Below are 117457 nucleotides of genomic sequence, written 5' to 3'. Positions count from 1 at the left end.
GAACTTGTTTCAATGCCTAAATGGCAGCTGAGAGCTCTTGAAAATTGTGGCCTTGAGTCCTTCGGAGCTCGTGGTAAAAGTTCCTGCTTTTTAACGTCCCGCGTTCCAGTCCTGCTGGTAGCCCAGCTTACATTTACACTACATGCTATTCGCGGTGGTCCTCAAGTCAGAGTTGAGGCCGTCCGAATCATTTCACCAGTGGTTCACCCCTCACCCCCCGAGGCCGGCAGCTCTGACCCTGCGGCTTATCAGCCCCTGGAAGCAGCCAGCCTGTGCACGTAAAGGCTATTTCAACTTAACTCTGACAATAAAATTTATCATTAAAAATAAATTTATCTTGGCTTCATGCGGCCTGGAAATCTACTGAGGAATGATTCAATGGGCTTGTCATACCTCAGCGTTAGGCACGCTGAGCTGAACAACTGGATAGTCTCCAAGTCCAGCAACTCATTTGCTGCAGCTGGAGCCAGGAATGTACAGTGGCTCTGACATTTAATTTAGAATCCAACATACCTTGACATAAACCCATAATACAATAGCAGGGGTGGGGGGCTATTGGGGGGGGGGGGCAAGGCCAATTGACAGAATGGATTTTTTTCAGTTGTTCTTTGTCACCAGTTACTGTGTGTGACAGGCTGAAGGCTGCAATATAAGGGGGGATGGGCAAGGGACAATGTGGGGGTGGGGGGGCGTGCACATGCACACTTAGCTTTGCAGGTGGGTGTGCGGGGCTGCTCGGGGCGTGCATTTGTGCCCTGTGAAGCTTGAGAGCCGTGTCTGTGCCCGGCGTGCTGGCTTGCACTGTGTGGTTCATTTGGGGATTGTGCAGTTGTGATCGTGGAGGGGTGGCTGTGACTGGGGGAAGTGGGGAGGGGCAGGTGTACGATTGTGTGTGTTTGCAGAAAAGACTCCCCGAGTCAAGCTGTTTTGTCTGCAAGTGACATTTATCGGTGTAAATGGAGGTTATCTGTGCTTTGAGTTGAATGTTTGTGGTTTGTGTTGGGAATATTTTTCTATACATAATATACTTTTTATATGTATGTACAAAATATGTTTGTATATATATATATATATATACACACACACACACACTCTCTCTTTTGGCCTATATTTGTATTTTTCTGTGTTTTTTGTTGTGCTGTGTGTCTTGTTTCGTGGTAGTGTGTGTGTTTATGAAAGCATCCTTATGTTTTGTTTGTAAGCAATGTTCACTGGTGCAAGGGTCTTGTGTGTCCTATGTGGTGTGTGCCTGGTGCTGTGCATATGCTGTTGTGATGCTGTATGCACGGCCTGTCTCCTTCCATCATGCGTTTTTGCACAGGGGTCCTGGGTGATTTGGCTCTAACTCTGTTGGAGTGAGTGCAGACATTGCTGTGTACGGCAATGAGGAGAGGGCGGTTATGGGGCCCAAAAGCTCATCCCAAACTCAGACCAGATCTTTCCTTGGGCTTCAAAGAGGTCTGGATGCTCTTACCCGTCCCCCCATCACGTTCTTTGTAAATTGCCCTCGGTGCATCGCTGAACTACCCCAAGGCAGGCTTAGTCCAGCACACCAGATATCTCATGTACACACACTCTTTAAACGATAGCTTGCAAATCCAGCACAGTCCTCCGTACACCACAGCTTCTTGTCTCATTCTTCGATTGCAAGGTCTTCTGGGCAGGGACCATCTCATCATTAATTGTTTGTGCAGTGCCTGGCGTCTCAGCCACCTCCTACCACAGACCAATCCGCCAGCCCACGCGCAAGGAAAGGCCCCTCACAGCCCACACCACAGCGCTAAGCCTCAGGAGGGTTGGGCTGCTAGCAATCTTCTCCTATCCATTTAAACAACCAGCCCCTTTTACACAGCACTGGTTGAAATGCCTGTTAGTCTTGGCTGCTGCCTGGGTACCGCATTGGGGTCAGATTACCCCACCCCCTGTCTTCGCAGCAGCCTCTGAAACTCGCCGCACTAAGCCGGCTATTAAACAGATTCACGGGGAGGCAGAAGGGTGAGGTTAATTGCCGGAAACCCCATTGTCATTGGCCGGGCTGCTTGACCCAGCTAATAAATACACAGCTATGGCAGGGCGCTTGCTGTAGGAGATCTACCTGCTGGGGCCAGGCTGTGTAACTGTTTCAATTCCCGTTCCCCGGAGTAGCCAGCGAGAAAGCTCGCAACATGCTCCAGACATGAGACGGGATCGCCCAGCTTGGCGACAATGCTTAATGGATAATTTATCAATGCGCCCACACTCGCGCACAGAGTTTTATTCCAGCTGCAGTTTTATTCCAGGCAGGGTAAGGCTGTGTTAAAGGAACCCACTGGTGGAGGAGGGAGTTGGAATCCTTCCCCCAGCTGTCTGCCTCTCCCTGCTTATCTTTCCTTGTCCAACGTCATGTAGCTCCGCCAATGATCCCAGCCTTGCCAGCTTGTTTCTCAGCTTCCCCAATGCCCTCTGTGCCTCCTGCCATGCTGGGTCCAGCCTCCCTGAGCCCCTCCTTGTATCTCCTGCCCTGGCCACGTTCAGTCCCACTCTGTCACGCTGCTTGCATTGGATCAGGATGGCATATAGGAATGGTCTAGCTCCTCAGCTGTTTGTCCCTTGATTGGGAGCTCCTCCGGGCCACCCCTGAGTGTCTGGAAAGTGCTTGGCACAGAGCGGGCCCTACCGTAAACACATCTGACATAATAGCAATCAAAGGCTAGTGCTCTGTGACCAGAGCCCCACAGACCTGCACTTCCCACAGCAAAGTCCTGGCTTGGCGACCCTACGTTGGCAGAATCTGGCTCCTCAACTGTTAGCAACAGGGCATGCTGCCCTGGAGTAACCCACAGAGCGCAGCAATCAGGGCCCCTGCCACTCCGGGGGTAGCTGTGGGTACATGGCCCCTAGCCATGCGAAGGGTCGACCCTGCCCTGGCTGCTGACTCTATTCTTGTCTACTCAGATTCATTAGCAACTCACAGTGAGGCTGGAGTTGCTCTAATGACTGACTCATCCTGGCTGGCTGGGAAGGGAGCTTGTGGCACGTCATGTCATGTTAGACCTCACAGGCCCAGCCTGCGCAGAGCCACTGGAGTCCGGGTGGGAAATGTGGGCAGCTTGCTTTGCACGGCTCTCTGTTAGCTTTGGCAAAGGGCACAGGCCTTTGTGAGGAGAGGCAGGGTGAAGGTGGCCCTAGTTGGAAGAAGGAAGGATCCTCAGAGTGGCCAGAGCCTGTGCTCCTTCCTTAGCCCCAGAGACTTGGCCGAGAGTTTGGCAAGAGAAAGGACTGGCCGACGTCTGATTTTTTCAGAGGTGCAGAGCGACCACGAACCCCACTGAGGTCAGCAGGAGCAGCAGGCGCTCAGCTCAGGAGTTAGCCCCAGAAGTGGGACGGGCTTGACTTGCTCAGACTCCATCCAGACGTGTGTGTGGAAATGTGCATTGAACAGCCGTCCTGAGGGGCCAGACGCTTGCAGCTGGGCGCTCCAGCCCAGCCAGCTCTGTTGGAATCCTGCTCGCTGCACGAGTAGCCGCCAGACAGCAGCACGTAACGCCCCGGCTGCCATGAAGCTGGAAGCAGGCGACTTGGGCGGGGGGGGGGAAGTTCACCCAGCCAGCGCTCCTGGCCATTGGGTTATTTCTTCGGGGCAGCTGTTATGAGTAGGCTGGATCCCGAGCAGGAACGGGCACACAGGACCTTCCCCACTGTCTCCTTGTATTTGATGGGCCAAGGTCTCTGAGGTCTCGGGGGCGGGAGGGCTTAGTGAGTGATTCCAAGGGGGCTAGTTGGGGGACTTGGGGGAAAGGGAAGACAATAAACAAATGATCTGGACAAAGGCTGAAGCGGGAGAAGCTTGCCAGCCCATCCTCCTATGGGGTCAGATTGAGCGTGGGATTCCCCCACCTGCCAGTCACTGGCGCAAGGGGGGCAAACAGCCAACGGGGGTATTGTGGCCCAGCAGGGGGTGCCAAGGTCTCCTAGGGGGTTGCATCCCTTCCCTCCTCCTGCAAAGGAGGGGAGAGACTGGAATCCCAAAAGCCCCAGGGCTGGCCCTGTTCCATCGCTGTCACTCAGGGCTGAGTCCAGCCCCTGCTCGGACTTGTGCTCCGGGGCGGTGGGGAGCGGCTCAGAAGCGATCAGCGAATGTGCCCCGCCAGCTCGCTGTCACAAGAGGCACCTACCGCTCTCGCCCGCTTCTCATCTCTGCATTCTCACTGCAGCTATCTGTACAGAGTCTCATCTCCTCTTAGAAAGCACCCAGAGGCAAAGAAGGCAGCCGGCCCTGTTCATATTATTAGACCCTGGGAAAGTATTGCCAAAGAGAGAGAATTCAGCCTTAGCTGTTTGCCTCTCGGCTGTGCAGAAGCCAGCCCTGAGTCCCGGATTACACTGCACCACTCAGGGAGCGTCGTGGCGAGGGGTTCGTTAGCAGGGCCCAAGCAAGCTGGATGTTGGGGGGATGGTTCCATTTGCAGGGATTACTTGCACCCCAGCGGCCCAAGCATTGGCCACGCGCCCAGGGAGTCCTCTCGCCTCCCCATTAGCATCTCCTCTGCTCTCTGGAAAGAGGGTGGAGGCTGCTTGATTCATTCCTACTGAGCTCGTAGTGTTAGCTCCGTGCTCAGCACTGCAAAGCCGGGGCCTCTATTGTCTCTGCGGTCTGTAATTGTCCGCCAGGGATTTGAGCCTGGAGCCTTTGAGGAAAAAGCCCAGCAGAAGGGGTTGATTTTATTTTTTTTATCTCCTGCTCAGTCTGGTCAGCTCTTCCCGGCTCTTCTCCTCTCGCGAGGAAAATCCCAGTAAAGCCACAGGAAAGGTCAGGCAAACAGCCAGCGAAGCCCAGTAAGCAGAGAGGATTCAGTGGTACCCAGGCCGGAAGGGGGAATCTGACTCAGGCCCAGCGTAAGAGGCACATCCCAACCCCACTACCAAGTTAGGAGCCCCCCCACTCGCAGGATGGCCTCTTCTCCCCCAACCTGCCCAGCTCCTCCACCATGCTGGCTGTGGGAGGGCGGATTCCGCACCCCAGGCGTGTGTGCGTGTGGGGGGACTTAGGGATGGAGTGGGGGAAGACGAGGGTGGGGTATCCTAGTTCCCCATTGGGGGCTGAGGTTTATTCTGAGCCCAGAGCCAGCACAAAACAACTTGTGGCACCGGAGCGCAGGTAACACCCAGCTCTGGCACTGCTGGGGAGCAGACCCCATGGCGTCAGGCGCTCCCTTCAGCGGTGGTTTGGCACAGAGCATATCATGACACCACATCTCTTGAACCTGGGTCTGCAGGGTTCCCACTCAACTGGCACCACCCTCAGCCCTGCTCCCACCCAGCAGCTGGTTGCTAATCCCTGAGCAGGAGAGACCGTGAGACCTGAATTTACATCAGGGCTGGTTTCCTGGGCCTGATTGGAGAAACACCATGAGCTCTGATTGGTCAAGGCTTCCTATTTAAACCCAAAGAGGGGGGCACACAATCAGCTGCGTAAGTGGGCCCTACCTGGCTGCTACATAGGACCCTGGTTTCCTGCATTGTTGCTTGACTCTGACCCTTGCTTGACTCCCAACTGCAACTCCTGCTCCAACCACTAGACCCAGCTGTCTGCGTCTTGGCTCCAACAATTAGGAGTCTAAGTATCTTTGAAGATCTGAGCCAAAGTGCCTAGTTACCTGCCCAGGTGTCTGCTCTAACATGGGCCAAGAGAAGTTAGCTTTTCTTTAAGACACTGACTAAACCAGCAAATCAGTGTGTTAAATCAAGGCCTTTCTTTTTAGTTATTGATTTTAGATCATGATTAAAATCAGTGACGTGGATCATCTTGATTGAAATGGACCCCTTGCGGCTGGGAGTCAGGTGAGTGGGTTTCTCTGCGTGCTGGCAGAGCTTTGTACGGGTGGGGGAGCCCTGCCCAGGGGAGTCAAAGAGGGCACGAGGAAGTGTGGCTGTTTCAGTCTTTATTGCAGTAAAGTTCTGTTCAGCTTCCTAAGCGCTTACATCTGGCCTGTATGTCCCACCTGTTCAGTTCAATACACTCACAGGCACAGATCAACTCAGGCATCACCCTTTGACATGGGGAGGGGGGTGTCAGCCGAGTGACACCAGTCATGGATTTGGCTCTGGTTCCAGTGACTTTAGTGCCGTGAACTCAGGTCCGGATTTGGCCCAGTCATTTTTCAGCGGAGCGGTTCCCTGCCTCCTCCCTGGGCTCCATGAGGGTTTCTTGCTGGCAGGCATCCTCGCACCGCAGCGAGTTGCTGATCGAGATGCTAAGTGAGGGTGGGTTGGGGAAGGGGGGAGAATAGACTTGTCTGCACTAGCCCCCTGTGTAGCAGAGCGCACGTTTCTTGGGAAGCCGCCATTAGCGCTGGCAAGCAGTTGCTGCACACACACCTCATCAGCCATCATAATCATATTAATAATGAAAGGGCAGCGCCTTCAAAGATCTTCGACCCTTCCGCTCTTCAGCTGGCAGGAGTGCAGAATGCAAAGGAGATGCGTGCGCCTCATTCCAAACAGACACTGGGGAAAGCACCAAAGGAACCCCCTTCAATCGGTGGCAGAGAGATTACATGGAGCCAGGGTTTTTTGTGGTTTTTTTTGAACCCTGCGTCTCTTTCTCTTCCCCGGCCGGGAGGGCCTCTTGCGCTGTCCTGGCTGCAGAGAGAGAAAAGAAACGTACCTGGCTCCTCGGGGCAGGAAGAAAAGACTCCTCGCTCCGCGGTGAGGGGAGGAGAAGGCAGAAAGGAAAGTGGCTCTAATAGGATCCCGAATCTGTGCCTTGACCGTGGCCTGTCAGCTCTTGTCGCCTGTAAGTGCAGAGTGACCGGAGCAGGCTGTCGCCCTGCTCCCGGGGAAGGGAAGGGACGGGCATAGGCTGCTCTGGCTCCCTTTGAGGTGAAGTCATCCCCGTGTGCTCCTGGCCTGCTGGAGGGGGCCGCAGCCATGTCCTGTGTGAAGGCTTGGCCAGTGCCGGAGCCTCGTAACTGCGGAGGGTCAGGGAGGAGAGAGGACATCAGTGTGTGCCTGTTGCTGTCGGGCCCTCTCCACCAGGCGCAGTGGGAGTTGTTCCACAGAGGCTTGTCAGCAGGAGATTCCCCCAAGCCCCCGCGATGCCCCCCCTCTCTTAGGGCTTCACTGCAAAATTAACTCGGGCTCTTCCTCGCATGGTGGCCTGAGCCTGACTCCTGGCCACACGCAAAACCCTCAAGCCTCAGCGTGGTGCTGCTTGACACCCAGGCAGCTGCCCCTCGGGAGGGGGGAGGGATGGGCTAAAGCCGGAGAGCTGCCAACACTCGAGCTGCCAACAGGACCACTCGGCGGTGTGCTCTCAGGCGAAGCCTCTCAGGTGCCACCAGTCCTCCAATGCCTTCCCACCATTCCTCCTGGCCAGTATTTCCTTGCCATCTCCCTGCTCCTGCACAGCAAGTCTAGAATGTAGCAGGCAAGAGCCTTTCCCATCCTCTTTGTGCTCCCTAAAGGAGCCACAAAGGGCACGAGCCCAGGGTTTGAAAAAACCTTCTTTGCAGTGACCAGGACTGGCCACACTTGTTGCAGCTCCCTCCTGGCCCCTGGGCCTAAGGCACTGCCAGGAGCAAGGCCTGCAATCGGCGTCAGGTCTCCTCAGCGCAGACTGCATCAGCTTTAAATCCTAATGAGGCTTTTCGTACCGAGGGCTTCACGCAGCTCCCCCGTAGCGGGAGGGCAGGTTCTTCTGAAGGCAGAGAGCTCAGGCAATTGTTGTGTGTGTTATCTAGGTCAGGGTCTTTGCTCTGCACAATAGGGATCAACAGCCAAGGCCACAAAACAAATAGACTTCTCAGGCTGGACCCAAAGCCCAGGGAGGTCAGTGGGCTCTGGATCCAGCCCCTACAGCACAGGTGACGTAATGATGAACCCACATGCCGGAGAGGACTTAGAGTTGATGTGTTCTCGTTCTATCCCTCTGTGGCAATCAGCTCCCAGCTCCCTCACCCTTCGTCCCTCGGTCCCTTCGTCCCGCTGGTTTGGGGGTGACAGTAGGCGATTCTCTGGAGAGGGAAAACAAAGGCACTTGCCCAGTTATCAAATGGAAACCAAACCTCTGGTATGGGCGAGGCTGCAGAATACAGCGAGGGCACGGAGGAAAGATGTTCTGGCAAGAGCCGTTGAGATCAGAGGCAGCGTTTTGGCCCTGGAGCCTTCATTGGTCGGGGGAAAGGAAGAGAGGAATAAGCCTCAGGAGATTGCGCCAGCGTTACAGGGACAGATCAAGAGAGAGGCAACAGTTTGGGGGAGCAGATCGTTTGGCTGAGACTCCTGGGTTGGAGAGAGTCCAACAGGCAGCCAGGAGGTCAAAGGCTGAGACCATCCTGCTCCATGCGGCCCAGAGGAGAATAGCGGCCTTGGGAGCCCATAGAGGGCAGAGTTTGAGTCCTGCCTGGGACACCAAGTGACCTGGTCGAGTCCCTTTGCCGCTCTGACATGGGGATGATGGTGCCCTCGCAGCAGGGCATCCATCCATGCATGTGCCTAACGCCATCCGAGAGGGAAGGCACTAGAGAAATGCACAACAGTGGACCCCACTGGCATGGAGAGCATGCCCCAGCTGCCGAACTTCCCAGAGGGTCACCGGGATAGTGATCAGAGTTCCCCACATCTGTCCCAGCCAGGGAGCCGCAACCCAGGCTCCGCCCCCAACCTTTACCTTCTACAAACAAGATTGGCCGCGTGGACATTCGCAGCCTGCGCGCATGCTGCTCTGGGGACTGGCCTGCAGAAGGGGACGCAGGCTTCAGAGACAAACAACGTGGGATCCATTCAGGTTTTTGCAGCGAACGGAAGGAAACAATCTTTCTGAAAAGGCCTGTTCTCTCCTTGCCTCCCATTAGGGCTGGTGGGAGGCAGGAACATAGGGGCTGAGCTGGCCTGGGGAATCCTGGCTGGTTTAGGTTTCTGCCACCAGCAGGGGCTAGCAGCTGTTGCGGTGGAAGAAGGAAATAACCCTGTGCCACCTAGGCAGTACTAGGCTCCAGGGCAGGGCCTGCCCTTCTTGACTGCCCAGGTGATCAGCTTAAACCCTGAAGCATGAGGTGAGACTGGTTTGACCTGACCATGCCCCGCTACGGCATAAACATCATCACCGGTCGTAAAATGAGCCAGCCCCTTTTTCAAAGCAGTCAGAGGGGCCTTATTCTCCAGTCTCTTATGCCAGTGTAAATCAGGCGTAACCTCACTGAAATCCCTGGTGTGGCTGAGAGGAGAACTGGGCCCGTATATTTATCTGATGCACCAACCTCCTGTCCCACTGTGCCTAAGGGAGAACTGGGCACAGACGGGTAGGAACAATGGCACCGGTTGATTGATTTCCACTGTAAGTAAAATGGGCCAGATCCTCAGCTGATTTACAGCAAGGTTGATCCATGGACTTCAGTGGAGCTAGGCTGATTTATGCCAGCTGGGGATCCAGCCCCATGTATTTAATTTTGTACTTATAAATGCTTCAGCATCAGGGCCAGAGGCTGGATCTGGAGACCGAAAAACAAATGCAATACAAAAGCTGCCCCGGTAAAGGAAGTGGAACCGTGGTTGGCAGCTGGGGGCTGGTCGTCAGCACAAGCGCCCGTGCTTTTGGGTCCAGAGAGCCAGGTTCAGAGGCATCTTTCCCGGCTGCTCGGTCTCCAGGCTAGTGGAGATCAGGTGTGTGGAACAAGTGTGCCATGGGTCTCCCAGGGAAAGGCATTGCCTTCATGTTTCACAGCACTCCCATTCCCGCCTGATACATTAGTCAATGTCGGGAGTCCTTTCCCATCAGGGAGAGGGATGACCATGTCTCCCCTGAAGATGACGTGCTATGACCATCTTGCTAGTGAGGGAGGGAACAGGGTGTGGTGTGGGGAGGCATAATAGCTGAGTTGGGCTCCATGATGAAGGGGGAGCACATTGGACAGCTGAGTTTCTGCACGTCCCCTCCATGAGGAAGGGGCCCAGATCATTCTCTGGATGTAGTTAGCAGCTCCTCGTTCTCTGAAGGGGCCCTCAGCTCTGGTCTCTTCCATCACTGATAGGAATTTAGCACAGTGCATAAGAAACATTTAGCACAGCAATAGAGGCAGGAGAGAGCTGGCCAGGGGCAGGATGATAACTGTTGGTATGTCCCACGTCCTTCGCAGGGGCAGCAATCTGAGTGCAAAGAGCATCTGTGCAAGCACAGCCCAGGTCCTCAGCACCTCCGTGTTCTGCTACCAGCTGAAGCTTCAAGAGGCTGCAGAGAGCTTGGGTAGAGCCGTTGTCCCACAGAGGGGACAGTGGGGTCCACCCTGTTGAACTGAGTCTGGTCATGTGGTTGTAAGGGAGAGTCACTGTGCAATGTGGCCCCTGCATTTCTCTAGCGTTGTGCCTGATCTGCTATTCTGCAGCGTCGCACCATGGCACGGTCCGGTACTTGGCATGGAATAGACGGATCCTCTGCTACGAGGCTTCTCTGAATGGCAGCGCCATTTTTGGGGATGTCAATATTTCCATTGCCGTGGCATGGTGCTGCGCAGATCGGTCCCCCGAGCTGTTTCGATGAAGTCAATTCCAGTGAATGTCCAGCAGGTGTATTTAGATGCTATCAATAAACTAGGTGCCTTGGGGGAGGAGGAATCCGGGATGGGAATCTATTGCACAGGTACTCATATGTTCCACAGCAGTTTTATTTCTTTGACTTTTTGGATCCCCTATTGAAACCTGCCAGAGCTCCTTGGCTTAGGGCCCCTTCGCTCCCGGTAAAATCCCCTGGCCTGCTTGCCCCTTTGCAAAACCTATGAGTCCTTTGAAGAAACATTCTTAACCCTCCACACCCCCTAGGGAACCTGATCGGATCCCAAGGGATCCCCAGCTCCAATTGCCTTTAATGGCAGCTGAGGGCGCTCAGAGCGTCACGTTGCAGGTTCGGGCCCTTAGTCCTGTGTCCAGAAATCCCTCAACCTCTTTTTCCCTCACTGAACACCCCCCCCCACCCCGAAAGCTTAAACACCTCCAGCTTCTTGGTGCTCCGAGTCCATGCAGGGGGGCTCTCTCCCACCCTAATGTGCTGGTGCAGCTGCTGGGGATCCCCTGCTACTGAAGCACTAATTAGTCTGGAGAAATGTTGGCGCCGAAGCCCAGGGTGGGGAGGGGGAGGTTAAATAAATACCTGAGAAAGGAATACGTTGGGACCGAGGAGCTCGCCCCAGTATTGCATATGTTCCACTGAATTCCAATTAGCAATGGACTCCTGCTTCCTCCAGTGGGAGAAGCTAAGCCAGCGGTGGAAGATTGAGCGCCTGCTGCCCAGAAACCACAGGGGCCTTTGTGTACATTGCTTTATTTTTATTTTTTGCACACAAACAAAAGAAAAAACCAACCTCAACAGTCATGACAAATATTTCCTGTTCTCTCTTCCTCTCGCTTTTTCCCCTTTCTCCGTCTCTTTTTTTTCCTCTGCCTCTCTCTACCGCAGCAGCATATTGATTGAACTGTCTTGTTGTAATCCATTGTTTCTATGAAAATTTGGCTTTGAACAGTCCCAGGTGGGAGCAGGAGTATCTGCATGCTTTTGCGGCTTGCTCGCGCTGCCATGTTCACGCGCTGGCGGGGCGGGGGGGGGGGGGCAGTGTGGTGGGAAGGTGAGGGGGGGGTCGCTCTCAGGCTGCTCAGCACTGAGATAATGTTGTTATAACACTCACCCCCAACCCCTTTGGTGTACAGGGCCCGATCCTGTTCCCATCAAAGCCCATGAGAAAGCTTTCGTCAGCATCAGTGCGAGCAGGATCGAGCATGTGGCGGAGCGGGGGGGTGAGGCAGAGATGCTGGTTCAGAGGAGAACTCACTGCACGCTCATGGCTCAAACCACCTATTTCGGCTACCCCAGAGCTTGAGGGGCTCCGTGAGAGGATTTGAGTCAGTCCATTATAAAGAGGGGGCTTATTTGCTTTCCACTGGGGTCTGGATTTTGAACCTTCCCACGTTTCACAGGGGTTTGGAGTTGGATTTTGGTTTGAAAACTGTGGATCCAGGTTCTAATTTTAACCCCTTACCTTCCTCCCTCTTTAATATTCTGGGGGGCTTGGATCCAGGGCTTTAATTCCGGCCCATCTCTAGTTCTGAGTTGATTGTTTGGCTACCCAGAGTGCTTTGCAGGGGATCAATCCAAGCGAGCGCGCTTTAGCCTTTCTTGCTCAGAGCAGAGAGCTAGCGACAAGGCTGCTGGCTGGAAGCTGATTATATGGCTATCCAAAGGGCTTTGCAGGGGGCAGTACCGAAAAGAGCACTTTAGCCACTCTCTAGCGGAGGTGGGAGCAAGGAGGGGAGCAGCTGACCATGGGCTGAAAGGAGCTCATTATCTGGCTACCCAGAAGTCTCTGCAGGACAATGGCACAAAAGAGCAGAGGAGGGCCCACCAGGAACTAGGAGAGAGGATATAAAGTAGGAACCCCTGCTGGAGATGCTCACCGTTAACGAGGATTTTCATTTCCAGCCGTGATCTCCCTCGCTGCAGTATTACTCCATCTATAGTTAATGATGGCAAATGGGCTATCGTTAAAAAAACACAGGAAAGATTTTAATGTAAGCCATCTACTGCATGGAAAACAGCATCCCTAGGCCATTTGGAGGAGCATATGCAGGTAAATGGAGGCGAGGGAGCCACTCCCAGGCTCCACCACTGACAGCTGAACCTGGGGATGGGATGGTGGGGGTTTCCACTGGTGGGGAACTAAACTCCAGGAGCAGCGGTGTCCCCTGATCACAGGCAAAACCTGCCAGAGCTTCCAGCTTCCCCATGTAAGTTTGCTAGATGCCTCCATTTAATTGCTACGTTTGCATTAAAAGTCATTAGGAATCCCACTGCCAGTTAGAGTAACAGCCGAGTTTATTTGGAAGTTTATCTGAAACTGCAAGCGCAGAGGAGGAAAGAGCCGTCTCCAGGTTGGAGACAGGCAGCCCCGATCTCCTCCGGAAGGTCCCCAGCTACCCCCTCACCATGCAGGATCGCAAGTCAATACACTCAGTCAATGATGAAACACAAACTGGAACCATGATGTTGCCAGCACACGCTCCCATTGGCTGATCCCATCCTAAGGGGCAAGGCGCTGTTACCTAGCAACTTCTGGGAGATGCGGCTTTCACCAATTAACCCTTGCCTGAGTATCTCATACTCCACCGGAAGAAACCAACCATTAAGGAAAATCTCCCGCATCTGGGTAGAAGCCTTTGGTGTGAACCTTTGGGACTGAAGTAGATGACAGGAACATGGACAGCAAGGACCACGCCCTGTGGCCTCCCTGCCTGTGAGTCCAGACTTCAAAGAGAAACTGCTGAGCTTCAGTTCATTTGCAAATTTGACACCATCAGCTCAGGATTAAACAAAGACTGTGACTGGCTAGCCAACCACAAAAGCAGTTTCTCCTCCCTTGGTGTTCACACCTCAACTGCTAGAAGAGGGCCTCATCCTCCCTGATTGAACTAACCTCGTTATCTCTAGACTGATTCTTGCCTGCATATTTATACCTGCCTCTGGAAATTTCCACTACAGGCATCTGATGAAGTGAGTATTCACCCACGAAAGCTTATGCTCCAAAACATCTGTTAGTCTATAAGGTGCCACAGGACTCTTTGTCGCTTTTTACAGATCCAGACTAACGCGGCTACCCCTCTGATACCTGGCAGGAGTGTTACTGTCTGAAACAGAAAGAAGTTGGGGTGTTGGCAGACACAAACTGATGGGCTTCTCTAAACACGTATTCCGTGATTGCAGTGGTAAAGTAGCAGATTGCAGGTAACATGCCCTGTGACACATTAGCTGCAACCTACATGAACCCTGGCAGTCGGGGCATCGATCCCTAGACTGTACTGCTAGATGTTCCCTGCAGCTGCTATGGTGCTTATAGGACAGGCTCCCTGTGTCTGCAATGTGCCAACCTAACGGAACAGTCATGATTCAGTGACAGGCATGTTCAGGAGCCTAATTTGACCGGTACCTGGATCCCAGAGGCTGGTGATGGAGGGATATGAACTACCAGCAGGGAAAGAGCATGGGAGAAATGGGACTAGGAGGCTGGGTAGGTTGCATCTCTCATGTCTTTCCTTTGACAGGGTGGGCTGGTGAAAACCCTTACCTATGCCAAAGGAGTCCTTGGCAGGTGACACAAGAATTTGGACTTGTGCTCAGACTGCCCCACTTTGGCCCTTGACATGATGAGCCCAGAGGGTGCATTCCTCTCACAGTACACCATCCACCACCTCGATGGCTCCCATCACTTGGCTTGAACTCCTATGGCAACTTGTCCAGCTAGACACCGATGAGCTGGTGATCAGCCGGCCTCCACGAAATCTGAACACTGAAGAAATGACTCGGAGTTAACTCTTTGTGCTCGGGAAGACCAACTGGCAGGTATCCGGATGGGTGTGCCTACTTTATTGTGCCTGGCCAAAACCTTCATGCTCCGTCCATCAGCTCATTTAGGCAACAGAAGATGTCAAGAAGACCCACTGGGTGAATGAATTATGGAAGGTGTTAGCGAGGGCAGCACTGCTGTAGCATTAGCCGTTTACGCTGCAATGCAAGAAGTTGAGAGAATTCACCGGCCGAACGGTTATAAAGTTCACCACCTCCAAAGGACCTGGCGCAGGCTTGCAGGCCTGTCTTTGCTGCTGGGACCTGCTGGCCGTGTTTGAAACCGTGAAGCTGGAAGCTGGCCTGCAGCAGAGCCATCATCTGATTCATCATGCTGAATTGCTAACTGGTCACTTTCCCTGAACTTTGAAAGCATTTGCTCGTGGGTGTCTTGTGTCCTGTCACTCACGCAACACAAAACAGTCTCTGCTTTGCTGGTAGCTGCTTCCAACCTATAACTTGTGAAGCGGGGAAGGGGAAGAGATTCTGACTGATGCTGCTATGTGATTTGTAGATACTAAAAAAAATACCTGAAGGGGTGTTCATGCTGACACAGTCAGTCTGGGTAATCAAGTCTTGTTGATTATTCAAGGCTTCATGTTTTCTCTGGGGGGAAAGAAAAATCCTCAGGTTTATGTTTCAGTGACAGATGTTTGGTTTCTAACTGTCGCAGTCATTTTGAAGGCTTCATTCTCTATGCAGCCAGCACTTCAGAAGGCAGAACACGCCGTGGTTCCGAATCGACCGGTGTAAAACCACATGTCGTGCATTTGTCATCGCATTTCCACTTTTTTCTTCTTGGCTGTCATTGGAACAACATGCCACTGTCCTCTCCTTAAAATGATCCATCTCTCTGAAAGTCCCGTCAGCCTGCACTGAACGACTTGGGATCTGCGCTGGCCTGGTCAGATCTGCTTTGATTTCCTTACAATTCATTACATTTCAACCTAGAAGTTTATTTGGGGAGAACCATTTAGAAGAGCCAAAATCCTCTCCCCCACATTCTATTTTGAGTTGAGATTTCCATCTAACCTATCTATCTTTAGCTATTTAACTACTGACTTTCCCTGTGATTGGTTCTGTGAGCCCCAATGCACCAATGAAGATCTGCTAATTCCATGCCTCTGCTATAGAAATCAAGATAGAAAAGACTCACTTAGGCCGCCTAATGTGAGTGCAGGGCTGGCTGTTCCCTACAGGGTATTATCGAGTGCTTTATCAAGTCATTGTAATAAATGTCTCAAATTATAGCACTTCCCTCGGGAGACTATTTTGCAGACTAAGAGATCTCACTGTCAGAAGTTTTCACGAGAATCAGCTTCACTTTTTCTTTTCTTTTTTAATTTCGCCCCATTACATCTGCTTCTGCCCTGTTGCGTCACCCTCAATCATTCACCTCCCACCAGGGTCTTCACACCCGTCTTAAATGTGGTCTTCATACTTCTCCACTGGCCACTGTAGGACCTGGCCCTGCTGAAGTCAATAGGAGATTTGCCCTGGTCTGACCATTAGCCAGGATGGGCAGGGATGGTGTCCCTAGCCTCTGTTTGCCAGAAGCTGGGAATGGGTGACAGGGGATGGATGGATCACTTGATGATCACCTGTTCTGTTCATTCCCTCTGAAGCACTGGCATTGGCTACTGTTGGGAGACTGGAGACTGGACTAGATGGACCTTTGGTCTGACCCAGTATGGCCGTTCTTATGACCAGCCACTAAATAAACATTGTCAGTGTTCCGCAGAGCACATGCGAGACACAGGGCCTGATCCAGCTCCCACTGATATCACTGGCGGGACTCCCATTGGCTTAAGGAGGAACTGGATTGGCCACGTAATCTCTGCCCCAATGATCTTACTGTCTAAAGAGAAGAGCGATAAAATCCAGACACACCAAGTACTGGGTTTGTCCCCGGCTCTCTCTCTTGCGCTTAATAATAAATAAATTACAGCCTTCCTTGGGAGGTGCATTAACAGTACTAAACTAGCTCCACTCCTAACCTCCTATACAAATAAAAATGTCCTTGAGCGAGAAAAATCACAGGCGGATCAAGTGTGCCACCCCAACCTTACTGTTTGTACAGCGCTTGGAAGATGTAAAGCTGCTATGTATTTTTATTACTATTATTATTACATCTTGGATCAGCTATGGTTTCCTGTTGTGTTTAGAGTCTGGGGGAACTAGAAACAGTTTTCTCTCTAAGAGGAGCTGGAAAAAAATGATTTTCTTGGTTAAAAATAACATTTGATGTTTGAATAATCTGAGGTTTTTCTGTTTTGATATTTACAGGCTGAAAATGTATCCAAAGATCAGAGGCAACTGAACAATTTACTTTTAAAAAAAGTTTAATGTGTTGTGCTCAAGATAAAATGTACTATAAAATGACTGAATGGAAATTTTAAATGGGGGAAAAATATCTTCAGGGTTTGCTGCTTCTTATATTTTATTATTGCCAAATAAAATACCAGTATACAATTAAAGAAACATTTTATGCGCCAACTGACACAGATAATATTAGTCTTCTGACTGCACTTTTTGTGTCAGCCAACGAAAATAAATGACACAGGATATCTAGCAACCATCCAGAGCGATTGGCTTGAAGGTGGCTTCACAGCAGCAATCAGAGAGCAAAACAGAGTGATTTTAGTCCTGTTTCAAATGGAAATCTCAGTGCAGCCGTGACTGTGGATGCATCACCAGTGCCTCCATAATGAAGTTCAGTCTTTATAATGTAAGAGCTCCCCAACGGGATCGATTTGAAAACAGAGACTATTTAAGCAATAATACTTAGCATTTCCATGGCCCCTTTCATCCAAGGATCTCAAAGCCCCTTGCAAACATTATTTAACAAAGACTAACCGCACCTCCAGGAAGTAGATGAACATTCGCATTATAATACTGATTAGGCAGCTGGATAAAACAAGGTGCATGGAGGTTAAAATAGGCCTGAATTGCAGAGCAGCTAAATGGATTGTGTTGGCTCCCACCGCAGCAGCATGGGATATTAGGGAGGGTTGTCACCCCCTCGCTCTCCCGCCTGATCTTTTCCCTACATGCCAGCTCAGGGAGATGACTCAAGCCATCTCCACACACTGAATACTTGTGACCCCCACCCCAGTCATTTTTGGGGGGAGGAAGATGACAGAGAGAGCCCCCCCCCACCCCCCCCGTGGGCTGCCCTGAAACGTCTGGAGCTTTTGCCTGAGCCCTCATTTGCCATTCTCTGTGTCTGGGGCAGCGCAGCGCGTCCCGGCTGGCTGGTGGCAGGAGGCGGGGACCTGTCTCTGTGCAGTCAGGCTGGGTTTTCAGCCTGACACTTGACTCAAAGATTCAGCCGTTGGTGGAGGATTTGAGTCTGAAGGGCTCCTGGCTTGGTCTGAATCTAATGCACCGGCCCCCACTCCTCTCACAGACCATCTCACCCAGCCCCTGTTACGCTCCCCTCCACAACCAGGCCTCAATTAGCTGGGTCCTGGGCGGTGTCTGCCTGCCCCCTCCCAGCCCCAGACACCCCGGGAGGGACAAAAGGGGCAGAGCTGCTCTGCCCCTCTGTGTCATTAGTGCTGCTCTCAAAGCCGGAGCCCAGCCCACACAGGAGGGTAGAAGGTGATGGCAGTGGGTGCTGGGCAGTGAATGACGCCTCCTCCAGCGCGCCCATTGCTCAGCACAAAAGCCCCATTCAGTACCCCTTGTACCTCTCTCTCTCACACACACACACACACACACACTCTCTCTCGCTCTCTCGCTCTCACACACACACACTCTCTCTCACACACACACACACACACACACACACACTCTCGCTCTCGCTCTCACACACACACACACTCTCTCTCTCACACACACACACACACTCTCTCTCTCTCTCACACGCACACACTCTCTCTCTCTCTCTCACACACACACACACACACACACACACACACTCTCTCTCTCTCTCTCTCTCTCACACGCACACACACTCTCTCTCTCTCTCTCTCTCTCTCTCACACACACACACACACTCTCTCTCTCTCTCTCTCTCACAAAATCACTCACAAGCAGCTCAGTGGTGTTAATAAAATCCATTCCATGCTCTTCTCACTACATTCGGTTGCACACCAGAAGCAGCTACACCAGTACGCTGCCATCATCAGGAGGGCACCCTCTGCTCATTGGGAAGGGAACTGCAGCCCTCTGCTCGTTGGGAAGGGCGCTCTGTACACGGCAGTCCAGTATGGCTGGGGTTGGTTAATTTCGGCTGAGCCTCCCTCCCTTGCCGCCTGGGTTTGAGCCGACAGGTGAGTGAAAGGGAGAGGCCAGAGCCAGGGGGAAGAGGGCATTCACCTGACCTGAGCTCGGCGCTGCAGGGAGCCAAGAAGGTAGATTTAAAAACAAAAATCTGCTAGTCGGACCCCTCCCCCCCGCTGCCAGGGTTTGAATTCTGAAAACAGCTGGGCAGGTAACCCCAGGCCAAGCCAGGGGAAGGAGTAAAGGGGAATTGAAATCAAACTAGCTCCACCTTTGATCCTGTAGTAAGGGGTTCATCCCTGGAGGCACGGTGCCCCCCTGCCCTCCTGCACATGGCCCTTTCTCCTCCCACCCCACCTTCCATCCGTGCAGCTCTCCTCGCTGGCTAACCTGCCTCCCCCGCCCAGCCAGCTTCATTAGCCGGCTTTCCCTGCATCACAGGGTGTGCTACCTACTATGGAGCGGCGAGAAAGAACATTTGGGTAAAAACAAGCCCTGGCTAATGTGCTGCTCTTTCCAAAGTGCGCCTGGCTTTAGCAAAGTATTTAATTAGCCTCCACAAACTTCTTTTCCTCACCTGCAGAGTAGAGGGATCTCAGCCCAAGAAGCTCTGGAATGTGATTCCTTCTGAGGACGTGCTCAGTTGAGACGTAATGACATTGACGTGGTGTGCAACAGAACATAGTGAGAAGAGCATGGAATGGCTTTTATGAACACTACTGAGCTGCTTGTGAATGATTTCGTGACTATGGATATTGGTGACTCTGAATGTCACTGTAATTGGCAGTGAAAGTCGCTAGATTTGTCACTTTGACACTTATTTTCTCACTAGGGAAACCAAAAAAGTCCCGAAATCTAGTGACAAAGTCGCTACATTGGCAACACAGTTCTGCTATTCATGGAGCTGAATAAGCTGGAGTAAAAGTGAGCCCCTGAGTGCTGGAGGTCAGTAGCTCTTGGCACTGGAAATGGGCTGGTGTGGGGCCAGGGCTCTGGCTAAGGCCCAGCTGGGAAGTTACATTCCACCTGCTCAACATTTTAAAAATTAAAAACTCTCCTTGTAGTTTCCACTCGAGACAGGGGTGAAAGTAACTTACAGGACTTACCGGTACTGCCGGAGTCCTGAGCGGGGCATGGCCTCATCCGGAAAAAGTGTGGCCTCAACTGAAAGAGGCGGGGCCTCTCGGAATTTAAAGGCCCTGGGGCACCGGCTGTGGCTGGGAGCCCCAGGGCCTTTAAATCAACCCGGGGCTCCCAGCTGCAGAGGTGGCTGGGAGCCCCCGGGGCTCATGGGCAAATTAAAGGGCCTGGGGCTCCGGCCGCCGCGGAGCTCCAGGCCCTTTAAATCCCCACCGCAGCTCCAGCTGGGATTTAAAGGGCTTGGGGCTCCCGCGGCTGCGGGGAGCTCCGAGCCCTTTAAATCCTGGCCCCAGCCCTGCCGCCGGAGCTGCGGGTGGGATTTAAAGGGCTCGGGACTCTCCGCAGAGGCAGGGAGCTCCGAGCCCTTTAAATCCCGGCCCCAGCCCTGCCACTGGAGCTGCAGGCGGGATTTAAAGGGCTCGGAGCTCCCCACCGCTGTGGGGAGTCCAGAGCCCTTTTAATCCCGGCCGCGGAAGCCGGTGCGGTCCAGCGTGGCGTACTGGCTCTTGCCAGTACTGGACCAGACCGGACCGGCTTACTTTCACCTGTGACTGGAGATGATGTGGGTCCTCGTGCCCTGCCCCCAGCTGAGAAGCAGCATGGTCTAGAGCACAGGGCACTGGATCAGGGGGTCTGCGTGGTAGTCCTGGCTCTGCGGCTATCTGCGGCAAGGACAGTCTCTTACTGCGTGTTTGAATGGTGCCCGGCACAATGGGGCATGGATCTCAGTTGGGGCCCAATAGTGATTCAGATGGTGTGGCCCTCTTCAGCCCTGGAGTCATCTGAGTGTTAGTAGCAGATGAAGGAGCGAGAGAGAGAGCGTATGTGTGTCAGGCTCTATACCTCATTATTCCCTGATCCCTAGCACATAGGTCCCTCTGCTCCCCACGTTGCAGAGGGGAAGAAAAGTCAGTAGTTCCTATCCCTCCATGCTGTATGGTGCCCACTGCTGGGGTCTGAGACCCCAGGTGCTGGCCGCTGGCTTGCCATTGTCGGTGTCAGTAGGAGCATGCAGTATCGGTGTACCCGCGTTAGTCCCGGGATATCAGAGAGACACGGTGGGGGAGGTAATATCTTTTATTGGACCAACTTCTGTGGTGAGAACGATGAGCTTTTGAGCCATACAGAGCTCTTCTTCGGGGCCTGAGCTGGTCTCTCTCACCAACAAAAGTTGGGCCGATACAAGCTCTTACCTCAGCCACCTTGTCTCTCTCAGTAGATGCATGTCCATCTTGGCCCAGAGCCCACAAGCATTCCCTGCAGCTGTTCCTGACCCCATCCCTGCCCGGATCCTGTGGTGCAGGCAGGAGCATGGGAGTGCCAGGCGGCTCAGGGAATGTGTGCAGGCGGGGAACGCGTGGCCCCGTGTTTGTCAGCTTTGCTGAGCGCTTTGGGGATCCAGGCAGCAGTGATTTCCCCCTGCAGGCTGGGCGGGACGCTAGCTCCCTTTGAGAAGGCTGAGAAGCCCTCCTGCACCCACCTCCCTCGCTGAGCGACGGCACTTCTATTCCCCCCTCTGCCCCTCAGCTGTGGGCACTGCCTCTGCTGCCCTCTCTTCCCCAGCTGCCTGTGAGGAAGAAGGCAGCGAGCATCGAACCCCATTTCCCTGCGGGGCAGCGCAGGAATTACTGGCCTCTCCCCACTTGATTACTGCTTCCAGGCCATTGTTTGGATGTGTGGCTCTTTCCTCCCAGCCATGCAGGACCTAGCCGCTGCTGAGCAGTAGCAAGGGGGCAATGGGGACTCAGGTCACCTATATATCCCTTGTCTGAGGATGGCAGCAGGGGACAATGTGGTCAGAGACTCCCTGGGCTGCCACTTTCAGTGACCCTGGCCTGACCTGCCTGGGATTAGTTCCTCCTCAGGGAGCAAAGGTAATTCAGTCTCTGCGCTTTACTTCTCCGGCCAGGGCCTCTTCCATCCTGCATCGCGACTGCTGACTGAACCAAAATCCCAGTGGTAATTGGATCAGGGGCACTCTTTTCCATGAGAATATTAAATCAGGCTCACAGCCCAAGTCTGGAGCGACACACTTTGGAATATAAAGGCCTGGAAGATCACATTACCAGGGTTATTTCTTTTGCTTCAAACCTGAAGCTATCACAACAGCTTCTTATTTGGTGCAAAGTAAATTTGGTCTTTTTTTATTGGAAAGCAGACAAAGGGGGTGATGGAGACTGATATTACGGACAGGCAGAATCTGAGTTGCCTGAGGTGTTGAGCACTTACAACTCATCACAGCCAATGGGACCCCAGGGGCTTGGCACTTCTGAAAACCAGCCCCTTAAAGAATCTCAGCAGGGAAAAGACCTAGCGACTACATGATGATGATGATGATAAACAAATAATTCTGTGCCCAGTCTGGCTGGCATGGTGAAACAACAGCACTGGGGCCTAACTGTCCTGTGTTTCCTCAGCTATTTTCAAGCTTCTGGGAGGAGAGGGGTACAGTGGTGGTGCCTTAAATTCCTGCTTTTATTAAAGGGAGAAGCTCATTTTCAGGAGCTCAGTGTTGTTCAATGGAGTGCGCCCCACAGAGCAGGAATTCACCATTGCAGACGGGTGGAATTTTAAGTTCCAGGGAACGTGACTTGCATTGCAGGTGATGCCTCGTGAAAGGGTTAAAACCCTGCTGGTGACAGCTTCAGCCTCAGGTTGTAATCAGCCAATCAGAATGTGCTCAGATGACCACGTGAGTGACTCTCACTTAAAATCCTGCTGGGGCAGCGCAGTCCATTGAGTTTTTGTAGACCTTGATGGAGCAGGTATTGTCTCTGGCCAGCTCAGATACCATGGTGGTGGGCACTGTATAAGGAATAGACTGGGGTAGACAAGAAGAGCTTGTCCAGTTTGGCTTAAGCTCAGTTGAATTCATCTCTGATTCTTAATAAGTTAAGTTGTTTTACTCATTTGCCTCTAGACTCTTCATAACAATCACTCCAACCGCACCGGTAACTTAACAGGTGTGTGGGGAGTTATTTAATAGGGGGGAGCAGAGGCTAATTGAATAGAGGCTGAGAAGGTAATTTAACAAATGACCTGTAACGGGATACAGAGCCTTTCACCTCTAGGTTATTGGTTTAGCTCCTTTTCAGGTTGGCGGTAACCATCTGTTACCATCTGATGGCTGCTTAGCAGCCTATAAATGAAATGAATGGGTCCCAGCCCACTGCCTGGTGCCCACATCACTGAGTATTCCATGTGCAAGGAATTCTGGCTGGCCCCTTTTTGTTGGGAAGAAAGACCAAGGGTTTGAATCGGCCACGGAGTCTGGAATCACCCCTAGAAATGCTCTCTCCGGCTGAGGGATGTTAGTAGGATCTGCTGCACCCGTGCTGGCCCTAGGCTTCAGGTAAACCGAGATCTTCAATCTTGGGGGCCACCTGTCCTGGGTTCTTGGGTGTGGGAGTTAAAAAATGGGAGTATTGGGGGAGGGGGGTCTAATGTAAGCTTTTGTGGGTATTGCAGAGAGAGTCCGGACGAGCTGGTATTAATGGAATAAAACCACCACAGGATAGGAACATAGTGCTCTCTCTTTGCAGACCTTGTCTGAGATGCAGTTCAGGTCCCTTTAATGTCTTGTGGCTTCAGTCCTCACACACCCCACGTTAAAAAAATAAAATACACCAATATAAAGAGTCAAGACATCCCATTTCCTGACTGAGCCTATGACCCTGCACTGGGCACATCAGTCACTTCTGGTACATTACGTAATAGAAGCGAACCTTATTCCAGTTTATATGGGATGGGCTCCTGCCTGTGGGTTACATGGACAGATGTGGAGCAGGTGAAGGGGATGGGATCTGAGTTTGAACTAAACAGCCAAGGTGAACTGGAGTAAGGAGAAAAGACATCCACTCCAAACAAGTGGCCAGACCCTATGAGTGATGAGAGGGATGTTTCTTGGGAGGGACACCACCCTCTCTCTATAGGATGCAGGGATAAGCTCCAGAGACAGAAGGTACTGGGATGTGCACAGCCCTCCCCGCTGTAGCAGCCCAGTGCCAGGCTTGGGCAAAGCAGGTTCCTATCACAGCAATTCTGAGGACAGCTTTGGCCGATCCCTCTCCAGACTGTCTGGATCGAAGAAGAGCCAGATGAGCCTTGTTAACAAATGAGGTAGCCTCGGGTTATGCTAACAAGCCCATTAAGGGGGCTTATAAAGGGAGTATGGCTGGACAACAAGGGGTGAATAAGGAAGAGTGGCGGCTTTGTCCGGGAGGCTGTTATGGAGGTGCAAGGCTAAGCTGCTGGCTAATTTATTAGAAAGGTTTTCTAGTGGTGTTATGCTGTTTGGGCCTTGCTTGTGAGCTAATACTATACGGCTGGTGATTGTGGACTCTGAGATTTTTTAGCTTGACTCATTAGGTTACTGATAAGCCCAAACCCAATGAAAGGGCATTTCTGGCTTTATCCAAATCCACAAGAAAGGTCTGTTCCGCTCAGCTGATCCCAGCCAATGCCCATCATTGTCAAGTCCCCCATTTTCCTCAGCCACCTGGACATGGTCTTAGAAGCGTAAAGACCCCTTTCCTCCTTTCCTGGGTCTGAGCCAAAGCCCACAGAAGTCAATGGAAAGACTTGCAGAGACTTCAATGGGCTTTGGCTTAGCCTCTCACCGATGGTAGAAGCTTCGTTCTGGTGTGGGTCTGGCAAACCTTGTGGGTAAGAACTTTCTCAAGACAAGATTTCTTCCCGGTGAATATTTTTGCCCTGAGGAACAGAGAGAGTAACCGTGAATGTGGAACTATAGGGTGTATCTGTCTTCCAAAAGAAACCAGCCACTTGAGAATGACCAATGGATTTATACTACACCACGAGAAGATCTCTGTGATTTACCTATCCCAATGGTCACTAGGATTTTCCTGATGGCCCTAAGCCATCTTGGGTCCCGAGTCCATCCGTTCCTCAATATGGTATTTCCATGTGTTGTCTCCTCCCCTTCATTGTTAATAGTTTAAATGAAAACTGGAAATGGAGGATGTGGGATTTTTGCCCTTTCAATTTTCAGTTCTATACAAGATATTTAAAAAAGGTTGCTCCCCCTACCCCAAAAATGAGTTTCTTGGTTTTCTTTTTCCCTTTCTTTAGGTTACATTAGAACTCTGGCCCCAGCTTCCTTGGAAGATTCTCTGCACAGGATTAGGACATTATGAAACTTGAGTAATTGAGAAGGGAGGGCACCCTGATTACCCTACAGCTTCCACCACTGCTACCACTTTCAGAGCTGCACCAGAGGTGAATTACATATCCAATTTTTTTTCCACGTGTTAAAGCACCCTAGGTAACGGGGTTTAACCAAGGTGGAATCCTCATCACACAGGTAATTCTGGCCTCTGATTCTTTAGGGACAGGTCACCGAGGGCTGGAGCAACAGAGCCACTTCCCCATTCCTATTCCTAGTACAAGGACCTGGGTTCCATTTCCAGCTCCGCTGTAGTCTTCCTGTGTGAGCTTGGGCAAGTCACTTAGTCGCTCTGTGCCTCAGTTTCCCATCTGTAAAGTGGGGATAACAGCACATTGGTGTGGTGCGGATAAATACGTTTAAGATAGTGAGTAGTTCAGGTGCTATGGTAACAGGGGTATGTAAGTACCTAAGATAAATAGATTCTTCTCTCTGATCCCACCATAAATTTCTCCTGCTATTCGAGCCTACGTTTCCCTTGGCTAAATTTCCTTCCGTTACTCCTGGCTCTCTCCCCTTTGTGCCACCCTCCCCATCCCACCTTGGCATGGTTCAGCTTGGCATCATTAGAGTTTTATTTATGACAATGTTAATTAAATACCCCCTTCATTCAGCGCTGTGCACAATTCCCTCTGCCTTAGTAGGGATTAGCCCTAACATGCTATTACCAAGCTAGAATATGATTGTTGTTAACACAGGGAATTCTAATAGTGATTTAGTTATTCCTGGGCCTCACATTTAGCTATTCCCTGACATTTATAAAGTTCAGGTTTAGAAAATAAATCCAGATGAAGAGAGAGCAACTCCAGCCATTATTTACACTTCCCTTGCCATTTTCTGTTTGGTTGGCCCTTTGTCCCAAATCTTAAAGGGCCTGTATGTTGTAGTAAGACCTAAAGGATTTTCATTTCAATTTCTTCATGTGTGCATTTAGTCCTGGCGAAAGGCGCTCGAATGACCTGGCTGGAGATCACAGAGCAGGTTCAGCATGAGCAACAGCAGTGCTGGTGAGTGTCTCCCAGGGATGGGAGTCCATTACAGGCCCAGCTAGGAAGCCTTGGCTCTTTAGCTCAAGCTGGTCATGCTTTTAGCACGGGCAGGCCTTGGTTCAGTCCCCAGGGTTTTGACCAGGACAGGTATCGGTACATAGTCTTCCATTAGACTGCCTTGGAGAGAGCAGCTACATGAGTGAGAGGGGAATTTAGCTTCCATGGCCCATTTGATCCTTATCTGCTGAAATGGCCAGCAAGGGGGCAAATCGGAAGTGACAGTTATAAATGGTGGAACTGGACGGAGATCATGCAGCTCCTTTCACACAGGCCGCTGAGTGGCCCAAGATGATAACTTTCCAATGCTATTGGCCTGGGCTAGACTTGAACTGGCAACCTAGAAGTGAAAGTTCTCTGTCCTATTCCCAATCCCCTGCATGACCCGTTCTGCATGCACAAAGAGAGGCCGTGTGCGGTTGCTTTGCTCGCATGGGGCCAGGGCTGGATCTGTGGTGAAAGCTGCTCCCTATTCTGGTTTAGGCACCTATGTGGAGGGTGTCCACTATTGCAGGAAAGACACAGATCTCCAAGGGCAGGACTTGGGAGATAGAGTAGGGGAGGGAGAATTGATGCAGAAGAATGTAGAAAACCTTCCCCCACCCCAGCATTTGAATTAATGTCTAAAATTAAACTGATTGCTAAAGGGCTGAGTGCTCACATCAGGGAGTTTTTACTTCAAGGTCCCAGCTGGGAAGCTAAAGCTTTGTGGGAGAGAGAGGCTCCGTGGGAGGTATTTCCGCCCATGGCTGGAAGTTGTACAACTTGGAAATCTCACCCTGGAGCCTGGGTCTTAGATGCTCAGGAGTTCCAGATTGTTCTCAGCAGCCTGTTGGGAAGCTTCCCGGAACCAAACCTTGCTCAGGTCAGGGTGAGGTGAGGGAGCTCTGTGTGTGTGTGTGGGGGGGAACTGGGTAGGGGCCCCCTTAAATGGAATTGGGCCCAGCTCTTCAGTTCTGGTCCAAGGGTGCTCTACTTTGGTGTAATAAGGAGGGCAGGGCTGTCCCCGGGTGTTACAAATGAGAGACAGCCCAAAGGCAAAAGGGAGTTGAGAACCCAGAGTGTGTGTGCAGAGTCCAGAGCCTGGAGAGCAAAGCTGGCCCCAGAACTTCAGGGAGGGGATGCCCTGAAGGTGGGAGTGATGCGAGTTCTCTAGCAAGCAGTGGCACCAGATCACAAGGCAATGCCAGGGGCGGGCAGGTCATCCACAAACCGCCACAGCCCGCGGAGGCTGAAGGCTGACGCTGATGTCTGGGGACAAGAGCCGGAGTCGTATCTGAGAAGGAAACAGGGCAGAGAAGGACCCCAGCTAGAGGGGCTGGGGGGAGGCGTGGTGAGAGATGCTGCGGATTTACCTGAGGACTGGCGCCTGGTAAGAGACGCCAGAGCTGTATTTGGTGTTGAAGGACTGTTGGGATTCAAAAGATTGTAGGGTTTGGATCCTACTGGGGAATTCTGGGCTGCGGTTATGGGACTTTTGTAATAAATTAATCCCTCAAAGGGCTATTGATATTTGGAGAGCTTGTCTGGCATTAGTGGGAACCCCAGAAGAAAGGGGGAAACTGAGGCAGGTGTGCCGGTTTTGCTGCAGCCTGCTGCTGGAGGGCACTTCAGGCAGGGTCACCCAGGAAAGGATGAGGTACCAAGTGAGACATGATGGCACCCACGTGGGGAGCCAGGGTTCCCCAGAAATTCTAGAGCTGAGCACCCAGGAACAGGTCAAGGTGGGTTTCCCACATTCTTGTTCTCTCTGTATCTTTCTGTTCTCTCCCTTCCTATTCACCTGTAATGCCTCCCTCACCATTCGACTTTTAAGCCATTGACTCTGTTTCCCTTCCGACTGATCGTCATATTCTTGATTTGTGTACATCTCCGGGATGCCCCAAGCACCTTATTATTGTTGCTGCTTGTGTTTGTGCAGACTGCAGATCACCCTCCTTCCAGGTAACACACATGGAGTCATGGATTCCCTCACTTCAAGGCACATGCTGCTGCCTCTCTTGGCTGGAAATGTCTGAATGTGACAGAGAAGAAAGGGGACTTTTCCCCCTGTTTAAATGCATATGGAGACTCCTGGTTAGAACCTGCCTCTAATCCCATCCCATTGGCGGGACCCTCACAGGGTAAGCTTGGAATTGCAGCTGCAGTCAGGGGGAAAAGAGAGGAGAAACAAACTCACCAGTGCAAGAGAGAGAGTGAGAGAATTTTTACCCTCTCGCCCAGAACATGTGGCAGCAAAAGGGTGTGATGTGGTGGAAGGAGATTAGGGCCGATTCTGCCAGGGATGCTAGATGCTGATGATTAAGAAATAGAATTGGGGGATCCCTCTAGCTGCAGCTAAAACTAAATGGGGGATAAAAGCAGAACCTACTATAGAGCAATCTGCTTATATGCTGAATGCCTGGCCCAGGAAGGATGGAGAGTGTTAGCAGAATCCTGTTAGTGCCTGGCAGTCTCTGGATCTCAGCTAGGGCAGAAAAGCCCATTTTAATAAGTAGCTCACGGAGGAAGCATCCTGATCCTTGAATATGAGGTAAAGCACGTGCATCGAAATATCATGCCGGGTGTTGGTAATTGTGGGAGGGGAGAGGGGGGGGAGGGGAGGGGAGAGGCTTCCACTGTCACGGACTGTTGGCCAAGACGACAGTAATGCTAGCGACTGGCAGTTAGGCAGGGCTTTTCAGCCAAGGATCCCAAAGTGCCTTACAAATTACACACGGGGATCGCTGCTCCAGGGACTGAAATGCAGCCACTTCTGGGCTGGGACCTGGCAGCTGCTTAACAGCGCACAGCAGTGCTTCTCAGCAATTTAAGGTCCGGATCCTGTTTCCTGTTCCCATTGAAGTCAGTTGCAAAACTCCCGTTGACTTCAATGGTACAAGACGGGGCCGGGCCTGAGGACAGGAATGGAAGGAGAATGCCACGTCCAGCTGAACTATATTAACCCCTTAGCAGCGGAGGGACAGTTCTGTGGTGGATCCAGAACGCAGCTACCATAGTCCTGTAGCTGCCTTCAGTTCCCTGGCCCAGCAGTTGCAGCTTCCCCTCCCCTGAAGGCCTTGCCCACCTCCCCTCCACACCCAGCCATCTCTGCCCCTGCCTGTCAGTCACTAGGAGTGGAGGATGAATGGCACCTGCTAGCACAGGGCCCCTAGAGGACAGCTGAAAATTGCTCCAAAGACCTTCGCTGAAGAGCTCTTTCCTAGTCCCTCCCCAAGGGCTGCCATGCTGGGAAGAGCAGTCCCTCAGAGCTCTGAAAGCTGCAGGTCCCGGTGCATGGATTGGGCCAGGCCATCCAGGCAACAGGTCTGGTAGCAGCGTGTGGTGGTGAAAACCATCCCAGCTCTAACCGAAGGCTGGATCTGAGTTTGATCAAAGTTGGGAAATTTGGGGGAGGGCCAGTTTAGTGGCTGCGGGGGTGGGGGGGGAGAGATTGTCCCAGCTGTGTCCTGGCGGACGGTCGCCACTGAACTAGCACCCAAAATCCCAGCTCCTCCTATGTAAATAGCTTTGCCTGGCTCTGATTTCCTGAGGGCAAGGTGGCACTGGCACCCCATAGGCCAGATTTGTAGCTGCAAGGCCAGAGTCTCCCAGATGCACGCAGAAATTTAAGCCCACTTCTCCTCCTCCCCAGGGAGTGAATTGAGAGAGGGAGACCTCTTCTCACTAGCTGCTATGGGACATGCAGCTTCCAGGAGAGAACTTTATTTACAGGATTTCTTTCCTTGCAATGGTTAAAGGTAGGGAAGGGCCCAACCCGAAACTCTGCTCCCAAGCATCTCAAAGCTGGCCATGTCTGGCTCCAGCTCCAGACAGTGCCTGGCTCAGGTGTGCCCACCTTTAAGGGCTGTGAATTCCTTCCCCCAGCTACGGATTGCACGCTACCCATTTTTTAAAGACGGGGCCAGTGACCGAAGGGATGGGGCGTGGGGAAAGCAGGCAGAGCTGGAGAAGATAGATGGCTCCTCTGCAATAAAAAACTCCGGCTTGAGGAAAGGAGCCTATAGTTGCCCAGGTGAGTGATCTGCCTTGGAACAGAGTCGGGTTCCTCTTATTCCTGTTCACCCCTCTCTGCACCTTGGGGCTCGGGTGTGACTGCGGGAATACAGGTGCTCAGCGTAACTGTCCCCACTCCGATTCTCAGCACAGCACAGCTCCGGCCTCCCCTGTCCAGACAGAGACCAGAGAGGCAGGTCAGTGGGGTTGTTGGTAGCAAACAGGATCCCCCTTCCCCTCAAACTACGGAGAGCTACACTGCATGCAAAGCGATTCCGCCCCCGCACCTGAGTGCCCCTTCAAAAGCCAGACTAAGCTCCATGCCGGCTGCACTCCTTGCTTTGAACTGGGGGACGGGGGAGGAAGGGGGATTTTCTGCTCTCGCACACACCTCGCCTCTGCTGGTGCCGGCATTGTCAAGTCTGATCAGAAGGAGGATCAGTCGGCCCTGCTCCCTCTCTCTCCAGATTTAATTAACGAGCCTTTCATCTCTACCCTGAAGGAATCTGCTATCTTCTGTCTTCTTAATTAACGTTCATTAGGCAAATCAGAGGAACGTTTTCTCCCAGCCGCCTGGAAGGTTCTTAACCCTTGTGAGGCACCCGGTTTGGGTTGGCTGGAGCTGGGTGGCGAAATGTTCTGGGAAGGATCCTGGCTCTGGGGCCTCGTGGCTGTGTGACCCAGTGGCAGCGTATCCATCGTGTGAGAGTCAAACCCATGCAGTCTTCCTCCGTCATGCTTGGAGCAACTGGGCCAGAGCAGATGGGCCAAAGGCTCCTTAGCCCGGCCGTGCAGGTACCAGGCTGTGGATCAGTTCCATGCCGTTGGCATCTCAATCTGACAGAGGGAACAAGGACAATTCCTGAGCTGCCCTTTGGGTGCCCTCCACCATTCTTGTCCCGCCGCTTCCCCTGCCTTGAGAAGGGTGGAGTCCATTGGCTTCTCCCCTGTGGCAGTGGGAATTTCCCATAATTCTTTGAGGTGGCTTGGGGTCTCCCACGGAAGAACACGGCTTAGAATGAGAGGGGGGAATCCTGTAACTATATTCAAGACCCCTCCCCTGCAAGAGGACGTTTTCTTTCCAGGCTCTGGCCACGTGAAATGAAAGGAAGGTTCCTCTGACTATCTTGCTCTCAAAGGAGATGAGATGGAGTTGGGAGGAGGAGCGGGGGCAAGCCCAAAATAATTTTGAATTCAGTCACGAGGCTTATTGACCTGGAAAGACGTATTGATTAGAGATGGACTTGGACCAACCCCCCCGGCTCAAGCTTGTTTCTCCAATCAGCCAAGTCGAAGCTGAAGCCAGCCGTTGTCGTTTGAAGGGGCTGTAAGTGTGATTACTGACTGAAAACAGGACCACGCGCTCCAGGGAGTTTACTCCTAGGCATGACATGAATAGCCCTGAGGAAAGCAGGCAAACAATTTTGCCATGGTTCATAGCGCGGCCCCTGCTGCAGTAAACCAGCACAGACCTATAATAGGGTTCAAAAAAGAACTAGATAAATTCATGGAAGATAGGTCCATCAATGGCTATTAGCCAGGATGGGCAGGGATGGTGGCCCTAGCCTCTGTTTGCCAGAAGCTGGAAATGGGCAGCAGGGGATGGATCACTTGATGATTACCTGTTCTGTTCATTCCCTCTGGGGCACCTGGCATTGGCCGCTGTCGGAAGACAGGATACTGGGCTAGATGGACCTTTGGTCTGACCCAGTCTATCCGTTCTTATGTTCTTATGACTTCTCAGTTGGCATCCAAAGTGGAGTTGGCTGGCAGGAACTGCTCTTGCAGCAGGGCAAACTGCTCTGCTGGTTACCAAGCTGTGTGCCAGCTCCGCTGCTTTTTCTGTGACCTATAACTGCAGCAGGATCCTGGCAAAAGGGGTCTCTGGAGATGCTCTTTCTCTCCAAGTGTCTGCCGGATACCTGACAAACGGTGGAGTTCTCTCTGGGACATGTAAAAGATTCTGCCTCTTGCCAGCATGCCAATCAATCAGCCCGTGCCTGACAAAGCCCATTCTGGGAACATGTTAACAGTTCTCTGCCAGGGTGCCAACCGGAGTGTGTCTGACGAGCCATGAAGCACGTTCCAGGACACTTCCATGGTCCCTTGCCAGGCTGCCAGTCAGCAGTGGCATGATAAATCATCACGCACTTTCAGCCATGTCAAAGTTTTCCTTTCTCTTGGCCAGCTGTGACAACCCATTGCTGCAAATCGCTCAGACCCGCTGCTGGTAGAACTTCCAGTCACTTCCAGTGTAAGTCGAGTCCAGCCATACTTATCATCCAGTAATAGTAGAGTGGGCCTTAATAAAGGGCTTTATGTTCTGCTCCCTTGGATCTGCGCGGGTGAACGACACTGCCTTTTGCACTCAGTGCTGTTATGCCGTTGGGCAGATGCATCCTTCACCACCGTCATTGTGAACAGCCCTGGCACTTGCCTCTTTGTCTACCTGCATTGCAATGGTTTCTCATTCAGATTCTCATCTAGCACCTTACCTGGATAAAGAAAAACAGATCTCCACACACACGTTGGCCTGACTCACTGGTTCTTTCATCTGTGTATCCCCATAAAACTAAACCAATAATGTCGTCTTCGCCTGAGTCCACGAACGGCCATCGCCACCAGCCACTGATCCATGGTTAGCAACAACTCTCACTGCCCAGCTGTCATACTGGCGGGTAGCACAAAAATGTCCTTCTCCTGCTATTGTATGTATTATGGTAGTACCTAGAGGGCCCAACCAAGATCCCTGCCCCATTGCTTAGACTCTGTACAAATACACAGTAAAACAGCCCCTGCTCCAAAGAGCTTACGATCAAGCTAAGCACCACAGACGAATGGTGGAAGAGAGGAAGGATTGTCACCTCCAATTTTCGGCAGGGGAACAGACGCAGAGACTTGCCCAAGGTTACACAGCGGGTCTGTAGCAGAGCTGGGAATTGAACCCAAATTTCCTGAATCCCAGTCCAGTACCGTCACCAGGAGCTGCTCTTTCGGTCTCCCTAGTGCTTTTGCAGAAGACAAAGTGGGTAAAGGGCTGGATGTTTTGTAAAGGAGGACCAGGCCCGCTGATCACAGAGGGTTTGTGCGCACTTCCAGCTGGGCCTGAAGCAGCTGCAGGGGCAAGGAAGAGAGCAGCTCGACAGCCTGTGCCCATCACTGCTGGACAGCATTGGACACAGGGCTGGGTGCTCATCTTCAGCAGCTCTGCCTTGTTCCAGCCAAGGGGCAGCTCTCTGGCTGCTACCGCTGCAGCCTCCAGGGGCTCTGGGCCGAGCTATCCTTCCGAAGTGCCCAGGGTGTCAGTGACTCCCTGGCAGAGGCCCCTTCTTGCTGCCGCAGCTGCTTGACTGACAGTTTGCATTTCTCTTCCCTGCTTTTTTTTTTCCATTTGGGGGAGCCTTCCCCATCCCCTCCTGGACCCAGACAGCTCAGTTCGGCAATGACGTGCCAGCCTGAGAGAGCACGGAGCACACCCAGAGGCCCTGACAAACTGCAACATTTGTTCCCAAATATCCGGAGTCATACAAAACACACTGCGAAGAAGATAGAGAAGTCGTTCTTCCCTGCCCCTCCCCTTCATCTCAGATCCTCTTCCCTCAGGGCACCCGGCAGCAATCTATCCACCGCCCCAGGGCTCTTGCAGTGCCCACTCCTAGCTGGCCAGCGTTTCTATTTCGTGTCATTTCTCCCAGGTCCTGCCTGGGCTGGGTGGCGTTGATAATAAGCAGTGGGTGGGTAAAGTGTCAGATTCTCTTCAACTCAATTCTTATGCTCTGGTTTCCTCACCATCCTCCCTCCCTGAGCATGGCTGTCCAGCTCGGAGCCCCTCTCCTGCTGTCTGTGTGCAGGCCGGTCGATGCCACGGCCTGGCTGAAGGGCTGGGTGCCGTGGAGCTGGGTGGAGAGGGGAGGAGCGAGGTGGAGAGGGGAGGCAGACGCCCGTGTTGGGGCTTCGTGCGCACAGCAGAGAGTGCAGGTTGACCAAGGCTGTGCTCCATGGAGGATGGGTCTCTGCTGAGTCTGGGAGAGTGTAGGGTGTGCTCATTCTGGGGGGCTGGAAATAGGACAGCCCCCAGCTCCGCTCTTAGGGCGCGCTGTGCCAGTCAGTTAGTGGGGGTCAGAAGGCCCATCCCGGCACTGGCCGCGAGAGAAGAAGCTGTTGGAATGGGAATGTGGTAGAGAGAGAGGGTAGGAGAAACCCCCCTGCCTGTTCAGCCTCCTTCCCCCAAACCACTGGCCCTGGCTCTCTGCTCTGCTACCCCCAGCTCAACTCACCCACCCCTTCACCCCACATCACTGTATTCAGCTTATCCCACACTCTCCCACCCCACCTCATTCTCACCCCAAACCCTCTTCCTTCCCCCCCATGATCCTATCTCCTCCCATCCCACTGCACCATGCTCCCCACACACCCCAGCTTCCCTCGTCCTCCCCTGCCCTCCCTTTCCCTCAGCTTCAACCCCGCCCCATCTGGCCGCCTAGCGGTCCCCTTGTCTCAATTCCCTGGGGCCAGAAGCCCCCTAGCAATGTACTTTGAACAGCTCCAGCCCCGAAGGAAATGGTTCCTTCCACCGGCACAGCCTCCTTTCTGTGGAGAATTCATGCTCACCAACAATCCCATTCTCCCCCTCCCCTCCTCAAAAAAAAAAAAAAAAAAAATCCATGGGAGGAAAATGACTTTTTATTTAAAGGGGGAAAAAATGGAGCAAAGGGAAACATCAGCTGCTTTGCTACAGGCCATTTCGCCATGAGCAGCTGATGTGAAGTTTCTCAGCACTGGGAACTCTCCCTTCCTTGAGGATTCAGTTGCAGCTGTCAGAACTTGGGTCGATACATGTTAATGAGGCTTTGAAACTGCAGTGCTGTGGGAACCGCTTTTGGACTCCCTAAGACCTTGGTAATTCACGGCTAGTCTCCAGTGCTTTCTCCCCAGCGCTGAGAGCGAAGCTGTGAGACCAAAATAAATAAATAAGAACAAAAGCGAAGGCGAGGGAGGGAGTTTAAATTATAAATAAGGGCTAAGTTTCAAGAACCTTTCCAGAGTGCTTCTAAGGGCGAGTTAGTCTAACCAGGGAGCACTGCTGTGGGTAACTGAAACAGATTCTAGAAAAGCAAGAAGAGCTTGTCCAGAAGGGACAGTCTGTTCTCTGTCCTACTCCTTGGCTTGGCCATTGGCTTCTATTTATTTCTGAGTGCACTGATGGGTTTTCTTCTGCTCTGGTGCTTCAGGGAACGCATGGGTGAAGAGATGAATCTTGCAGCGAGGCCTGAAGATGGAAAAAGCTGGACACTTCCTGATCTCCTCTGGGAGAGTGCCTGGCCCCATGCTCTTGAAGGGGCTAGCAGCAGCTCCATCAAGTGTATGCTCTTTCAGCCAGCATCCAGTTCCCTTCCCTCCCCCGACCCTATTCTTGAAGGTTGAGACCGAGGTGTATTGGCAGAACTGAGTGGAGGGGGGTCGAGGCCTGGCATAGCAAGGCGTGTTGAAAGTCAAGGTTGAGCTGCAAGGGACAAGCTGGAGGTGAGGGGCTGTAATAGCTGGATGTTGTAGGATGGGACTGAGATGTCTTGGCAAAGCAGCGTGGAGGCCCAGGGCTAGACTAGCTGGGGGTGCTCCGGGGCTGGAATGAGGCGCATGGACAGAGCTGCGTGGTGATGCTGGGATGGACTAAGTGGGGTTGAGCAGGTCTGGGGTGAGGTGCATTGGCAGAACTGTGCAACCTCAGCATAGAAGGTGGGTGCTGGATGGGACGGAGGTGCATTAGTAGAACTGTGTCTGGGCCTAGGATACCTTTAGAGGTAAACATTGAGCTGTGTGTACTCCAGGGTACAAGATACAACGAATGTGCTGCAAAGCTAAAAAACATTTGGGGACACTGGCAGCTGGGGTGGGAGGGTTGTTCAGGATGGAATCGCAGCCACAGCCTCACACCTGCCTGGGAGTAGGGAGCGTTATGTACTGGAGTCAGGCGCTGGGAAGTGGTTGGCATTGGGAGTGAAGTTCTCTTAGCAGGACTGAGTTGATGCTGTCATTTCCCCATGGTGAGGCTTACGCTGTCCAATAGCAGTTCAGATGCATGAGCCAAACCAAGTGTCTGTGGCCATCAAAGTGTCCGTGTCCTCAGCTACTCTGTGTCTCAGCACCCACTTCTCCACCAGCACCCTTATGGCAAGCCATATCGAATTGAACAGCCAGGAGGTTCTATAGAAATTGCTCTTAAAAACACATAGAATGCAACAGAAAATGCAGACTTTTTCCATATTTTGTGACCCATCCTATTGAATCCCAGCGTGGGCCACAAAGACTTATATAAAATAACTGTTCTCTGGTAACTTCTGTAGGACACTTCCACAAAAAACCTGAAACCTGGAGGAATGTCCAGAGGCTTCCTGTGGTGGATTATGAAATGACATCTGCGTGGGGGAAGCCTAGCCAAGCTCCTAGCAAATCAGCCAGAGGCCAGCATCTCCTTTCAGTCAGTGGCTGGGGACCATTGGGTTCTGGAGGTAAGTCTCGGGCCTCGTCTCCACTGGGGATTTAGCCACAGGAGAAGCTGAACCGCGGTAGGTGCCCGTGCCCCAGTTCAACCCCCCAGCGGACACGCAGTGCACCAGAATGAACCATGACTTGCAAACCAAAAGAAGCTGTTCCAGTGCAAGGACTGGGTTACGTGAGTGCTGCTTCTCTATGGTAGGCATTGGCATGACTGTTGCTCCAGCGGTGTAACTACGTGGGTGACCAAGTACCTCATTACAGACAAGACCTCAGCTGCTATGGGATGCAGGACTCTCACCTAGCCTGTGCAGCCCGGGGATGATGTGGGTGCTTCCCCCATCGGCTGAGTCTGCTCTCAGTGCTGGCTCACTGGCTGACGGACACCATGCTTCTTCTGGTCTCAGTCGGAACCTCCCAAGTCCCATGCCCACGCAGCGTGTGCTGAGTAGCAACTGTTTGGCCAGGATGATACCATTCTGATTCACCCCGGGGCCGGTGCTCTGGGGTTGAGACCCCTCACACGCTGCAGCATTTTCGTCTCTTGGTTTTAAATCCTCGACTGGTCTCCGGGGTGAGGAACTCATCAGAAATGTGTAGGACAAAGGCAGGTAAAGCAAAATGTTCTTTTTGTCTGAGAAGCTGCTCAGGGAATCACGGCCTGGCGCTCCTTGTGACTCCCCTGGGCTCCTGCTCCCCAGTTCTGGTGACCTATTGTTCCTCTGAGCACCTCCATCCCACCCCAGTAGCATTTCCCTGCTAGCAGCTAGACAGGGATTAATGATGGTCCGTCTCTGCCACCTACTGGAGACACTTTTCAAGTCTGAGCCTCCCTAGAAGAAGAAGAAGCTACCTCAACTCTTCAGAGCCTGGAGGCTTCCTTAAGTGTTTGGGGAAAGGGGCCTTGGAGCCCTCTGACTGCTCTGCTCAGTCTCACAAGAGGGAATGGGGATCCTGGAGTCCTGCACCCCAAACTTGCCTTCCTGCGGGGAACCAGAGAGGAGGAGTTTGGGCATCTCAGCCCTAGGGTGACCAGACAGCAAGTGTGAAAAATCGGGACGGGGGTGGGGGGTAATAGGAGCCTATATAAGAAAAAGACCCAAAAATCGGGACTGTCCCTATAAAATCAGGACATCTGGTCACCCTACTCAGCCCAGTCCCCGGTGGGAGAGAGTGTGGCCACCACAAAACACAGTTCAGCACGGTTGAATAACAAGGGTGCCGGAGGTTAGGGCAAAGGTGGTGTCTGAGTGAGGGGGTCCCTGTAAGCAAAGCTATGCGGGAAGCCTCAAGCTGGAACAGCAGGGATGCCCCCGGTCAGGATTGGGGAGCGCTGACGGCGCTGGGGGTGTGAGAGCCGAGGCAGAGCTAGGCATTGGGCTCAGTGACACCCAAAGTCTCCCCCGCAACAAGAAATAGAGGGAGACTCCGTTTTCATGTAAAAAAAAAGAAAAGGTTCTTTCTAGCCCTTTTCCTTGCAAAGAGCCTGGAAAATGTGAGGGATGTGAAACATTACACAGCCATTGCTGGGCTGAGGGGAACAAACTGCCGGGCCCTATTCCCACAGCGGGGCCCATACGCCCTTTATGTAAAATGATTTGGGTTTGGGGGTCCCTCCCAGAGAATCCTTCCCAGAATTCTCTGGCTGGCCCTGTGCTTTGTCACAAAGGCCCACAGTGGGGAGACCAGGACGGGGGTGGCAAGGGGTGTCAGGACAGGGGCTTCCAAGGATGTGCTGATGCTCTAGGTGCACCCCAACCGCAGCCAGGCCCAGGCACTTTTTGGGTATCTCTTGGCATCTCTAGGCCCCTGAGAGAAGAGGGGCTGTGGCCTCTTTCCGTCACTCCACGTCCAGTGAAGCCTCCATAGACCCTGGCGTGAACCTTGGGCCTACAGAAGGTAAATACGTTGTCTTGGATTTAAAAATAAGCCCATTTTTTGGCATTTCCATCAGCATCCACAAGATGGAACCTGGAGCGAGTGGATCTGAGAGCGGGGCTGCTCCGGCAAAGGAGGAGGGACCTGCCAGAGTCTCCAGAGGCTGTGACTGAGAGAAGGAAGCTCAGTGTCCTCTGAGGCTCGCCATGGCACAGGTTCCTTGTCTGTGTGTCCTGGCCTTGCTGTGCCTCGGGCTGCGCCCTGCCGCAGGGGGCATGGACTCCTGCTACGACCCGCAGGGGCGGGCGCAGCGCTGCACGCCCGCCTTCGAGAACGCAGCGTTCGGCAGGGAGGTGCGGGCGACCAACACGTGCGGCTCCCCATCCGAGGATTACTGCCTCCAGATGGGAGCCCGGGACGCCACCAAGCTGTGCCACCGCTGCGACACGGGAGACCCCTTGCTCCACCACAACGCCACCTACCTGACTGACTTCCACAGCCAGGAGGAGAGTACCTGGTGGCAGAGCCAGTCCATGGCCTTCGGGATACAGCACCCCAACTCTGTCAACATCACCCTGCACCTGGGTAAGTGTGACCAGAACCACCCCTCCCCAGGGAACCTTCTGCTGCCAAGGGGCCTGGCCCAGAGTGGCAGGGGCTGCTGGAAAGAGAAGGCCCTTGAAGTGAAGAGGGAGGTTGGCTGGTCTGATCATCTAGGATTGTCCCCCCTGCCCCGAGAGAGAGTGAAATTATACACATGTATAGATGAGATTAAAAATGTGAGCTGGACCTGGGGGAGGAAGGATGGCCCAGTTGTTGGGGCATTAGCCTGAAACTCAGGAGAGCCAGGCTGAGTCCCCCACTCCACCATTCCCCATGTGATCTGCATCTTGGCAGGGGGTTGGACTAGATGACCCTGGCGGTCCCTTCTAACCCTGCGTTTCTATGATTCTATGACGTTGGCCCATGCCATCAGAGGGGTGACTGCAGTTCACGTAGGCATTCCCACGCCGGCTTCACACTAGTTAGCGTGGATAAAAGGAGCGGTGAAGATGCCCCAGCCTGGGCCAACCATGCAAGTATGTACCCAGGGTCCCGGTCAGGCTTGTACAGCCTGTGCGCCCTCGTCTTCACTGCTATTTTTAGCCATGCAGCTAGATTAAAGCTAGTGCATGTATGCATGTTGCAGTCACCCCTCGGATTGCAATGTAGACGTACCCTTAGCCTCTGCGTGCCTCAGTTCCCCACCTATACAATGGGGATAACAGCACTTCCCTGCCTCTCAGGTGCTGTGAGGATAAATGCGTTAAAGACTGTGAGTTTCTCTGGCGCGGTGGTGATGGGAACCAGATAAGAACCTATCTAGAAAGAGCTGAGCCCATAGTGAAGTGGGGCAGGGCACTGGAAAGCCGGGTTTGTTTCTGGCGGTGAGGAGGGGGCAGATTGCATAGGGCCCTGCCGACTGAATGGGCTAATGTGATCCAGAAGGCGTGTGAATCCCGAATTGGCAAAGACGCCTTTGCCATACTGCCATTTGCCAGCCGCATTTGTCCAGCCTCCAAACAACCGTGGAAGGATCATAGGCTGTATCCTAAGTCTTTGCACGTCTTTAGCACTTTCCATCCGTGATCTCATAGCACTTTACGAAGAGTAACTAGTGGAGTGGCATTCAGCCCCTGTGCCAACCATCAGTATTATGAGCTCCAGCTCACAGATGAGGAAACCGAGGCACAGAAAAGTGAAGCAACTCGCCCAAGGCCACACAGTCAATCAGTGGCAGAGCAGAGAGTAGGTCACAAGGATTTTGACTCCCAGTCCAATGTGGTAACAACGAGCCCTTTTTTTTCTCATAGGGAAAAATCACCATTTTCCACAGAGTTATATGTTGAATTAAATGTATTGCACAGGTGTGTAAAGACAGATGGGTTCTATATAGGCACTAACACTCGGGTATTCAAAGTAGTCACCAACGGTTGAAGGGGTATGATAGCTTGTGCTTCTTATTTAAAGCTGTGTATTATGGGCCTGGTTCACCAATGTTCTCCTTCAGTTTTACAGTAGCGTTCATCTCCATTGACTTCAATGCAGCTCCAAGGGTGTAAAACTAGACTAACATGGTGGTGAATCAATTCCTAGGGATAGGTCTTCAACTGGTGTAAAGGAGCATAGCTGTGATTTCAATGGAGCTACGCCAGTTTCCACCAACTGAAGATCTGGCCCATGTATTTCAGATATTCTAAAACTGTCCCACTTTGTCAACAGTTAAAATGTAAGAGCTCGTGCCTTCTATTATAAATAAAACTTTAATGGTTTCCCTGCTATATAAACTCTCCTGGCAATTAGCCAGCTCTGCAAATATTTTCATTCTTTCATATCCTGCCATCCACATTCTGAATACAAGAGATTACAGAGCGTCATTGTCGGAGCTAAACAAATAATAAATAGTAATAATAACAGCCAAAAGCCGTCACTGTGTGTCTCTGTTTAGCTTGGGCTACTCTTCAGGGACACGCAGTGGTGCATTTCCCAATGGAAGCAGTCGATAGCACCGCTTCTGCAAAGCCATCAGGGTGGCAGGTTCGTGCTGTGGCCACTGATTCCTAAGGGAACAGTGGGGGTTAAGGGCGGAGGGAGACAGGAGCAGCTTGTTTCCAAGAGAGGTCACTCCTTTCCCAGCCCCCCGTGAACAGGCAGGCAGACATCTGTTCTGAATCGCCGGGAAGTTAGGACTGGGCTTCCTGCCTGGGATGAAAGGTGACGCTGGAGGAGCCGAGAAGCGCTCATTCCACGTTCCACCTCCATAAAACCCAGTTTTTCCTTTTACAGCTTCATAGATTGTAAGGCCATAAGGGATCACTGTGATCATCTAGTCTGATGTCCTGTGTAAGACAGACCTGAGACTTCCCGGAACTAATTCCTGCTGGAACTAGAGCAAATCTTTTAGAAAAATATCCAATCTTGCTTTGAAAAAATTCCAGTGATGAGAAATCCACCACAGCCATTGTTAAGTTGTCCCAACAGTTCACTACCCTCACTGTTAAAAAAAACGTCTGCGCCTTATTTCTCCTGTGAATGTGCCTCGCTTCAACTTCCAGCCAGTGGATCTTGTGATAGCTTTGTCTGCTAGACTGAACAGCCCTCTGTTATCAACAGGGCCGGTGCAAGGAAGTTTCGCGCCCTAGGCGAAACTTCCACCTTGCGCCCCCCCCTCACCCAGCTAACCCCCCCCCCCCGCGGCAGCTAACCCAGCCCCCCACCCGGGGAGCCCGCCACCCCGCCCGCCCGGGACCCCCCCGCCACCGCAGCAGCTACCCCCCCTCTGCGGCAGCTAACCCCACCCGGGGAGACTTCCCCCTCCCCCCCACGGAAGCTAACCCCGCCCAGGGAGACTCCCCCCCCCCCCCCCGCGGAAGCTAACCCCGCCCGGGAAGCCCCCTCCTCTGCGGAAGCTAACCCCGCCTGGGGAGCCCGCCCCAGCTCACCTCGGCTCCGCCTCCTCCGCTGAGCACGCCGGTGCCGCTCTAAGTCTCCTCCCCTCGCAGGCTTGCGGCGCCGATTGGAGGAGACTTAGAGCGGGGGCTGTGTGCTCAGCGGAGGAGGCAGAGTGGAGGTGAACTGGGGCGGGGAGCGGTTCCCCTGTGTGCCCCCCCCGTTACTGCAGGCAGCCCTCCCCGTGCCCCCCCCTCCCCAGCTCACCTCCACCTCCTAGCCTGAGCGGGCTTTTAGGCGCCCCCAACCACTAGGCGCCCTAGGCAGCCGCCTAGTTTGCCTAAATGGTTGCACCAGCCCTGGTTATCAAATGTGTCTTCCCCACGTAGGTATTTAATAGACTGTGACCAAGGCATCCCTTAACCTCTTTGTTAAATGTAATAGATTGAAGTTTTTCAATATAAGGCATGTTTCCCAATCCCTTAATTATTCTTGTGGTTCTTCTCTGAATTCTCTCCAAGTTTCCACCCCCCCCAACATCCTTCTTGAACTATTGACATCAGAACTGGACAGTATTCCAGCAGTGGTCACGCCAGTGCTACATAGAGGTAAAATAACCTCTGTACTCCTACTCGATACTCCCCTGATTATACATCCGAGGATCATATTAGCCCTTTGGCCACAGCATCAAACTGGAAGCACATGTTCAGCTGATTATCCCCTCAAATCCTTTTCAGAATCATTGCATCCCAAGACAGAGTTCCCCATCCTGTAAGTATCTCCTATGTTCTTTGTTCCTAGATGTGACTTTACATTTGATCTTATTAATATGCATAATTGCTTGCACCCAGCTTTCCAAGTTATCTGGATTGCTCTGTGTCAGTGACCTGTCTGCTTCGTTATTTACCTCTCCCCCAATCTTTATCTGCCAACTTTAGGTTTTCTAGGTAATTGATAAATTACCTTGTTAAATAGCATAGGACCCCACTAGAAACATACCTGATGATTCCCTGTTTACATTTATATTTTGTGACCTATCCTTTAATCCATTTAATTGTGCCATGTTTTTGTATTGTTTTAGATCCTTAATCAAAATGGTGTGTTGTACCAAGTCAAATGCCTTACAGAAATCTAAGGGTACGTCTATACTTACCTCCGGGTCCGGCGGTAAGCAATCGATTTTCTGGGATCGATTTATCGCGTCTTGTCTAGACGCGATAAATCGATCCCGGATCGATCCCAGAAGTGCTCGCCGTCGACGCCAGTACTCCTGCTCCGCGAGAGGAGTACGCGGAGTCGACGGGGGAGCCTGCCTGCCGTGTCTGGACCCGCGGTAAGTTCGAACTAAGGTACTTCGACTTCAGCTACGTTATTAACGTAGCTGAAGTTGCGTATCTTAGTTCGAAGTGGGGGGTTAGTGTGGACCAGGCCTAAGTATATTACATTGCTGTTATTACCTGTATCAACCAAACTTGTAATCTCATCAGAAAAGATGATGACTTAGTTTGAGATTTGTTTTCCATAAACCCATGTTAATTAGCATTATTTATATTACCCGCCTTTTTGACTGGCTCATCCTGTTTACCCTTTTAAATATTGACACAACAGCAGCTTTGTTTTAATCCCCTGATATTTCGTTAGTGTTCCAAGAATTATTGAAAATCAACATTAATGGGCCAGAGTGCTCCTCGGCCAGCTCTTTTAAAACTCCTGGATGAAAGTTAACTGGACCTGTTGATTTAAAAATGTCTAGCTTCAGTAGCTACTTTTTAACACCCTCCTTATAATCTATGAAACATCTCCCTGTGCCTAAGAGGGGGAAGGAGGAGCCAATTTGACTCCTAGGGATGGATCCTTGTGTAGCAACTATTCATGCCATTGAGGACTAATGTGTGGCTTCTCCATCTGAGGGCACTGCTGAGAGTGTAGGTGGATAATACTTAGCCCATCTATAGTCCTTTTCATCCAGAGACCTCAAATAGTTTTACTGACTTAAACAATTTAGCCTCCCAGCCCGGTGGATCTTTTTCATTTTACAGATAAGCAAACTAAGGCCCAAAGAGTAAGCAGCAGAGCTGGGAATAGAACCAGGAGACCTGTCTCCCATTCTCTTCCTCTAACCGCCACATCGTGCAGCGTGCGGTGCTCATTTTCTTCCTCTGTGCACACAAAGTTTGCTGCATGTCAGTTCTTTCACTCTTTCCCTCCCCTCCGCCCCTGCTGGGCTACTAAAGGAAAATCCTTATGTGCCAGAATTTTTGTTGGTGCTAGCCACGTCTGTAGTCAAACAAATGATCACAGATTCTCATGAGAGTAATGAGAACACAGTCCGGCCCATTAATTTTATCCTAGTGTCTTGGACCAAGAGCAAACTCCAAAACCTTCTCTGATGTGCAGTCTTTTATTAATCCGATAGCCTGGAGATTGAACCTGGGATCTCCAATTCCCGCTGCTACTGCCATCTCCTACTTAGCTGGAATCCAGGCTGATTTTGTGAGGGTCATTCAATGGTTGTTTATTGACACAGTGCAGAGACCAGTTCCTCTCCCAGAGGAAATTGTTCTGCGCATTGACTGCTTTGATCCCCTGCTGTTTTGGTAGACGCCCCCAAGGAATTTCCTGTCTGGGAATAAACCCACCCAGGGTGTCTGGAATTCCACCCCAAAGACCTTCAGGAGTCCTACATGGAATCGGGGTGTGAGTCTTTCCCAGAATAGGCAGAACATGAGCATCATCAAGGCAAACTTCACCAGCGCTGCCTGTCCAGTGTTCCTCTGCCAGGGTGGATTGATTTAAATCACCAATTTTAATCATGATTTAAACAGCATGGAGGAAACTTTGATTTAAATCATCAATTTTTAATCTTGATTTGCACTTGTACTTAGTTGGGGTTTTTTTCCTAAAGAAGACTTGATTCTCATTGGTTGGTAACCACTGAATCAGGGGCGGCTCTATGTTTTTTGCCGCCCCAAGCACGGCAGTCAGGCGGCTTTCGGCGGCGGTCACGCAGATTCGGCGGCATGCCTGCGGGAGGTCCACCGGTGCTGCGCCTTCGGCGTCCCCGCCGCTGAATTGCCGCCGAAACCGCAGCACCGGCAGACCTCCTTCAGGCATGCTGCCAAAGGTAGCCTAACTGCCACCCTCACAGCGACCGGCAGGCCGCCCCCCACGGCTTGCCGCCCCAGGCAGGCGCTTCCTGCGCTGGTGCCTGGAGCCACCCCTGCACTGAATCATGTTGATTTGTAACTAAATATAGCCTTTAGCCTAAATTTGGCACTGCTTTTTTGCTAACCAGGACAATACGCTATATTTATACATAGCTCTTTAAGCAACTATATAACTTAACATACGTGTATTCAGATTTGTAATTTTTACTTTTTTTATTGTTAGAAATGGCGACTGAGTCATTTCTTATTTACTAGATGAGAATTATTTTTTTTACTCATGATTTGCATCAAGCTGTTTGGAGGGAAACTGAAATTAAATTAAATGCACAAAAACATTTAAATTGTTTAAAATTAGTAAACCTTCAATGTGCTGGATACACAAGAAAAAAAGTTACTCAAAACATCTTTTGCATTTAAAACTGACTGACTTATTAAACAAAGGAACTGCTATCTGTAGTTAGTGAATTAAGCAGATTCTTTCTGATCACCATGTCCTTCAAGATTTTAAAACTAGTAGATCTCATCCCCTCACACCTCGCTTTCATTCATAAATTGGGAGAGGAAAACAATTTTTTCCAATGTTTCAACTCCCACTCAGTTTCTTGACTTTGAATTAATTAGTCATTGAGCTGAACAAGTTGAATAAACTGAAATGAAGAAAATATTCTCGCTGCATCTGCAGAAGAGGCTAATGCTGTCAAAAGCTGGTTTTGCACTTTAACGAACTGTGGTTCCAGGTGCTGAGCCAGTGTCTTCCACCAGCTTAGTGGTTTGACTTTTGTCTAAAACTTTGTCAGCAAACATGTACTGCCTAATATTAATTTTTAAAGTTTAATTTACATGATTTTAATCGATCATAGTAAGTTTACTCCATAACATAGGTTGTCATAATTTCAAATTTAAATAGGTTTGTTTTTTAAAATAAAACTGTATTTAAATTAACCCAAAAAATCTGATTTTTATTATTATTTTTCATCATCCAATTTTATCCACCGTGGCCTCAATCTGGACCTGGAGGGAGGTCTCCTGCCCCACCCCGGCCAAGCCTGAGCCTCCGCAGAGAACATCAGTTAGAGCCAGTTGTCATGGTGGTTTGTGTTCTGCCTCCCTGGGAACTAGACTGAGACCCACCAAACCAAAGGAACTCTCACAAAAGACATTAGAAATGCATTATTTCTCGCTGGCGAAATGTAGGTACATCTGCAAGAGCGATGAGTCGGAAGCAGGTCAGTGAGCACAGAACCCAGCCGTGGATAAAGCCCCCACTAGGATCAATTTAGAAAGCTCCCAGAGGGTGGAAGGCAACCAGAGAGGAACAGCAGAGTCGGAACAGACAGAGAAGAGAGAGTATGTGTACAACAGCCACGCTGGGCCCGATCCTCTACGGTGCTCAGCTCCCACTGAACTCAATGGGTGTTCAGCACTCAGCGCCTTGCAAGAGTCACCCTGTGCATGGGGTTGTCTCCAAAGCGGAGCTGTTGCTGTCAACTTCCCCTAATGCTTGCTGCCTCCTTGCGAGGTTATCAGCAAATCTCTCCTGAAGACAGAACTGCAAACAGTAGTCAGGTTTCTGTGACGACAAGCGAGAATCTGGGAACTGCAGTACGGCTCTGATCCATGGCAGATTCTTCCCCCTGCAGCCCGGCGGTAGCCTGAGTTATCTCCGCTCCCCGACAGCATTCTTACAAAGTCACAGCCCGTAGCTGACATAATTCATATGGGTCTAATTAAAGGCTGGTTTTTCTTAGTCCCCAAATAACCCGTCTAACATTCCGGACTCATTATCTTTTCCAACAAAGCTAAAACCTTGTCGCGGATTGTTTTGTACTATCAATAGTAGTATAATTATAGACGAACCAGCTCTCGGAGTTGGACCCAGTCCTTTGTCTCTGGCAATTAAGCAGTTTGATATTTGTATTATTTTTTCTCACTGATGTTTTCAATAAGCGATTGTAGTGGTGGATTGACTGCCCTCAGGGACTGAAGCCCCCTCTGTTGATCCTCGTTGCAGCCTTCCCCGCACTCCGCTCCGTCAGCGGGTGGTGTCAACCTTCCCTCGAAAGGCCAACAAGGGAGTTGAGTCTCCATGGTCCACCGAGTCCTTCGGCTCTTTTCCTAACACTGCCCGGGAAGAGGCCAGTCAGTGATGGTGGGCCTGATTCTCCTCTCCCTTACGCTGGTTTTACAGCAGTCTTGCTCCATTGGACCAGCTCTTCAGCCGCTGTAAATCAGCGTAGCTCCGTTGACTTCACCATCTGAGGAGCTGGCTCATTGACTTCAGTGAAGTTTATTCCTGACTCATACGGGTGTGAGTGAGCTCAGAATTTGGCCTTTTTGTGTCTGCGTGGGATGCTTATCTGCTGGAATCTGGCTTGAGACCCAGCAAACCCTTTTTGCAGAGATCACTGAGCAGCTATTGGATGGCAACGACCTCGAGCTAAGCTGGATTTCAGCTGGCACCTGAGAAGCTGAGTGTCTGGTCTGGGGCCCAGCTCTGATCCCCTGACCTGGATGGATTGGCTGCTTTTTAATGTCCAGCATCCTCCTTCCCATCATTGGCATGGACCAGCACTGGAAGAGCAGCTGAAAAGCTGTCTTTGGGCTGACGTATCTCTCTGTGTGTCAAGAGAAAGGGACGGAAAGAATATAAATGTGTTGCTTTAAACAGCAAAAACAGAAGATGTCAGGGACACTGGGCTGGCTGGGTCATTCTGAGCTGGTGTTGTCCAGGGGAATCCAAGGTGCGACTGGTGTTGATGTGAGGCATGTCCAGGAGAGGAAGCATTTGCTCATCCCTGCCCCAACAATTGGAGACGGACCTGCTCTGATGGCTCATTCCTCTGGGGTAGCTTCTCTGTAAAACATTCCCTTTTCTAGCATTTAAAATGTGGGTGTGAATTTTGTGCTGGTAAGAAGAATGACAGTCTTGAAGTCCTCTGTGTATTCACAGAACATCTACAGCACAGGGTCCCCAACCGCTCCAGTAATTCCTTTCCCTTGGAAAAATCACTTCATCAGCTCTCTTGAACCTCAGTTTCCCCAGCTGTAACACGGGGACAATGTTACACCTCCGCATTTAGAAGTACATGTCACAGGTTCCTCATGGCACAACATATGGGGTTAGCATGGGCAATAAGTCTGTTACCCCATGACATGAATGACCTATGTCAGCAGATTTTTGACAAGCATTTGTAGCTCCTGAAATTGGTGGTACCCAAAGAGAGATGTACAGGCTATGGATGAACTCTTTGCACCTAGCTATGTTGCCTTCTCTTCTCCTCCTTCTTCAGGGAAGTCCTATGAAATCACCTATGTGCGGCTGAAGTTTCACACAAGCCGGCCAGAGAGCTTTGCTATTTACAAACGCAGCCGTGTGGATGGGCCCTGGATCCCATACCAGTACTACAGCGCCTCCTGTGGGAAGACCTACAGGAAGCAAGAACGGCAGTACCTGCGGCCTGGTGAGGATGAGCAGGTGGCCTTCTGCACGGAGGAGTTCAGCGACATCTCCCCACTGAGCGGAGGGAACGTGGCCTTCTCCACCCTGGAGGGCCGACCCAGCGCCTACAGCTTTGACAAGAGCCCTGTGCTACAGGTACTGGGCTCAGGGTTGGAGGCGGCCATGTGTGGCCAGTAGACCAGGTGGCTCAGGGGAGTTGGCATTGGGAACTGTGCTTGGAAAGCTGTAATATTGTTAGTGCTCAGGTCCCACGGGGGTGGGCACATTAGAAATATCTGGTCAGATAAAAAGAGAGATTCCGCGCTTAACTCCATTCTGCTCCGATGTGAGTGTATGTGTGTGTGTGAATGTACAGATCTGCAATATGTGCCTGAGCTGGATTTATAGGGGTCTGATGGACCATGCTCAGTTGGCCCAAACTCAGATCCACCAATCCCACGGTGACTAACCTCCAACACCCTAGTGGAATGGATCATGCTAGACTGGCCTTAACCCAGTTCTTCCAGACTCTCGTTGGCTAACCCCATTCCCCAACACCATTGGGAGCTCTGCACTAGAGCTGGAAGGTGTAATTCCCAGCTTGAGCAGACATACCCACTCTAGCTGTGCCTGAACTAGTGCACTAAAAATAGCAGCATGGCTGCGGTGGACGAGTGGCAGGATGGGCCAACTGCCCCGAGTACGATGCTGTCCGAGAGCCTAGGTACATCCTCTGATGGCTGGCCCTTTAGTCGCCATGGCTACACTTCTGTTTTTAGTGCACTAGCTCAATCATGTCTACTTGACTGGAAATTACCCATTCCAATGTAGACATACCCTGGGACTCAAAACATCTAGTCTTTGTTCAACTTCGTAGTCTAAGGTTCTCCCTCATTTTGCTACCAATATTGGGAACGAGAGTTGTGTCCAGGCACCAGGCCTAAGGTTGGACCACACTGCGCTCTCAAAGGGACTTGAAGGTGGTGGGAAGCACATACTCAGGGAGCTTAGTGGAGAGGATACACCCTATACACTGGCAGCAGAACGTCCCCTTCAGCTTCCATCAATTCTCTCATGGAACGTTAACGTTCCAGTCTCTGGCTTTATAGCATCTGATTTTGTGGCAGCTCCCTCAGCAAATCTCCTCCTGCCTGGATCCCTCGGAGAAATGACTTTCACAAATGTCAGATCTTCCGCTCCAGCTCTGTGCAGAGGATGGAGGTCTCTGATGAAGGGGTGGGGGTGGGGGAGAAGTAGAGAAGCAAAAAAGTTTTCGCTTCAGAGTGACCCCGCTGGTGCCCGCTGCCTGCGTGCCCTGGGAAGACACAGAGCAAAGTCCTCATCGCACACATTCTCCCAGGAGCAAGGAGGAAAGTTTTTCTCCATAAACCAATCGAAAGCCAGCCATTACCAGCGGTGACCCAAAATGGACCTGGACCAAAATCCCAGGTCCAAACACACTTGCATTTTGAAGACATTTGGATCCTAAATTTTATCTAATCTATCCATCATTCATTAGGTCACCTATCACTGGCGTATCTGAGCGCCTTCCATCTCAATGGGTCAAATCACCCAAAGTTCCCAAAACATTGGCTATTTTGAAACTGGGATCCAATGTCAGGTCTTGAGCCCCTCTCTGCTGCCAGCCAAGTGGGGAGAATGTTTCAGGGCCTCCCTCTGCACGGGAGAACATGGTGCTGATGGAGAGAAGACTAGTTCATGCCACACCTGGACTGCACGATTTCTGGCATGTGCATGTGTGTGTCTAAGCAGCATGAGGGTTCGATTAATTAAAAGGAGGACTTAGTACTATACACATGGTGGTTCCTCAAGAGGGTGTGGGATGGTTCTGCTGCCTCCTCTGCTCCCTCTTGTAAAGGGGCTGCTGACCCCCCCACAGGGTGATGTATTTGCTTGGGCCACTCACCAACAGCTCTCTTGTGGCCTGAATTCCTCAGGAGTGGGTGACCGGCACTGACCTGCTCATCTCCTTGAACCGGCTCAACACATTTGGAGACGACATCTTCAAGGATCCCAAGGTGCTGCAGTCCTACTATTACGCTATCTCCGACTTCTCGGTCGGCGGCAGGTAAGGCGTGGCTGGGGCATGGGGAGAAGAGGTGGAAGGAGGGGTGTTCTTGTGTTTAAGGCGTAGGATGGGGAGTCAGGACTCCTGGGTTCTGCCTCCAGCTCTGAGACGGTGTGATTGGGACAAGCCATTTAATCTCCTTGGTCCTCAGTTTCACCATTTGTAAAATGGAGATGATGGTACAGAAGGAGGATGTGAGGCTTAAAGCCCTTTGAGATCCTCAGATGAGAGGCACTTACACTCCAGTTCCCCCGTTTAAGCAGCGCAGTCCCTATTTTGCACATGGGGGTTATAGTGGCTCACAATCTAAATAGGAGTCAACAGTGTAACACAGTTTCAAAAAAAGCGAACATGGTTCTGGGCTGTATTAGCAGGAGTGTAGCGAGCATGACGCAAGAAGTAATTTTTCTGCTCTACTCTGCCCTGGTAAGGCCTCAGCTGGAGTTCTGTGTCCAGTTCTGGGCAAGGTGCCTCAGGAAAGATGTGGACAAATTGGAGACAATCCAGAGGAGAGCAACAAAAATGATTAAAAGGTCTAGAAAACCTGACCTATGAGGAAAGATTGAAAAACATTAGGTTTGTTTAGTTTGGCGAAGAGAAGACTGAGGGGACACATAAGTCTTCAAGTACATAAAGAGGATAATAAATTGTTGTCCTTATCTGCAGAGGACTGGACAAGAAGTAATGGGCTTAAATTGCAGCAAGGGAGATTTAGGTTAGAAATAGGAAAAACTTCCTAACTGTCAGGGTCGTTAAGCACTGGAACAGATTACCTGGGGAGGTTGTGGAATCTCTGGCGCTGGCGGTTTTTAAGAACAAGTTAGACAAACGCCTGTCGGGGATGGTCTAAAATAATACTTAGTCCTGCCTCTGCAAGGGACTGAACTAGATGACCTATCGAGGTCCTTTCCAGGCCCATGCTTCTAGGATTATACTTGCCATCTTCCCTCCCGGTCCCTCCAGAAAGCCCATGAATCTCAATGGACTCAGAAAGCGTGTCGCTCTTTCTCTGCCCAAAGTACCCAGTATCAGCTCCCAGGTGCTGGGGCTGCATGGATGTTCTCATTATCAGATGGAAGAGGAACTTCAGGAGGCAGCAGGCAGGCACTCAAGGGAGATGGCTCTCCAGTAAACAGGACCTGGCAGGGGAACAGGCTGTGAAAGGCTGCTCATGTGTGGAGCAGGCTTTGTCCTGCTTGCATATGGTGCACGGTTTGTATTCAATGCGTAGAGCATTGACACGGCCCAAGCAGTTGGATCATGGAGCTCTGGGCTGCCAGTCAGGATCTGAAAACTATTGTGGGAGAAATGAACCCTCAGCTCCCATGCTACGCCTTCGCAGAGTGAGCTCCAAACAAAGCCCTGTTCGGGGGATTAGCAAACCAGCCAGAACACACAACTCACCCAAACAGCGGCTGCCTCCGGCTCCCGCCTGCCCTGGAGTGGGGCCAGCTTTCTTCCTGCCAGCGCACAGGGCTTGTGATGGTGGGAGACTGCCCGCTCGGCGTGCCATGCCCTCGGCTCCTGTGGGCCAGACTATCCGTGAGCTTTGGGGCGTGGGTGAGGCTAAGCAGGCTGGAGCCAGGGAGGGAGGCTGGTCCATGAGAGGCGGGGTCTCCAGCTGTTAGCAGGCAGGATGCTTGGGAGAACCCCCCTCCACTTCCCCAGCTGGGAGAACCCCCACTTTTCTCACCTTTTCCTTCAGCTGCCCCCTGCTGGTTCCCAGCTGCTCCCTCAGACCAAAGCCGAGACCGGTCTCCCCAGGGGGTTAGGCCATGGGTGAGGGCTCTGTGCGGGGAAGAGCAGCCAGTGGCCATGATCAGATGAGTGGGGCAAAAAGGCCCGTGGCTGACTGCAGAGTGGGGATGCTGAGCTCCTGTGGGACTGAGGGAGAAGGCCCAGGACACCAATATCCTCCTCTTCAGTGTCCAAGGGGTTAAACCCTGGCCTGCTCAAACACAGTGCGGTCTCAGCAGGGTGAGCTGTATGGCAAGGGACCGCTTGCTTGGCTTGTACTGACAGCTGGCCCCGGGCCCTCAGGTCTGGGGTCGCTGGGCTTGACAGGAAGGAGAGGACAGAGTTGGAACTGCTGCAGGGTTTAGCTGAATCCTTCCTCTTTTTCGTTCCGCCATTGCCAGCCCAGGTTTGTCCTGCTAAAGCCCGGTGGAGTTCTCTGCTTCTGGAGGACAAACTGGGTGAGGCCTGCAGTAGCTGCGAGTGAGCGTCCTGGGTATGAGCACTCCCACGGAGAAGGGCCCTCACCAGGGCCGGCTCCAGGCACCAGCCCACCAAGCTGGTGCTTGGGGCGGCACCTGGAGGGGGGCGGCGCGGCGCTCCGGCCCGAGAGCGGGGCCACGACTGGGCTCGCCGCCCTCCTCCCGGCGCAGCCTCTGGCCGCCGCGGAGAGCGGAGCCCCGGCGGGGCTCTCCGCCCTCCCCCCGGCGCAGCCTCTGGCCGCTGCGGAGAGCGGAGCCCCGGCGGGGCTCGCCGCCCTCCTCCCGGCGCAGCCTCTGGCCGCCGGGGAGAGCGGAGCCCCGGCCGGGCTCGCCGCCCTCCCCCTGGTGCTCTGGCCGCCGGGGAGAGCGGAGCCCCGGTGGGGCTCCCCGCCCCCCCCCCCCCCCCGCGCAGATCTGGCCGCCGGGGAGAGCGGAGCCCCGGCCGGGCTCGCCGCCCTCCCCCCGGCGCAGCCTCTGGCCCCCGGGGAGAGCGGAGCCCCAGCGGGGCTCGCCGCCCTCCCCCCGGCGCTCTGGCCGCCGGGGCTCCGCTCTCCCCGGCGGGGCTCGCCGCCCTCCCCTGGGGGGGGGGGGGGGAGGGCGGCGGGAGGCTTTCTTGCCTGGGGCGGCAAAAAAGCCAGAGCCGGCCCTGGCCCTCACGCCCTCCATGCTCTTCCCCCTCGGGTGTCCAGAACGAGGCTGTACTGTCAGTATCTCCCTGCTCCGGTCGGATCCCCCTGGACATCTGTCACTCAGACAGAGCTGCTCCCCATGCTGGGAGAGGGAGGCCAGGAGCACACAGCGACTTTAGCTGACACTCCAGTCCCCAACAGCTGGAGCTCATTAGCGTCTGATCAGGCCACCCTCAGTCTAAATGACCTCACAGCGGGTGCTGCTGGGGAGCGCCTGTGGGAGTGGGATGGGTGGCCTTGAAATGGCCCCAGCCTGTGCTGCTTTCCCTCCTCCTCCCATTTGGGTGACGTCTGTTCTGTCCACACCCCGATGCTCTCCTGAGGGCCCTGAAACCGGCCCAGCAGCCGCCCCTTCAGGCACATCCCTGTGCACTCCCAGCTGCTGGCTAGACACTACAGTGCACTTGACCTGCCGGCTCAGCCTGCCTTCCGCTAGCTGGGCTAGAACCAGTGCCCTTGTGCACTGTAGGCAGCTGTCCTGGCTGAGCCACGGGGGGCTGGGCTAAGCTCGGTTCAGCTGGATGTTCTTATGTGCCACCTACCCCAGTCCACTTACCGCGGCCCTAAAGCAGAGCAACTAGGTAAGAAGCCTCCTTCTGACTGGAGCTAGAGGCTCCCCCCAGCAAACACCCTCCCATCCGGGCTTTACCTGTGCCCAAACATTGTTTTCTCATCTTCCTGTTTTGTTAACCCTTTCCGCACTGGCTGCTCTGGAGCGGCCAGGCTCCATAGATGTCCCCATGACCTCCCTCTTGGTCCTGACCCATCTGCCCTAGGCCCTGCCCTCCAGATCACTCCCCCATTGGGGTGGGGTTTTCTCCCAGTGTGCTATCTCCTCCCAGTGACCCTCTGGAGCTGTGGGGCAGAGGGAGTCATGCCTGGGAAGCTGCTAGAGGGTCTGGTGACAGAGCGGCAGATTTGTGGCCTGCACTGTATGTTGGCAAACCAGGACACTTGAGCACTGCACAGGGCACAGGGCCACAGGGTGTGATTCTCGACCAGGGGTACACATACCCCTGGGGTTACGCAGAGGTCTTCCAAGGGGTACATCAACTCATCTACATACTTGCCTGGTTTTACAACAGGCTACATAAAAAACAGTAGCGAACTCAGTACAAACTAAAATTTCCTACAGACAATGATTTGTTTATACTGTTCTATATACAATATCAGCGGTTCTTGAACTGGGGGCAAATTCATTTTAATGCGGTCGCCAGGGCCAGTGTTAGACTTGCTGGGGCCCGCGGCAGAAAGCCAAAGTCCAAGTTTTTAAGTGAGGTGAAACTTGGGGTATGCAAGACAAATCAGGCTCCTGGAACCACTGCTCTAGAGTAGCTCACCTCCTGGAAATAACACCCTGGCTCCACCACAAACTGGACCAAATCCAGGGGTGAGCCTATCATTGGAGTCTCATAGACTCATAGACTTTAAGGTCAGAAGGGACCATTATGATCATCTAGTCTGACCTCCTGCACAACGCAGGCCACAGAATCTCACCCACCTACTCCTCTAACAAACCACTGACCTATGTCTGAGCTATTGAAGTCCTCAAATCGTGGTTTAAAGACCTCAAGGTGCAGAGAATCTTCCAGCAAGTGACCCGTGCCCCACGCTGCAGAGGAAGGCGAAAACTCCCCAGGGCCTCTGCCAATCTGCCGTGGAGGAAAATTCCTTCCCGACCCCAAATATGGCGATCAGCTAAACCATGAGCATGTGGGCAAGACTCACCAGCCAGCACCCAGGAAAGAATTCTCTGTAGTAACTCAGATCCCATCTAACATCCCATCACAGGCCACTGAGTCAGTGGTTTCCCTGCAGTCCGTGGGAGCTGGGCCAGCCTATGGAGGGAATGGCTCTGCTGAGCACAATGTTCATTCTAATTAACGCTCCCATGCTCAGCCGAACCCTGACAGTGACAGTCCCTTGGCTCCCTTGCAGGTGTAAGTGCAACGGCCATGCCAGCGCGTGTGCCCCCAATGAAGTGGGCCAGCTGGTTTGCCTCTGCCAGCACAACACCACCGGCGTGGACTGCGAGCAATGCCAGGCTTTCTACCAGGACCGACCGTGGGCGCGAGGAACTGCGGAGTCCGCCAACGAGTGTCTCTGTGAGTACCAGATCTTCGGGCCCTAGAGGCGCTCCCAGGAAGCTGACTGGCCCCACTCCTCACTCACCAGGCTGACTCTGCCATTCAGAAAATCATTTCTTCTCAGCGTCCAGGGAGCCCTGTCCCTGTAGGTTGCCAGTTCAAATCCAGCCCTGGTGGGCAGTGGCCAAAAGCTGCTAACGTCTGAGGCTGGGGGAAGTTAGCTCAGGGTCCTGGTTCTGACCCAGGGCAGTGGCATCTCCTGCACCCTGGCGCAGCAAGAGAACAGCTCCTTCCTCTTGCAGGACAGTTCCAGCCACTGTGGAAAGAGATGCCATTCTCTGAGGGCATACATATGTTTTGTGTTTTCCATCCCATTAAGACTATAAGCGTCATGGGGCAGGGGTCTGATCTCCTCTATGTAGCACTGCTCTGAGCCCCCAGGGGGTGCTCAACAGATAACAAGGTTGACTCAGAGGCAAGAGCGCTACTACAGTCAGAGACAAACACACGGACGATTGTCAGTGCATTTAGCATCTGGACACTGAAGGAGAAACCATGGGGAATCTAAGGACTAGCACAGCTGAGCGTGGCCTTTCACGGGAATTCCCCTACCGCACCCCAGAAGCAGGAAGGGGACTCTTGGGACAGGGCCTACCTTTGTTCTGTGCTTAGCCCTTAGCACAAAGGGCTCCTGACCCATGACGGGGCTCCTGGTGCTCCCAGATTATAAACAATACAGAATAATAATAATAATAGCAGTCCAGTGAGGTAACACATCATCCGTTCACTCCAGGAGACCTGGGCTGGAACCCAGCGGAGGTCCTGAGTGCCATGGGTTTGTCTCAGCTCAGTCCCGCCCCACCCCCAGTGGCAGTTCAGACCCAAGCCCCTCCATCTCCATGTCTGTTTTGACCCCTGTGATGTTCTCGCTCTTCCCCCCCTTGCCCCTCCGGCACAGCATGCAACTGCAGCGGCCGATCGGTCAAGTGCTTCTACGACCGGGAGCTGTACCGGAGCACGGGACACGGCGGCCACTGCCTGAAGTGCCAGGATAACACCGACGGGCCGCACTGTGAGCGCTGCCGGCAGAACTACTACCGGTGGGATGGGCAGACGGCCTGCCAGCCATGCAACTGCAACGCGGCGGGTACGTGGTGCACGGCAACACCGCTGGGGGGAGGAAACGGGGTGGCCCTGGCGCAGGTGATGCCACGTCCCGTCAGCTTGTCCAGCCTCCACCTGGCAAAGCCATGTTCCTGGCGCTGCGCTTGGCCTGTGTCTCCGGGCAGGTCTAGACTAGAGATTTACAGCAATGTTGGTTAGGGCTGGGACTCTCCCCCCCCCCCCCCCCCCACTGACACAGTTATGCTGGCAAAGGCCCTAGTGAAGATACAACAGAACTCATTTCGCTCGGGGAACCGGTATAAGCTGCACCTACAAAAGCACTTTTTTTTGCCCGTATAAGTGCGTCTGCACATGGACGCTATGCTGGTGTGGCAATCCCACCCAGCCAAACTTTTCTAGTGAGACTAGGAGCGAGAGGGCTGTGACAGAAATGTGGGCACAGTTAACTGTGGGAAGGGACAAAGCTGAAGCCTGAGTGATTGGGATAAGACCTCTTAAAAAAAACCCATAACCTTAAATGTTCAACCACGTCCCATCCCGGGGAACGTCTCTCCCACCCTCCCCCACCCCACGCCCTGCTCTCTCTGTCAGTTCCCCCACACACCCTATTTTTCTGTGACTTGCCCTCTTTGCCACCGATTGCAGCATGCTCTTCCCTCAGCCCATGACTCCCGGAGGTGCCCCCCTTCCCGAGCCACCTCCCCCAGGTCCCATAGCGCTGTGCTCGAGGCAGAGTCCTTGCTCCCCTTTGTGGGGGGGTGAGGGGAGTGGTCTCCCTCTCTCGCCAGCCCCTTGTTTCTCTCCCGCAACATGCTGTGGCTCAGCTCCCATCTCCCCGGCTGCAGGAGGGTCTTGCGCACACACACATACACACCCATTCTTGCACACACACATACACACCCATTCTTGCACACACACATACACACCCATTCTTTCCCAGGCTCTCTGTCTCTGTCACCTCCCGCTCCCTCACTGCTTCCTCTTGGTTTGGTTCCTCGCAGGCTCCCTGAGGCTCCAGTGCGACAACTCGGGGGCCTGCGACTGCAAGGCCAGCGTGACTGGCTGGAAGTGCGAGCGCTGCCGGGCCGGGTTCCACTCTCTGAACGAAGGAGGCTGCAGGTGAGAGAACTGGCTCCTGGAGCCAGGCTCCCCTGCACTTCGGGGGCGCTTGGCCTCTCTCCGCTTCCCACCCTGGAGCGCAGCCTCGAGCCTGACCGGATAGGGCCAAGGGCTGATGGACGGGTGAGTGGGGAGTTGGTTTCATGTTGTTGGTTTTTGCCTCTGCAGACCCTGTGCCTGCGACCCTGCCGGCAGCGTGGGGACCTGTGACCCCAACTCGGGGCGCTGCTCCTGCAAGGAGAAGGTGGAAGGCTACCTGTGCAACAGGTGAGTGAAGCACCATCTCAGTCCATGCTGGGGACTGGCTTAGGGCGGGGCAGGGCTGGAAAAAGCACACCCCCTCCCTTTCAGGTGTCAGGGCGCCCAGCGTGAGCTCAGCCACTGCTGGGTCAGTCTCTCCTTCCGGGGTGGGCATGAGAGAGGGAGCACCCCTCCCTCCGCCCCCACTAGAGCAATGGGATGTGGGGTGGAGACTGGAGGAGCTGCAAGCTCGCTACTCCCTACTTTGCCTCCTGCTGGGAGAAGATAGGACCGCAGCAGCCACCAGTTCCCTACAGCCAGCACTCCGACCCCACTCCCTACAGTGCCTCCTGCTGGGAGGAGCTGGGAGTGCAGTGGTTAATTCCCCTGAGCCAGCACCCCTGTCCCATTCTTGGCAGTCCTCCTGCCTCTGTTCTGCTCCCTGCGGGGAGAGGCTGGGAATGCAGTATTTGAGGTGTGTTTTCTCTCCAGCGACTCCTGCTGGGAGAGGTTGGGATTTGAAGTCCCTTTCTTCTCCCTCCTTCCCTCCCTACTGCCTGTGCCCACACCCGTTGCTCCTCAACTGCATCATGTTGGGAGCAGACAGGAGTGGAGTAGCTATGAGTTCCCCCACTGCAAGCGTCCATGCCTGCCCCATCCCCTATTCAGCACTACTGCTGTGTTTTGTCTCCCTGCGTCCAGATGCCAACCTGGCTCCTTCAATCTGCAGCCCCACAACCCTGCAGGCTGCACCAGCTGCTTCTGCTATGGCCACTCGACTGTGTGCACTGCAGCCGCCCAGTACGAGGTGCACCATGTCCGCTCTGACTTCAGCCAAGGTACCAGACCCAGCGCCAGTGCCGGTGCCTGCTTATGGGAAAGAGGAGGCAGGGATGGAGGAGGGAGACTCTGGGATGGAGGCTGGCAAGTCACTGAGCACTGCACTGAGTCTGGGTCTGAACGTCCTGGTTTGGGCCTGACTCTGGCTTAGATTGGGGGGGGGGGGCGGTCCTCTGGCCTCCCCTCACTCTGCAAATAAATCACTGATACCAGCCGAGTTTAAATTTGCCACCATAAACTCCCCCTGCAAGTTCAACTGGACCCAGTATTCCCCTTCACTTCCCGCCCAGAACTGCTGCATGGCCATTACATAACTACCACCTTCATCCCCAGAGTAGCTCATGGAAGTGGTGGATGCCCTGACCCCTAGATACCAGTATATAGTCTGTAAGTTGCTATGAGCTGTAAAGTAACCGATAAATGGCAGATGTTGCTACTGAAAGCTGTAACCATCCTGCAGTGGCCAGGGGCTGGGGTTGCTTTGAAAGGTTTGAATGGCCTTTCCCCCCCCCAAAAAAACGTGGAGCAGAGTCAGTTGGCTTGGGGGGGGGGGTGGATGAACATATGGGAGGAGGTTTCCCCTGGCTCCCTCTGGAGTCTCTGCCTAGTAAGGGGTGAACAGCTGGCTCAAGGGTTCTGCTCACACTCAGGGCCGGTGGAAGGATGTTTCGCGCCCTAGGCGAAACTTCCACCTTGCGCCCCACCCCGTCCCCGAGCCCCTGCCCTGAGGCACACACACACCCCCCCGCGGCAGCTCCCCCCCTCCGCCCTGAGGCGCCCCCCCCCTGCAGCAGCTCCCCCCCTCCACCCTGAGGCGCCCCCCTCTGCGGCAGCTCCCCACCCCCCACCCTGAGGCACCCCCCCCGCCCCAGCTCACCTCTGCCCCCCCTCGTCCCCAAGCCCCCGCCCTGAGGTGCCCCCGCCCCGCGGCAGCTCCCCCCCTCCACCCTGAAGCGCCGCTCCCCCCCCTCCGCCCTGAGGCGCCCCCCCCTGCAGCAGCTCCCCCCTCCGAAGCACCCCCCTCCCCGCCCCAGCTCACCCCTGCCCTGCCTCCTCCCCGAGCACCCCGTGGCTGCTTCACTTCTCCCGCCTCCCAGGCTTGTGGCGCCAATCAGCTTAGGCGCCGCAAGCCTGGGAGGCAGGAGAAGTGAAGCAGCCACGGCGTGCTCGGGGAGGAGGCGGGGCAGGGGTGAGCTGGGGCGGGGAGTTCCTCTGCGTGCTGCCCTCCCCCCTTTGCTGCAGGCGGCCCTCCCTGCGCTTCACTGCCCCAGCTCCCTCCGCCTAAATGCCGGCGGCGACCGGGGCGGCCGAAGATCCGGCCGCCGCGGTCGCTGCCGAAGAAAATGGCGCCCCCCAAATCCTAGTGCCCGCGGTCGCCTAAATGGTTGCACCGGCCCTGCTCACACTTGAAACTTCTACGTCGTCTTCCTCCTCCTAGGCTGACAGTCCTGATATTTGGGGTTTTTCTTATATAGATGCTTATACCCCCCACCCCCATCCCGATTTTTCACACTTGCAATCTGATCACCCTACCTCCTCCTCCCAGCCTTGGCCTAGCCATTGTGCATAGCGTGGGTTATTCCCACTGGGGAAAGGCCTCTGCATGACCCTAGCTTTGATGGAGGGAAGGTACTGCTCAGGCCATGAAAACAGGACTTTATCTCCACTGGGCCTGCAGCCAGAGATATGTCTTACAAGGCTGAATCCCATCTCTTTGCTGCATATGTGAGGAAATTCTGCCCTCTGCTGAGCATCACAAGAAACGTACATAATACAACCATTGAGCATCACCCTGGGGGTGGGCTTCCTGCCCCAGTGCAGAAAAATTCCCCCCATGTGGGTAGCTCAGCTATCGGGCCCATGAATATAACCTGACCTGTGCACGGCTGCCCATAAATCCGATGGTATGGAACTACATCCGATGAAAGCTCATCCTGATTGTATTAAAAATATGTTACCAATTGTCACATCCCTGTAATGTGTTCCATAAATTTGAAATAGAGCCAGGCTTTATACCATGTGTTTTTCTGTGGTAGGAAATCTAGCCAATTTTGCGTTGCTCGTTTAGGGCCAGATTTTCAAGGGCTCAGCTCCCAATTAGCCAGTCGTGCACCAGCTCTTTTCCCTTCAGAAGTGGATGATTCTTAGTGCTCTAAAATCTGTGTGCTGTCTCAGATTGTCTTGAAACTTGCTGTGCCTCCTGGGGCTGCAGGGTGGTATTAATGGGCCAGTTTGGGGGTCATTTGGGCAAGACATTCCTGAGATGCAGCCCCCCCTAAAAACCTAAATAAGGGCTACATTTCCAAATGCGCTATTGTTGTGATGCTTATGCCCAGATCAAATAGCTAACTATTCTGCAGGGGATACTCCCTGTATGCTCCATGTTATATTTCCCATCATGCCTCACTGCATGCTCTGACTGTGTGCATTTGTTGCCAAGGGCCTGAGGGCTGGAGAGCTGAAGCTCCAGGTGGCAAGGAAGGACGGCTGCGTTGGGCCAATGGGGAGATCTACCTAGAGCAAGACGGAGAGGAACCAGTCGATTTCATAGCACCAGGTACTGCTGTATATGGAAATACCCAGCTGAACTACTACGTTGTAACTGTGGTTGCTGTGTGGCTGCAATAAAACCTCCACTGTGTGTTGTTTAAAATCCATAGTTAAAACAACGTACCAGCTGCCATGTTCCACCCCAGAGGTGGCTGTATTTCAGTGGTGGATGAAGTGATTCCCTTGTATGCAAGGGAGGCCGTGGGTCCTAGTGGCTAGGATGCTGGATGCAGAAGACATTGGTTCAGTTCCCAGACCTGTCACTGGTTTGCTGGGTGACCTTGGGCAACTCAATTCCCCCCGCTCTGTGCCTCAGTTTCCCCATCTGTAATGATACTGGCCTCCGTTATAAAGGACATTGATATCTACTGAGAAAAGGTGCTACCTAAGAGCTAGGTGTTAATATTACTATAATTTGTGAAGAGCTTTGGGTCCCCTTGCCGTGACAGGTGCTATATAAATACATGATGCCGTTAGTATTGTTACAAGGCTAAGGGGGAATTGAGCCCTCAGCGTCCATTAAAGCCAGTCTCACGCTCACATTCCCCCTTGTTAGGAAGCATGTTGGCGTTGACAGAGTGTTAATCTCAGTGCAGATTAGAACAGCAGTGGAAACCCAGAACTATGTGTGAAGTGAGCCAAGATCCTTTGTACGCGCCAGGCCTGCGTCTGGGCCGGTTGGTTCTGCCATTGAAATCCATGGGAGCAGGACTGGACCCAGAGGCTGGGGGGTGGGTCTCATGGACTCTCCTCTCTTCCTTTCACCTCCCAGAGAAGTTTCTGCGTGACCAGCGTCTCAGCTACGGGCAGCTCCTCTCCCTGCTCCTCCGAGTGGAAGGGAATGGGAGCAGATCCTCTCCATTTCCCGTCCGGCTGGTCTTAGAGGGAGACAGCATTGCGGTGTCTGTGAGCTACGTCACCCCAGCAGGCAGTGAAAGCCAGCCCCACCATGGAGAGCACAAGGTCACCTTCAGGTACAAGCTGGCTGACCTCACTTCCTGGCAGACACGCGTCTCCCTCACTAAAATCACCACCTCAGCTGGCCCCTCTGTTGGCTGAATCCCGCAGGGAGGCCAACGATTGAGTGGGCCATGGAGACTGAATTCCCCTCTCATCTCTACGTGGCCTCTCCGGGCAGGTTTGAGACCCACTGGCAGGGCACCGTGGGGAGAGTTTGTACCAATGCTCCATGGGCTGGACCTGTTCTGTCAGGACAGCACCTTTCAGCCGTGCTAATCCCCATGGCCTGGTTCTGATCTCAGTGCAAATCAGGACTGACTCTGCTGAGGTCAGTGCAGTTACCTCAGTGTTAAACCGTCATGAGCCATATCAGAATCGGACCCACTGAGTCGACTCTGCCCGTTACCCAGAGTGCCCGGCTCCATGGCCTGGGAACGCACAAACAGAGCAGGGTTTCCTCCTGCAAACTTGCCAGGGTTGTCTGTGCCCCCTCGAGTGACTTCCCAACATTCACCTGCCTTGTTGCTGCCCTTCCCGTGCCTGCTGCCCCCCCTCAGGTTGAGATGGCCCCGGTTTGCTTTAGCCTGTATGTGTGGGCAGCTCTTATAAGGAGCGAGGCTGCACCCTTCCCTTCTGGGCTGATTTCTAACAGGCTCCACGAGGCGGAGGAGGAGATGCAGCCCTCGCTGTCATCCTTCAACGTCCAGCGTCTGCTCTCTAATCTGACTGCCCTCAGGATCCAGGCTGGCAGCAGCGACACACCTTGTAAGTGATCTCCTGACGGCACCAGAGCCACTGCCTCGGGCTGGGGGCTTCCTCCTGCTAAGAACACAAGAGAGCTCTGGGGCTGGGCACTGGACCAGGTAGCCCTGTAGTGCAACAGGGAGGTCAAGGGGAGGGAAGAAGATTTAGCTTGTAAGCTCTCCAGGGCGGGGGCTGTGTGTGTACAGCGCCTGGCACAATGGGGCCCTGATCCAGATTGGGGCCTGTGGGCACTATTGCAATATAAATGATTAATAATCATGGTCACCAGGTGGAGGCTGCACTGAGTTCCTCTTCGACCGTTCTGAATGGTGCTGGCTGGGGGTTTTTTGGCCAAGGTCTTGAGGTTCAGAGATCTGCCCCACTCCACCTGTGCCCTGGAGTCTGAGGATGGAGTCTCCCTCTGAGTTGCGGGAGGCAGGTGGCACCATGGGAATCTGTTCCCTGATCCCATGGGCTGTGATCTGACACTAAGCAGGGTTGGGCTAGGGGGTTACTTGGATGGGAGACCTTCCCGAGACACCTCGTGGTCTCAGGGATTCAATAAGCAGCGTCCCTCTCTCTGAATCAGGGTGGTCTGATGCTAGGGGCATAGTGCGGCTGGAGTTACTGTTTCTGTGTATGAGACATAAAGCAGAGTCCTGCTGCTTATAGTCTCTACAGCTCGTGGTCAGCCTGGATGATGGAATGGGCTCTTCTGACGATCCCGTAGCAGTCAGCGTCATGGCCCCATTCAAACTGGAATAGTTACGTTCTGCCTCCCAAAATTCCCTCCGCAGGTTCAGACTCAACATGGCATTTTCGCTTTCTGTCCTAAACTCTTGGGCAGCATTGCCGTGAGCTGTTAAGCAACAGCCGTGTTCCACCTCTCCGGTGGCTGCATTTCAGTGGTGGGTGCCCCGATCTCTCTCGATTTTACTTACTGCGGTGGTGTTAGAAGGCTTAGTTAGTAAGGGCAAGATTTTCCAAAGTGCCTTGTGATTTGCAATCCCTCGGTTGTTGGGCTGCCACGCTTGAGATGTCTTCAAGAGACCTGGTTTTCAGAGGACAGGGGCTCAGCACTTTCTGAAACACGGGCTTGCCTAAGATGGCTCAGATCAGGCACCCAGAGTCACTAGTCATGTGTGAAAATCTCGCCCTGAGAGTATTTTGTAAAATGCTTTGAGATCCTTACATGGAAGGCACTAGAGCTGGGCACAGTGCTTTGGACAGCCCATCCTGGAAGGGATGCTAGAGAGACTGGATTGTTGGGTCCATTGTCTCGGCACGGGTTATATTCGCCCATCGTAACTTCTGGTTGTCCCTTCCACAGGTAGAGTCTCCCTGAGTGAGGTCCAGCTCACCTCTGCTCGCCCAGGTCATTCCCTGCCTGCTCAGTGGGTGGAGGAGTGCATCTGCCCGCAGGGGTACACCGGGCAGTTCTGCGAATCCTGCGCTCCGGGCTACAAGAGAGAGATTCCATTGGGCGGGCCCTTCACCAGCTGCATCCCCTGTACTTGTAACCAGCACGGCAGCTGTGACCCCGACACAGGTTTGGATCCCCTGCTCTCTGTTAGTGATTTCCTTTTACCATCACACGATCTCTCACCTTCCTTTTCTAGAGACCTTCATGGCATCCGTTCATTTCACAGCCTCCATTTATCCATATAATTACTGTGCAGTTACGCTGTAAATAGATAATAAATCTGCATAATTCCCAAAGAAGGTTGGGAATTACACTTGAAGTTACAGTACCCAGCATCTCAGGTTATTGCCATGTAAATTACAGGGGGTGGTTTCATAACACTGTCATTTCAGAGACAAAAATAACTGCCTCTCGGTAATACTAATAATGCATCTACCACCACAGATGTGCGTGGCATTTTAAGAATGTAAGGGGAGAGGGAAGGAAGAGCAGAGGTGTCGGTGGAAATGTTACTGGGGCCTGGATGGGGAGTTTGAATGTACTGCATGAAGAGGCAGGAGGCCAATGGAAGGATTGAAGGAGGGAGGGTGAGGTGGGCAGAACTTGAGGAGATGAAGATGACCTTAGCAGGGTGTTGGGGGCAGACTGGAGTGGCAGAAGTAAGAGGTAAGGAGGCGAGGCAGGAGAAGGCTATGGCAGTTGAGTTGCAAGTTGATCAGCACATGGACAAAGGATTTATCAGTGAGAAGATGGATATTGAAGAGGAAGAAGCAATAGGCTTTAGTGAGGGAGACAGGGTAAGTGAGGAGAAGAAGCTATCTGGAGGTGGAACATAGGCTGCATGTACCATGATCAACAGTTGCAATGTAACTACATTATTACAGGGTTTCATACACAAAATGCTCTACCAGTAACCAGTGACATTTTCACACCCATTGTTAGGTCCAGCGTTCCCTCTAATTTTTCTATCCATGTGCGGAATGAATTTTGTTATATGCACCATTTCGAGGTAATGTGCGGATATGCACCACCAGTAGAAACCAAAAACCCAGACATAATCTATATTTTTAAAAAGTTACTCTAGGGATAATTACTCCAGCCAGGACAGGTTAGGCATTTGAGAACTCACTATTCAAAGAATTCAATTTAAGTGTAAGAGAGAAATAAAAATTATGAAATGCACAGACCAGTCAAAAAACTAAAATAACAGACTTTGAAAGAAGTATCCAGAAGTAACAACAACAACAATACAAGTATGTGTGTGTGTGTGTGTGTGTGTGTGTGTGTGTGAGAGAGAGAGAGAGAGAGACAGACCCTCACTTTAAGTAGATCAGCAAGTTCAGACACTGTAGGAGCTGCCAGCAAGCTCCCTCCCTCCTGAGCCCTGTCTTGCGCCCCCCCCCCCTCCGCTCTGTGGAGATGGAGAACAGGGACGGGGCAAGGAGGACACCCTGACATCAGCACCCTTTTCCCCTCCCCCCACTTTGCACAGCAAGCAGGAGGCTCCCGGGAGCAGCTCCAAGGCAGAGGGCAGGAGCAGCACAAGGCACTGGGCGGAGGGACACCTGAACTGTGCGGCACTTGATAGCCTGCTGGGCAGCCAGGGCCGGCTCTACTGTTTTTGCCACCTCAAGCAGCGCGCCGAATTGCTGCCGTCTGCCGTTAGGGCGGCACGCACGTTTCCGCGGTGACGGCAATTCGGCGGCAGCTTCTATCTTCAGCCGGAAAACAGAAGCCACCGAATTGCCGCCGCAGGCAGCTGAACATAGAAGCTGCCGCCGAATTGCCGCCGCCGCTGAAACGTGTGTGCCGCCCTAATGGCACATGGACTGCCCCCGCTGTCTGCGGCGGCAATTCGGCGCGCTGCTTGGGGTGGCAAAAACACACAGACTGCCGCCCCTTGCAGATTGCCGCCCCAAGCACCTGCTTGGAATGCTGGTGCCTGGAGCCGGCCCTGTGGGCAGCCACCCAGCCACGCAGCTTACAGGGAACTTAGGTTAGGTCTTGTAGTCTCTGTAGGCTACAGCTACTAGAGGGAGACATGTTCGTATGTAACCCACATTAGGAGAGTGTGCGGGGATGGGGTTGTCTCCCTCTAGTGGCTGGTCCATATAAAAGATTGCTGTAGCAGCCAGGGAGGAGACCTAGTCCTTTAGCTCAAGTGGGAGAGACTCTTACCTTCAGCTCTGTGGGTTTAAGGGTTCAAACCCCACTGTGCACCGAAGTAGGGTGGGTTATGTGTGGTCTGTCCCAGGCAGTAGTGTTTCTCCACTAGAGGAGCATGAGATCACAGGCACCTGAACAGGTCTGATACTACATGTCCTGAGGTTCTGGGCTAGGGGAGAAAGCAAGCAGATACACATGGAGTAGTACTACATAGGGATAACCAAAACCAGATCTGTAAAGGCTGCCAACTTCAAATGAATTGCAAATGGCAGAGATTCCCTGCTGTGAGCTGCTTCTCCAGAGAAAGCATCTGGGTTTCTCTATCAGTGGGGAAAATCTGCTGGCTCACTGCTGCTTCACACGAGCACCCCGGTATCCAGACCAAAGTTCAGCGGGGGTGGCTGCATCTGCTGTCTGGAGATTCCTCCCGCTGTTCCCATTGGACACAGCTTCGTTCTTCACTGCCTGCCCTGTGCTCCGTTGACTCAGCTGCCACGTTCAGCCCCAGCCTGTGCCGCAGTAGAGGGATCACAGTATGCGCTCTGCACAGCACGCAGACGTGGAAGGAGCTGCAGTGACACTCCCGTGCTGTCCTGATTCACACTGAGTAGTATTTTGCTCATCAAGTTGTCTCATTCACTGCAGTGCGGCTGCTTTACTCAGGGAGTAAGGCAGAATCGGGCCCATCTGATTGTATGAAATAATATAACATCAATCCATGGCCACCTGTGACCTCGCAGCTGTCAGTGTGTAACATCGTGAATGTCATGGTGCTTTGTGGTGACAGCAAGGACAGCACCCAGGTCCCAAAAGCACAGACCATGAGCTAAAGTGGTATTAGCAGTATAGGGCCTGTGACACACAGCTGAGCCGTCCTGAGCATGTATAATTAGACAGGCAGGGTACATGATGTACTCCCCTGGTCAGGTACAGCTCAGACATGGGCACCTGGCATATCTGCTACCCAATAACATACTGTCCATGGCAGACAGAGCTCAGTCTGTCCATGAGTCCCGTTCTAGACATTCCCTGGCTAACGCCGTGGCAGGCCCTGTGGAGCCCAGTTCAACGTAGTTCCCTCAAAGGGACTTGGAAACGAGATGATTTACTTGTCACTTAACTGAAGAAACCCAGGACCCAATGTCAGCGCTAATAGGACCCCCCTCCACCCCCGCGTCTTGCTGGTGGTCTGGCCCTGGCATTGTAACATCTGTGTTGCATGAGTGAGGAATTGTTTATGGCTGGGACAGAGAGTACTTTAAAGAGCAGTTTTTAACATGCTCCTCTGCCCTGCCAGACGGAAACATTACAATGTTCTGCAGCTTCTCTCCCTCTTTTGTTGTGGAGTGCGGTGTCTGGATGTCTCCAGTTTAATATGATTCCCGGGTGCAATTCCACGCCTTTGATCTTTCGGCCTTCATTCTGCCAATCAAGCTGCCCATTCGTCATACAGGCATCCCTTCATTCATTTCCCACCCTTCTCTCTCCCTCCCCCTTTCTCTTTCAGTTCCTTCTCTCCCCATCCTGTCCGACTCATTTGACAGCTTCGCCCGCTGCGATCCAAACTGCCCCATGTGTGCTCTTCCCAGGGAGCTCTGAGTCCTCAGGCCCCCTCAGTGCGCCCACTTCCCCCCCTTGTCATGTGTCCCCCATGTGTTAAGCTGACTCCGTGCCCCTGGGAAATTTCCCACAAACCTTTCCCCCAGGCTAGCTTGCCTAGTCCGATCTGATCTTGCCAACTGCATGAAGAAATCATCACGGGACTCGCTGTGCTCTCTCGCTCCAGTCAGTTGGACTGATTGCTGGAGGCAGAGGGGCTCCAGCCAAAGGGAGAGGGATTCAGAGTTTCCCCATGTCCCCTTACACTCATCCGCTGGGCTCCAGACCGGTTGCTTGTGTGTTGCATGACGCAGACGGTGTACGTGTTTGGACACATCTTGTGCCATCTTGCAGAAACACGTTGTCAATGATTTCAGACTCGGACAGATTTTTAATATTGAGAATTCACTGGGCGTCTAGCCCGACGGTTGAGTGCTCCGGCTCGCCCAGGGAGAGCTGGGCTGGCATGTCGCTTTCAAATTCTGCTGGTGTTACTCAGTCCTTATTCCATGCAAGCCAATTGGCATTTCTTGCCTGAGCAAGGACTGCGGGATTTGGCCCATAAATTGTAGAAAGGGACACACACAAGCACACCCCTATTGTTGTGGGGAGCTGATTCAATCGAATCCAAACCCAGAGGCGACTGAAATTTTGCAGCAGGCCACATGTCTCCAAAGGGCCCGGTGAAAACCCTGGGTCCAGATGCTGGGGAGGTTGGAATTTGGCTCAGACACGTTCTAACTAGCAATTCCGCCAACCCGGGGCTGAGGCCTGACTCTGCTCTCCCGCGGGTGTAACTCTATTGACTTCGCTGGGGTTCCGCCTGATTCGTCTCTGCTGCGGCTCCATTGACGTCTAGGGATTTGTGCCAGGGATGGATTTGTCCCTCTGTGTCTGGATGGTGACACCAGGAATAAATCCAGTGTGGAACCTGGAGCATGTGTCGAAAGGGATCCCCGAATGTAAAGGTTTGCAACTGTAGCTTAGCTGTTGCCCCTAGGGATGACTGGAGGGACAGTCGGGTGAGCAGGAATGGGCCGTGGGTTGTGCACCCAGGGAGCCAAGTCATTGCAAGGATACAGGGGGCAAGGCGAGGAACACTCTGGAATGCTACAGAAGTTTGGCTAGGCAGTGAGCATGCAGTGGAGGGATGGGCAGATGGGGCGGGCTGGCCGAGAGGCTGGTACATTGAGCTTCGCCTGGGGGTTTTCACCTTTTAGGATGTGAGATGAATCTTTCGCTGAGGGTGGCTCAGCAAGCGGAAGGCAGAGGCACCCACCCGTGACTGGCATGGGAAGCAGGTGCTGTGGCAAGCCCTGGGCTTGAGCAGAGGCAATGCCATGCCCACTATCAAACTGGTGTGCAGCCTGGATGGCCAGAGAGTGGGCACTAGGGTGGGATATTGGTGAGGAAGGGATGGACGGAGGTATGTCTACGCTGCAATTAGACACCTGCGGTGGCCTGTGCCAGCTGATTCGGCCTTGCAGGGTTCAGGCTAAGGGGCCGTGCAATTGTGGGGTAGACATTTGGGCTTGGGCTGGAGCCTGAGCTCTGGGGGGCCCTCCCACCTCACAGGGTCCTAGAATCTGGGCCCCAGCCCAAGCCCCAATATCTACAGTGCAATGAAACAGCCCCTTAGCCCGAATCAGCAGCACCGGCCAGCTGCGGGTTTTGAAATCTAGTGTAGACACACCTTGAGGGACCTCGCCCGTCCCAACTAAAGCAGCTTGTGGAGAGGCCAGGGCAGGATGCACAGTCTATACGCTGCAGAAGGGAGGGAAATGCTTCTGGGTTTTTCTAGGACCAGGGGATCCAGCTCAGCCCATGCAATGGGTGATCATAGAATATCAGGGTTGGAAGGGACATCAGGAGGTCATTTAGTCCAACTCCCTGCTCAAAGCAGGACCAATCCCCAGACAGATTTTTACCCCAGTTCCCTAAATGGCCCCCTCAAGGATTGAACTCACAACCCTGGGTTTAGCAGGCCAATGCTCAAACCACCGAGCTATCCCTCCCTACATGTCTGACTCCACCCCAGTGCTACCCCCTGCTGTCCTCAGTGGGGTCACACTGGGGTAGCTACGAGCAGACCTTGTCCCAGGAGCATGAGGGGGTGATCCCTGGCCCAGGCAGGGGCCCGGGGTTTCTTGCATCCTGGCTTCGGGCTCTCTAGCCTGGGGTGGGTGGTCTTTCTGCTCTGTCCCCTGCAGGGCGCTGCCAGTGCCTCCATCACACCGAGGGCCCGTCCTGCGAGCGCTGCACCATTGGCTTTCATGGCAACCCCTTCGTGGGGCGCTTTGACGACTGCCAGCCATGCCCGTGCCCCGGCCAGTCGCCTTGCACGGCGATCCCGGAGAGCGGGGAGCTGGTGTGCACCCACTGCCCCCAGGGGCAGAGAGGTAAGGTGCTGCGATGGGGGTGGGGAGCGGTTCTGGATGGGGAGGGGATGGCTGGGTTCGCTGGCAGACAGACTCCCCACACACTGTGTCTCCCCCATCGCTTGCCCTCTCCAGGAAGACGCTGTGAGCTCTGTGACGATGGGTTTTTCGGGGACCCCTTGGGGAGGAACGGCCTGGCCCACCCTTGCAGCCCCTGCCAGTGCAACGGTAACGTGGACCCCAATGCCGTGGGCAACTGTGACCCTGTCTCCGGCCAGTGCCTGAGGTGCCTGTACAACACGTCAGGAGAGCACTGTGAAAAGTGCAGGGAGGGCTTCTACGGGAGCGCGCTGGCTCGGAGCCCCGCCAGGAAGTGTGCCCGTGAGTACAGATCCCCTTGCTCACCCCTGCCCCTCCAGGGCTTCCCCTTCCCCGGACACGGCCTTCTGCTTGTCAGAGCCTACTTCATGGTGCGTGGGGCCCTAGTCACCCCTGGTGTAAGCGGGCGCCGCTGCTGTAGAGGGGAAAGGAATCTGCACTCCATCAACTGCAGGGCTGGATTTGGCCAATGGTAGTGCCAGGGGAAACCAGTAAAGAGTGGAGGGAGTGTGGGCTGGGGGGATGGGCAGTGCTGTTGAGGGGTTAGAGCGGGGGGGGGGGCTGAGTTAATGGAATTGCATCCCTGTGTGACCAGACCGGCCTTGGGCTCTATAGTTATAGCGCTTTGCCCCTCTGCAGTGCTGGCTGGCCCGGCTTCCCGAAGAGATGGGCAAGCAGTAGTGTGTGAAGCCTTCTGCCCCCTCTAGAGTTCCTTGGTTTTCTAGTTGGGGAAACTGAGGTACAGAGGGGTGAAGGGACTTGTCCAAAAGTCATGTAGCAAGTCAGTGGCAGAGCTGGGGATAGAACCCAGGTGTCCTGATTCCCAGTCCCTGGCTCAAGTCTGCCTGCTCCAGATTAATAGCCAGTGTTTTCTGCCCCTAGCCTGTGAGTGTAACCCTGTCGGTTCAGCCCAGGGGCTGGAGGCCTGTGATCCCCTCACTGGCCAGTGCACCTGCCTCCCTCATGTGACCGGGCGAGACTGCAGCCGCTGCCAGCCGGGATATTATGACCTGCAGCCAGGGACTGGATGCAAGAGGTAGGTGGGATGGGGGCCTTGTAAGCCCACTGGAGAAGATGGTATCTGAGTATCACTGCCTTGGACCATAGGGGACACCCCCCCCCCGCCCAGGAGAGGGCCCCAGTGCCAGAACCCCCGTAATTCTAGAGCCGCAGCATGAGGCAGCCTGCTTCCTGTGGGGCAGGTCCGGCAAAGCCCCCCTACGTGTCAACGTACCCAGCCTTCAGCCTCACGTCACCTAGTCGCTGCGTGGGTAGCTCTGGTCTTGAACCAAAGCTGCCCCCACCCTCCGGCCCTGCACGCGTCAGCCGGGACTCGCTCTCTGCTAGGGCGGCTGGGGACACCCCAAGGACCCAGGTGTTAACACCATGCTGGGCACGCGCCGGAGCTGACCTTGTCCCTGTTCCCATCCGGCTGGGCCCTTGGGGGTGGCTGGGCCGAAGGTTTGTCTGCCCTCACCACCTTCCTTTGCCTTTGTCCCAGCTGTGAGTGCCACCCGGTGGGATCCCAGGACAGCCAGTGCCACCCGCTCACGGGGCAGTGCCCCTGCCAGCCCGGTGTAGAAGGACAGTCGTGTGATCTATGCCAGCCTGGCTTCTTTGGGTTCTCAGTCAAGGGCTGCCGAGGTAACAGCAACGAGGAGTAGCTTCTCAAGTGAGGAAGTGCTGATCATTCCCTCTCCTCACAGCACTCCTGGCCCACTAACTGAATAGTTCAGTCCCCTCCTGCCTGAACCTGTCTAACACGAAGGGGGCAATGGGGTCTCCCAGTCGGGGCAGGGACCTGGAAGATTAAGCTCCTGGGTTCTCTTCCCAGACCCATCCTGGGCTTGCAGTGTGACTCTCGGCAAGTCCCGCACCTCCTGGTGCCCCCGTGACCCTCGCTGCACAATGGAGGTAAGATTCTGGCCTGCTTCTCCTGGCAGTCCGGGGCTCGTGTCTGAAGCCCTTGGCGAGGCTGGGAGAAGAGGCACTAGAGAAGGGCAGTCAGCCGTGCGTTCTCCTCCGTGGGCCAGGCTCTGATTTCGATTGCACTGGTGCAGATCTGGAGTGACTGCTCTGGATTCAGTGGTGCTACTCTTCCCATTGGCATCATTCTGGAGAGCAGGGTCTCTGCCTTAGCCGCTGGGCTTACTGGTCATGGCTCCGGTCCATGGACTGACTTGGACGCTGGCAGGGACGCAGCGCCCCGCCTCTACCTTGGGTCGCCTACACCTGGGGTCTGGCTTGTGCCTGCTGCTGTCCCCTGACCCTGCTGTCCCTTGTGTGCAGCCTGCAACTGCTCCCCGCTGGGCGCCGTCACCCCACAGTGCCACGAGAACAGCACGTGCGTCTGCAGGAGGGGCTTTGTGGGCTACAAGTGCGATCGGTGCGAGGTGAACTACTTCTACGCCCCGGAGCGGTCTCTGTGCCAGGAGTGTCCTATCTGCTACGGCCTGGTGAAGGACGAGGTACGGCACCCGCCCTCCCTCCTGCCACGCCCCCTGCCAAGGGGATTGCAGAGTCAGGAGCCACCCCCTCCTCGCAGGCTTCCTCCAGGGCCAGAGCTTCGGTCCCCCTGCCTGTCCAGGCCCTTTAGCAGCACCCCAGGCACCCCGCTCTCCTCAGGGATCAGTCCAGGGTGTCTGGATGGAATGCTGTGGCCTGTGATATGCAGCAGGTCAGACTAGAAGGGACCCTCCTGGCTTGGACCATTACGAATCTGACCCCCCTCCCCTGCCTCCTTGACTGTGCTGACCCTCCCCTGCCCCAGAGCCCCCTGCTTTCTCTGCACACGCCTGCCTAGAATCCCCTTTGCCCTGCGCACCCCTGACCCACCCTGACAGCCCTTCGTACTCAGAGCCGCATTTGCTCCCCTCTTTCTCATGCCCCCCCGTCCCCCACACTACCGTTCCCTAACCCCCATGTGCTGTGCCCTCTTCCAAGTGCCATCGCTTTGTGGGCCCCGGCCCTTTACTCTACCTTGCCCTGGCCCTATATACCTACCCTATATTTTCCTATATGCCCCCCTGTCCTATATACCGCCCTGCTCAGCCTGGCCCAAAGCACCACCCTATCCCTGCCCACACACCACTCTGCCTTGGCCCTGTAGGCTGCCTCGCCTGTGCGCCACAAGCCGTCCTCTCTGAAACGCCCCATTGCCCTCGCAGGCTGACAAGCTGAAGGCCAAGCTGCAGCAGATGGAGGCGCGGCTGCAGAAACCAGACTGCAGCAGCCCCCGGACCCGTTACCCAGCGCTAGGAGAGGAGCCCCGAGGAGACCAGCTGCCAGGTAGGGAGGGGCAGAGTCAGGGGAGGCTCCTCTCCTGGGGTCAGTGCAGGGGGGGCCCTGGGAGAGGAGCGGTGCACACTGGTTACTCTCCACGGCGCTCGGGGGCGATGGGGACGAAGGCAGCGTAAGAGCCACATAGATGGGGGCTCCCTCCAGAGCCTGGTTCTGCCACACGTTCATGTGGCCTGAGGGGGTCGCTCGAGAGCAATGTGAGGGCCAGCCGCCCAGTGCAGAAGAACGCGTCCCTCGTGTACAGAGGGGATCCCAGTGCTCCTCCAGTCAGTGGGGGCCAGAGCAGAGAAGGGCGTCGTTCCCCGTCAGACACTGGAGTCAGTGGGACCTTTGCCCAACAGCTCGGTGCACTGCCGGAGCCCTCTGTTCGAAGTCTACCTGCCGATGTCACTGTGGGGCTGCTGGGGGCGGCGCATGCTTGGAAATCTGGCTGCAGTTGTGGGTGCTGAGCCGTGGGAACCCGCCCCTGCGCTGCCTTAAAGATCTTGTCCCCGGGCTGTGCAACAGCTGTGGGCCTCACGTTACCAGGCAGATCCTGACAAACTGCAGGGGGCTCAGAGAAGAGGATGAGGTGGCTGGAGGGACCCGCGGGGTAAATGTGCAGAGCTGGGCTCAGTAACGACTCAGTGCCGGGAGGATTAATGGCCACAGGTATCTGGGGACTGCCCAGGGAGGGGAATTGTGAAGGAGGGCTCAAGAGGGTGGACTTAGGTGTAGTGGAGGAATCCAACTGTCTGTCATCAGAACCCCCCGGCCTTAGAACCTGTTAGGCTGGGGACGACGTCCTGCTTGCCATGTGAGCATGCGCCCTCTGGGCCAGAGCGCCACTCCCCTCCCCGGGGCAGGAGACGGCAATGCATCAGCACGGGGCTCCCCCCGAGGGAAGGGGTGATGGCTGCAGGAGAGCTCTCCCTGTGCTGCTTGCAGATGCCAAGGCGCTGTTCCTGGAGCAGGTTGCCCAGCTGGAGGGCTCAGTGGGCACCGCGTGGGGTCGGCTGAGGAACGTCAGCGGGACCGTGGGCTGCGCCAGTGGCGGTGACGAGAAAACCTGCGTCCTCCTGTCGGAAATCAGCGCCGTGCTGCGGTCCACGCAGCGGGAGCTCCAGCAGGCTGCGGCTACGCTAGCGACAATGGTGCCTGGCTCAAGCCCAGCACGCTGGGCTTCTCTCAATCCCTCTCCCGCGGCATAAAATGACTCTGAGCCCTGCTAGGTGCTGGTGCCCCACCAGGGAAGGCCCTTGTTCCTTTCCCAGCCCGGCAGGGGCCAGGCTCGTAGGGTGCAGTAGGACCTGAATCCGTGACCTGCTCCTCCGGTAAAGGAGCAGCACCAGTTGGCAAACACAGCGCCCCACCCCCCTGGGTGACCTTTCAACCTTGCAGCCCTCCAGGTGCAGTGAACCTGGGGTGAGATTTCTTCCTTTGCTCTCTTTCTAATCCAGGGGAAATCCGTCCAGTGACTCTGCCGCCCCCCCGCATGAGATCCTGATGTGGGGGTGCGGCGGGTTGTTCTTCCCACCAGGAAGGCTGGGGAGAGCCCTAGGAAGGCACATTCAGAGCCATCCGGCAAGACTCACCCAGAAGGTGACATGGAAGGAGCCTGCCCAGCCCTAGCCACTGGTAGTGGGTACAGTGCTGTCCCCACAGAGGGGACCTGGGGGCTGAACCCTGGGGTTTCACATTCTTGTTTTATATGGGTTTTTTTTAAGGTAATTCCTCATGACGTTTCCCAGCAGCCCACCAGCTGGAGTCGCCTCGCACTGGAGTCCCGGGCGCTGGCTGCCAGGTACCGCACTTTGGACATGCGTGCACATAGATGCACACCCAGATGCCTGCATATTCACACCCATGCATCATGTCCGCGTGCGCACAGGGGCACACCTCCCGCAGTCTGTTCAAAACGTGTTCGCCTCACTCACTCTGACACCTCCTCCTCCTCCAATCCGCGCGCTGGCTTCCCTGCTCTGTGTTTTCTCTCCAAGGCTCTGCCCCTGCCTGTATCTCTGCGGCCGTTCCCTCTCTTCCTCCTCCCCCGACTCAGCCTCCCGCCTCTTTTCAGGCTCCCCCTCACTCTTGGAAGCAACTCCCCCCCCCCGAACCTCCATCCTTAAAGCCAGTCCTCCTGTGGATCCCTTGCTCTGAGCTGCTCATTGACCATCCTCATGCCTCCTGGTCTGCTGACCCATGTGTTGTGCCTGAGGCAGAGAGAAGCTCTCAGGACAGGTACCTGCTCTCGTCCTGTGTGCTCTAAGCACCCGTGCAGGGAGAGTTCTCAGTAATCAGCCAAGTGCATGGACCGTGCAGTGACGCAGGCACGCTCTGGACCACGTTGTCCTCTGTTAGAGCAGAGAGGTGCAGGCGAGGGGTGGTCACGCCACCTGCCCTCCTTCTGGGCTCCAGCCACTGGAGCAAGGAGCCCAACAGGCACCGTGCGGCTCTGGAGCCGGGAGCTGGATGCCATTCGGCCTCGTGCATCCTCGCTGGAATCGTTCCGGTCTTGCTGCGGGTGTCGGGTGAATAGTGACGATCCAGCCGACCTGATCGAGTTCTGTCGCCTGAGACAGAGAGCTCAGGCCAGACTGACAGCACGAGCTTAGAGCCCATCTAGGCCCTGTTTCTGGGGCGTAACCTCAGGGCTCACATCTGATAGCATCTCTCTGCAGTCACGGGGACGCAGCAGCAGAGCTGGAGTCTGTGGCCAGGAGAGCCCTGCTCGCTTCCAACACCAGCTACGCTCTCCTGCAGAGCACCCTGGAGGACAGCGCTAGCCTGGAGCGCAGGAGAGAGCTGGAAGACCGGTATGAGACCAGCAGTGTGTCTATGGGAGCTGAGTGCCGGCATGGCAGTGTGGTACAGGAGCCCTCTAGACCTGCCCAGGTTTCCCCACCCAATGTGCCTCAACCCCAGCTGCCAGGGACCCCCGCTAGGGGCAAGAGGGGAGCTGTCTGCATGGCCCATTCAGTCCGTGGCCTCTTTGCCAAGCCTGCCAACAAGGGGGTTGGTTGTGGTGGGTTTGTGCTGTGGACACCTGGGCTGAGACCCACCAAACTCGTTGCACACAAGCCACCAAAGTGCCATCGGGTAGTGCTGGTTCCCAGGTCACGATCAGTCTGGACCAGCCTCAAACCCAGCAGGCTAGAGGGGACCCCCTACACCAGCAATCCCCTGAGCCCTGCATGCCTGGCCAACTGCCAGCTCACTGTGTCCTTTCGCCTGCGAGATCACAGGTTTGTCTTGCGCCCCTTCTGTTTAGGTACCAGGAAATCCAGCGGGCGCAGGAGGAGCTGGCTGCTGGCATGCTGGAGGTGGTAGCTGAGGCCAAGAGAACCTTTGCATCCATCCGCCAAGCTAACGCAGACATGGCAAAGAACCTCTCGAAGCTCGATGCGCCACAGCTGGTGGGCAGCCCTTAGGACTTGCAAATGCTAACGACTGCAGGCCTGGGGAGTCCTGCTGGAGACTCAGACGGGTCCCACCCGGCAGCGTGCCCCAGTCCCAACCCAGCAGGGCCCCTCTAGGGTGAAAGGGAGGTTGAGGCTCCATGGCCGAGTCATTTGTCTAGATCACTGTGGTATCTGGGCACCTCCCACTTGTGCCTGGATTGTATCCTCACACCCCTGTGAGGCGGGGGGGGGGGGGGCGGGCAGTTGAGGCACAGGAGAGATGAAGACACTTGCTCGCTGCCTTTGTGCTGAGCCAGCCAAGGGACAGTCTGGACCACCTCTGGTGTGACCGTGGGGGTGATAGTAGTGCAGCTAGCACGGCCTTTCTCCATCCCCAGGTGCTGGCTGGCCAGGGAGGGAAGGGGGCAGTTCCCAGCCTGAGAAGGTGCCTAAGTGCTGCAGCAGCTCAGAGCTCCCCTGCCTCTAGGGGCCTTTTGGGGTGGCTGAATATTATCCCCACTTTAAGCCAGGAACAGAGCCCAGGTCTCCTGACTCGCTGTTCTGTGCTCTGACCACTAGAGATCCTTCCTCTGAGCTCATTCCCTCCCTCTCTGATGCCGGGGGCTTGGAGCAATGGGAGATGCCCCCTCCCCGTAGCATCCGCTTTCTGACCAAGCTGTTTTGGTGCCTGATCCCACAGCGCTCCCTAGTGGTGCAAACCGGAGCCCTGACGCGGGAGCTGATGGAGCTGGAGCAGGGGGTGGAGGCGAAAGAGCGCCTGGTCCTGGATGCGCGGGACTCTCTGATGGCCGCGCCGCGCCCGGAGCTGCACAGGGCTCAGCAGTTTCAGCAGGCGAGTGTCTCAGGGAAAGGTGGCCGTGGGCTGAAACCGGGGAGCCACTTTCCTGGCAAACTCGGAGCCTGCCACTGATTTAGGCTGCGGGGTGATAATTCATCTGCATCCATCTGCACCCACCAATGCAGACAGGAATGGGGAGAGTGAGATTCTCCCTCCTTTCCGGGGACAGAGGCCTTTGCATCCCAGCAGGAGCCCGGAGTTTCCCTCATCCCTTCCTCTCCCACACACCCTACCCTCTCTCTAGGCCCTGCCTCCTGCTGCAGCCCTTTTGGCCACAGAGAACTGGATGAGCCCGACCTCCCTGGCACCTGGGCTTGCCCTGCTGAGCCCACTCAGGGGCGAGGAACAGGGGCAGGGAGGGCAGAGACACCCCCCCCCCGCCAAAAAACCCTTTACTGGGGGTTCATCCAGGCAGGCCAGGGCAGAATTGGAGCCGGAACATTTGAAGCCGGGCATAGTTCTGGGCCCTGGGCCCTGTAGGGCTCTCAGATGCAGAGGGCAGTGCCTAGGTCCCCTAGAGTCAGCTCAGAACACGTCTTGCCCCCCCCCCACTCTCCTCCCTATAGAAAACCCACCCAAGCAGTCTCTGAATAGCATTGTCGGATCAGCAGGAAGGCTCCCCCGGTGAGATGCCCTCACGCCCCTCGATCTCACTCCTGCCTCTCCTTCCCCGGCAGCTGCGGAAGGGGGTTGATGCTGCCCGGACTCTGGCAGCCTCGTCAGTTTCGCACGGAAAGGCCGTGGTCTCTGAAGCAAAGTCCCTGCTGTCCAGCTTGGAAGGTAACAATCGCTGCCCAAAGCATCTCACCAGAGCTCAGCTCCCCCCGCTTATCCCAGCAGAGCCAGGGGGTGGGAAGTGCCAACCCTGCCTTGCAGGGGGACACACGGGGCCTCCACCGTGCTCAGCCCCATGGAGTTCAGAGCCCCTGCCGGAGTCCGAGGCTAATGCAGATGGAGCAGGGACAGCGGGACCTTTTCTGCATTGCCAGCAGGGAGTTCTCTGATCTGCTCTCTGCAGCGACGGGGACTCCCAGCACCGAGAATGGGACCTGACCGGGGGGGTGGGGTGCACGTGGCTCCACTCTCGTTTCCGATCAGTCAAACACTGACGCGCTGGCGGGGCGTCCCTCCCCACACTGTACTGCAGCAGATGGGGCTGGACGGGGTGGCGTCTGTCAAGCCGTGGGGGTTAAAACCTCTCAGAGGCTGCTAGAACAGGTACCACCTGAGAGCACCAGCGCCAACTTCCCCACGCCGCCCTTCTCCCTACATGGAGTGGGGCCGTGCCAGCCCATTCCGTTCCTGCTCTCTGTGCTGAGGCTGCCGACGGTGATGCAATGGGCTCCCATCCACTGAACGGAGGCTCCTCTACCTCCTTTCTCGGGGCGTCATGGGATAGACCGACGTGTGACGTCTGGCAGCCTTTAAACCAGTGACCTAGAGGCAATGAGGTGCAGAGGCCATTACCAGTCCTCCAGCTCGGCTGGCTCCCCATTACAGTTTGAGGATGGATTTATTTCCCTCCTGCTTTGATGCTGGGAGGGGAAGGTTGGTTTTGTCTCCGCCTGTTTCCAGGGAGATTCTAATGCCTGGAGGTTGCTGGGGTTCTCGCTCTGGTTCTGTTGAGCCTGATTCTCCTCTTGTTGGCCCCGGCGTAGATCAGGATTAACTCCCTTGATGTCCAGGAGGCTACACCAGTGCAAGCTGGGGTGGAGGGGCCCGTTCTCTTGAACGCTGCCTTTGTCTGCAGGGGGGAAGAGGGTGTTTGTGCGTCAGAAGGGGCAGGCCGCCATGAGCAGGAAGCTGGCCATCGTCCGGGACAGAGTGATCGTGGATGCCCAGAAGAAGATCAGACAGGCAGAGAGGATGCTGGGAAACACTGTGTCTGTCTCCACCGCAGCCAAGAAGACGGTCAGAGAAGCAGAGGGAGTCGCCAGGGAGAGCTCCAAGGTTTGCAAGGCTGGTGCTCAACCGAGGGGGTGATGCATAGAGAGGGGGGCAGTACAAGCCTAAGCAGGGCTTGCCGGGAGACTGGCACATGGCAAGTGAAGGGGGAGCTGGAGTCAGGCTTAATGTGGAGAGATGCTGCACAGGCTTCCCCAGCATAGCTCTGCCATTGCGCCCCATCCTGGCCGGCAGTGCCCCCTGCTGCCCTGGTACAGGATCCACGCCCCCAGCTCTGCCAATGCACCCCCATCCTGACCGGCAGCGCCCCCTGTTGCCCTGGTACAGGATCCCCCCAGTTCTGCCAATGCACCCCCATCCTGACCTGCAGTGCCCCCTGCTGCCCTGGTACAGGATCCACGCCCCCAGCTCTGCCAATGTGCCCCCATCCTGACCTGCAGCCCCCCTGCTGCCCTGGTACAGGATCCACGCCTCCTGCTCTGCCAATGCACCCCCATCCTGACCTGCAACACCCCCTGCTGGCCTGGTACAGGATCCCCCCCAGCTCTGCCAAAGTGCCCCCATCCTGACCTGCAGCCCCCCCTGCTGCCCTGGTACAGGATCCCCCCCAGCTCTGCCAATGCACCCCCATCCTGACCTGCAGCGCCCCCTGCTGCCCTGGTACAGGATCCCCCCTCCCAGCTCTGCCAATGCGCCCCCAACCTGACTGGCAGCACCCTCTGTCTTTCCTAAGAGCAGTTCAGAACCCCTTCTGCCACTCAGCCTTGATTCTAACCTGCAGCCCCCCTGATCCCCACACAGCCCCGCCTCCTGGCATGCAGCAGCCCTTGCCTTTTAGATCCAAGGCCCTCTCTCGAGCAGGGATTGTCAGTCATGCTGGGCTGGCTTTGCAGCATGTCTCATGCTCTGGCTAACTTGCCTCTCAAGTCCAACTTGAGTTCCTGTGTCAGGAGGGCAGGGCTGGTGCATGCGCTCACCGAGCTCAGCATCCCCCTTACGGAGCCTTCGCTTACGCCACCAGGTGAGTGACCGGGGGGCTCTTGTTGTTCGATGGTGGGGTCTGGGCTACTGTCAATAGCCTCTCTAAGAGGACGTCCTGTCTCAGCAAAAGGAGGGCATGGGACGGGAGAGGAGCTATGCAAAAGCCAACTCCTACCGATCCTTCCCCTTTGTAACCATTTGCTGCCCACGCCGTGCAGAGGTCCCAGGCTGCGCTGAGGGAAGGGAAGCGGGAACGCAAGCGTGCCAGTGAGCTCGCCAAGCGCGTCAACGTAACCCTGGCAGAAATCTCAAGGCAGGAGCACGTGTCCGAGGAGCTCGGGGAAGAGCTAGAGGCGTCTCACCAGGTGAGCTGTGTCCCATAGGACTGTGGGTAAGAGTCCCCCTTTCCTCTCATGACCTGCCCCCCTGCTCCCACAGCATTGATTCTGAGGGCAGGCGCAAAGCTGGAAATCTCAGCAATTTGTTTGGACTGAGGCTCTGTCCAAGAAACCCCAGGGCACCATGGCATGCAAGGCACATGTGGCATACTCTGGAGAATCCCCCACACGCATGCCGGGATGCCATCCATGGGATCACCCACATGGGGCTGATCTGTTGGCACTGGCAGCAAGAATCCTCCATATGGTTTGTGATCTTGGGTGTGGCTAATGCACCTCCGTGTCTGTGTTGGAAGGTGAGGACAGGGATGAGTGAAGCTAAGAAGAGCCTCAGAGAAGCCCAGAGCTCCCTGGAGATGGACATTGAGACCCTGAATAACCTGCTCAGCAGCCTAGGTAAGAACCCACCCCGGTGTGCTGGTGGCACATCCCCTTCCTGGGCACTGAAGCCCTCTGATCCACCCAGCTGTATGTCGACCCTGTTGTACAGTCATTGGGACAGCTCCACCCCAGCAGCATGTGCTGCCTGGAACGCCGTGAAAGCTTCCACCATCCTGATCTTGAAGAAATGTCCTGAGGGATAAATGTCCTAGTGGGACCTCAGAGGGCAATGCTGCTGCGAAGCTTGGCCTACTGGAATCCCTCAGCGATAGCTCCTCTCTGTGAGCCAAATCCAGTTTGGGCACCTCTGTTTACTTAGATGCTGCAATTCAAGTTGGGATCTTGGCCCTATGTTTATTACAACAGATCTGTAGCCACCTAGGATGCCACAGCTGAGTCTCTGCTATACATCGTGGTCACTAGGACCTCGATAGCCACAGCAGGGATCAAACCCACAGCTTCTTGCTCCGAAACCACAGCCCCAACCACTTGAGCGAAAGGAGAATCTATCTCCACTTGCTCTCAGCATGCCGCACCGTGTGCAATTCCAGTTTTCGCCAGTAAAGGGCAGTGCTATACTTTTCTTTTTTAAGCCTGCACTTTCTTGAGAGTTGCTGCTGATGCAGCCAAGGAGAGCACTTCTCTCCCAATGTTGTCATTGGCCTCCTGAGTCGCTAAAAGAACGGGACTGGCTGATGCACAATCCACATCCAGAGCTGCCTTTTGTCCTGGCCTCTGGACCTAGCTGCTGGATTTGCTTGGGTTTCCCCCCCCCCCCCCCCCAGTTGGCTCCTCAGTGGTGAGAACAGACTGTAACTGTGGGGTCAGCTATGGCCTGGGTGGAGTGTCGGGGAGGGCAGCCAGCAATGAGTCAGGCTTCCTACCAAGCCAGGAGTTTGGGGCACACAAGGAAACGGGATGTTTTATATCTTTTTATTTGATGTTTTTAATTTACATTACAGAGATCTGGGGCGGAGTGGAAGAGGGGAGACAAAACTCTGTCACTGAAAACACCAGAGCTTACTGAACCCAAAGGGGTTTCAACAGCCAAACTTGGCCAAGCCACTGCCACTCTTGGGGGCTCTGTTTCCCCTCCCACCCTTCGCCTGTCTTGCCTCTGTAGGCTCTAAGCTCATTGGGACAAGGACGTCCTCTCCCAGTGTGTGCATGTACAGTGCCTAGCACAGTGAGGCTGTGATCTCAGCCGGGGCCCAAGAGTAAACAGACTTCTCCCTCTGGATGTTGTTAGTGTCTTTTTCAGCATTTAGCTTAGTCTGAGCAGTGAAACTAGCCTGGTTGGCTTTGCTCGCTGTGGTGAGTCAATTTCACGGTCAGGTTTCCCCAGCGCTGAGGACATTCCACGTCCAAGCCATAGATCTCCAAGTGCTTTGCCGGGGCGGGGGGCGATCACTATTCCCATGCCACAGGTGCGGGAAGGGAATGTGAAATCACTTGCCCAGGGTCAGAGCAAGGCAATGCAGGGTGAGGATGGTGCCCAGGTACCACAAGGCTGTTCCCAGTGCTGTAGGGAGCCATGTTTCCGTTAACCGCCCCCCTTCGTTCTTTGCAGTACCTGGGAGCTTCCAACTCCCTTTATACCCTTTCAATTCATTCCCACCCCTGAGGCGTGAGCCCAGCATCTGTCTAAAGCCCCTTCGGCCCGGCTCCACACAGGGCTGCTGGGGCTCTCTGCCTCCTCCCTCACTGTTCTCCCCTCTTCATCTCACCCAGGCAACTTGGAGCAGGACACGCACACAGACACTGTGCTGAGCACCAACCGTCTCCAGCTGGACCGCCTGTGGCTGCGCCTGGCCAGGCCCGGAACCCTGGAGAGGAAACTGAGCCATCTGCAGCGGGAGGCAGAGCAGCAGCGGCAGAAGATCCAGGCATTCGAGAGCGACCTTCAGGAGATCAGAGCCGACAAGCAGAACCTGGAGGAGGTTCTACAGAGCCTGCCGGAGGGCTGCTCGAGCTGGCAGTGAGCGGGCCCCATGGACAACCCCCATTGCCCCCACCTCCACAAGGAACTGCAGAGCAATGCACATCCCCCGGCTCACTGATGAGCACCTCAAACCTGCCCTCCGCTCTTACGCTGCCTTCCCACAGAACAGCGGGGCAAGGTCTCTGTCTAAAGTTCTGGGACAAGGACCGCAGCCCCCAGCTCCGCGCCGCAGGCCCAGCGGACCTCCCAGTCCAAAGGGTAAAGCTTGTCCACGCCGGAGCCAGAGCCGTCTTGGGAGCCAACCCCAGACGGTGGAACAAACTCCCGCAGGAACTAAGGTCCATCCCCAGGCCAACCCACCTTCCGCTTCTTCCACTGGCCTTCGAAACATATACACCTGTGCCGGATGCTAGTCACGTCATTCCATGCTCTGCTGGGAGGTGCTCACGCACTATGGGCTGGTGGACCATAGCGCCACCTGAATAGAATGGGGGACCATCGAAGAAAGAGCTCGCCGTGGGGGTGTGGGACTGAGAGAGGGCTCAGTGCTGCCCCCTATGGGGGACGCACACAACTGCCTGCTCTAAGGATCCTGCCATCACAACAGCGTTGGTTGTAATGGGCATCAGTGCAAGAGCAGCAGAAGCCTTAACCTGGTTGAGGTGCGAGGGATGGGCCATGCCCTGCCTCTTGTGCTTTCACAGCTCTGCCAAGGTGGTCCGTAGCAGCTGTGCTATTGGCATCCCCTGGGGCACCGCGTATCTCAGTGCACTCGGGGTGTGAATGGCCCAATGCCATGGTCTCTGTGTAGATGGCACCATCCCACTCAATACGTCGGCAGGGGGGAGTGTCACTAGCCACGGCCTATGTTCGCTCTTGCGGCTGCATCCCCGACACCCCTGCTCTCAAGCTCAGCTTGGCTGCAGCCCGTAATTCCCAGCAGCTCGTTGGCATCCCCTTGCCCTCCCTACCGGGAAAGGCGAAGCGATGAAGAGCTGGGCAGTTGCCTCAGGATTTGCAGCTGTGGTAGATGGATCTGGAGTGACGCTCGCAAGTCCAGTGGCACCTGGCTAAAGCTTGACTGTAATTCCTAATAGCTGGGATCACTTGCAGGGCACGGCTACAGATAGAATGCTCCTCTGAAGCGGGCAATGTTCACCGTTTTCCCCTTCCTCTAATGGGTTGGTCCAGCTTGGAGCCAAGCTGTACATTAGATAAGAGAGATCTAACCCCTTCTGCTCTCATTCACACTGGTTTTGCAGTAGCATAACTCCAGGGGCATGACTCCTGATTTTCCACTGGTGTAAGTAAGATCATGCTAGAGCCTAGGGGCCTGCTTCTGGCTTGCTTTTTAACCTGATTCTAATGTGCTTTGGTGCCATTCACACTATTAGAAACTGGGTTAGCTAGAGGATCAGAGGGGGAGCCGTGTTAGTCTGGATCTGTAAAAAGCAACAGAGAGTCCTGTGGCACCTTTAAGACTAACAGATAGTCAGATAGCTAGAGCCACCTGTCAACCCTTTTTGCAAGGCTGCTGGAGCGGATTGTGGATCCCCCCTCGCCCCAATGGCCCAGCTCTCTGGAAGTGCCACAGGGCCTGTTCCTTTCCCAGAAGACACCAGCTCGTTCTCGCCTCTGCACAAAAGCTGGCACTGGAGAAGAAAGCCCCAGCTGGGTGTTGTCAGACTCTCCCCCACTCCCTGCCCAAGGACAGCTCTGTGAAAGCACAACAGTTGTTGCAAAGCGAGCACAGCACGATTCCAGCTTGGCTGGGAGGCCTGGACAAATAGCCACATATTTGCCTCCCTAGGAAAACAACTGGGCATCTTCAATCCGCACACACACACACGCTGCTGTTAGAGAAATGTCAAGCCGTTGCCACCTGCCCAGTGCTGAAGAAGACGTGATTCACCCGCCTTCCCGGCCTCTCCAGAGACCTGTTTTCTTAGCTGATGCTATGTGCTTGTAGCTGTATCCATTAAAAAAAAAATCTTAATATAATACGTATGTTACATTCTGTGTGTACTGCAGTTCATGGGCTATAAAACAGCTGGTAGTTGTGTGTGTGTGTGGGGGAAATACATGACATACCTCTAACATCTGTGCTCCAGCAGGCTCTCAGGGTTCTGTAAAGGAAAGCCTTACAAGAATGACCTCACCTAACAGTGAAGTGCAGCTGCTTCTGGGGTGGAAAGTGGCAGCTGTTTAACAGCTCACAGTAAAATGGCACAACAGTTTAGGAGAGGAAGTAAAAACCCCAGTATCCAATTGCAACCGCAGGGGGAATTTAGGGAGGCAGGATGTGACTGGAGATTCTGGCCAGGACACTAGGGTTAACACATCCTGTTCTTGAAAAAAGTGTCCTGGGATCTTTAATGACCATAAGGGTTTGGGAGCTCAGTTTCATGGCATCTCTGAAAGACGGCACTTCTGCAGCACAGCACCACGGGGTGGTTGGCTAATTACTGACTCAGACAATGCTACGGTTTGCACCATCTGTGTTCTTGTAGTTTCCCATTGATACACTAGACATCCTTGTGTTACTTTGCACCCTTCCTGGTTCCGTGTGCCGTGTAGTGCACTAACCAGGCTAGGGCTGTATAGCCAGTCCCCAGTGGAGGCGTGGAAAGGAACATACCCTCCTGGGTTCATAAAGACACTGCTATCAGCTGCAGAGCACCCCAGCTCTCTCCCGTTAGCTTTAGAAAAAGGAGTCCTGCAAATCCCAGTTCCTCCTGCAGATACTTCCTAGGAATGGAGCAAATGCAACCTGCAGAAGGCTGGTGCAGGTTGCAGGAAGTGATAACACACGTGTGGTCTGGACACATACCCCAGTCTATTGTGAGAACAGAAGGCCCATACTGTTAGTGTGCAGGATAGGGTGGGCAAGGGACAGGGAGGAGGGTGATGTGTTGAATGACAGAGATGGGCAGGGGGCGGGATGTTTGAAGGGAACCCAGCACCAATTGATGACAAGTCCATCCATAAGACGACATCCAAAAGAGGCCCACTGGCCAAGATGTGGGGTTAGGGGGAGCAGGAGGTTGGCAGGTCGGGAGGGGAGGTGGATCTGTGAGTTAAAGACGGGAGCTGAAGCTGTGTGAGTGGAGATTATTCATAAAAAAGCCATCGCATGAGCAAAGGAGAGGGCCAAGGCCGGAGCCTTGTGGGGACGCTCCCTGAAGAGAGGAGGGGGGGGACACACCGGATGAGATGCCAAAGGAATTAGCAGGAGAGGATGGAGCCATGAAAGTCAAGGGAGGGGCACATTTTCAGCAGGGAGGGTCTGAACAGCAGAGGTCAGTGAGGAGGAGGGTGGAACAGGGCCAGGAGGGAGGTTTAGCGACCTAGCTGAGAGCAGCAGGAGTGGAGCGGAGCAGGAGGAAGCCAGAGTGGAGAGAGTCAAGGTTGGAGGGATGCAGGCTAGCAGCTCTGGGGGTAGCTGTCCAACGTTCCAAGACCCAAACGCTCACTCCCACAAAGGGGATGGGTCCCTGGGTCTCTCCTGGGCAGGTACCAGGAACACTGTGTGCTTGTGTGCCTCTCCTAGCAGCCCTGAACACTCCACACACACCCCAGGGACCCACGACACACTGCAGGGTGCAACAGGGCATATTAAGGATCTGCTGGGACTGTTCGACCCCAGTCCCTGAAGCTCCCCATGCTGCTGTCCAGACTTGGCCCAGCATTCCCTGCAATCCCGAGGCGCCTGGCTCCCCCCGACAAACCCCTCTCTCTGGCCTGCATTGGCTGGATGCAGCATCACTCCCACACTGCGGACACTAGAGGGAGGCTTTTCCCTTCCCAACGCTTTCAGCCTGCTGTTAAAACCCAGTCGGTTCCTGTCAGTTTGATCCATACGTGGGGCACAGCTCTGTTAGTGGGCAAAGACAGCGTTAGCTAATCCTGAGCACCGTGTAATAATGGAATAGAAGGGAATGGGGTTAGAGCCCTAGTCTGGGACTTGGGAGGCCTGAGTTCAACACCCTGCGCTGGCACAGATTTCTGGTGGGGGTCTTAGGAAAGTCACTGAGGCCCAGATCTTCAAAGGTATTTAGACTCTTGACTTCCACTGAAATCAGAATCTGGGCTTTAATCTTTCTGCCTCAGTTCTGCATCTCTAAATGGGGATGCCCTACATCACGGGGTGTTGGGAGGTGCTCGGATACTACAGTGAGCGAGGGTCACATAAGTACCTTGGATAGATAAGATCTACTTACCGACTCTCATAAGATGCAAGGCAGGGAGAATCAGGTCCTCGGTGTATAGGGCCTTTAATTCCTGGTGTGCTGGAATGAACAGGTGCCAGTATCTTGCAGAGGTCAGTTCTGAAAGGCTTGCTGGAAGCTGGGTGTTTCAAGGAGCCATCTGAGGGGGGTGAGTTGGATGCCGACGTCAAGGGGGCAGACCAGGAGAGGGAGCAAATGCTAGAATAATTGAAAGTACGTGCAGGGTGGAGGTGTGGCCCTCAGCCCCCCCCCCCCCCCGTCCCTCGACTTTCAATCCAAAAACAGGACACCTCTCCTAAGAGATGGTTTTTGGCTTCCAGCTGGTGACTCAGACTTGGCTTCTCCAGGCAGCAGCCATTCCAAGGGACTCGCCCAAACTCTTATTGTTTCGTTTATTTTCTTTAATTAAAATAAACAGTATTGTTATTAGTGGGGATCTGAGTGGTTACGAAAATGGGAGAGTGAAATGGGCTGGAATCCAGCATGGGGACTAACCTGCAGGTGGGTGCTGGGCAAGATTCTCCCCACCCCACTGTGTTTCCCCAGCTTTGCTGATGCACCTCAATCCTTACCACTGCACCCCCTGCGATATATCCCAGTCCTGCCCCCCTCTCCTAGCTGTACTGATGGCCATCAATTCTAATCGGCAGCAGTCCCTGATATCCCACTCCTGGCCTTTTGTTTCAGGTCTGGGCGAGGAAGCATCTTGCAATTGTGCCAAACAGTTTGTTGGGTTTGTTTTTTTTGTTTGATATGGACAAAGGACTACAAGGGAGCAGGCTGAGCTCCCCAAACTCATCTCACCAGTGACCAATCTGCTCTGGATTCCAGCACTCTGGGCCACCAGCCCCTTGTCCTCATGAGAATAATTTGTTTTCACGGGATGAAAATAAATCCGGATGAGAAGTCCCTGCATTCGGAGCTCAGGGGTTGAATCCTCTAGGGCTCAGACCCTACTACTCTGGCTGTTCTTTGGGGGCACATGTACTGGCCAAGCTATTGGTGCTCCTGTGTGGCGCAGCTCTGAGCGGAGCACATGTAACAGGGGCTTGCTGAACTGCCATGAGGAAAGTGGCTGAGTGAGCCCAGGGGCTGATGGAGAAAGAGCTGAGGGACAGGAGACATGGCCTGGTGCTCCGGAAGCAGCGTGATGCTCGTCACCTCGACTTCTAGGCCAACGCAGACAATCATATTTCATACCAGTGGGTCTTCGCGTGACTCTGGAGCCCAATTTGGGAAGAACAACGTTCCGCACACTATGTCAAGTATCAGGGGGTAGCCGTGTTAGTCTGTATCTACAAAAACAACAAGGAGTCTGGTGGCACCTTAAAGACTAACACTAAAGTTCCGCACACTGGCCATGATGGAGCCATTTGCCTAGTTGTGATGCTTGAATTGCACCTTGTTGCCATGCCTGGCGCTATGCTTCCAGCTGTTTGTTGCGATTCTTCTCCAAGTTGTGGGCACTCACCCTTAGGGAACACCACCAACCAGCACTGGGGTTGCAAATGGAAATGGTCACACTTTCTAATGTGCCATTGACAACAGGGGGGAGGGATAGCTCAGTGGTTTGAGCATTGGCCTGCTAAACCCAGGAGTTGTGAGGTCAATCCTTGAGGGGGCCATTCAGGGATCTGGGGCAAAAATCTCTCTGGGGATTGGTCCTGCTTTGAGCAGGAGGTTGGACTAGATGACCTCCTGAGGGCCCTTCCAACCCTGATATTCTATGATCAGAGGCTCACAGTTTGTACCTGCAGGACCACAGCACTATAGATGGTGATTTTTGGCTATAGACATAGTCCATGTTCCTTCCAGATCCAGTGATGGAGGCGACCGTATCTGGTGCTGGCTTTCTTCATTCATACATGCCTTTCGTGGTCAACTGTTGCTTCCTTAGTCAACATGCAGCCAACACAGGTCAATGTGTGGCTTGGAGCCTGGTGTCTTCCAAAGCTTATGGACCGGTCTGGGTGAGGTGGTGGAGGCGCTGGCTGGTACCTAACCTCTGTTTTCATTGGGCTCATGGGGAGGCCGACGTTATGAGCCCCTGCAGCAAAGCTGTAAGTGCTGCTTCAGCGGGCACCACCGAGGCCCGAGCATCTCCTGAAAAGCAGGCGGCTGGCAGGGCCTGAGCCTCGGGCTGGCTGTAGCCCTGTCCCCTTACGAGTGCACGGGGCGGGCGCTCTGCAGAACCGAGTCCAGGGAGAGGGGCGGGGGAGAGAGGCAAGGGAAGGGTTACCCCCTGCCGGGCTGAGGCGGGCAGTGCCTGGCCGGTGCATGCTTTTGCCTCTTCCAGCAGAGGGGCCGCTGAGTCACCGGGGCCCCGCTTGGTGAATGGCTGCGCTCAAGAGGGGCTGGGCGGCCCTTCCGCTCCGGGCTCCGCCAGCGGCTCGCAGCTCGTTCAGCTCCGCAGTGCAGCCCGGCCGGCCGGCGGGAGGGCTCGGGGGCAGCTCAGCATGGCCGTGACCCTCAACAGCCGCTTCCAAGGTAAGCGCGCCCCGAGCCCGGCACCTGCTGCGCCTCCGGGCCCCCGCCCCGCCCCACCCCGCTAATGCCCCTCTCTTCCCGGCGCAGGAGGCAAAGCCTACGGGCAGCGGAGAGCGCAGCAGGAGGGGCGGCTGGAGGAGATCAACAAGGTAGGGGGCGAGCCGGCGTGGGGCGGTGGGTGCCGGCCGGGGGCTGGAGAAGTGGCGTCTCCTCCCGGAGCTGGGTGCGCGGGGGGCTGGCCGGAGCGTCCATCGCCCCCCGGGCTGGGGAGCTGGCTTGCGAAGGGGCTTGGGAAGGCGAGGGGCTTTGGGGGGAACCTGGGGCGGCGGGGGAAGCGCTCTCCCCTCTCTGTGCGGGTTTGCCAGGGAAGGGGGCTGGGGGAGTGTGGTCCCGGCCGCCTCTGCTCCTGCTCCCCCCGGCTGTGGCCGGGGCAGGCGGCCCAAGTTCCTGCTCTTCGATTTCTGACCGACTTCGGCGGCGCACGCGGCTGAACCTGCTTCCAGCCCAGGTTTCCCACGTGTGAGCTGGAGAAAGGGGCCAAATCTTGGCTTGTGTGTGTGTTTCGGGGGCATAGGTGTGTCTAGGTGTTTGCGCCACCCCTATCACACTCCCTGCCAGGCAGGGCCCAGCTCGCCGCTGCTGACCTCTGGGGAAACTGAGGCACGGACCAATGAGGTGACTTGCCAAAGTTGGGGTGGAAAAGCCTGAACTCCAGTTCAGGGCTCTACCCACTGGGACATTCTCCCCCATCTCAGTTACTCCTCTCGCTAGTAAAATCTGCTGAAGACCCTCCTTCTAAAACAATTCTAATGAGCCTTTCTCCAGCCCTGAACTCATCCAGTGAGCCGTGCTAGGTGGGGGCCAGCGTGTTAGGGGTAAGGATGGATGCTTTTGTGTTTCTTTGCTGAAAAGTTTGAAATCCGCACAAACCCCCTTTCCCCCTCCCCCATCAGACTCTCAGCTTGACGCAGCAATCAGACATGCACAGTCGGTTAAGGCACCTTGTGCCAGCCGGGGTGACCACAGTTGATGGCGTTGCACCAGGCGTCGGGGAGTGAAGTTCTGTCTCAGTCCTGCTCTTCCCTCTCACCCTCCCACTCCAACCTTTCCAAGGGTGTCACTAAAGCCCTCCAGCTCCTAAACTGGGCTGCAAGCAAGACCCCTGCCTGTGCCCAGTGGAGAGAGCTGTCTGCAGCCCCAGCCTGGGTGTCTCCCAGTGTACATGGCAGCTGAGCGCTTGGCTTGTGCCCTGTTTTGTCTCACTTGTGGAGCAGATTGAAATGGTTAGGAGCCAGTTAAAGCTGAATCCTTGAGCTCAAAGCCCAAAAGCGGCGAGAAGTTGGTGTGAACTAAGGGTCTGTCTAGAGAGCTGGGAGGGGAAGATGAAGGCGTTTGCAGGGAAAGGAGGCGGGGGGGGGGGGGAGAATCCATATGAGGGGGGCTGGATGGAGATCAGAGTTGGAGTGTTGGCTGCCAGGAGGGGTCTATGAAGGGGCAGTGTTTGAAGTGGGGTGTGTGGAAAGACTGGAGTCTCTGTGGGGCCAGGCCCTAGTTAATCTTAATTCCAACTGGGTTCTTCATGTAACTGTCTCCTGTCTGGTGTCTGGCTTGCTTCCCCCGGCCCCAAATGGGAATAGACCTGCTGACCTACTGTCATGGCTCTAGGGACCCAGTCCTGCCCCAGCAAGTAGAGCCCCAATCCCCACGCCCAAGCTGGCTCTGGGACCCTGGTATTAGAGGGCCATGGTAGTGAGTGAGCTGCCTAGCTGCCCTTCCGAGTGCTTCCGTTCCGTTTCCCAGCTCACGTAGGGGATCTTCAGAGACCACAGAAACTCCCAGACAGGTGAAGGAGGGTGGCTCCCCAGCCTGCCATAGAGCAGGATGGGGAGGTGTCCATCCGAAGTGCAGAGGGCCCCACAAAACAGAGCTGCCCCTTTGAGCCTCCCAGAGCCCTGGGGTGTGTTCTGCAGGCTGGGCAAGGTTCATGCATCATGGGACCAACTGGCAGGATGGTGGGAATGCGCGGCCAGGCCTGTATTCACTCTTGGCTTGGTGGATTAAATCCTGGTCCCTTCTCAGCAGCTCCCAACTCCTGTCCTAGTTGCATAGCTCAGGTCTGAGGTTATGTTTGAATAATCCAACCAGACTGAACAGGACCCTAGCAGAGGGGCCCGTGCAGGCAAAGCAAGTGTAAACACCCCTCTTCCTTACAGACAACAGTGCTGCTGTGACTTCAACAGGGGCTGCAGCAAACCCTGAGGTATGTAGTAATGCTTCCCCGGCAGGTCACACCCATAAACCACAGCGGTGCTGGCCCTGGGCAGGGAGTGTGGCTGGCGTGAGAAGAGGCCGGGGGTGTGGCGGCAAGGAAGGAATGGAGCTGGCTTGAACCTGGGGTGGAGATTGGTCTGGTGTGGGGCGGGAATGGGTGGCTGGGGCAGGACAGCCACTAGCCGTGAGTCTAGCGTTGTGCCCTGTGGTCCCTGAGCAGGGGGTGCCGAGGCAGAGGAATGCCTTCAGGAGGCTGATCTCAGAGAGCTGAGAGATCAGACGTGTCTTGCAGAGATGCATTCAGTGGGAGGGATGGGGTGGAGGTGCCTTTTTCTCTCCTTCAATGGGCTCCCTGCACCCTCGTCTGGGCTGATCTCACCTGTGCTGGGCACATGGCTGGTGCCAGGTAGGCACTTTATGAGATAGGCCCCATTGTGCTCTGCCCTGGAACATAGGCCTGTTACCTCTGCAGTGCCCCTGCATTCTACCAGCTCCAGAGAGCGGCACGCCCCCAGCCCAGGGGTCACGTGCTGCTCACCACTGCCCGGGGGAGGCAGCCAGAATGAAGGGGCTGAGATGAATGAACCTGCCTGGGGCTGAGATCTTATTGCATCTTTGCAAGCTGAACCCCTACAAAGCTGGCTGGCGTTGGACTGGGAGCCCGAGGAGGGAGCAGAGTTCTAGTGGGCCGTGGGGTGACTGAAACTATTCCTTCCGTGGCACTGGGCATCCCAGCATGGCACGTCGCCATGCTGCGCTGCCTGTGGGGAGGGATGGGAAACGCAGGTCCCACCAGCCGGAGCAGGCAGCGTTAATGGCCCTGGGGTCCTGCTTACACCTGCACAGCCAATGGCCCTTGGAGGAGCGCTTCTGCTGCAGCAGAGCCGGTGGAGGTTGGGGCAGCAGAGCTGGATCTACACAGGGGCTGTCTCCTGACAGCAATCCCCTAGCTAGGGGGCTCTTCCCCTTCCTCACCGCAGCGTGAGGATTGGAATCGTGTGTGTGGGGTAAGGGCTGGGCCTGTGCCAGGGACCGTTGTGTGCCAGTGGATGCTTTGTGGCCAGCTGCCATAACGGTCCCTGCAGGAGCGCGCCCTGGGAAGAATAGGAGCTATTGTTCTCGGGAAGGGCTTTCAACTTTCACCCCAGCCTGTACCGAGCTGTTCCGATTTCCTCTCCCAGGCGTGCAGAGTTTCTGCCTCTTGTGAATGCTGACTTGGGTCTTTTCTCCACTCTCTGTGTAGCCAGTGGGCGAGCTCGGTGCTGGAGCCGCTGGACGTCCTGCAGACCTTGGCAGGGAGCTGGAGGGAGGAACAGCAAATCAAGGATTAGAGGGTGCACGGGACCGTTAGGGTAAATGCCCTGGGTACGAGGGCTGGATGAGGTCCCTTTCCCTGGTGCAGTACAGAGGAGGCCCCTGGGCTGGAGCGGGAAACCTTCTCCTGTCCCAGAGAGTAGGTTACAAGATGGGTCCATCTTCTGCCTCCCTCCCCCGCACCTCTCTCCTGTCCTCCCTGCCTGTGCCATGAACAGTAAGTGCCTTACTCTCTCAGGGGAAGTGTTTCATGGAGGAAGAGGAGTTGGGATGGTAAGTGCTGGCGATAGGAGGCTGGCCGGGTTAATTCCAGGTGGCTTTGGCACTTTACCAGACTTCCTGCTGCTCCACCTGTCAGGAGGCCCATAAGGAGTGGGCTGAAGGCTAGGAAGAGAAGAGGGCGTGGGGTGAAGGGGCATGTCCATGAAGGTCTCAAAGGCTGTGGGGGCGTGTAATGGATTCTGAGACAGACAAAAACCAGTGAAACTTCAGGGAGGAGGGTGACATCTGGAGCTCATCCCAGCCAGCACCTTCAGTCTGAGCATCTCAAAGCACTTGAAAAGGCTGATGAACCTTCCCAACCCCCATGGGGACGGGGCAGCGTCAGCTCCACGTTACAGGTGGAGAAACTGAGGCGCAGAGGGGAAGTGACTTGCCCAAGGTCACAGCAAGCCAGTGGCATAACCTGGAATAGAACCGAGGTGCCCCAATCCCAATCTCTTGCTCTCACCATGTGCCAATGTATTGCACTTGGTGGGTTTCTCTTCTGGGTATGGATGAGAGCAGCCAGGATCTCTTGGACTGACTGAGCCCTGTAGAGTTGGGACTTATGGACACCGCAGAGGGGGGAATTGGAGAGGACTTGAACAAGTGAGAGGCCTGAATAAGAAAGCACCTGGCAGAGGCGAGGTGGAGACAGTGTCTGATGGGGGTGATTTAGGAGTGAGATACCAGGACAGCTTACACCGCTGGGAGATGTGGAGACTAGAGAGTTTGGGGTCAGTTCTAGCACTGCCTGATATCCAAGGGCAACTGTGAGATTTGGGGCTAAGAAGGCTGAGGAAAGAGCTACATTCTCCTCTCTAACCTCCCCCATCTGTAGGGTAATCGCAGCTGCAAGTGCAAAGGGCCAGGAGACTCTGACACTGTTCCTATACCAACACTGTCCTTTCAAGGGAAGGGGCCCTGAATTCACTGACTTGGCGGGGAGGGATTACAACAGGCTCAATAGCCCCACTTGCATCTTGGGGCAGGAGCAAAACTGTCCATATTTTTACCGCATAGGGGGATGATCCAAGCCTGGGCCCGGGGCAGGGGATGTGGTCTTGCCCTTTGAGCTGTGGCAGTTTCAGTCCATTGCACTGAGTGGGAACGTTCTTATGACTTGTGCCACCCTCATTCTGTGGCAGGAGTCTCCTTGTAGGGAGCTCTGGGTGTCAGAAATGCAACAAGCTTTGATTTCCCTAGGATTTCCTTGGAGAGCTACTTGTTAATGCCCTTGCTGGCTTCTCCCTCCCCACTGTAACACCTTTCTTGGGCCTGAGTGGTAGGGTGTGCTGACCTGGGTGTTAGGGATGCATGTTCTGTGCACACAACTGCTGCATGAAACAGCCTGCAAATACTGAGGGATTAATGGGCTGGAACAGCTGTGGGCAGTAAACCCTGCTCTGCTCTTCTTGACCAGCCTCTGTACTTCCTCTCTTCACTGAGAGTGAGGTGGGGGGAGTTTTTTGCCTTTTTAAAAATCTGATTAGCTGTGCAACTGCAGAAATTCGAACCTCTCCAAACCCTCCCAACTGTAACATAGCTGGCATACCAGGCTGTGCGGATGGCATGGCGGGGTCACCCTCAAGAGCCAGCCGGGACCGTATATGGAAAAGGAGAAACTTTCTCAGACTTTCTGAAGGGACTTTCCAGCCTGCAAAATCCCCAGGGCTGCAAACAAGCTCATTTAAGCAGGATAGAGATCTGTTAAGAGCACGTATCCTGACTCCCTAGCAGGCTTGGGGAGAACAGTCCGGGATACCACCTGGGAAGCTAACAGCTGGTCCCCTCTGGACTCGGCTCTCCCTGGCTGTCAGAAGCTGAAATGCTGCACTTAGCACTCTCCTGACTCCTGTGTGGATAAGGATCTCTGGCAGGAAGCCACGCCCCACTGCTGCCTCCTGACTGCCAAAGGGCATTGAAGACACTCCTTTCCAATGCGTTTCTCTCTGTCTTAAGGGACTGGTTTGGGGACTTTGATCTGCAGGTGCCTGGTCTAATCAGTACAGATCAGCAGCAACGCAAACTTTACCCTTATCCAATAGCTTTGGCCAATGGGAAAGGAATGGTCTCTATCAGTTTTCCAGGAACAAGGTGCTCGCATCACAAAAATGCCCCAGTTGAGGTCCCCGCTTCAAGGGGCAGTCTCAGCAGAGCCTAAGAATTCAATGGCCCTTGATATGGTGACCAGACAGCAAGTATGAAAAATCAGGACGGGGGGTGGGGGGTAATAGGAGCCTATATAAGAAAAAGATCCAAAAATCGGGACTGTCCCTACAAAATTGGGACATCTGGTCACCCTAGCCCTTGGAGACAGGCCCGGTGATGGGCACTCTACAAACACTATAAATGCTGTAGGTAGATTGGCCTGTCCCTCATGAGGGGTATGTCTTCACTGCAGTTGGAGGTGTGATTGCAGCATGCGTAGGTTTGATTTCACTTAGGTACCAATAGCGGTGAAGCCATGGCGGCATGGACTTCCGCAAGAGCTAGCCACCCAAGTACGCACCCAGGGTCCTGGGCAGGCTTGTGCAGTGCCTGCTGCGGTGGCTTTACTGCTCTTGGTTCCTGAACTAGCTAGCTCAGGTACCTCTCCACGTGCTGCAATCATACCTCCATACCCTGAAAGGTCCAGGTGTGTTAGTGGGGCGGGGCTGAGGAGGTCTGTGCTCTTGCTACCCCAGTTGTATTGCAGATAGAGAGGGCTTGTGCATCCGAGTCCATAGGCCTAAAGAAGATGACTGTGACGTTGTGCAGTCTACATGGTTTTATAAAACCATGTAGACTGCACAACGTCACACCCTCCTCCTGAACTTACTGCCAGAGACTTGGACACTGACCATGGCGGAGGCAGTATACCTAAAATTCGTTTTTGGGCTCCCCTATGGGGCAGACACTCCTGTGTCCCCCAAAAGGGAAAGAGACCCTGACCCAGCTGTAGGCTCACAGCTACCAGCTATGAGGGACCTTTCGCTGGCCAGCAAAATCCCCCCCCTTTCACTCAGGTTGGGTTTGCTTCCAGCTAGAGTCCTTGGGGTTTGTTCCCACCGCAGCAGTCACCAGGACCCCAACTTCCAGCTCCAGGATACATGTCTCTGTGCACCTCTTCCACTCCATTACAGCCAGGTCATGCTTCTGGGTCTTAATTGCTTTGTCTCTTAAGTCCAGGTTGGTGGGCAGCCTTTTCTTTTTCCAGGTCAGCCTTTTCCCAGGCAAATTGTACATCAGTTTCGATTTGTCTTCCCTTGAGACCACCACTCGATGAGCTGGGATACCACAGAGAACACCCTCCTGCCAGAACAGGCACCCCTCCCCTCCTGTCTTGCTAGGTTAGACACTCCAGTCAGCTTCAGCACAGACAGAGGTTGGGCCACACCCATCTGCAGTTCACTGAAACTGAGATGTACTCAGCTCAGGGGCTTCTTAGTTAACAGAGACATTTCCAGCGCCCATTGTTCAGTCTTTCTGGGCAATTTGCAACTTGTGTAGTTTTAGCTTCTTTTGATCTTCATTCTTACTTATTTTGCTTCCTTTTCTGTCCCTAATTTCCTTTCCCGAAATAAGCAAACAGAAAATAACAAACCAGTAACCACTTTGTCTGTTCTCCAGCCACCACACTTAAAACTCACTTAAAATCACTACCAGTATCTCAAAGCAATCAGCTGTGCACAGATCCTGCCGACTACGCCACTGTGACGGGTTGGATCACAGAAACCCCCTTGGGAGCTGCCACCTAATGTGCAAAGACTACCCCTGCTTCTGTTTTCCCTGCCAGCTCAGGATTCCAGCACCCTGTCTTGCTGAGCCAGACACTCCAGTCTGCTCTAACAAAGACTCAGGGTCTGAATCACTAGTCCCAAAGCTGCAAGTTTACCTGAAAACCAGCTCACAGGAGTGTGCTTGTCTTTAGCACTCAGATGCCCAACTCCCAATGGGGTCTAAACCCAGATAAATCCGTTTTACCCTGCATAAAGTTTATGCAGGGCAAACTCATAAATTGTTCGCCCTCTATAACACTGATAGAGAGATATGCACAGTTGTTTGCTCCCCCAGGTATTAATACATACTCTGAGTAAATTACTAAATAAAAAGTGATTTTATTAAATACAGACAGTAGGATTTAAGTGGTTCAAAGTAGTAACAGACAGAACAAAGTAAGTCACAAGCAAAATAAAATAAAATGCGCAAATCTATGCCTAATCAAACTAAATACAGATAATCTCACCCTCAGAGATGCTTCAGTAAGTTTTTCTCAGACTGGACACCTTCCAGGCCTGGGCACAATTCTTTCCCCTGGTACAGCTTTTGTTCCAGCTTAGGTGTTATCTAGGGGATTCTCCATGATGGCTCCTCTCCCCCTCTGTTCTCTCCCACCCCTTTATATATCTTTTGCATAAGGCGGGAACCCTTTGTTCCTCTGGGTTCCCACCCCCTCCCCTCACTGGAAAAGCACCAGGTTAAAGATGGATTCCAGTTCAGGTGACATGATCACATGTCACTGCAAGACTTCATTACTCACTTGCCAGCACACACATATACAGGGAGACTCACAGGTAAACAGCCATCTGCAGACAATGGGAGTCATCAAGATTCCAAACCATCATTAATGGCCCACACTTTACATAATTACAATAGGCCCTCAGAGTTACATTTTATATTTCTAGTTTTAGATACAAGAGTGGTACATTTCTACAAATAGGATGATCACACTCAGTAGCTTATGAGCTTTGTAATGATACCTTACAAGAGACCTTTTGCACAAAGCATATCCCATTTGCATTATAGTCACTTATTATCAAATTTTTTATAAAACCATGTAGACTGCACAACGTCACAATGACCTCTAGCCAAGAGTAACTCCATCTAATCTGTGCACTCATGTGTCTCATTTGTGCAGTTCTGCTTAGTAGTAAGGATGCTACATAGGCAACTATGCCCCTAAAAGCTGGAGCCCCGGCAGAGGGATCTGGGAGCAACCTTAACCGCTAGAGCAGAGCCCGAATGGCCAGCCCCTGGGGGTGGAATTCCTCTGTGATATTGTTAATGCCTCTTGTTCTTATCGCAGTGGCAACAAACAGGAATTGTATACAGTGAGGGTGGAATGTTTCCATTTGAAATGTCTTCCTTGTTGCTTTGCACATTCCAGACCAGGCCCCGTGAGGGTTGCTGGGCTGTGACTCTCGTCCCCGGCCGATGGATGAAATGCATTCTGCCCCCCACACACACACACACACCCCCAGTGACTTCTTGTACCAAGAGAACTGGCTGTTGACATCAAGATAGCTGAATACCTGCTGGGTCAGTGCCACCTGCTCTTGTATGTCACATGACTGGAGCATCTGGGCACCTGCCCTGGCAAATTGTAGCTGGCCTAGGGCAGCAGGAGTTGGTGTCCTCCCATCCTAAATGCCTCTTCTTTCTCACCACCCCTCCATTTTGGGAGAAAAATATACTCACTGCTCTGCTCAGCATGGTCCAGCAGGTAAGTCGTGGGACTGGGAGTCAGGCCCTGGTTCTGTACTGGCTTTTCCACTCCCTCCTCTTGTGACGTTAGACAGGTCACTTCTACAGAGATTGTTTATACTCATAATAACCCTTCCTCCTTCCCAACACAGGTTCACTCTGCAGCCTGTGAGTCTGCCACCATGTCCCATGAGCTCTACGTAGGGTGGGCCAGATGGTGCATGCGGATAGTGTGCTGCTGGAGCTCTGGTGAGATACGAACCCAAGGGCATGACCACTTGTGTCTATCACAGCTCCCCTGAGACTCTCTACGTATAGAATGCTAACCCTGATGACCTGGCTGAATTCCACCTTGAGTAATGGCATTCTGCCACCCAAAACTCCCCTTGCGCTTTCAGCTGGGTTCCAGGGCTGAACATAGTGTTGAACTGGAGAGTGATAGTCTTAGCTGGATCATTTTTTTTCTATTTAAGTATGGCTCAAAGGGAACCAGACTGGCTTACGTGGGTGAGGGGAAGGATCTGGGTGTGTTGTTTAGACCAGCTGTTTAAATTCTCGAATTGCTGTGCTGTAGTGGTAACAGATGCTAATGCAACACTAGGTTGTATCAGGCTGTGTACGTTACACAAGCCTAAGGATACTGTGCTGTTGCCACCTTTAGAGCAGTGTTCAGATCTGGTCACTGTAAAGAAAGGTCAGGTTAAGTTGCAGAGAGCACGGTTGGGAGCAGGGGTGGTGGTAAATGGAACAGGCAGGCTTGTGCATGAGGAGAACCTGATGAGAGTGGGGCTAACTAGTGGTGAGAGAGTGATCCAGCGGTAACATGACTGAAATATTTAGTGAGGGGCTTTTACACAGCAGAGCAGCTTGATCTGTCTGAGGTTGCTTGAGAGACCAGAGCTAAGGGACGTCGTTCTGTTCTGTGCTGGTTCTTACACTGTGCTCATCACCATAAAATCTGAGCCCCTTCGAGAGGTATATTAAGCAATAGCTAATTAATTAGCAAGAATTGAGAGGGACCCTATTAGAGATGGGGCTATTTAGCAGAATGCAGATTTGGGTCCAGACTTCACCACTCTGTACCTCAGTTTCCCAGTCTTTAGGTGGGGATAACGATACTGACCTGCTTGGAGAGGCACTGATGAAAAGTGCTCTGTAAGAGCTAGGTGTTACTATTCAGCCCTAGTGTGCAGATCCAGGTCCATCTCTGTGCTATAAGTAAGAATGCCAGGAGCTGTTTGTACAGAGCGGGGATGGGATGGGCTCTGAGAGGGAGGAGGCAAGTTATGGTAGGATTTTTATTTATTTATTTATTTATTTTTAAATGACTGCAATTGAATCATGTGGATGGGCTCTTGGTCGGTTTTGTGCTGGGGAGGAGCCAGCAGTGCATTTGGGGGTTTCCCCAGCTTGATCCAGGGACCTCTTGGTGCCAGTTGGCAGAGGGCACAGGAGTGCATAGAGTTTTACAGGTATCTGCTGGGTTGGATATGTGCATAATAATTCACTAAAGGGTGGCATGTGAAGTCTCTATTGAAAGCCAAATGCCACCTGGTCACCTTAATCACAGTGAAAAGTGTGTATGGGTGATATTGAAGGAATTAGGTTTCTATGCTGAGAATGATGTTCTTAAGGCAGGTGGCCAGGAGGGGACAAACTTCTAACATTCGTACGGCAGGGGGTAACGTGTCCGGTCACCCGTGTGTTGTATGTCTTATAACGGAGGCTGGTTTGCATCCTGAGCCAAATGCTAATCAAGATGTTGCAAAAATCTTCAAGAGAGGAAATTTGCAGAAAGAAATAAACAGCAGGAGGGGGCCCTGCTTACAAGTAAACCCAATGGGTTGTTGGGTTATAATGGGCCACAGAGGTAGGTAGACCCTGGATCTTTCCTTGGGAGGGGGGCAAGCTGATAGCATGAGTTGTCTCACGAATGGAAGATCACAGCCAAACCTGGCTGTAAAATGTGGAGAGGATTTGGGCTGAGATTTGCTCTAGAAGAGGTGACAGTAACTAGTGCAGTAAGTCTAGGTTGTCGAATGTATGTTCTGATTTTTGTTTTATATGTAACTGTCCAGTTCCAGTATTTCTACTTGCTATCCCTTGAACCTTTATACTTTGTTAAATAGACTTTTACTGGATTTCACTATAAACCTATCTAAGTGCTGTGTGTTAAGCAGAGCAATGATCAAAGGTGTAACAGGGAAGCTGGGGTGCACTGTTTCTTTGGAAGCAGTGAATCTACGAATACTGGGACTGTCCAGTGGATCAGGGACTGACCGCTCTGGGAGTCGCTCAGGGGTTGGAATGTGCCTATCGCTAACCTGTTGAGAGACAGCGGGGCCAGCAGAGGCCTAGAGGGCAGTGCTTGTGTTGCTTGTGGCCAGTGCAGCTGTGGAGCTGACCTCCGGCAGGTGGTAGCGAGGTGCCTCTCAGCCCTGGGTATCCCTGGGAAGCGTCCCATCCCGCCCCTCCCTCCGTCCACGCTGGCCATTGCTTTGGGTGTGGCTGACTGGTTTGTTTTCTCTCTTCTGAAACAGGTGTCAAATGTACTTAAAGCCCTAAAATCTCCAGACTAGAGATGGCTGAATCAGCACCTGATGGTCCCAGAGCTGTAGACTGAGACTTTCTGAGCCACCTCGGGGGTCTGGGTGCCTGGTTCCTATTTTGTTAGCAATAAAGGATGTGTCAGGCAGGGTTGTAGGAAAGAACATGCAAGTTTCCATTCATGTTAGTGATGACTGGGCATCCCAATACCTTAAGGCCAGGGGCTGCTTCTGCCACACCCATTCATGGCTACGCAGTCTGTGTCTGCAACGCATGCATGGAGTGTGCAGCAGCCTCAGCCCACTGCCCCTCAATCCCTTGGAGGGTCCTTGCCCCATACAAGCAAAAAATAAACAGCAGCTGTGAATGATTGCTGCAGAGAAGAATGCTGAACACGGACCAAGTGACTACATTCCTGGACGTTGGGTGGACATGGGAGGCTGGAAATGAAGAGGAAGACCATGCAGTGTGCAGCTGCAGGGAGTATATTGCCAGCAGAGGTTCGCTGGAGGGGCACAGTGGTGGGGCTTGCTGTCCAGATCCTGCTCTGTGCTGGAGCTCCAGGCTCTTCACCTTGCAGTGCTAAGGCACTTTAATAATAAAGCCATGAGGTGATGACAGTGGAGACTGGAGACATCTGCAAGTGGGTGAGCCACTTCTCCAGCACTCGGGGGAACCTGTTTCCTGCCTCAGCGCATCAGAGGCAGTAGCTGTGTCTCGCTTTGGATGTAAAAGGTCCTCTTAACTCAGTATCCAATGTGCACCACATCCGCTTCAGTGAATCCAGGAGCTTCAAAGCACTGAGAGAACTGTGCCGGCTCTAAAGAACCAAAAGCCATTGGTGTGCATAGTGTGTATGCATAGACCTCAGGAGAGGGAGGTGAGGGGGTTGGAGTCTCTCATCTGCTACCCCAGACTCTATAAGGCTATATCAGGAACACTGTTAGAGTGTCCACCTATGGACAGAACTGAAGGGAATCCCCCGGCATTGCCACTAGAACAGCTCTGGAGTTGCTGGTGCAATGAAGGTGTTGTCATTAAGAAATCTCCAGGCACTGTGATTCCCTCTTGGTTCTCTAGGATCACCATCCAGCCCAACCCCTTCTCCTAGTTCAGTCCATATGGGGTGGGGGGAGGAATTGACCCATTTTAGATCTCTCCTGGCACTGATACTGCTCAGCTTTGTAAACAGCATCTGTTTTTGACTTTTGGCAGTTAATTCCCCTCTTGGGTGTGTATATATAGTCAAACACACACCCCATCTTAGACTTTCCTTGGGAGGTTTGAGGAGCTTTGCCTTGTGTTTTTAACCTTTGGTACTTTTTTGCCCCTATTAGGAATTTCTCTGTGACCCCAAGTTCAGTGATGAAGAAGATCTGGAGGAGAAGCTCGCGGTGTTCAAAGGTGAGACTCGGCTGCCGCTCTCTGTCCCCTTTCACTTGTGTGACACATTTCTGTGTGCCAAGGGTAGCCTTTCCCAGGAGCTGGGACCAGCCAGACTGTAGAACTAGCTGCCAGAAGAGATAAGAGTGACTAAACTGAGATCAGTCTCCTCACGTTTCAGACTAAGCACTAACCTTCACTGTGACTTCATTTTCACACACACACACCCTCAAATGGTCCCTCCGCAGGCACCTCCCACACAACTGTGGCAAAACAGTTACTCCTGTAAGGGTTTTCCAGCAACGGCGCAGCTGCCATGCTAGCAATGGCTGCGGCATTGCTTGAAAATAAGTACAGAATCTTCCAGGGCAGGCAAGGTCTTACTTTCTCCTTCCTTTCTCATCCTGTATTTCAATAGATCCTAGGTGGTACTGAGCTAATACAGTGACTGTAGCCATATAAGCACCTAGATTGATTAGACAAGTGAGTAGAAGCCTCTGCTACAAAGTTGGGCTCCAAACTTCCACAAAGTTGGGGGAGTCTTGGGATCCCTGTTTGGGCCACTTGTCCCTATGGTCTTTCCTAACACAATATAGATCGCCATCCAGCCCAACCCATTCCCTCCCAAACCCCTTCTCCTAGTCCAGTCCATGTTGATGGAGTTCAGAGATGTGCCCCTATCTTCATTTTCCACCTAAAACTCTTGTGTTTCTAGATCTGGAATGTTGGCTGCTCTGGGGTTTTGGTTCAGGCCTAAAATGGTGGGTTTTTCCCTTTGTTTTGTTTGGGTTTTTTTTTGACGGGGGAGGAGGGCAGCACAAAGCATGGCTCTGCATGTGGGGCTGTCTGGGTGCGGGGTTTGGGCCCATTATGGGTGGGGAAAGTTTCAAGATGAGCTGTCTTAGCTGCCTGTGTTTCTCAACAGGCAGTTGGGGATGTCTATGTTGCAGCTGGGAGGGGGATTCCCAGCGTGGGTAGACAGACTCATTCTAGCTCCATTCGAGCTAGCACACCAAAAATAGCGGCATGTCTGGTGGCTCGGGCTAGCCACCAGGCTCCAAGACCGCCTGATCCCCTGGATCCGAGCTCCGGTGGCTAACCTGAGCCGCAACCCATGCCGAGCAGAGCTAGTCCAAGTCTGGCTCCCTGCACTGGGAATCGCACCTTCCAGCTGCAGTGTAGACAAACCCTTAAATACCCTGCCCCTTCTCCTGGGGAGCCCTGGGAAAACATGCCCTCTGTGCCATGCGCCCCTTGGTTGTCTGTCCTCTAGCAGGGCTCCTCAGCAAATAAGGGCCCATCATAGGGGCCCCGGGGCAGCTGCCTAACCTGCTTCCATTCCAGGCATTGGCTGCTTTTGGCTTTGATGTCAGTCCTAGAGGGTGCTGGCTGGTGCCTTTCCCAGCGGAGAGTGAGGGAACTGGATGTCTCCAATTTCCCCATGTTCTCCCTCCCCGCCCCCGCCACCTGCCTCTCCTCCCATTTTTGCTGAAACCCTGAATTATTTTCCCTCTGAATTGGGCTTTCTTCAAACATTGTGACTGTGGGTCGCAGCCGCAGAGCTCCCTGTAACAGGAGCCCTCGGCATCTCCTCCCCCTGCCTCGTGCATTTGTCTCCATGGCCTGTTCTGTGGGAGTCCCGCTCCCTGCCGCCAACACCTCCTCCAGCTTCTCCCAACAATCGGCCCATTGTGCGTCCCCCTCGCCCAGCTGAGCCAGAGAGTCTCGGGAGCCCCTGTGCAGAATCGGTGTTTGTGTGAATGCGCTGGGGTTAGCAGGGCAGGATTTCACCCCATTGAATCCCGGCAGCATGGGATGAAAGGGAAACCTGAACGTGTAGGCTCAGGCTTGGAGTGCCGTGGTATAAAGCCGCCTCTGTTCTCTGCGCTGCCTGTCAAACTTCCTCAGAGGAATAGAGAAAATAACACACACACTGCACACAGCAGACACGCAGTGGGGGACACGTTTCAGATTCATATGCTGGGATGACTGACCCCAGTGCTTGGGCCTGGCCAAGTAACTCAGAGCCACAAAGGAGGGCGCTCCGAGTAGAGAATTAAACCTGCCTCTCATCCCAAGAGCTGCTGTCCTACTCCCTTGCTACTCTCTGTACCTCTGGCCCACATGCCAGTCACAAGCTATTCCCTCTACAAGCCCATTGGCTGCAGCCCAGGATGAAAGGTGGCTTGTTGATGAGGCATTTGTCAAGGTGGAAATTCCCTCCTGCAGTCGGTCCTCTGCTGCTCAGCCGGAGAGGCAGTTCTAGCATCATGCCCTGGCCTAGACTTGGTTAGGCCTCTCGCCCTGAGCTGATCCACAGGGCAATGTAAACAGAGGCAGCTATTTACCTGTTGCTGGTAGAACAAGGACATGGCACCATGAGCAATTAAACTGCAATTTGCCTGTAGAACAGGGAAATACTGTGATTGAGCTGGGACTTCCCTGTGCTGCTATAAATGACCTTGCTTAATGTTACAAAAATAAGGTGGAGAAGAGAGGGAATTTCTTAATATAGTGCCCACCACAATGTTATCAGGGCATTGCTTAGAGCGAAGGGGCAGAGGAATGTATCTTTGTCATCTAGGAGCGTCGTACTGAGCCTGTTACTGTAAAGGACAAGAATACTCTGAAATAACGAGGAGTCCCGGTGGCACCTTAAAGACTAACAGATTTATTTGGGCATAAGCTTTCGTGGGTAAAAAACCCACTGCTTCAGATGCATGGAGTGAAAATTTCAGATGCAGGCATAACTATACTGACACATGAAGAGAAGGGAGTTACCTTACAAGTCTTTTGTGGATACAGACTAACACGGCTACCCCTCTAATACTCTGAAATGATGCTGATTAATAATGAGCAGTATCCAGCACCCGGCCAGGGGCTTTGCTGGCATGAGGACGCAATAACACAGCCTCTTCCCACCAGGAATAACGCACCGCGTAATGGGAATGCTCATGGAACTAACTACGTGGTAGCAACACAAATGGTATTGGACATAGGCTGTTTTTCATAATAGAAAGTTATTGTAACAAATCCTTAGCCCTCTTAGTCTTCAATTATTCCCATGCTGCACACTGTAGCAACTTGGAATTTCAAGTTGCCAGCAGCAACAGAACCTTCTGACCTAAAACAGACTCCTACCACTTGAGCTCAAGGAGAATCTCCTTTTAGAGATTAGCAGTATAGGGCCATGGACATACAGATGAGTTCTGATTCTAGCTGCTAGAGGACAATGGTGCATATACACAATAGCCAGCTCATTATAACAAGTGCCAAAAAGGCCTTTTCTGAAAAGTAAATACCCAGTTTTCTGTGCAGTAAGCCATCCCAAGCTGTACACTGTCTTGACTCTCTGGATGCTTTCGGTGTGTTAAAGGACACAATTTCTCCCCTCACTGGCTTTCCAACCATCCCTGCCTATTGTGCCTTTGTGTTTAAATCCAGATTGAAGGCTGTCATTCAACCATCCAGTGACTAATTGGCTGACAGCTTGGGGCTGAATCAAAGAATTTGTGGCCCAATACATCTACCCTGCACTGATCTTTCAGGAAACAGGATTATTTACCACATCAAACCAGTCATCCATCTATCCTAGAAACCAGATCAGCCAAGTAAAATACAGCAAGGCTGTATGTCACATGAGGAGATACAGGCCTGCTGCACTACCCAGTGTGGAAAATACACCGTTCATCCTAGCATGCAATCACTAATGCGTGGTACGTGTTGCCCAGATGCATGGCATGCACGGAGCTCCAATTAGCATTAACGAGCCCTATGCATTCACCCAAGGGTGACCCTGTCACAGTTATGAATGGGGGGCTGTGGCACTAATTGGCACCTCTGAACTGGCATTTGGCCTAATTGGTTCTTAGTCCATCAAAAAGGCTTTTGTATCTTCAAAGCCCCTTTATGTGACCTGAGGTTCAGGTTCAATTTCAAAACCCCTTGCCCAGTTCTCGCTCATGTCGTATATGATGTCTCATGTGGATCGGCAAATTCTGAAAGACGTGTCTCTGCTGGTAATAGATGTGATGCCTCAAAGTTTAAAAAAAAAAAAAAAAATGTACTCTTTGAAAATCTATTCAGTCCACATTGTGTAATGGTTGCTAATGGCTGGTCTCTCTCTGGTGATGGTGCCGTCTCTAAGTGGTGGGGCTAAAAATTTCTTGAAGAAAGAGCACTATCCAGTAAGAGCCACTGTGCCTCGAAGAGGTGATGAATTCATGACATGGGCAGGCCTGCCTGGCTCTCTTGTCTCCCTCTGAATCCCATGGACAGGTTACCCCACCCAGTGGAGCAGTGCCCCTTCCAAGTTACCGTTCATCAAGAAATCAGACCTAAGCAATTGGGGAAAACCCATCCCTTTACCTGTGCAATGCTGTATTGATCTAAATCCCTCCTTCATACCACAATGTCCTGATCCATATCTCATTACCTTGGTCTGCCACTGGCCACTGCTCTGTACCATGTCTCTTTCTTTGGCTTCCCTGTCGGAAAGGAACCGCAACTGGAGTCATTACTGAGCTTTAGAGCACTAAACCTAAGAGCCTGGGCATTTGTGTCCCTGTGTGACCACCCCATGGTGGTATTAGGCACATCACTCTTTGTATTCCAGTAGCACTTGGAGGCACCCCAGCTGAGATCAAGGCCCCATTGTGCTAGGTGCTGTACATACTCAGTCATACACATTGCCTGACCTGAAGACTTTACTGTCTGACTAGACAGAGGGCTCTCAGGTGGGAGGGGAGACACAGGGACAGAGAAAAATAACTTTCCTAAGGTCCCATAACAGATCATTGCAGAACCAGGACTAGAAGTCAGGTCTCCTGACTCCCAGCTCGGTGCTGTATCCACTAGGCCTCACCATCTTGCTTCCTTCCCTACTCACACGGAATAGTACAACTGTTGGGCATTTTGGGGTGTGGTTTTTTTTTGCCTTCCTCTGAAAGGCTTCGTTGTTGCCAGCTTCTGAGGAGTCACATGGTGCCAGACTAGCTGGGCAAATGAGCCATTCCAGTATAACCACCCTGTGTGCTTCATTGCATCCTCTTGGTGATCTAGCCCCTGTGCCCCTCCGTGGAGCCGTGCCACTCAGTGCTGTCCTCTCCCTCAGCTGGGATATGGAAGGAGCTGCGCTGGGATCCTGCTGAAGCTGCTCTGATTTGCTAACTCCCTTCTGTGTGTCTCTTCCAGAGAAATACATGGAGTTTGACCTGAATAACCAAGGCGAGATTGGTGAGTGACCCCTTGAGGAACACATCTTGTTGCTGGGCCAGAAGGAGAGTGGTCTGTTGGGGCAGACACTGGGACTGCAAAGCATAAAACCAGGGCTGCTACTTCTCTCTCAAACTCTAGCTCCAGGTGCTGATAAAGAGTCCAAGGGCTGCTCCCCCCCCAGATTTCTAGCCTGGTCCTATGGAACCTTTACTCTGTCACTTGTCTTCTGAGACATGTCCTCACATGTCCAGGTCTTTCTCTTTCTCTGGGTCTCTCCTTGCCTGCTTCAAGCATTAGACATCTCTCTGCTCTTAGTCCCAAGCTCCCCTCTTTCTCCTGGATCTCTGCTCAGCCCTCTTGCTTCTCTTTCTGTTCTGGGCTCTTCTTTCCTCATGGTTCTTTCTCAGTAAGTATCAGGAAGAGCCATGGATTCCTAGACAGGGTTTTGTGCTTGGATGAGCCTGAAGCATCAAGGCTTTGCTTGGTTTGAGGTTGAAACCAGGCAAAGCCCCTAGGTTTCCACCCAAAACCAAAGCTCGCTTGTCCTTGCCCACCTCCAGACTTTCTTTAGTGGGAGAAGGGGCTGTCCCCCAGACCTCTGTAAGATGAGGTCTAGGCTTTGGAGGTGGCCCAGTTTTCTGTTTGCACCTGCTGAGATCTCCCAGCTTAGGGTTTTTTAAGGAAGGCTTTTCTCACATCTGGTATTGGTGCTATCCTGCTCTTTCCCAAGGACAGGACCTGGCAGCTGAAAAGAGATGAGGCCAAGCCACAGTGTCCAGATCCAGACTTCTGCAATGTTCAGGATTTGGGTCCCGGGTTTTGCCTTGGGGCCCATCCCTGCTTCTAACTTCCCCAAAGCACAGTGTATTCACTGTGTCTGTTTCGTGAGTTCCCTGCGAGCCACAGCCGCCTCCACCTCCTCTAGCTGATCCAGTGTCCCTGGTGGGCGGGGAGGGAGAAGGAGACCTGGCTCCTAACCCTGGTGCTGGTTAGGAGGAGGAAAGGAGCCTGCAGCTTATTGTTCAAGTGAGAACAATCTGAAGGAAATTGCCTCAGACTCTGCCGGAGGGTGGGGTTTTAGCACCACTTCCAAGGGGCCTGTTTGGGTCTGGCTTGGTTTCTTTAATATTGGTGCTTCTCTCTCTCCCTCCCCCTCTTCCCTCCCCCCGGGCTTTTCTCCTACACTTCAGGAGAGTTGGAATCCAGAGACCCTCATCTCTACTCACAATAGGGTAGGGATGGGGAAACAGGCACAGATGCCATGATTAGCCCGGATCACACACAGAGTCAGTGGCAGGGTTAGGATTGGAAGTGAGGGGTCTGATCCCATGCTGTGCTTCAAATGGCTGCACCTCAAAAGTCAAAACCCAGGGGGAGGGGCTGCAAAGGTGGCATTATACCACCTTAGCCCTGCGCTGCTCCAGGGCCACTGGCCCCGGCATAAGTCAGAGCAGCCCTTAGCTGTCTAACTTGTAGCTTCCTCCCACCTTGGCACAACCTCTATGCTCAGGTTTATGATGGGGGCCGGCTTATGTTTTACCTCAGGATAATCTCTAGCCAGTTATGGTCCCTGTACACTTTCAGAGCAATGTTGTGGGGCCAGGGCAGGAGAGAGAGAGAGTGGTAGATTCTAACAGGAGGCTGAATTCACTAGTATTTGAGGCACACAGGTATAATAGTATGGATGCCACCAATACTTGTTTGCTAACTAAATGAACTTAGACATCACCCAAAGGAAAAATATCTGTAATTCTTGGTTTCTGTGGTACCTTTCTCCTGCTAACGGTCGGCCCTGACTTTTGCGAGAGCAGCATGGGGCTGCAAGGGATCTCTCCTGCATATTTTTTATTTTATACCTTGGAAACGTGAGGTAAAGTGGCCATGGTCAGCTTAGGTTTTGCTGGAGGGTTTGTTTTGGATCTCGAAGTTGCCCATTGAGCACGCTCAGCTTGTAATTGAACGGGTGAGGAGGACTGAGTCATTAATGTAAATGCCCTGTGTCCCGAAGGCTTATTAGTCACGTTCAGTGCTGCACTGTCTCCCGCTGCCACCATTCCTGGCATTGGCGCTCTGGCTCTTCCTCTTGCAGATCTGATGTCTGTCAAAAGGATGATGGAGAAACTGGGAGCTCCGAAGACGCACTTAGAGCTGAAGAAGATGATCTCTGAAGTGACTGGAGGGGTTAGCGAAACCATCTCTTACCAGGACTTCGTCAACGTGATGCTTGGCAAGCGCTCTGCTGTCCTTAAATTGTGAGTGTCGGAGGGGCCGGGGGGCAGACGAAGGATGTGATGCTGGGATCTGAGCTCCATGCTTTGGGGGTTCGGGGGCCAGGTGCAGCAGGAGGCAGGGGCTGTTCTGCATGCCCCCGAGGGGCAAAGATGGAGCAAGAACCCATGTGTCCTAGACAGGCTGGGAAGCCTGAATGGAGAAAGGATGAAGAACATCTCTGGAAGGCAATGAGCAGAGGGGCATCTCAAGGATGAAAGGAGTCGGGAGTCACTGGGGGGGGAGTCGGAGTCCAGCCAGGGTGAGGGCTGAGCTTGAGGGGGGGATTATGTAGTGTGGGGAGGGGGCTGATGTTGTGGTGGCTCCAGGCCCTGTTTGCTTTCAATCTACCTTCCAAAGCTAGACAATGTGGCCAGGTCCTGGGGTAGGGCTGTCCTAGGTCTGTCACCACCTCATGCTGCCAGGAATGCACTACAGAGGTGCCTGGTGTATCGGGAAGAGGCTTCCTCCTGCATTGACATGGCAGGGTTAAAGCAGCTCCAAAGCGCACAGGGTGCAGTACTCTGGAGTACTCGGCCATTTGCATGGTTGAGCATGTGGCCCATCTCACAGCCCACCTAGGTGGTGCGCCACACAGTCACAATACATCTGTCATGGGGTGTCACTGCAGCTCGAGTATACGTACGCCAGCTAGCTTGATCTAGCTAGCTCGGGTGCCGATAGAAACAAAGCCACTGCACCACACGCCTCAGCACGGGTTGCCCAAGCCTGGCTGGAACCGTGGGTCATTACTCCCGGGGCTAGCCCCGTACTGTAGCCTGTGCTGCCATGATGCACTGCGCCGGTAGCCAAGCTAGCTAGACTGTGATTACGTGAGCTGCAGTCACACTCTGTGATTGCAGTACAGACATAGCCTCGTACCCAGACTGAGGGTGACTCGCTTGGTGTGTGTCCACACAGGTGCTCCCCAGGGACCACCCAGGTCCTTTCACGCTCATGCCCCAGTCCAGCTGTAACCCTAGACTGTGGTGGTGGGGAAAGGCTAGCGTAGCATTAGGTCCTCTCGTCTCTCTCCCACCTGAGTCGGTCCGGGTTTGCAGGACAGTAGGTTCCCTCTTGCTTTCCTGTCTGAAAGGCGTCCGCACTGAACTGGGAATTCAGCGACAGTGCAGAGAAGCTGGGAGGCTCCTGTCACTTGCCTCTTTGTACAGAATCCCCCATCCCATCTCCTCACATCCATTCCAGAGTCACCCCTGCTGGGTGCCAAGGTTTTCCTTGTTCCCTTGGCATCGGAGTGGGTGGAGGAGGCACGTTTGAAGCAATGCATGCGGGGGAGGGGAGGTACTTCTACTGTGGTATGAGCCACTGATGTAAGCTTCTCACAGCCTTTTGTGCCCTCCTGACAAAGGTGGTGAAAGCGCTGCTGTTGTAACAAATGGCTTCTGGGCACCAGCTTGGCTGCTCCTTGCAATGGGGTGGAGTCTACGGGCTCCTTCCCCACCCTCCTAAAGCCTCTCTGCCTTTCATGGCCACCAACCATGCTAGCACTGCTTTTATGCTTAACCAAGATGGATAGATGGGGTCCTCTGTCCTCTGTGCCCCTCGTCCGTTTCTGAAGGATACCTCTAGTGCGACTGGCTCTCCAAAGTGGATGTTAAGGGAAACATTTTGTTCCCCACACCAGCAGAACTATTGCTACTAATCTGCTGTGTATTTATGGTGGTGAAAATCTTTACCACCCCTCTCCCCTTGGTTAGCATGTTAGTGAAGGATGTTTCTGGGGTTTTCTCTCCCAGCGATGGATTTGTTCCTGATAGAATCATAGAATGTCAGGGTTGGAAGGGACCTCAGGAGGTCTAGTCCACCCCCCTGCTCAAAGCAGGACCAATCCCCAGGCAGATTTTTGCCCCAAATCCCTAAATGGCCCCCTCAAGGATTGACCTCACAACCCTGGGTTTAGCAGGCCAATGCTCAAACCACTGAGCTATCCCTCCCCCCATGACTCCTACCACAAACGCTCATGGGTGTTCCCTTGGCAACCTTCTTCCCCTCCTGAAGCCTGTTTGACACTCTCCATCCTCTGCCCCAATATGACTAGTTTTAGATAGAGACAGGTCCCTTCTCAGCAGACACCCAAACAAGCATCCCATTGTCCTCAAGCCAGGGTTGAGTTTCTGCTCCAATTGTAAATGCAAAGTTCCAGTTCCAGCAAAAGCCACCGAACCGAGGTAGCAGCTGGCAGCAGCTAAGTGGCTACAATACTTAGGGAGGAATAAAGCAGTGACAGTTAAAAAGCATTCTGGATTCTCTTTTCAATTACTGCCCCACCCAATCGGCAGTCACTCCTCCTCCTTGTCCAGCACACAGTCGCTGTGGATTGCTTGTTGTTGCTTCTGAATGTGCATGCAGTGTAGTTTCCAGGGGGTGGCTAGTTATGCTGTCAATGCACATGTCTGTAGGCATAGTGTATTAGAAGCAGTGGTCTGCCATGTGTTCTCAATCAACTTCAAGTGGCTGCCTAAAGTGAACATACAAATCCCTTGCACTCTCAGATGGGAACCAAATGGGCGACTTTGCAAGTGGCATTCAAGGCACAACTTTTATGGCTACTTCAAAAATGAGATATCTTGTATTGTGTTGGCAATACTGCCCTCTACTGGCTACAGAGTAGTGGTGGCGATGGGGAAATAGCACACCCATATTTTTGCAGTTTAGAGTGGATCAATAAAAACATAAACAAGTTACTATTCTGCACATCTATAAGGCCTAACATCTGGGGATCTCTGAGCACTTTGCTGGCATGTATTGAGCCTCACAATACTCCCGTGCAATGCAGAACATCTCTGTTTCACTGATAGGGAAATGGATACGTGGAAGGGTGAAGAGACTGCCCAAAGTATGTCCGGGGCAGAGCTAGGAATAAAACCCAGGAATCCTGACAGCCAGTTTTGCAGTCCAACTACTGGACTTTCTAGCGTAGGAGCAAGACCTTGTTTTCCAGCAGATGTTGTTGATCCTGGTGATGGGTTAAACTTGTACCTGTTTTCTTAATTCGTGCTTCTGACTGTTTTTTCCAGAGTCATGCTGTTTGAAGGAAAAGCCAATGAAAACATCCCAAAGCCTTCTGGCCCGCCTCCAGAGAGAGATATTGCCAGTCTTCCCTGAAGGCAATAGGCTGAGAGCCAAATCTGTCAGCACTATGGTGGTCTGTAAGGAGGGTTACCTGTTTTGTTACTTTTACATTGGTCAGTCTTAGTAATAGAAGCTAATCTGCCTTAGAAGAGGAATGACAAGGGAAGCCCAGGGACCCCCCAGTCCACAGGTAGCTGTCTCTTTGCTGCATCTCCTAGCCAGTTTCATCTGTAGCAAAAGTGTAAACATGAAACCAAAAATGAGAAATTGCTGATCGTTCTCTGTGGTCTCTAGCATAGATCTCTCTGCTAGAAAGGGCTGTCTCCTTTTGAACAGGTGGATCCTGAGCCACAATGAATCAAATGCTGAATCTGCATTCGGCACAGAGCATCCTCCCGTCACTCCCATGGGAAACTGGTATGTTCTTAATATGGCCTTGCTGCCAGTCACCACCTTGCTATCTGCGTTCCCTGTGGCTGCTGTTGAGTACTGCCATGCCACAGAGAGTAAAGTGCCTTCGCAGCTCTACCCTACACCTCACAGCTTCTGACTAGTTCCTTTCCCACTGAACCTGAACAGCAATTCTCCAGCCAAATGCAAGTAAATCTTTCACCGTTGTGGCCTGCTCTCCTAGACTAGGATGGGAAGGTGGATGTACATTTGAGACTGGCTGGCTAGGTCCTTGCCCAGGCAGGTGAGAACAGCCCTTTGGGGACATAGTGGGGGGATGCTAGCCATTTGGGAGAAGGGAAGGTAACTGCTGAGGCTTGGAGGCCTGGAGCCTGACACTGAAGAAGGAATCTTGGACCCCCTCCTCATACTCCCACATCCCATTGAACAGTAGGTCCCAGTATCTGCTCCTCTGATTTATCCCAGCAGTGCTGGGTCTGAGCCTAGTGCCCGCTGTTAAATTTCCCCAGAACACCTATGACGCTCGTCCCTGTCCCAGTTCTGTTGCCTTTTCACTAGCCAAAGTGGACCCCAGTTACAGATCGATACCTGTCCTGGCTGAGGAAGAGCTCCACTCAGCCCTCCTGTACCATGTGGCATCCTCTATTTTCATGGAGGCTATTGCTTTGTGAATGATGCAGAACCTCCCTGTTTACTGCTGGGATTTGACCTCCTGCCCTGTGAAGCTCATGGCAGGGTTTGAGGAGACATTGTGGTGTTGGGCTGGATAGTTACATCTTACTGTTCTAGAAGTTGCTATGGTAGGTTAAGAGGAGAGGCGAGGGAGCCCTGTAAAACTCTGTTAGCTCTCCTTAGCTCTCCTTGTGTGCATAAGAGCCACTGCTGCACTACAGTAAATACCCAGTGCTGCGTCTTTTGGAGCTTTAAGTCAATACTCTAAGGATCACTTTTTTAAGCTAAAGAACTGGCCTTACTGAACACATGCTAATGAGTGGCTATCCCAGTAGAACTAATTCAGACTTGGGAAAACATCCAGTTCCACGATGCACTGGATCTGGTGCCGAACTGGGATGGCTCTTTGGGACTCTGTTTCCTTTCGTTGTTGATCAGGAGTGTGGACGAGATTTTGCTGGAGTTAGTTAACCTTGCATGTGTCTTCCTGAACTAGGGTGCAAATCCATGAGAGTCTGGACCTGTTAAAGCCTCTGGGTGAGATCCTGGCCCTACTGAAATCAATGGGAATTTTGCCGTTGACTTTCTAATGAGGCCCGGATTTCCCACTCTGTCTTGCAGTTCTAAGGCAGGCTAAATTCTCACTGACATCCACCAGTATTTTGCCTGCCCAAGGTGTAAGATTAAGTCCTAAGTGTACTTCTCAAGCTGTCTGCAGGAACATGTTTGCTTACATGGTAACTACTAAAGAATCCACAAGTAACTTAAAGAATTCCTGCATAGCTGTAACTTAAAGGAGCTCATACCAGCAATGAGACTAAAAGTAGGCAAGAATTGCCCTCCCAATCACAGTCACTGGCCTCCAACCAGAAGACAACAAAAAACTTCCACCTGTGACTATGGTGCAGGACAGAGAGCAAGCACCCTGGAGGGTCCCTCTTTGACCAAGGGGAATAAGCCCTTGCAACTGTGATCTCCTTTTTAGAAGCTAGAGAAACTACTCTGTTAAGTTGTCTGTGGTAGAAGCTGTTGATCCATTGTCTGCTTATATTTATATAGTTAAAATGTAAACTTCATAATATATTGGATTTGTTTTCCTTGTAATGTGAATAAGTGGCTGGCTTCTGAAGCTTGCAGCCTCCCTCTTCTCCAGTGACCGATCCGTTCAATTGCCTAGAATAAATCCTGTTTTAAGAGCTAGTTCAACTGGCTGTATCTTGCACCTGAAATGTTGGGGGTGGTGGGAGAACAAGCCCAGCTTTTTTTGCCTTCGAATTTCACAGAAAAGGCCTGTGATATTCTGAACCTGTAGGTGAAGGAAATGGGACTCCAGTCTGAGTCCTCAAACTGGCCTAGAAAGAATTGTGGATGAGTCTGTTTGTTCATATTGATGCCCTCAAAACCTCCCGGATTAGACCTTTCTCCTGCAAACATACTCCTTCCTATGTGCTTGAATTTATTCTCATGCAGAGTCAGTTGACTTCAATGGGACTACTCTGCGATTAAAATTAAGCACATGAAAGGTGGGTTTTTTTTTTTTATGGGAACAGGGATCTTGTGTCTCACTTTTGGGGGCAGGGAAAGACTCCCCTGCATACCAGAACTTAGATCTAGCAGGACTGTGCTCCGGACATTGAAGTGTGCATTGCGGTGTACTCTGTATTTACAACGCTTGGAACCCAGTTGTTTGCCCCTGGGGTTTCATTGCTTATCATGTTTCTTCCCTCCCCCTCTGGCTTTTTTTCCTTTGTCCTTGGCAGCTTTTAACTTTGTGGTGTTTTTTTAAATCATGGCTTAAATAAAAACAGATACCCAATTTATTGTTTGGAATTCTAACTTGTCTTATTGCGCCTGCCAAAGGCTGCCCTTTTTAAAAAATGTCTTGCTATTCTTGTTTGTCTGAGAACTCAGAACTGCAATGGAGAGAGACGTTGTAGATAAGGGCAGCACAGCTCTACTTGTACAGACTGAAAATAAATCTTCTGAAACTCTGTGAAGTATCAG

At 53.5% G+C, this 117457-nt stretch overlaps 2 protein-coding genes across 2 annotated transcripts; both read left to right on the top strand.

Annotated features, from left to right (window-relative positions):
- The first annotated feature begins 38535 nt into the window (after positions 1-38535).
- On the top strand, positions 38536-83874 carry LAMC3 (laminin subunit gamma 3). Its single transcript, XM_065418858.1, has 28 exons — positions 38536-38914; positions 48216-48520; positions 50323-50453; positions 55297-55463; positions 56404-56592; positions 57572-57689; positions 57858-57956; positions 58632-58768; positions 61210-61326; positions 62092-62293; positions 62932-63044; positions 64354-64572; positions 70422-70610; positions 70725-70970; positions 71571-71724; positions 72190-72332; positions 72978-73156; positions 73856-73976; positions 74916-75121; positions 75695-75771; positions 76649-76783; positions 77239-77383; positions 78069-78221; positions 78905-79007; positions 79978-80177; positions 81332-81478; positions 81808-81907; positions 83624-83874. The coding sequence occupies exons 1-28, from the start codon at positions 38536-38538 to the stop codon at positions 83872-83874; spliced, it is 4725 nt and encodes a 1574-aa protein (XP_065274930.1).
- Positions 83875-90519: 6645 nt separating this feature from the next.
- On the top strand, positions 90520-114403 carry AIF1L (allograft inflammatory factor 1 like). Its single transcript, XM_065418915.1, has 6 exons — positions 90520-90550; positions 90638-90699; positions 103747-103813; positions 108986-109027; positions 111099-111261; positions 114316-114403. Exons 1-6 carry the CDS (start codon positions 90520-90522, stop codon positions 114401-114403), a joined length of 453 nt encoding a protein of 150 aa, XP_065274987.1.
- The last annotated feature ends 3054 nt before the right edge of the window (positions 114404-117457 follow it).

This window comes from Emys orbicularis, chromosome 18 (assembly GCF_028017835.1).
Source record: "Emys orbicularis isolate rEmyOrb1 chromosome 18, rEmyOrb1.hap1, whole genome shotgun sequence".
NCBI lineage: Eukaryota > Metazoa > Chordata > Testudines > Emydidae > Emys > Emys orbicularis.
This window is presented reverse-complemented; position numbering and strand designations above follow the sequence as displayed.

Excerpts from the sequence above, each read along its gene's own strand:
- LAMC3 (XM_065418858.1), top strand. The coding sequence starts at position 38,536 with ATGGCACAGGTTCCTTGTCTGTGTGTCCTGGCCTTGCTGTGCCTCGGG. Across the intron at positions 73,977-74,915 it reads CCGAGGAGACCAGCTGCCAG|ATGCCAAGGCGCTGTTCCTG; the intron begins GTAGGGAGGGGC and ends TGCTGCTTGCAG. Across the intron at positions 78,222-78,904 it reads GGGCTCAGCAGTTTCAGCAG|CTGCGGAAGGGGGTTGATGC; the intron begins GCGAGTGTCTCA and ends CTTCCCCGGCAG.
- AIF1L (XM_065418915.1), top strand. The coding sequence starts at position 90,520 with ATGGCCGTGACCCTCAACAGCCGCTTCCAAG. Across the intron at positions 90,551-90,637 it reads CCTCAACAGCCGCTTCCAAG|GAGGCAAAGCCTACGGGCAG; the intron begins GTAAGCGCGCCC and ends TTCCCGGCGCAG. Across the intron at positions 109,028-111,098 it reads GAATAACCAAGGCGAGATTG|ATCTGATGTCTGTCAAAAGG; the intron begins GTGAGTGACCCC and ends TTCCTCTTGCAG.